The sequence below is a fragment of the Cydia pomonella genome, chromosome 25 (assembly GCF_033807575.1).
Source record: "Cydia pomonella isolate Wapato2018A chromosome 25, ilCydPomo1, whole genome shotgun sequence".
Lineage (NCBI taxonomy): Eukaryota > Metazoa > Arthropoda > Insecta > Lepidoptera > Tortricidae > Cydia > Cydia pomonella.
In genome coordinates this window covers 5,703,926-5,812,304 of record NC_084727.1, presented here as the reverse complement: position 1 = coordinate 5,812,304, position 108,379 = coordinate 5,703,926, and the positions used below count along the sequence as shown (strand labels likewise).

General features: G+C 38.5%; 7 protein-coding genes and 1 long non-coding RNA gene across 12 annotated transcripts; 5 read left to right on the top strand and 3 right to left on the bottom strand.

Moving 5' to 3' along the window:
* Positions 1-7,893: 7,893 nt before the first annotated feature.
* LOC133531764 (uncharacterized) lies at positions 7,894-11,718 on the bottom strand. Its single transcript, XR_009801591.1, has 5 exons — positions 11,598-11,718; positions 11,092-11,222; positions 10,773-10,856; positions 10,083-10,286; positions 7,894-8,789 (listed from the first exon to the last, which is right to left on the bottom strand). It is a non-coding gene; the product is annotated as an uncharacterized LOC133531764 (long non-coding RNA).
* A 10,226-nt stretch (positions 11,719-21,944) lies between these two features.
* On the top strand, positions 21,945-25,412 carry LOC133531301 (uncharacterized). Its single transcript, XM_061869433.1, has 4 exons — positions 21,945-22,019; positions 22,106-24,445; positions 24,839-25,088; positions 25,402-25,412. The coding sequence occupies exons 1-4, from the start codon at positions 21,945-21,947 to the stop codon at positions 25,410-25,412; spliced, it is 2,676 nt and encodes an 891-aa protein (XP_061725417.1).
* Positions 25,413-25,589: 177 nt separating this feature from the next.
* Positions 25,590-27,944, top strand: LOC133531527 (uncharacterized). The gene has a single exon (XM_061869796.1). It carries the CDS (start codon positions 25,628-25,630, stop codon positions 27,644-27,646), a length of 2,019 nt encoding a protein of 672 aa, XP_061725780.1. The 5' UTR covers positions 25,590-25,627; the 3' UTR covers positions 27,647-27,944.
* A 3,107-nt stretch (positions 27,945-31,051) lies between these two features.
* Positions 31,052-32,645, top strand: LOC133531431 (uncharacterized). The gene is made up of 2 exons (XM_061869645.1): positions 31,052-31,140; positions 31,362-32,645. Exons 1-2 carry the CDS (start codon positions 31,113-31,115, stop codon positions 32,138-32,140), a joined length of 807 nt encoding a protein of 268 aa, XP_061725629.1. The 5' UTR covers positions 31,052-31,112; the 3' UTR covers positions 32,141-32,645.
* A 1,871-nt stretch (positions 32,646-34,516) lies between these two features.
* Positions 34,517-45,568, bottom strand: LOC133531430 (cysteine-rich with EGF-like domain protein 2). Of its 2 annotated transcripts, XM_061869644.1 has the most exons (9): positions 45,405-45,568; positions 45,112-45,282; positions 43,677-43,876; positions 42,272-42,446; positions 41,901-42,006; positions 41,006-41,144; positions 37,679-37,797; positions 35,885-35,928; positions 34,647-34,717 (listed from the first exon to the last, which is right to left on the bottom strand). In XM_061869644.1, exons 2-8 carry the CDS (start codon positions 45,257-45,259, stop codon positions 35,904-35,906), a joined length of 912 nt encoding a protein of 303 aa, XP_061725628.1. In that variant the 5' UTR covers positions 45,260-45,282; positions 45,405-45,568; the 3' UTR covers positions 34,647-34,717; positions 35,885-35,903. The 2 variants fall into 2 exon arrangements, with proteins under 2 accessions (XP_061725627.1, XP_061725628.1); XM_061869643.1 differs by lacking the exon at positions 35,885-35,928 and having other exon boundaries at positions 34,517-34,717.
* Positions 45,569-48,033: 2,465 nt separating this feature from the next.
* LOC133531425 (transient receptor potential channel pyrexia-like) lies at positions 48,034-76,819 on the top strand. 4 transcript variants are annotated; one of them, XM_061869633.1, is made up of 7 exons: positions 48,041-48,394; positions 48,748-49,191; positions 59,152-59,276; positions 59,628-59,766; positions 61,841-62,932; positions 63,203-63,460; positions 75,285-76,819. In XM_061869633.1, the coding sequence occupies exons 3-7, from the start codon at positions 59,188-59,190 to the stop codon at positions 76,131-76,133; spliced, it is 2,427 nt and encodes an 808-aa protein (XP_061725617.1). In that variant the 5' UTR covers positions 48,041-48,394; positions 48,748-49,191; positions 59,152-59,187; the 3' UTR covers positions 76,134-76,819. The 4 variants fall into 4 exon arrangements, with proteins under 4 accessions (XP_061725615.1, XP_061725616.1, XP_061725617.1 ...); XM_061869631.1 differs by lacking the exon at positions 48,748-49,191 and having other exon boundaries at positions 48,034-48,245; XM_061869632.1 differs by lacking the exon at positions 48,748-49,191 and having other exon boundaries at positions 48,040-48,394.
* LOC133531270 (uncharacterized) lies at positions 65,753-68,345 on the top strand. The gene is made up of 2 exons (XM_061869401.1): positions 65,753-66,050; positions 66,155-68,345. Exon 2 carries the CDS (start codon positions 66,786-66,788, stop codon positions 68,343-68,345), a length of 1,560 nt encoding a protein of 519 aa, XP_061725385.1. The 5' UTR covers positions 65,753-66,050; positions 66,155-66,785.
* A 3,822-nt stretch (positions 76,820-80,641) lies between the features above and the next one.
* LOC133531300 (transmembrane protease serine 9-like) lies at positions 80,642-105,886 on the bottom strand. The gene is made up of 18 exons (XM_061869432.1): positions 105,771-105,886; positions 102,439-102,575; positions 101,936-101,963; positions 101,783-101,895; positions 100,512-100,629; positions 99,672-99,860; positions 98,289-98,406; positions 96,618-96,723; positions 95,838-96,019; positions 95,174-95,338; positions 94,256-94,434; positions 86,727-86,754; positions 85,082-85,186; positions 84,722-84,828; positions 84,135-84,361; positions 82,569-82,747; positions 81,339-81,503; positions 80,642-80,927 (listed from the first exon to the last, which is right to left on the bottom strand). The coding sequence occupies exons 1-18, from the start codon at positions 105,773-105,775 to the stop codon at positions 80,763-80,765; spliced, it is 2,316 nt and encodes a 771-aa protein (XP_061725416.1). The 5' UTR covers positions 105,776-105,886; the 3' UTR covers positions 80,642-80,762.
* Between the last annotated feature and the right edge of the window lie 2,493 nt (positions 105,887-108,379).

Below are 108,379 nucleotides of genomic sequence, written 5' to 3'. Positions count from 1 at the left end.
ACAATTTTCAAAGGGCGTTTTGGGCGCGAAAGCAAAATATATTTTGTTAATTTAGCATATTTAAAGCCGTTTTTAGTATAAAATTTGAATTTTAGGGCAACTTTTAGTGAATATAGAACGTAATACAAGCGTTCCAAAAAATTGGAAACAACCCTTTACCCTAGCATTGAGTTAACCCCACGGATTACATCCCGCATAGTACCTACCCCAAATAACACAAGCACTAGACCGCGAGCCAGGAACAGATTTCCATGACCAATCACCTCTGGGCGAAAACTCGTATAGTGGTTAACGGCTATATATGATGAACCCTCGTGGACGTCAGCTGCCGCTCCGTTGGTGGGTTTGAGGAATAGCAGCCGAAACACGTAAAAAAACCAATTTTAGTCATCGCCTCCCGTTTGATACTTTGTCAGACGATAGTTCAGAAGCTATTGTTAATTTAAAAAAATCGTCAGCCGGTTGTATCGCACTGGTAAGAATGTCAGCTGGTCGCATGAACAAGTAAAAAATAAGCCCTTTTACCTTATTATGATAGTAAAACTAAAATCATGAAACTTTGCATGTAGCATTCCATCAGGCGTTTGAAATAAACGGATTACGTAATTTACACATTACGCATACTTTGCGGACATAAAGTGGTTAGGCGCGTATTTTTTACATGTTCATGTGAATAGCTGACGGTGTTTCCACCGCGATACAACCGGTTGACTGATTTTTTATTTAAAACAGTATCTGAAAAAGTACCAGCTGGGAGGCGATGACTGAAATGCTCCTGGCCCGCCGTCTGCAAGATAAGTCATTTGACTCATTAGAGTCATTATACAGCTAAGAGTCATGTAACGTTGGTGTAAACCACTATTTTTTTATCGACAGGCAAGGCGGATGATATATAGTAGGGGAGCCCAATAGGGTCTTTTTTTGTAGTTACTCGAACGTGTCAGATCAAGCTAAGATTGATATCTCACTAACCAAATTTTATATTAAAAGAGAAAATGGAAAAAAGTACGCTTAATTTTTTCCTTTCATATAAACTTTATTGCACAATAAAAATAAGTACAAATGGCGGACTTAATGCCTTAAGGCATTCTCTACCAGTCAACCATAGGGCAAAACAGAAATTCTCGAATGTGGGTGCAGTGATAAAAATAATAAACTTTGTAGTATTGCTCGAAGATATATCTGCAAACTAAAAAAAATTGGTTTACCTTAACCACTTTTAGCTATTATTATATTGCGATATAATCGCCGAAATTCGGGAGAGCACATGGGAATGCCTACCTGACAAATCCAGACTGGTTTTGTAGAAGTACCCTCCTATTTCAATACACTACATGCCTTCCCCTCGAGATAGTTCACTAAAACTACGTTTCACAAATCACTGATAGCTCACTAACACTAAGTTTCACTGTTTATTGGTAGTTCACTAACACTATTTAATTGTCCACTACAAGGTCCTTACACTCTATCATATATCTATACTAAACCTAACTATCATCGTCTACCAATCTTGGTTTGAATCTTCAGTCTGTTCATAATCAGACTCTGACAGACTCTCATAGGAATCTATGGCTAATCTCTTGGCTTCCATGTTTTGTGGGGATGAAGGTGATCTTGTTCGTTTGTTGGTTGGCGGTATGCGTTCTTGGCTCTGTTTAAACGTATAATCCTGAGGCCCAGAAACCCCTATGATATCAGCCCACTGTGAGGCCGGGGGGGTAGCATTTACTTGTACATTAATTTCCTCATCTTCATCACTATCTTCACATGATTTACTTTTCTCCGTGTCATGTATAACTTCACGACCAGTATCTTCTGATGTATTCTGGCGGATATCTCTCGCCTCTCCCCCATGACCTTGTATCTGATTAATATGTCTTTTCATCAGCTTCCCGTTCCATCTTATTATATACCTACAAATGCCTTGTCTCTTCTCTACGACTCCTTTCAACCAGCGTGGCCCTGAACTGTAATTCCGGAAATACACTGTCTGTCCCGTTTGAAATGAACGTACTTTATTGTTTTCGTTCTCATCACATACTTGCGTTTCCTCTTGGTTCTTAAATGTGAGAGGATTAAGGTGGTCAAACTTTGTCCTGAAACGCCTATTATTTAAAAGTTCCGCCGGTGACTTGTCGTTAGTACTATTTGGTGTAGTACGCAACCCATATAATATTGTAGGTAATTTTATGCTCCATGGAAGTGTGGACTGTTTCTTTAATTTATTCTTAACTGTCTGAACAGTCCTCTCGGCCTGCCCATTAGACGCCGGATGGTAAGGTGGTGTCAAGACTTGTCTTATTCCATTTGTTGATAGGAATTCTTTAAATTGATCTGAAATAAAACTTCTGCCATTATCACTGACCAAGGTGTCCGGTAAACCTTGTTCTGCAAATATGTCCCTTAAAACATTTATTAGTGTCCCTGAGCTCATATCAGGAACAATCTTTACTTCAGGCCATTTTGAATAAGCATCAATCAGTATGAGAAATGTTTTGCCTTGAAATGGCCCCGCATAATCAATATGCAACCGTGACCATGCCTTCTCCGGCCTTATCCACTTATGGCTCACTTGTGACGGCATATTTCTGTTTTCAGCACAAGTTTCGCATTTTTTTACCAAATTTTCAATTTCTTTGTCTATAGCCGGCCACCAAAAATAACTCCGTGCTATGGCTTTTGTTATCACTATCCCGTCATGATTTGAGTGTAATTCCTGTAGGACATAGGACCTCATTTTGTCCGGTATAATCACCCGATTACCCCACAGAATGCAATTTTTATATTCTGAAATTTCGTTGCGTTTCTGCCAGTACACCTTATATTCCGCATCCACTTTGCTAGGCCACCCATTTCGACTCCAGTATAATACCTTGCTTAATGTATTATCTTTAGCCGTTAGTTTCGCCACTTCTCTGGCTGACAGTTCCAGGTCTGATGGAGTTTCTTCTATGAGCAGGACTCCTAAGTATTCCTCTTCAGACGATTGGTCATGGGACGGCCACCTGCTTAAAGCATCCGCGTTTCCTAGCTTTTTTCCCTCCACGTATTGTATGCAGTAATCATAGGAGTTCAATAGTAAAGCCCAGCGGAGCATTCTTGGAGATATAACATTAGGAATGGGTTTTTTAGGTTCAAACAACCCCAATAACGGTTTATGATCGGTTCTGATCGTAATCTTGCGGCCGCTAATAAACTGGTGGAATTTCTTAAGGCCAAATACTATAGCTGCTGCCTCTTTGTCTATCTGACCATAATTCCTTTCATGAACGTTCATAGTTCTTGAAGCAAACATTACCGGTCTGACAGATCCATCTTCCATCACATGTTCCAAAACAGCTCCCAAGCCAAATTGTGACGCATCACATGACATAATTATCTCTTTATTCACATCGTAATGGACTAGAGTGTCAGTACTCGACAACATCTTGCGCAACTTTTCAAATGCCTTTTGATGCTGCATAGTCCAGTGCCATCTCACATCCTTATTTAACAACTTATACAGCGGTTCAGCAATATTAGCTTTGTGTGGTAAAAACCGATCATAAAAGTTAAGCAATCCTAAGAATGCTTGGAGCTCTTTAACATTACTTGGGGCCGGTGTACTTTCAATTGCATTTATTTTCTCTTTACATGGATGTATACCACATTCATCAATGAGAAATCCTAAAAATTTCACACTTCTTACTGCAAAATTACACTTTTTTGGTGGGTGGTTGGTTGGTGGTGGGATGGTTGGTGGGCACTTGGGCAGTTAAAAAAATCGTCAAATAGATTGTGGATTTGATCATGTTGGTCTAAGTTAATGCTATAATTGTGCTATTATTTAATCTGTATTTATTTGTACGCATTTTCTTAAACTGACAATTACAATGTGAAAATCGGGTTTCACACTCCTAGGCTCCCCTGCTAATATTGTAGTTGTGTTGTGTTATAAATATAAAAAAGTGATTATTTCGACAGGTAAATACCAAAGAGTAGTTGACGTGTTCTATTAGTGTTTGTAAGAACTGTACCGTCTAGGTTTGCATTTTAGTATCCGACATAAATACTTACACGGGTGTTTATTTAGACACCTGCAACTGCAATACTGCAATATTCTACGGGCTGAATATGTAGGTCATACTGAACAACTTTTACTATGGGACAACCGAAATCGCGAAAAAATGTCAAGGTCGGACAGCCAAAATGTCAAGGTCGAACAGCCAAAATGTCAAGGTCGGGCAGCCAAAATGTCAAGGTCGGACAGCCAAAATGTCAAGGTCGAACAGCCAAAATGTCAAGGTCGGGCAGCCAAAATGTCAAGGTCGGACAGTCAAAATGTACGAAACAGCAATTTTTTTTTCTTGGATTGTCCCATAGTAAAAGTTGCTCAGTATGACCTATATATTTACTCCGTAAATTGCAGGTGACTAAATAAACACCCTGTAGTTCCTATACAGGATGGACAAAATTAATGGCCCCTTAAAGGACGTTAAAACCCCAAGTTAGCTCATTTTACTAGAAAACAATCTTTTGTTTTTTTAAAGAAACAAAGCTGCATTCAAAGATTTTATACAATTCGCTTGTCAATTTTTTTTGTGTAAGTAACTACTAACTACAAAATTTTCGCATTTACAGATATTTTGTACGACAGACGAGTGTAAGACCTAATTGTTTCTTGGAGAATGTTTAACATTAACTGTATCTAGTGGCATAAAATAGCATTTTTTTTCGTCAGTTCGATTCCTGCGTAACTACTACAAGTCATTTTTTTTATTGCAGTTTTGCTTCTTTTTAAAAATAAAAGTATGTTTCCTTTAAGTAAAATAAGCTAACTTAAGGTTTTTAAGGCACTTTCCCTCCAGGGCCCATTCATTTTTCACACTGTATACAATTACTGTTAGCGACGTGCTGTGACTAGCCATATGCCTATTGCGTAATATTAGCCTCAGTTTTGTATCAAAACACATAGAAAATAACGAAATACCTTACAAATACTACAGTCCTCTTCGTTTGCATTTTTCGTTCATGATTTAACCCTTTATTCTAACAATTACACCTTGATGGACACGTTTCCATATTTCACCACTCGTGATTTCGTTTAAATACGTAACACACAGTAAACATTCATTATTTTGTTTTAAAATAATGCGCGAAATAGTAATGATTAATCGAAGTTAACCTAAAATGTGGAATAATATCACTGACATTGACATTGACAGTTCATTCTGTTGTGCTGAACAACTGGTAAGATTTGCGAAGCCAAAATCTATTCCTAAATCTATTAGTTTCTTTTAAAAGAATATTTGTAGTCGTACATGCAATTATTGGTGTAATAAAAACATTGACTTACCTATTTGATAATAAACGTGAAGTATTACAATACAAATGTTACTTTCAGGAAACAAAACTATAATGTCTGAAAGTAAATAATAATGCTTGCATATTCATGCTTGACAGGTTTTGGAACGTACCCTTTTATCATTGTTTTGGTCTACTTAAACTGACTACTAAGCGACTGCTGTCACTGTGTGCGCAAATGACATTGTGTGAGTAAACGTCATTGAAAATATCTCCGTCTTTTTTTGAGCCTTGTGTGCGATAGGGACACAGTTGACAATCGGTGTTAATGTGAACGTTATTGTATAGGGCGTATGGTTTGGTAAACAAGATGAAACTTATGACCTTTCGTCATGAATCGTATGTCCCTACGTGCCATGAGGAGAACAACCTCCTTCTGAATTCTGGTACCCTGGTACTTTTAGATTGACAATTGTCTTATTTAAGTCTAAGTCCCTACTATGTATCTAATATGTCCCCAGTAGCTACTATGTATCCATTGTGTATCCAGTAGCTACTAAGTATCCAGTGTGTCCCCGTTATGTCCCCATTGTGTCGCTAGTAAAGGCATATAAAAGGGCCGGTGAGAGCAGTCGGGGGGGCATTCATTCTTTGACCATCGGACTAGCAGTATCTCTGGCTTTGGGTAAGTGAAGTTTCTCTACTATTCTTTCTATTTGTTTGTTTGCTGGGAATTATCCTGGTAAATCTAAACTTGTAGGATTGTGTCTGTGTTTGGTTTTGCGATTTCATCGTAATGCTAAACTTGGGCTATGGTGGAGATACTTTACTTCCTTATTTGTGTTACTATATTGTGATTTTTTTGTTAGCAAAATCTAACTTCGTTATTTACTATCTTTCTATAGTGTTAGTATGATATTTTATAAAGCCAGATCACTGTTTGGACTAACAGTTTGTCCATCTAAGCGGTTTCTCCCTAACGGTGCCAAACTGAAGCCGTTTAGAAGTCTTTAGCTCCAAGTTGAGAGGACTTGGCGTCTCTTCTTTACCAACATAAGAGGCGAGCATACTCTCCCTAGTCTCAAAGTCCAGCTGTTAGATGAATGTGAGGGCATCACGTGCGTGCCATTGGGAGTAATCCCTACTCACTGAAGTCTGCAGTAATTGAGGCTAGGTCTCTTATTAAATATATTTATATATTTCGGTGCTCTGGTTCGTGCTTGTGCTGGTTGCAGGGAAAACTTCTGTCGTGATTGATACCAAACACAAACAAAGTCTTAGTCATGGCAGCGTTTCCCATGTGGCTAGTACGGGTGTGGGCTAGGTTGCCGATGTTTTTATATACATGCTAGGGCGGTCTATTCTCATCCACCGTGCCCACGTGGCGATGAGGAGGGGGCCAATCACACAGACACTAGGGTTTGCTATACCTCGGTTTTGTCGGCCGAATGCTTACAGCTTAGATTTAGGGATACACTTGTGTATGTTCCAAACCACTAGATCAATGGTAAGTACGATCTGTGTTCTGGACATACTAGATTAGGGACTAAGGGTAGGAATAGAGTAGAGTCACACACACACTGTTATAGGGTCTCTCTTAGGTTTGGTCTATAAAATTGATTGGTTGGTGTATATTTCTCTTTTAAAGGTTCTAATGACGTGAAGCTATGGTTTTATATCTTGTACTAATGCTAATATTGAGTGGAATGCTGGTAATGGAGTTCAATTACCTAAATCTTCCAGACTGTTACTACCCTGAGTGGAAAATCGAAGGTTACCTGTAACATCTTATATCAATTTATTTTCATTTCTGGGTTTTTGGTGTAAAGACGAAGTACAGAGTATTGCGATCAGGTTCTAAGGTATTTACAAAATCAATTCTCAAATATCAAGCTGGGCTTAGAAACACAGACTATTCTGGAATTGAGGAATGGTTTGTTTTAGAGACCCTTTGGCAGGCGAGCGCAGTCCATTGGAATATTTGAGTGGAATAATGCTCATCTTGATATTTCGATATCATAAAGTACAATAATACTTGTACTTCGTTTATACTTTTAAAAGGCCTGGGAATTCAGCCTACTTTTACCTATGGGGACTGGGTAATGGCTTAGTAGCCTTAGTTTTTGGATATGAAAAAGATAAGTAAATGGTGTCTGACGAATACTTATCGCTTCTTTTCGTCAGCCCCTAGGCTTGCATAGGTTTCGAAGCGTTGGTTATAGCCCGTCTGGCTAATAGGGTAGGAGTAGGTGGCCCGATTGATATTGCTAATCGGAGTAGGAGTCTTCAGACCTGCATCTAGCATTAGAGGCAGCACGTGTGATATATTCATACCTCGTTTAGAAGATGATAGGATTGATAGGTAATAATATTCAATCTGATTATAATAGTGTGTAAATGGGCTTATCCCAGGAGTGCTGCTTCAATGTTACCCCGAAGACTTAATAGGAGTAGCAGGATTATACCAAAAATATTTTTATATTTATATCATCATATACGCTGCAATACTATTTTTATATTTATTTTATCTTACATGCTGCAATGCTTTTCTAATGAATTATAAAATTATATTTTATATTACATTAAAATCACATTGACGTTTCTGTAACTTAAGGCTACACCCGACGCCAACGACTCGCGCATTTGGGCGGAGCCTATACCCTTAACCGGGACATTGCTATAAACTTTTAGTTTATTATACCTATATTTCCTTTTTACTCATAAGGTGTCATGTTTAATATAGAAATGGTTCTGAGTATCTTGGTTTTACGGTGTTTCGCAGGAGGTGGAATCTTAACATAATTTCCTTTAAATAATTTCTCATCAACATAATAGGTATATTATTATAGTACAGTAAATATCAGATCTTTAACATCTAGGTAATAAACAATTAGGTAAAATCAAAGTCCAAGATTTAGTTGTTACTCATTAAAGAATCTAGGGTTCCGCGGTTCACTTCGAGGGGTCCTAACCTTTAACTAGACGATCACTTGGCCAAATTATTGTTGGGGTAAAATTATGAGGGTAGAATTTAAGGGTGGTATCAATTTTAAAGGTGGGGTAGATTGGGGAGTAGGTGGGGGAAGTTACATTTTGGTGAGCCGTGACGCAGGATCTATTTTACCTGGGTTACTACGGGTTTTCAAGATATATCTAAGTAAAAGTAGCCTTCAGGCTACATTTTGTTGCCGTGAGAGCGGAGTGGGTACACTGAATTTTGGACTCTGTTTTTATTGTGTTTTAAATAAAAGTCATAAAATCGTTTATTTGTTTAGTTAGTTTGAAAAATAAAAACGTTTATTTTTCAAACTGTTATTATGTACAAAAAAAATCCTTAGAGTTATTGTCTACTTAATAAAAATATAAGGATTAGTTATTTTCTATTTAAAGTTTATCAGTCTTCTTTACTCGTTTTCTTCTCGTCGTTGTTAGGGGGTTCATTTCATATTTGAGACGTGTCATCTCAAAATAATCAATTATAATTCCATCTTCTTGCGCCTTGATACCTAAAAAATAATAATAGCAAAATTAAAGCCTATGTAGCCAAAATAATCATACTTGTTTCTTTCGCGTCATAGATTTGAAGAAATTATATTTATAGTAGGGACCAATAACAATAATGAAATAAATATTTTCAAGTCAGTCTTTCACATATCGACCGTGTCTCAAATTAGGCAAAGTTTGTGCTATAGGTACTAAGTAGGCGGCGTAGTGTATATTTCTATGGATAAGTACATACTTAGAACTTAGATAAATAGATATCATCCATGATTTAGGAACGCATATGCATAGTAGACGCGCAAGTGGATGCTTTTGTTAGGCAGCTTTCATAGGAAGGGTCGCTACCTAGTAAGCTAGGAGGCTAATAGTGCCAATAGTCTAGACATAAGATAACATTACCTAAGTCTACCTAGGATGCGGTTAGGTATAGCCTAGATAAAACACGGGTCTGTTAGAAGTTCTGCTTTACTCGAAAAATTATGGGGGCGTGAAATAGTTCATTTCACGTAATTTTCTTAAAATATTAAGGAACAGGGGGCGTATTCCGCATCTTTCTTACTTTTCTATATAAGCCGGCAACGCAGTTACAACTCTTCTGGTTTTGCGATCGCTCAACTCACCATTGGGCGATTTCTTTGACTTTTGCTTTCTATATCATATAAATAGCTACGCGCATGTGATAATATAGGAGTTCGACTGTTATTAGAGAGTTTATAAACTCATAAAATATCATCCTATAAGCTACACATCGGATAATAAAGTTCATGCATTATCTGACGGATAAGCTCAGCCCAGTCACTCATAGAATAGTAGCAACAAACAGTTAATTCTGCTAGGTACAATTAATCTGTATAAGCGTGGGTCTAAGTGACAACCACACATACGTTAGGACTATGTTTGGTTTGATTATTATATGTGAATGTCATACATTGGTTACTGTAGGATAATCATGTATGTACTCGTATGTATGCACTAGGATCTGCTTGAGTTCATCTGACAAACAGAGATATTTAACACACATGTTAGGACATTTAGTCTAGGAAAGCAAACAGTCATTGCTATTATTTACTAGGGTCTCTATGAGTGCTTTATCTTTCAAAAATCGACTGAGATATGTAACGTGTTGTTGCCCTGACTAACGGTGCACATACAAAAACATACTTATTTGTAGTATAAAAGTATATTAGACATAGGTTGACTTAGGATTACAGTACTGATCTGTTGACGGTACTTTTCCATCGTATTCTGACTACGGTCGAATAATAGTACATGATTGGTTAAGCTAGCATACTAAGTACCTAACATAAAAGAAGATCTTGAGTGTCAATTTTCCCTATAACTAGTATTCAATGTAGACCACTGCTGATGTGGGTGCAGGTTTCTAGAAATAGAGCCGTGGAACAGGAACTTTGAAGTGGCAGTAGACAGCAGCCATTGTTACAGCAAAAGTGATGAAATAAAATTATTGAACAGGAGTCTGGAGTAGTGTGGTCCTTCGTAATCTGAAATAAATAGGCAAGCATTAGAAAAAATTCTGTTAAAATTAAAGAGGAATAGGTAGCTTTTGATTTTCTTAGTCAGTTTTAGTTGGGCAATATATCAACATCTTTCTTAAGTCATCCATTCGCGGGGGCGCGTTATGATTTTCAATGCATAATAAAAGGATATATAAACACATCCTACGGAAATATTAGGTTTCATAAAATGAAGTAGGCAGTACATAAATTCCTTTTCAAAATCTAAAAAGTTTGAAAATCTTTGCCTTGCAGGACATACTTCCTTAATCTAGGTCACAAATAAGCTAGGTTAAGTCGAATTAGTCAATAGAATTAGAATAGGTTATGTAAGGCTAAGCACATTCTTCATTTCTTCGCTCATTCATTGAGAACGCGCCGTTTAGGTATTTAAAATATAAGTGTCAGTCAAAAGGCATGAGTTTCATACATAACAATACATTTTGTACAATATATTATAATAAGATAAATTACCTTTCAGAAATAGAAGCATTCCATAGTGTGTATTTTGAGGGTAGATGTAATGACTCTGCGGGGCAGTGTCAGTTCTCCGGAACACTAAAATTGAAAAAGTTTAGCTTAAGTAGGGTATATTTAAGAAAACTTATTTTTAAATCTCTTTAATAGGTTTTATTTTCTATTATAAGATACTTCAGATACACAGTTCAGAAAAAGGTAGATCAAACAGTTCAGATTTCTTTATGACAAATGAAGGAAATTAAGTTGCTTATTTTACTAAGTAGGGTTAAGTCTAAAGATAGCTTTTCAAGGTGGCATTGGTTACTATACTTACTTGAAAATTGTGGCTTAGACATGGAGAAACAGGAATCATGAAAATAACCATAGAGATTTCCTTCGCTTGGCTTAAGTCTAACTGACTGCTAGGGGACCTCACGGCTAGGTGTCAGGAAACCATTCTGTTTGCTGAAAATTTAAACATATGTATATTGTAGATTTCATTGCATTAAGTAGAATATTTGAGACCAATAAAAATAAATGAGTAGATAGCAAACATAAAAATGACCAACTCGATGTACTGCATGTGATCTATGTTCAAAAAACACTGTGATAGGATTTATACAAAAGTTAGTCTGAAATTATATAAACTTGAGGATAGATAATATAAGTATTATTAGAAGTGTTTATTTTAAACTAAAAAGGTCTCAATATTTAAAATAATAAAAAATAAAAAATTAGTACTAAAAATTTTGAAAGTGAGAAAGTTTTCTTAAAATTTATGTTTCTAAACAGGATTAAGTATAAAACATTTGCTTTGAGTGACAGAGTTGTTGTACTTACTTGGAGATTATCGAGACTCAGAAAAGTCCATGAAAACAGCAAACGGAAATTTGCTCCGCTCAGCTTAAACATCACCAAACACTAGGTATGGGTATATGTAGGCAGCCATCAGTCTTGTCTCTGTTTGCTGAAAAATTAAACATATACTGTAAGGTTGATTGCAAGAAGAGGAATATTTATGACAGGTTCGAGTTTAGGTTCACTTTTTGAGTTACCGGACAACTGCCGGGATCCTTTTAGAAAGAAAACTACAAATTCACTAACAAATTTTCAGTAACGCAAGAAATCCTATTCATATTTTAGCTGAAGTCATCACATTATTTTTAATTTTCATAACATATTGCACTTCCAAATAAATAAATAAAAACTCAAGATTTCAAAAAAAAAAAGACACCCATATCATCTTATAGAACAATAACATTTTTCGAATTCCAAATACAGTCAAGTAAGGCCTAAGGGAATTTGTTTAGTAGTCTAGTAGTAGTATTAAAAATGTCATACTTACTCTTTAAGGTTTCATCAAATCCAGCAAGCGGGGTTCTCCAGCATAAATTCAATACATTTTCATTGTTAACAGTTCATGTATGTCAGGCAACAGGGACTATTCCAATAGAGTTGTCAGGTTGCTGAAAAGACACATAGTTTGTAAGCATTATTGCAATATAAAACGCGTAGTAGAGGATCAAAATAACAGATAGGCAGCATAAAACAAAATTAGGAATGTCATCCCGTCAGTACTTTGATTGCTTTCAGTTTTATTCAAAAAGAAATATGGTTGTATTAGTGAACAAGACAATAAAAATAAGGCAATACAATACTCTAGGCCACTATAAGTAGAATAATACCAAATTGGGAACAAAGTATGAAACAGACAGAACTCGTATTGTCTCGTATTTATTGGAAAAGCAGTTTTATTGATAGATAGGTCAATTTGTGGGTGGTAATTATTTTCTATCAGGCTTTAAGTATGTGAGTATGTTTGACTATAGGGCTTCAATAGCAGTGATTTTTCTAAATGACAGAAAAAAAATAGAAACTTACCTTGCTAGAAGTGACAGATTTCATATTTGAGCTCATTTCGATCGGTATATCGATTCGAACAGGAAATGGGCACATTAATTGGACATCCTTGTTTCTATACAGTTCAAACTTTAGGTCATAGGTCATCGTAGGGCACTAGATTCATTGAAGATTTATAAAATTTGACGAAAGTGAAGAACATGATCGTGTTTTAATCCGAAATTCTATTTCGTTTGTCTTGTGCAGTTCTTGCGATAGGCAATGGGTAGGGATATTTAGAGAATCATAAAAGCACACTCGAGGACGATCTCTTCCAGCTCAGTTTAAAGTTCTGTCATGGTAATTATTTGTCAAAATTTTTTATACAACTTGATGAATTACAATATGGCGGATGGATGGTTGTCACTTGTTTGCTTATTAAGGTGTTAATTCACTATGACACTGATAGTTGAGGTAACTTTAGTATTTATGACCTTAATTAATAATTTTGAGATTTAATAACAAGTTTTAGGCAATGAAAATGAATGATGTTAATAGAAAATACTAATAAAAAAAACTTAAATGAACGGAAGTTAGAAAAGTGTCAGAGCTTAGGGCTGCCATGATTAAAATATCGTTGTAAGTCTAGAATAGTTTATGGTATGGCGTGATTGAATCAATTACTTTAATTTACTTATTGGATAAAAGCATCCTTACTATCATATTAATATAAAATGCATATTAAAATCTTAAAACGGCCAAATTTCATTGTATTCTTTTATTTCTTGTTACACACGCCATCTATGGGGAACTTTAACTAAGTCGGCTACAATCCGATTAAATCATGTAGGCAGTGTTTCGTATGTTGTCAGGGATGCTAGGACGTATTTTTAATTTTGTCCCACATGGCCGACATCTAGAAAATATTGGTTATGATCAAAAGCGGGTTTACACGATCGATTTAATGTAGTATTAAAAATAGTTAATAAAAATATTACATTTTGTTTTTAACAGGTCCGATACGAAATAATCTTTTGGCAAACAATTGAATAATCTCAAAATGCATAGATTCCGAGTACTACTTCCATCTAGTGTCGAGTAGAAGTACTTAGACGTTCCATGATTGATCGATGACGCTAAAAGTCAAAAACAGTAGAGTAATTTAATTAGTCAGGAAGTTTTATTTGTCAATCTTTATATATTTCTCTTTTAAGTTTGACTATCACTATTTATCGATTTTTATAATTTGGCATTCGTTTCGATATGTATTTTTTTCAATATGTTGTGTTTCGGATCGTGAAATGGAAAATATCAGCTTATCTTTACAGCGTCATCTGACGGCGAACTGTGACATTACTAGAGTGCGGAAGTGAATACGTAGATAACCACCGTAATAGTGTCGCTACTTGACACTAGGTGACAACAACATCGATTATTGATAATGTTAATTTATGGTCAAGATTATATGTATATTTTGCTAGGAATAAGAAAATGAAAATAATAAATTCTTAAAAATCAATAATATAAAATACAAACCAGCAGGATGCACCGGGTACAAGTTTTCCGCTTTTCGCGCATACAATTTTGAGTTTGCCGCCTATAATATACGCTTCCGATACGTTTGACAGTTTGTAGCGGTGAAGATGGAGTAAAGACTGTCTAATTGTTTTTGTTTTCAAGTTATCGTAAAAATAAGTCTAGGTCGTTTTAATAATGGAAATCCGTATGTGAGAGAAATAAAAATCGCTGTGAAGTTTAGGATAATATGTGTATTAGCAAACTGAGTTCATGACGTGTGGTCAATCTTAGTTATAATAGAAAAATGGTGTTTGTAACCGGGACAATTTGTTTTAGACAGAAAAATGCCATTAGGAAGAGTTCAAATAAATTAGATAGTGTTTAGAACAAAAACAAGTGTATATGTTATCCCAGAGATTGATTATAAGTGCTGTGACAGTGGTTAAAAGTGGATATATTAGCAAGGAAATGCATTGGAAACGTGAGTACAGAATATTTTGATAAGAACATCTGTAGTTTGTTGGTATATGAAACAAATTTTAAATCTTGTGTTCGCGTTATATAAAATGTAATAATAATTTACTCAAATTCTTTAGATATTCCGGATTGTTAATTAACATGTGTTCTTGAATTTTATATTTACGTCAATTTCGAATTGTATGTAATTTGGATATATGCGTATGTAATTACATTGTAAATATATATTTTCCTCTTCAATTAAAGATAAAACTTGCCAGTACGTGTACGAAACACTTCATAATAAAAGGAAATCAGAGAAAAGTTACGCTACAAAGCTATTGCTAAATTCACCTCTTACAGTAACTCTCCCGTGGCGTAATGGTGCTGTAGGTTGTCTAATGTATGTAGGCTAAATGCTTTTTGCCCGAATTCAAATCCCACTGAGTGAATAAGTTTTTTTTGTGTTTTGTTTTTGTGAATCAGTATTAAATAATTAGCCAACTTTGTGATTACATTGCTATATTTTAGATCATATTAGGGCTTCGTTTTTTTTAAGTTTGTTGTAGTTGCGTGGCTTATTATTTTTCTTCGTTTCATATTCTTAAGAAAAACTTTATCTTTATAAGTTGATTTTAAATATCAAATGCAGGCATTTTCTATAAAAAGGGTTTAGTGAGAAATTATGTGTATCTGAGTGAAAAGTGGAGTCTTATAGTGTGAAAAGTGTTAATGTGGTTATAATTGAAGTGAATTAATGAAAACCTGAACTATAATTCAAGAGAATATTGTGATACCGGGACTAGATTATTTGTTAATGCCGGGCAACTTGGAGAAGAACAGACACCATAGCCAGACTTCAAGTGCTGGTGCCGCTGGTGAGACCAAGTAACGACAGTCACTGACTTTCCTGTTGCAACTGTCCTAAGGCCTACTGAGCATCGTGGTAAATGAAGAACATTAATGTGTGAAATCACAAGCGGCTTGTTTTAGTCAAAAACAGATACTGTAAGTATGAAAGAAAAATTGTTATAAAATTCTTTTTCTTTGCTATTAAACATTTTATACATGGAACTTTTGTGCTCTTAACATTCTTAATTTATATTGCATTTTACTATGAAGTAACGAATTAAGCGGATAGTTTGAGTAAAGTACATTGTTGTTTCAAATCTTGTTAAACATATTTGCTGTAATTTGGTTATATATTGGGGTGTAATAGTTACATAGATATATTTGGTGTAATGAAAATGTGACATGTCAATGACCTATGTCAAATGCATTGTGCGGGAAAACATTTTTAATTCAATTCATTATTTAAATATTCATATATGATTAAATAATATTTATTATTTATCATCGTCATCATCATATCAAATGCTATCTGAGTAAAGTTCGGAATTTTACTGGGAAGAAATATCTATATTTCATTTTATCGCCCAGATTGTAGCCCTAAGTCCTGATTTGGTTTTATTTTATAATGAATGCTTGAGCATATTTTGAAATGTTTTGCCTTGGGAGATGGCTTAACCATATAGAGGCAGGGTACATCTAGATTCTAGAGTCAATTTTAGGTTTTATTGCCATAGCATTCCAATTTAGCCCAAGTTTTGTAGATAGTGGCTTTTGCCCAGTGTGACAATTTTCCCAGTATCAAGGTAATGAGAACAAAGTTGTATGACATTTAGCTGATATATAATTGTTGCATAGTAGTGCGTGGTTATAGGCTTTTGTTAGAGCAATAGTTAGACATTACGTGTGGACATATCGATTCTCGGGGGTAAAGAGTGGAATGGTTGGGCGTGTTTCGGGATTCATTCTTCGTTATTTGTATATACAGTCAGCGGTACTATTCGTTTGTGTTCTTCCTCGGCTCCTCGTGACTCAGGGTCGCGGCCGTCTGAGGTCATTTTTTTTGTACACCCAGCCCTTCATTCTGCACCATGCCTTTTTAGTGATAGGCGCCTGTGTAGATCCTCATTCTGAATCCTTCCATATTCGCATAGCATTCTGGCATACAAACTTTACTCTGGCATACAGGGTAGGGTACTTTTTGGCAGTTGACTGTACATGTCCACGATGCGATGGTCTACTGTATAATGGGTGGACGACACTGCATATTTGAACGGCACTAGTGAGCAAAAGGCAGGCGAATTAGTCGCGGAGCGTTGTCATAAAATATAACAATAAAAAAAAAAACTTCGTGTGTCAATTGAATTAAATACTTAATAAAAAATATATTCAGGTAGTAATTATTAAATAAATTAAACCGGTATTGGGCTAGTATGGGGCTAGGACAGAATGTTTTTTTTCTTACATTTTTTTTTATTACAAGTGACAGTACAATAATAAATTTTGTGTTTCTATTTTTTTTACTTTTTGATTGCATCTCAAGAGTCTTGGCTGTCTGTAAAAATCGTGTGAATGCGTAACTGAGGAGGAATGTATATGAACGATGAGTGCTTATAGTTATGAATATGTGAGGTTTTATGAATGAGTTGTATGAATATCAGATGATGGACGTATAGTAGACGGATGTACCTATATTGGAAAAAATGGATTGATACAGATAGACAGAGGCTAGAGTGTAATCAAACTAGATTCGTCGGTGTTTGCAGGGGAACAAAAAGGGGGGGGAAGGGGAAACACAACTAACTGGAAAAGTCTTATCAGTAGGTTAAAATCCATTGGATTAGACCCATTTAAAAGGGTAGATTTTTCTAGTTAGTACTCTACAAGGTATGAATACACTTACGAAACCCACACACTCATCTTGGATGGGATATATCCGACATTCGACATGTTTTATGGGCCGTGAGCGTCTAGAAGGGACGAGGCTCTTTTCAAGAATTAATTAAACATATTTATTGTTTTTATTGGTATAAGGTGTAATAATCAGCAAATATTTTTACCTTATTTAACTTGGTTCAGTAATTCTTTGGTTTAGACAAAAATATCTTTGCTGTACCATATTGAGGTACTCACTAGTGTCAAATTTAAGTTTGTTTTAAAAAAAAAAAAAACCACCCAAACAAACTTAAAGGTCGGTGTATCTTATTTAAGTATGAGACATTCGCCAAGAAAACGTGGCTGAGAGTGATAAGGCAGTGAAATTTGGTTCGAATTTTGGCAATGGAACTTGAAAGCTTCGTACTTATAAAAATTAAAGGATTCTTCGTTTTGCATGGGAAGTTTTTGCTGTCTCATTAGATGCTCTTCTACGGAAGTGTACGGTCCGCAGAGGGAAGGAATACTCGCCGAGATCGGGGTGAGCTGGCAAGGACGGGTTAATAGGACCTATCGGACTCACAATCTGGTATCTCTGGCAGAGCGAGGTTTCTGGGGAAAAAGTTGTCTTGGTTCATTGACGGAGTTCTGATGAACTGATTTCAAAGCTGAGTCGTTAACAGTCACTTAGTATTGGAATACACACTACACGTTTAAAAAAAAAAAAGGGGAAAATTTTCCGACTAAATCTAGAGGAAATTGAAGTTTTTTATAAATTCCTGTGGTAATTCATAAAAACCTTAAATTTGGGGGCGGCTGTGACTAGCCATATGCCTATTGCGTAATATTAGCCTCAGTTTTGTATCAAAACACATAGAAAATAACGAAATACCTTACAAATACTACAGTCCTCTTCGTTTGCATTTTTCGTTCATGATTTAACCCTTTATTCTAACAATTACACCTTGATGGACACGTTTCCATATTTCACCACTCGTGATTTCGTTTAAATACGTAACACACAGTAAACATTCATTATTTTGTTTTAAAATAATGCGCGAAATAGTAATGATTAATCGAAGTTAACCTAAAATGTGGAATAATATCACTGACATTGACATTGACAGTTCATTCTGTTGTGCTGAACAACTGGTAAGATTTGCGAAGCCAAAATCTATTCCTAAATCTATTAGTTTCTTTTAAAAGAATATTTGTAGTCGTACATGCAATTATTGGTGTAATAAAAACATTGACTTACCTATTTGATAATAAACGTGAAGTATTACAATACAAATGTTACTTTCAGGAAACAAAACTATAATGTCTGAAAGTAAATAATAATGCTTGCATATTCATGCTTGACAGGTTTTGGAACGTACCCTTTTATCATTGTTTTGGTCTACTTAAACTGACTACTAAGCGACTGCTGTCACTGTGTGCGCAAATGACATTGTGTGAGTAAACGTCATTGAAAATATCTCCGTCTTTTTTTGAGCCTTGTGTGCGATAGGGACACAGTTGACAATCGGTGTTAATGTGAACGTTATTGTATAGGGCGTATGGTTTGGTAAACAAGATGAAACTTATGACCTTTCGTCATGAATCGTATGTCCCTACGTGCCATGAGGAGAACAACCTCCTTCTGAATTCTGGTACCCTGGTACTTTTAGATTGACAATTGTCTTATTTAAGTCTAAGTCCCTACTATGTATCTAATATGTCCCCAGTAGCTACTATGTATCCATTGTGTATCCAGTAGCTACTAAGTATCCAGTGTGTCCCCGTTATGTCCCCATTGTGTCGCTAGTAAAGGCATATAAAAGGGCCGGTGAGAGCAGTCGGGGGGGCATTCATTCTTTGACCATCGGACTAGCAGTATCTCTGGCTTTGGGTAAGTGAAGTTTCTCTACTATTCTTTCTATTTGTTTGTTTGCTGGGAATTATCCTGGTAAATCTAAACTTGTAGGATTGTGTCTGTGTTTGGTTTTGCGATTTCATCGTAATGCTAAACTTGGGCTATGGTGGAGATACTTTACTTCCTTATTTGTGTTACTATATTGTGATTTTTTTGTTAGCAAAATCTAACTTCGTTATTTACTATCTTTCTATAGTGTTAGTATGATATTTTATAAAGCCAGATCACTGTTTGGACTAACAGTTTGTCCATCTAAGCGGTTTCTCCCTAACGGTGCCAAACTGAAGCCGTTTAGAAGTCTTTAGCTCCAAGTTGAGAGGACTTGGCGTCTCTTCTTTACCAACATAAGAGGCGAGCATACTCTCCCTAGTCTCAAAGTCCAGCTGTTAGATGAATGTGAGGGCATCACGTGCGTGCCATTGGGAGTAATCCCTACTCACTGAAGTCTGCAGTAATTGAGGCTAGGTCTCTTATTAAATATATTTATATATTTCGGTGCTCTGGTTCGTGCTTGTGCTGGTTGCAGGGAAAACTTCTGTCGTGATTGATACCAAACACAAACAAAGTCTTAGTCATGGCAGCGTTTCCCATGTGGCTAGTACGGGTGTGGGCTAGGTTGCCGATGTTTTTATATACATGCTAGGGCGGTCTATTCTCATCCACCGTGCCCACGTGGCGATGAGGAGGGGGCCAATCACACAGACACTAGGGTTTGCTATACCTCGGTTTTGTCGGCCGAATGCTTACAGCTTAGATTTAGGGATACACTTGTGTATGTTCCAAACCACTAGATCAATGGTAAGTACGATCTGTGTTCTGGACATACTAGATTAGGGACTAAGGGTAGGAATAGAGTAGAGTCACACACACACTGTTATAGGGTCTCTCTTAGGTTTGGTCTATAAAATTGATTGGTTGGTGTATATTTCTCTTTTAAAGGTTCTAATGACGTGAAGCTATGGTTTTATATCTTGTACTAATGCTAATATTGAGTGGAATGCTGGTAATGGAGTTCAATTACCTAAATCTTCCAGACTGTTACTACCCTGAGTGGAAAATCGAAGGTTACCTGTAACATCTTATATCAATTTATTTTCATTTCTGGGTTTTTGGTGTAAAGACGAAGTACAGAGTATTGCGATCAGGTTCTAAGGTATTTACAAAATCAATTCTCAAATATCAAGCTGGGCTTAGAAACACAGACTATTCTGGAATTGAGGAATGGTTTGTTTTAGAGACCCTTTGGCAGGCGAGCGCAGTCCATTGGAATATTTGAGTGGAATAATGCTCATCTTGATATTTCGATATCATAAAGTACAATAATACTTGTACTTCGTTTATACTTTTAAAAGGCCTGGGAATTCAGCCTACTTTTACCTATGGGGACTGGGTAATGGCTTAGTAGCCTTAGTTTTTGGATATGAAAAAGATAAGTAAATGGTGTCTGACGAATACTTATCGCTTCTTTTCGTCAGCCCCTAGGCTTGCATAGGTTTCGAAGCGTTGGTTATAGCCCGTCTGGCTAATAGGGTAGGAGTAGGTGGCCCGATTGATATTGCTAATCGGAGTAGGAGTCTTCAGACCTGCATCTAGCATTAGAGGCAGCACGTGTGATATATTCATACCTCGTTTAGAAGATGATAGGATTGATAGGTAATAATATTCAATCTGATTATAATAGTGTGTAAATGGGCTTATCCCAGGAGTGCTGCTTCAATGTTACCCCGAAGACTTAATAGGAGTAGCAGGATTATACCAAAAATATTTTTATATTTATATCATCATATACGCTGCAATACTATTTTTATATTTATTTTATCTTACATGCTGCAATGCTTTTCTAATGAATTATAAAATTATATTTTATATTACATTAAAATCACATTGACGTTTCTGTAACTTAAGGCTACACCCGACGCCAACGACTCGCGCATTTGGGCGGAGCCTATACCCTTAACCGGGACATTGCTATAAACTTTTAGTTTATTATACCTATATTTCCTTTTTACTCATAAGGTGTCATGTTTAATATAGAAATGGTTCTGAGTATCTTGGTTTTACGGTGTTTCGCAGGAGGTGGAATCTTAACATAATTTCCTTTAAATAATTTCTCATCAACATAATAGGTATATTATTATAGTACAGTAAATATCAGATCTTTAACATCTAGGTAATAAACAATTAGGTAAAATCAAAGTCCAAGATTTAGTTGTTACTCATTAAAGAATCTAGGGTTCCGCGGTTCACTTCGAGGGGTCCTAACCTTTAACTAGACGATCACTTGGCCAAATTATTGTTGGGGTAAAATTATGAGGGTAGAATTTAAGGGTGGTATCAATTTTAAAGGTGGGGTAGATTGGGGAGTAGGTGGGGGAAGTTACAGTGCTCAAAATGGGTTTTTTCTCTTTATTTTAATTTGTTTTAATATGGTGGTACTCTCATAATCTGTACAATGTTAGTTTTAAGCTGAAATTTGAAGGTACATATATATATATACGTGTGACGCAGCGACAAGGTTCCAACGGTTTTGTTTTTTGACCACGCGTCAGTCGGCTTGTCTATCCGCGCGCGACACACGTACATATCGCTCTCATATAAAATTCACGTGGTGTCTGTAACTTTTAGAAATTAAACTGTTTTTCGTAATCCGTATTTCGAGTTTGTATTGTGGAACACCTACAGCGTCAACAGTGGTCACTTCGACCGGATTTATGTTCCGTACTCCGCCTGCGAAGATGGTGAATACTCGCAGTACAACGCGCAAAGAACGCGAGAGAAAAGCAGAAGAGGATAGACAACTTCAGCTACAAGTACCTTCTCAGCCAACTAAGGAAAATAATACTCAGAACAATGACGAAACGAAGATTATTGTCCCCGCGGTTCAATTATCGGGTAGCAGCGTAAAATCGGAGCATCGCCCGGTGCAACATACGCCCGCTTCGCTAACGGGGGCAAAGCCCAAGTCGTCATCATCGTCTGTGCTGGCTCGACGAAAACAGCTGGAACTAGAAGCGGCTCAAGAAAAAGCGCGTATCCAAATGGCCTCATCGACAAGAAACTTGAAGCTGATTTAGCTAACCTGACGGATGAGGAACAAGATAACTACAGTCCACATGATGATCTGCACGCTGACAAACAGGGTGAAGTGGAAAAGTGGTTGGAACAAAGCCAACGTGAGCTGGAATCCGCCGCGCAGCAAGTCCCCGATCAAGGTAACCAGCCGGACCTGCCGTGCCCGCCGCCGGTCGTTGACCCCGGCACCTCTAATGGAACGATTCAAATGCTCGCAAGTGCACTTCAAAATCTAACTGCAAGTACCGCTAAACAAAAGAGTGACAAAAACCTGCTAAGCCGATTATGTACTCCCAGAGACCTACCTAGTTACTCTGGCGACCCTTTGGACTGGCTACAATTTAAGCAGGCCTATGAAGAGTCCACCGAAGTATGCGGATTCAGCCCGAAGGAGAACCTATGGAGACTGAGAAAATGCCTACATGGAACTGCCAGGGAAGCAGTTTCAGCTTTAATGGTTACTGCCACGTCGCCCGATATAGTGATGAAAACCTTGGAATTGGTATGTGGAAATCCAGAAAGCATCTTAACTCGTATTATGCAAGGATTACGCAAGCTACCATCTATGTCGAACGAGTACAGTAAGGACATCGTATCTTTCTCAGTCAAAGTACAAAACTTCATCGCAGCCGTACATGCAGTCGGCCGCAAAGAGTACCTACACGACGTAAACATGGCTAACATAATTCTATCTAAATTACCGACTGTTATTATATCGAAATGGTCTGACTACAGTTTCCCCATAATAGCCGAAGGTAAGAAGCCACGCTTGGAGATACTTGGAAACTTTTTAAACATCGAAGCAGTCAAAATAACCACTACAGCGAACATTCACGTCACGGATCAGCGCAGCAGTTATCAACATCACTCGAGAAACAAAAGTGATAATAATAACGCCAACCGCCAGCAAACAGTTTTATTGCAATCGGCGCGCAGTGATAATAAGTGTTTATTTTGCCGCGGTGCAAAACATGAGTTAACTGAATGCAAGATGTTCAAAAAGGCGTTAAGAAAGGACCGGTGGCGTCATGTGAAGCGCCATGGAGTATGCTTCAAGTGCCTAGTGTCACGCCACGATCGCGAGAACTGCCCCGCGCCCGCTTGTGACAAGGATGGATGTGGCGAGGCGCATCATCGACTATTACACTATGTACAAAATCGCGATACAGATAAGGATGCTACGTCGGGATCTCCGGATACGCGGGAAACAGCTGAGTCCAGCCCTACTAAGGAAACCGTATCCTTTATAAACTTAAATAACCATAAAGTGTTGTTAAAAGTTGTGCCGATAAAAATACGCGGACCTAATGGTGTGTTTACGTCAACTGCATTTTTAGATGACGGAAGTAGTATCAGTCTTATCAGTAAATCGCTCGCCGAGCGCGCCGGCCTGCGCGGGCGCACTGAGACTATGCGAGTGAGCGGAGCGTGGAGAGATAGCGATTTAGAGTGTACTACTACAGTTATGTCTATCGATGTATCTAGCCTTAATGGTAGCGATGTTTTTAATATCAGTTTACGAGCTGTAGATAATTTGCAAATACCTGAGCAGGACTTTAGGTCCATTGATTGTAATAAATTTGCCCACTTACAGAAGGTAAAAGACAAATGGTCACCTAATCTAATTTCTTGTAAACCTGAAGTTTTAATTGGGCAGGATAATTATGATTTAATTATGCCGTTAGAAATATGTAAAGGTAAACCCTTTGAGCCGTTCGCTACACGCACTGTCTTAGGTTGGTCCGTCCATGGGAAGATGCGCGCCCCGCACGGCCGATGCACCCGCGCCGCCCACAACCTGCTGATAGCGGCGGAGGGCGCCGGCGCGCCCTGCCCGAGCGCCCACGATGACGCGCTCCGCGACCTTCATGAGGAAGTAAGGCGTTATTTTTCTATTGACTCTCTAGGTGTGTGTAACGAGCCTCGTCAAAACAGCGATGACGTCCGTGCCTTAGCCCAATTAGACCACACGACGACCTTCGCTGACGGCAGGTGGCAAGTAGGTCTGCCGTGGCGCGACGAGAACAGCGTGATGCCTGACAGTTACCCTAACGCTCTAAATAGGTTAAAGGGAGTTGAGAAGAAAATGGCTGCAAACAGTGAGTATGCTCAGAGGTACACGGATCGAGTAAATCATTTGTTCCACAATGATTTTGCAAGGGAGGTCAGTGACCCGCGATCCACTTCCCCTCACACATGGTACCTACCTCATCATGGGGTGGACAATTTAAATAAGAAAAAACTTCGTCTTGTTTTTGATTGTGCCGCAAAAAGTAAAGGTACATCGTTGAACGATTACCTACTTCAAGGTCCCGACCTACTCGCGTCCCTATTCGGCATTATGGTACGATTTAGAGAGAATAGGTACGCTGTGGCCGGGGATTTGCGTGACATGTTCCTAAGGGTCAAAATACGACCCGAGGACCAGGACGCACTTAGGTTTTTATGGAGGACTGACCCTAAACAGCCAGTCAAAACGTATGCTATGACGTCACTAGTGTTTGGCGCTAATTCGTCCCCTTTTATCGCCCAGTACGTAAAAAACAGGAATGCACAGCGTTACGCGTCCGCAATGCCTGCTGCAGTTGCTGCCATCTGCGAGCAACACTACATGGACGATTACTTGGACAGTTTGCCAGACGAGGCCGCAGCTATAAAAATGGTAAAAGACGTTACTTTTATTCACAAACAGGGCGGGTTCGACATGTGCAACTGGACAAGTAACAGCGAGGCAGTATTGGACAGCGTGCCAAAAGAAGCCTTAGGCAATGCAGCCTTAAGGTTCAAATTAGATCAACAGCAAGAAGGTGAGAGAACGCTTGGTCTTATCTGGTACCCCGCTACAGATGAGTTTGGGTTTGACTTGTCACTCAAACGCATACCTAGCGATATAGTTAGCGGTAAACAAGTACCTACTAAAAGGATCATGCTTCGTGTAATAATGTCGATATTCGACGTGTTTGGTTTCTTATCTCCATTCACTATTCAAGGTAAGATAATGCTACAGTCTTTATGGCAGTTATCCGTCGATTGGGACGAAAATATTCCAAATAATATTTTCGTTAAGTGGATTGAATGGATTAATCTTTTAAAAGAAATGCGTTATGTACGTATACCTAGATGTTACTTAAGTCCCCTAGGATCAAACGGCCTGGGTAGCCGAGCGACGGCAGGGTCGCCGGGCAGTGCTACGACGCGCGTAGCCGATGACTCCTCCCCCGCGCGGCCCGCGACCGCCGCACCGCCTGCGCATACTACGCCGCCACCTACCTATGAGCCGCGTAGCAACGCTACGCCAAGAACGCCGGCATCAACTACGAATATTTATTATGGTAATAATTTAGAGATGCATATTTTTTGCGATGCGTCTACCAAAGCAATGTGTGCAGTTGCTTATTGGCGCTGGATTTACAATAATAAAATATGCATCGCCTTTATAGCAAGTAAGTGCAGAGTCTTACCCGTGAAACCTTTGTTGACTGTACCTCGTGCAGAGTTACAGTCCGCTCTTTTGGCAGCGAGACTTGCGGACAGTCTACAAAAGGACCACAGGTTAGTGGTACAGCGCCGCTATTTTTGGAGCGATTCCACCACATTCCTTCACTGGGTTAAGAATGACGCGCGCAATTATAAGACATTCGTAGCAAACCGGTTGGGCGCTATTGATGAGCTCACGCGTAGTAATGAATGGCGGTACGTACCTACTAAATTGAACGTTGCGGATATTGCAACGCGCGAGACTTATGACGACAGTCTCTTCCAAAACGAGTGGTTAAAGGGCCCTTCGTTCTTGAGAAGCGACGAGTCCTCCTGGCCGCTTAATATTGTCGGCCCTGCAGCTGGTGAACCTGAAAGGTCAGAAATTATAAATATAATTAATGACTTATCTGCTACATACTTACCTGTATTTAATCCGGAGCGCTTTTCTTCGTGGTTGCGGCTATTGAGGAGCACATATCATGTGTTAGTATTCGTGCATAAATGTCGAAAGCAGACTTACGATGACTCTGAGTTGATGCGGCGAGCCGAGCTGCTCCTGGTGCGACAGGTACAAGAAGAGTGCTTTGGCGCGGAGTTAGCTGCGATTAGAAAAGGTATGAGTCTTGAAAGAAATAGCCGAATACTTACCTGGTCACCTTACCTGGATGATTGTGGAGTCCTACGCTGCGGCGGCCGTATTAGTGCCGCACAGGGTGTCAATGCTGATACAAAATACCCGATCATTTTGGATGGGCGGCACCATGTGACGCGATTGCTCGTTAAGCATTATCACGTAAGGGCTGCGCACGATTACCAGGAAACCGTGGTTAACAATCTTAAGGAAAAATATGCAATCACGAGGATAAGACCAACGGTTAAACATGTAGCTACTAGATGTATGTATTGTAAAATACGTAAGGCGCAACCACATGTACCTGTAATGGGTGAGTTACCTCCAGGTCGAATGGCACATCACCAGAGGCCATTCACACACTGCGGCCTCGACTTGTTCGGCCCAATGGAGGTGGTGGTCGGCAGAGGACGCCAAAAGAGGTATGGGGTCATTTTTACCTGCCTCACTGTAAGGGCGATCCATTTGGAGATCGTACATTCTCTCACCACCGACTCTCTCATTATGGCGTTACGGCGTATGGCGGCGCGTCGAGGATGGCCAGACTGTTTCTACTCGGATAACGGTACCAACCTACGGGGCGCTGATACCGAGTTGAAACGCTCTGTGCAGGAACTCGACAACAAAGCTGTCAATGACTTTGCATTGACCAACGGTTCGAGTTGGAAGTTTATACCTCCCGCAAGTCCCCATTGGGGTGGGGCATGGGAGCGACTCATACGCAGCGTTAAGAAAAGCCTTAGCGTTGTCCTTAAAGAGCGGGCACCGAAGGATGAAGTTCTTAGCACTCTTATGGCGGAGGTTGAGAATATTGTGAACAGCCGCCCGCTAACCCACGTCTCCGTGGAACCAGGTAGCGACGGCGCTCTGACGCCGAACCACTTCCTTCTCTACTCTTCTCCTAATACCCCCGCTTTGGGTGCCTTTGACGATTCCGACTTATTCCTTCGGAAGCACTGGCGGAAGAGTCAAAGGCTAGCCGATATGTATTGGCAGAGGTGGGTAAAGGAATACTTACCGGAGCTACTCCCTAGAAGGAAATGGAACAATGAGCAAACTCCACTCAAAGTAGGAGACTTAGTTTTAGTTGTAGATCCGGGAGCACCACGCAATGTGTGGCCGAAGGCAGTCGTCCAGCAGGTATTTCCAGGTAGAGACGGTCGGATCAGACTGGTCGAAGTAAAAACTAAATCTGGCGTCTTTAAACGGCCTGCGGCGCGCGTCGCTAGAATCCCTTTGGTTAATGAGTGCTGAGCCAGCACTGGGGTGGGGCGTGTTAGCGACGTGCTCAAAATGGGTTTTTTCTCTTTATTTTAATTTGTTTTAATATGGTGGTACTCTCATAATCTGTACAATGTTAGTTTTAAGCTGAAATTTGAAGGTACATATATATATACGTGTGACGCAGCGACAAGGTTCCAACGGTTTTGTTTTTTGACCACGCGTCAGTCGGCTTGTCTATCCGCGCGCGACACACGTACATATCGCTCTCATATAAAATTCACGTGGTGTCTGTAACTTTTAGAAATTAAACTGTTTTTCGTAATCCGTATTTCGAGTTTGTATTGTGGAACACCTACAGCGTCAACAATTACTCATTAAGGAAGTAGATACCAAAACATTGCTATCGGGTTGCACTGAGGTATGTTATCGGTCCGGATTACAAGAAGCATTAACGAGGTATGTTTTCAAGGCACGCTTTATATGTAAGTACCTATACTGTAAATGTACAATATGTACTATAATAATGTACAATCGGAGACATTCGCGGTGGACCAGTTCAGAATTTTTTTGCCTCGATTCTTACGAGCGAGCTAAACTCCACCTCCTATAGAGATTACCAATTACGATGCAGTTAGAATTATTTATCTTAATAATGAAAAGGGTAAAAGCAGGTAATGACACAAATAATACGTAGTAAGGACAGTTTATTAGTTTTTGTTGTACCACGTGATAAATTTACATACTGCTTTTCACATCACCTATGAGGAAATTATTATGGTACAAATAAATAAATAAATTTAATTAATGGCAATTAAATTAAATAATTTAACCTAAGAAGTATTCAAAAAGAGGTAAAAAGTGATCCCTCCTAGAAGGGAAAAATGTGCTACTTTGATCCTTCCTAGTGGTAAAAAAACAACAAGGTGTTCTAAAAAAATCGAGTCCACATTAAGCTCGACCACGTATTAGTCCACTCATAGAACTATCCACTATATAACATACAACTTATATGTGGACTCTATCCTAACTTGATTTCGAGTACAAAATTTGTAGACAAGTCTATATTTCAACCCTCCCCATTTTATCGATATCGATAAGAAACGCAAGCGTGTAGCGTACTACACTATTTAAATTGCTTATGTTGTAACGCAAATTACAGTATGCCTCGGTTACTGAAATCCTGTACGCTGACGACGTCTGTCTTATGGCTGATAGCATTATGGAGGTCCTGCAGAGTTATTTGGACAATTTGGATGATTCATGTCGCAAGTTTGGCCTAGTAATCAGTGCATCGAAAACCCAGATTGTCAAACAACCTGCTAGAGGGAAATCTGCGAGCGATGCATCTGCTTATTTAAGGGGCAATGCACTGGACGAAGTGGGTACATTCCGATACCTAGGGACTCTGTTGCGGAGTGACAATCGTCTCGAGTCCGAAGTCTCCTCTAGGATTGCTAAAGCTGCTGCGGCCTTTGGTGGACTGAACCAGCGAGTTTGGAAATCGCACGATCTTATCCTTCACACAAAGCTCGCCGTCTATAGAACAATTATCATGCCTGTGCTGCTCTATGCCTCGGAGACATGGTGTTTGTACAAAGGGGACATTAAACGTCTAGACACATTTCATCTACGATGTCTCCGGGCAATATTACGGTTGAAGTGGCAGGATCGTGTTCCAAACTCGGAGGTTCTACGTCGAGCAGGCATGCCGGGTATGGAGTGTCTGCTCATAAAAGGTCAAATGCGTTGGTGTGGGCACCTTGTGCGTATGGCGCCATCAAGACTGCCAAAAAAAGTATTTTACTCTGAGCTAGCCTCAGGTAAACGTAAGGCTGGCGGGCAATACCTACGCTACAAGGATGTCGTAAAACGCCATCTGTTGGCCACCGGCATATCTTGCGAGTCGTGGGAGGAGTTTGCGACTCGGAGATCGGACTGGCGAGCTGCTGTCAGTACGGGTCTTGACAACTTTGAACGCACCCGGCTTGAAGATCTTGACGCCAAACGTCAGCTCCGAAAAACTCGGCCCAAGCCCTCCTACAACTATACATACAACTCATCTGGACAGCTCTACTGTGCTCCGTGCAGCCGAACTTTCAAAACTAAATTTGGATTTGCAAGTCACGCTCGCGCCCATGCGCGTAATAGTTAATAAATAATATTTAAAAACAATATTAATAAAAATAAAAATAACTTGTCAGGATGTCGCCGTCGACGGATACGTCTGGGAGGACATCATCATCATCATCATCATCTTTGACAGTTCTTTGTCGTACATTTTGGTAATGATTTGCGAAACAAAGGGATTCCACTCGCCATGGAAGTATCCCGTCTCTTAAAACGTAGTGATTATATGCTCTTTGCCGATTACATCCAGAATCATAGACATACAATAGAATGAAGCCGAGAATACCCGGAAGGAGGAGTGTCGCCCCACTGCTATAGGATACGAACATTTTTACAAGACCGTCGTGTATGATCGTTTGATAGTGCGAATACTGCTTAATAAAATCGAACACTATATAAAGCGCCAATTAAATCCACACTTCCCGATATCGGGTCCAAAATCAGTCCCGATTTCATTCCGCTTCACGTCGTCCGACAAAATCGAATCTCATCCACGAATTGTCATTTCCCGTTCTCTGCAATAATGTACTAGTACACAACTCCTTTTAGGCTTAGCTTAGAGCATACACGACCTTATTTGATCAGATTGGCGAAAAATTGTCCCGTCTGGACTGGCCTTAAAAGTGTTTAGCTGTGGTGTGCGATGCGCTGTACACGCGCTGGCAACATTTATACAATATTTCCGGTAGTTTCCTGACGAATGGAATCAGTGTTGCCAGGCGTACGATAATTATCGTACACGTACAAAAATTTGGGCTCCGGTACATGTACGTTCCAAAGAGCATTATCGTACGCAAAAGTACGATAATTTCAGCCTTTGGACGATGCCACCCAAAGTCTAGTTTTTCAAGCAAAATATGACACTTTCCTTGAGAAATAGGCTACAATGTGCAACTTTTGGGTGTTCGGCTCGTTGGTTTACGTCAAAAATGACGAAATTTTCTGTAAACCGTTTGGATACTTATCAAAAAAATACACAAATATTAAGGCGATTTTTACGCAAATTAGACGAAAATTGCGTTTTCTTTGTTTATACATTCGACATTAAAGTGCCAATTACACACTTTATCAGGCCTGATATGAGACCCGATTTCGGGCCCTAGAAATAATATTTTTTCCGTTTCACCAAACATTAGCACATCGTTTACAATATTTGAAATGTAAAAAAATGGTTCATATACAAAAATATCAAACATTGAACATTTTCGGCAAATAGAGACAAAATATTTTTGGGAGTAGTGCCTTTTTAATAGGCGTATGATAATTTTTTCATCGGTTTCAATTTTGCTCCGCTCACGCCGGCAGCACTGAATCGAATGGAATGGAATTTTTACAAGCTACGCAGAACTGAAGTATACATATACAGTAAATGAAATATACAGTTTTTATACATATAGGTAAGTCAATGCCATTATGCCAACACAGTAAACACAGTAACGCTGACGAACGCCGGACGCGGACGCCAATAAATTGCTCCGATTGTGTTTCGTTATTAGTTACTTAAGTACTTTAGTCCCAAAATATTTTAATTGGTTCTAAAATAATTATTTAATCGATATAACCATGCAAACGAGAACGAGAATTGCAACGGGTGAGGTAACTACTTTCCCATTTCCAGGATTTGAGAAGCCGGGATGTGATTACGAGAATATTAGAGCAAAGTTTTACACGAAAGCATCCGCACAGCCTGCAGCTAACGAAGACAAGCCCATAACAGTCTTCGGAACTGTGCAGTTGTATGAAAAGTGCCTCCCGGAACAAGATTTGGTCTTCTTCATCCAAGTATTCCATAAATATCGTAATATAAGAAAGGCTTTGATGGAAGTTGATGCCACTGCCTCTCCAATTATTAGAAATAAATGCGCTTTGTATGGCATCACTGATACAATCGGTACCGCAGAAGATATGACGCTATCCAGGATTATCCGAGCATTCCCTGTGCATACTGCTAAAGTGATTTTGAAAGAACAGTTCCAGGGAATTTTGCCATATTCGTCTTTCTTCCAACAAGACCTTCCATTGTTAATGCAGCACAACATTTTCTCCGGCTTACTTCCCCGTTTTGATTTCCCTGAGTTGAGACAAGTATCAGAAGTTTTAAACATGGAAATATCTGTAAAACTCGCACGTCCCGCAGAAAAGCAGGACTTCATGAAGAAAAGTGTTAATGATTTTATTAAATATTCGAGGAAACATGTAGAAGCCTATTTATTTAGCAGATTAGACGATGAAAATTCGAAGATGAAAATATTGATTGAGGCGGGGATTGTAGAGTTCAAGGCGAATGAGTTGGAACTCACAGCTGCAACTGTTGCCCTTGTAAATAAACTTAAATATATAGAAGCTGTCTATTCTTTAAAATATTCAGAAGCTCTGGACAAACTGAAAGGTAAATAAAGATCTTTTGCAGGGGTTGCCGGGGTGAATCCACTTTTTATATTACTTGTTGCCACGGTTATAAATAAATTAAAAATAAAATAATATAAAATAAATAAATTGATTTTATTTCAGGCAAGCACCCATATAAAATAACGTGATACACATAGAATTTACAATGTAAAATGACACAAAAGTGTAAAAAAATAAAATAACTGTAAAACAATAATATTTTTTTAAATTACAATTAAAAATAAAATAACTACTTTCGGTTCGCATCTTGATGCAGAGACAGCCAAAACCTACAGATTGGACTGTGCAAATCCTCAGTAATCGTGGCTAGGATACAGTTCTCAGAGCTGCGCAGCCTATTCCAAAATTAGAATTACGGCAAAAAATATCGCACCCGTGGCGGATATATGTAGTATGCCAAAAAATCACAAATAATTCGTAGCATAACTATCTGCGAGGATATTACCGTATTTGTTGTGGTTCTTGAGATATTTTGTTCCGGCTCCATACATTTTTTTTGAAAAAATATCATAACTACCATTTTCAACTCAAATCGTGTGAAACTTATAACTTAGCATAAACACACTGAGCAAAACCCATTTCAATCAAAAAAATCTTAAAATGTTGAATTTGGGTTTTGTGCTTTTTCCATAGAAACAATTAATGATTTAAAAAAAAACCGCACCCGTGGCGGATATATGTAGTATGCCAAAAAATCACAAATAATTCGTAGTATAACCACCTGCGAGGATATTACGGTTTGTTTTGCGGTTCTTGAGTAATGATGATTTCTTGTTCCTGCTCCATACATTTATTTTGAAAAAAAATCGTAACTCCACAATTTTCATTCCAAATCGTCTAAAATTCATAGGTTACCATAACAATGCTGGGCAAAACCTATTTTAATCAAAAAAACGTAAAAATAACAACTTCGGTTTCTATGTCAATGAAAGCCGAATTTCAGCCCACAGTGCGACGGCAGCTTTCTCGCGCAGAGGATTGCTGTCGCAATACAGCGCGGGAACGCTGCCTGCGTGATGGGCACCTTGCCGAGGGGCCTAGGCTTAGAAGGTAGTTTTTAGGGATTTTTTAGTTAGGTTTAGTTTTAATTGTCTTATCATATTTTCTACTCACTATTTTCTTTATTTGTATAACAATTTTTATCAACGAAACGAAACCTAGTACAGTCGCCGTCAGATATATCGGAGCGACCAATGTGCTTATAAATATCTGAACATGCCATTGTCAAGAGAGTGCGTGTTCAGATATTTTTGAGGATCTCGGCCGCTCCGATATATCTGATGGCGGCTGTACCAGACATAGCTATGTGTTACCTATGTAAATGTTAAACCTAATGTAGGTATGGGGGAGGCTTTTTGGCGCGGGTTCTTGACATACAGCCTCTACCACAAACAGCCATTAAGATGCAGGCCGCACCAATCTACAAGGTTTTCCCAAAAAATCCAAATATATTCCAATTAATCCAGCTTTGATGATTCATTTGAAGACAAGTAACATTTCCTGAAAGTTTAATCTAATTTGAACCTTAAAACGGAATGCTAAAGTTGAAATTCTAATGGCGCGATAAATCGTACTATGCCTGGAAAAGGGTTAAGTACCTTGTATGACTCTAGAAAATTATATTCATTTTTAGTTTTTCATTCTTTTATTTCAAATTATGTTTTGTCTTTTATAAAATTACAGTTTAAATTCATATTTTTATTTTGTGTAATATTCGTTATAGATTTCCGACTGATCCGCTTCTCCGATCCGCGCTTCGACGGAAAGTTTCAGCTAGTTTCAGGGCTATTGATATGTTGCTAACAGAATTTTAACGTCACATTTTGTAAATAGACTCAGAAAATTATTCGTATTATTTTGTGCACATTTGTAAAATAAAAAATTAACATTTATTTATTTAAACTTTATTTCACAAAGAACAGAAATGCAAATTCCCTTAAAAAAACGCATTTAATTTTTTTTATCGTAATATACCTTATAGAAATCGTCGTTAACTTAGTGGATACGTACTTTATTACGTCAAATTAAGTTTCGTATAATGTTTAAATCAGAATTTATTCATGACTCACATGTGAGTCACTGGCCCTGCGGAACTGTTATATGACCCATATGCTGAGTCGCTGGCCCTGAATGGGTTAATACGTTAGTTGTATTAAGCATTTCATACAGATTACAATGGTTCGTTACACCATACAATTTAAATGAATATCTCAATAAATTCTAAATTAAAAATCCATTTCGAGCCATATAACTTGTACGAAATGTTAAGACGCTATCCGCAGTTAGTTATAATTTTTACCTTATGCGTTGCGATCGCTTTACTTACCATGCACTTCGCACGGTTCCAATAAATAAAAGATGTAATTATCAAGTTGGATTTATTGTTTAGATTATTATATAGTAAAGAGCGGGTAGTCCAGCAACGAGGCGTGTCCGCTGACGCGGCAGTAGTACTCCGCCAGCGCGATGTAGGAGAGCGTGAGCGCGACCACCGCCGCCGCCGGCGCCGGCGCGCGCGTCCACAGCACGCCGCCCGCCACCAGCAGCCCAAAGTACGTCATGTATCTGGAAAAGTTGTACAATGTTGGCTAATTAGGAACACAATACAATACAATATAAATCCTCTTTATTGCACAACCTCAGAATAAATGTACATGGAAACACATGTAATACATGAAGATAGAGTTAAACAACAGGCGGCCTTATCGCTACAGAGCGATCTCTTCCTGACAACCTTTAGGTACTTTAGGTATTGGAGAAATGAAACTTTTAATTACACGTACAGATAAAAACATTATTTCTTGCTCCATTGTATACATTGACATCATTTTGCAAAATTTATATTATTTTCTACTTTTGTACAAATGTTCCCTGTTTTTTCAATGTTTGTAAGATCTTCATATTACTGTGTTCTATACAAATAAATTATTTCAATTATTTGAATCTTCTTCAATATGGCGCAGCCTGTAACTCTGACGGAGAGGACAGACTTGATGTCAAAACAACTTTCGTTCAATAGATGGCGCTGGATATTGAAGGAACGCGACGTTGAAAGCGTGCATAAACTGTAGGGGGAGCCGTCAGATTTTTGGCGCGAGGTGTAAATGTGAAGTTTATGCTTCCTACATGGAAGCATAAACTTCACATTTGCACATCACCCATAAGATGTCAGAACCTTGTTTATGTTTCCGATTCCGGCCACAAGATGGCAGACCCTCCAACGCGCACGGTCCCGATAGACAATGTTAGTCGTTTTATTCGTCCATGGTTCAAATGGAAGATTTTGAAGTTATTTATTAATGTTATTATGGAAGATGGCGTGATTAAGATGGGAAGATATACTCGTATATTTTGATAGTGAAATGGCAAATACAGAATAATAATAAACAAAGACCTAATAAGATTTGTTAATACACATAATTTAATTGACTACTTGTAGGTAGTATACATGACTGCTTCCAAATAAATTGATATACATATACAAATATTGCAAAGTGATTTAGTACCCATTGATGTTTGTGTGGTACAGTCAACCAATTTGAATCCTAGGCCACTATAGAACCTTGTCGCTTTAACTACTCTATACATGACATGCATCACTCAATAAGCACTGTCGTAGAAGTCATTGTGACATGGTTCTATAGTGGCCTAGGAATCAAATTGGTTGACCATACCTATCGATATACTGCGATGGAAAAAAACCCACCACCAAAAAATAAACAGTTGATTTACCAACACAGTTCATCCGTTATCAACGTTTCACATCTTCACTTTTTCTGAAAATAAAAACGAAATATGCAAACAAATCAAAATAAAACACTAACTTTTTACAACAGTCTGGAAGAAGAAAATTAAAATAACAGACAATAAGTCTTATCATACGGTTGTATCTAAAACAAAGTTAATTTGAGATAGAGGTGGATTGTCAAAGAAAATTTTGTAGCCACAGTAAATTTACTGCCATCCTTCGATATACACCGTGTTTTTATTGAATTCCGTTAACTTCGGGGTGTTGGTAAGTACGTTGAAGGAAACTACATGACATAGTTAATTTTCCAAAAAAAAAATTTTTTAAATATTTTTTTAACATTTTTTTGATATAAAAAGTAATTAAATGTTGTATATAGCGTTGTTGTTGCACGGGCCATTACATTTATTCCAATCAAACAATTGAAAACTGTGACATGTCAATGTCATTTCGAACATCGATCGTCCGAGATAGTACTTACGTTTAGTAGCAAATGTATTAACCAGTACTAAACACTAATCAATATGTGAACGGGCCCTAAGGTAAGTGTACACACTCGTAAGAGCTTTATAAGATAAAAATTAAATATTGATTATCTCCGAAATGGAGTTCATTAGAATACCGGTGTCTTTGAGAAAGTTACTTAATTTAAGCTCAGGAATGCACCCTTGAAATTAACGCAAATCAAAAAAAACACGGTGAATAATTATAACTTTTAGAACGCCATTTGACTTTGATCGTTATTCTTTCACTGATATGTGTTAAATTTGTTAAATATCAAAAAGTGGCGCCATCTAATAGATCAAAGGCCAAAGGTATGGCTGCATCGTTTTGAGCGATAGCGCCACAACCTTTATCGGATGCCCGGTAAGATGGCGCCACTTTTTAATATTTAACAAATTTAACACATATCAGTGAAAGAAAAGGATCAAAGTCAAATGGCGTTCTAAAAGTTTTAATCATGTGTCGAAGGATGGCAGTAAATTTACTGTGGCTACAAAATTTTCTTTGACAATTTACCTCTATTTCAAACTCTCTTTGGTATACATAAAACAAGGAAATTCCTCCTGTATTCCCCATATCCTGCGTCCCGATGGGACGACCTGGAATATATTCGATATACCTTATTACTGTGCTGAATAAAAATCTTAACAGCGCGATGTAGCCTATCAAACAGCGTCATCTACCGTTATATGTGACGTTATCTATGAAAAGGGATCTTATTGTCGATGGCGGTTACGCCGCACTGCGTAGCGCGGCGTTGTTTATAATATGGGAGCATCGTTGATAATGGCGTAAGCGCCACCGACAATGTCCCTTTTCATAGATAACGTCACATATTAGGCAACTACAAAACTAAACTAGCGAGGATGAATGTGGATGTATTTGGCCCTTATTGTCTAGGTGAAGTATCGGGTGTAACATTTAATTGTAATTTTATTTATAGGTAGTTGTTGGATTTTATTTCTCTCTTTGATGCAAAATACACATTCTTGGTTTATGTAAACAAGCTTGTAATTTTTATATAAAAAAATGGTGATGCATTTTTAACTGACTATCTAATAACTACTAAAACCTGGGTGGTCATTTTAAACCATATTCAAGATAACCTAGTAGGTCAATTTGCCCATAATTAAACAAACCTAGTGGGACCATTTTGGCCATACTCTAGCTGACCTGGTGGATCAATATAACCCCTAGTTAAGCTAACCAAGTGGGTCAATTTCACCCGCAGTTATGCTTAGATGTTGGGTCTATATCCCCCATAGTTATCTCACCTGGTGGTGGTCATCTGATCCATCTCCTCGTCCTCGCGGTCCCGGACGCACATGTCGCCCTTCTTCGAGTACCCTTTTGCGCACTTCCGACACATGTCCGGACTGTCGCCGTAGCAGCCCTGCGAAACAACGGGAAAATATGGTCACAGCATAAATAATAGTACTCCCGTACAGAAAGGAAACTTCCTACAAAACCGAAGTTTGACAGCGATTCAGGGACGAATCATGTTGTCCCTTTCTAATGTATGGAACTATCCCTTTCGGCTATTTAGGGTTTTTTTTTTTTTTTTTAAAGGTTAGCAAGTGTCATGTGAAGACACAGGGCCCTCGCTAGAGATACGGGCGACCCTGTGCCCGCGGTGACGTGTACGAGAGGTGGTTATGGTTTTTCGATTTCAGATTTGTCATCACCATCTAGGAGAACAGTGATGCTCGATTTAAAAAATCTGATTTAATTTTTGTGATTGTGCTTAAGGACATATGGTCCCCGCAGAGATACGGGCGGCCATATGTCCAGCAGAATTATTTGTAATTTTATTATAGTTATTGGTGTAAATGTTTTGGTTTTTCGGAATCTACTGTATAATGAATCTGATGAACTTATAATTTAAGCCATGAATTATAATTTAAGTCATGAATTTACTATTATGAGACAATTTGGTATTTATTATTACTATCGGTTTATTTTTATTTATCAAAACGCCTTTTATTGCTGTTATTTTAATCGTATGATATTCTACTTTCTATGTTAGATTTGGCTGACGCGAGACGGGGACAGATGTGATTTATTGCCGTGTGGTTGGTGTCATATTGGGTTTTGTATTTTAGGTTGTTATTGTGGCAGTTATAGCATTTTGGTATTATATTACGATTGGGGCAAGTTTTATAGGTGTGTGTCTGGTCGGCGCAATGGGAACATGGCTTTATGGTTGATCTGCAGTGGACGCGCGTATGTCCAAACTGCAGACAGCCGAGACACTGCTTAAACGGGGAGTGCTCCTCAGCGTGTATACGCTGATGTTCTAAATTGACCCTGCCCAGTGCCATAATGGCTCCCCATGTTGCAGGTGGGCACTTGAAGACCGCGTTGTAAAGGTTTCCGTTGCGGTTACTGGTGACGAAACACAGCTCGAGCTTTGAGTCATCGCTGAGGGTTTCTTTCACCGATGGGTTCTGAGAGGATATAATATCAACCAGTTCGTCCCTTAGGGTATCCTTGTATATCCCCTTCAGAATAACCATCGGCGAAAGTGTCCTAGCTGGCTCGGCCTTGATATTAGAGGTGGTCAGCCTATGGAGCGTCTCGTCACGCTGTTGTTCGTTTTCGAATTCGAGGCGAATTTTTGAGTTTGTGAGGGGTTTTACCTTTGTAGGAGCGAAATTTTTGTTTTTAAACGAGATTTTAGTGCGTAGAGTGCCTAGGGCCTCGGCTGATGTGGTTGCGGGTTCTACCGTCGCTACTAAGGCAGGATGGTTTTTGGATTTTTTAGACGCAGGCTTTCTCAGCTGTTCGCTGTAGGAAGGGCGACTATTTTCACCAGAACAGCCCGACTCTGTTCTGACGATATTATTCTTGACCAGTTCGCTAAGAGTCTTTTGCTCCTCGCGAATCTGGTCAAGTTGTTGTTGGACTGACTCGACGACGTCCCGAGCTCTGTCCTGCAGGCCGTCGTCGGGATCTGTTTGAGTCCCTTTTGACGACTGGTCTGTAGGGGTGGGTGTTGCATTCAGTATGGTTCTAATTTGCGCACGCATTTGTTTTGCGTAGCTCGCAAATATTGATGTAATATTTTTTGCCGCGGTCTTTATTTGTCGCTTATTTTCAACTGTGACGCTGCGATGATTATGTGTGGTTTCTAAGTTTTCCATGATTATTTGCGATTCTTGTTCCAGATCACCGGCGAGCTCTTCGATCAGCTCTAGCACCGGATGGATGTTACTGTCGCGCTGAGGCGACGGAGGACGTGCTGGCTGAGCATGAGCGCCCAGCGGTGAAGTGTAGAGCTGATCAAAGTCCTCCATGTTAAGATTGAGACTTTCTGTGCTCATCTTTGATATTTTATATTTTTAAATTTAAAATAACACTTTAAAACTAAAATTTACAATAATGACACTAAAAAATGAATTAAGATCTAGATTAAAGTTAATTAGAGACGTAAAAGCAAAATTTTGAAATTTGCAAATGAAAAGAAAATTTAATTACTTGGCAAGAAGACGTCGGCAAGTTTGCCCAAATACTGAAAAAGATAGCGCTAGCGAAGATCTATAAACGATCGAAGAAAAAACAAAATTTATGTGGACCAGAATTAGAATATGAAATTTTAAAGTTAAAAATTTTTGGGCCAAAAACGATATTTTGAAAATTTTGTGAGGGGGGGGGTAGCTAAAATTACAAAAACTAAGTAGAATAAGAAAGGGAAAATTGATTAGAGACGATAGACACTAAAAAGAGGAAGATCGGACAATTAGGGGAAAAGATATGAATTTTTAAAGATTGAAAGTTTTTGAAGATAGTCTGAAAAAGAGGAAAATGGAGATATCTCCGGAACCAGAAGAGTCCCGGAGGTCGGGATAGTATCAAATGAAAGAGCAAAATTAGGAGAGCATATATTCCGAAAATGGGGTAAATAGGGGTATGTTAGGGGTATTTGCGAAAGCTTGGCTATTTAGGGTTGTCAAAATTCATGTAATTATCTTATCTGTGGTAGTGCACGCAAAGGAACGTCAAGTTTTGCCAACCCTAATAATTGCTCGGAGAAATGCTGCCCGAGCGCTGTGTCCTCCCACTGATATGGCGTTATTTATAAACGTCTGTGACCCTACCACACACATATTATTGAAGTGAAACTTCTTTAGGCACGTTGAGAGTCAAATATCAAGGTCGCGTCACGGCAATACTGTCACGGCATAACTCGCATGCGAGTTTCGTTACATTGCGGTATTTGATCGGTCGGCTGAATTGGATGTAACCTCAATAGTCCGCAATGTAACTAAAATCGCGCGCCGTCTAAATGAGCCCTAATGATGAGGTTTGGATGATTTTGGATTCCGTACATGCGTTAGTAAAATTCTACGTTATTTCTAGTACTTAAAGTTCATAGTCTTTTGTTATTACTTTTAGTTTATCTAGAATTTATTTGATTTTGACAGATAGAAAGACTTTGATGTAGTAAACTTACCGTATTTAAGGTTAGTAAGGTCTACTGTCCCTAAAATGTTTATTTTATTTTATTTATTTTTTTATTTTACGTTACTCTTTAAATAACTATGCTGGCGACATCTATACAAATCATTAACAGCTGCCCCATTGACCCCAATCTCCCTTACCTTGCACGCGCGGTCGCACGCCATACATTTGTAGGAGCCCATGGAGTTGAGGCAGAATTCGTTCTTGGCGCAGATGTTAATGTCATTACATTCGTTGATGTCGTGGCAGCCGACGTCCGGTTCGAATGTAAATCCGGGTCTGAAATTCGTTGACATCATAATCAATTTTGTATTTTGTTGGTGCCAGTTGATTCCATTTGTGTCCCGGCCCCGCGGGAGTGCACTGCGACACACAATTTTTTAATAGGGAGAGCTAGCCACAGTAGTACAAAATAACAGCAGTGGGCTTATTTCCAAATTGGCGGGCTGTAGTGAGCTTATCGACACAGCAACACCTCCCAGTTGCCATTTTTACAGTTCTGCGAGATGCTCAGCATCATTGGCTCAGTCGCATCGAAATAATGCGTTTTTTATGTCCACATAAGTTTATTTTATACTTGAGTTTCTTCAGCTTTTATGAGAATTGATTTGTCTTGATTTTCCTACCGTGGGCAGTTATTTTAATTGAATATAATTTTTGACGCGTCTTTTTCACAAAAAAAGCTTTTAATTCTTAAAACTTCTCAAAACTTTTATTTGTTTAAGACATAGTATGTATAAGTTACTCTATGGTTTAGAATATGTGATAGTGCAGCTCTCTGGCGGCAGATCATTGCAGTAATATACTGCCTAGTAAGTCGGCTTACCGGCAATCAACGCAGTCCAATGGCGCTCCACCGCGGCAGCCACCGAGCACGTGTAGTTGCAGCGCTTACACTCTCGTTCTAACTTTTCTATAGCCTTGTACTACGAGACCCAGCCTTGTACTACGACACCCAGCTTTGTACTACGAGACTAACCCTAGTACTACGAGACCAAGGCTTGTACTATAAAACTGCCTAAACAGATAGCTTACCGGCAAGCTACGCAGTCCAGTGGCGCCCCGCCGCGGCAGCCGCCCGAACACGAGTAGTGGCAGCGCTTACACTCTGGTCCCGACTCTCCTGAAGCTTTGTAATGACCTGCAAAAAATCATTACAATTATTAATCGCTTGTCATAACAAAGAAAATAGGCCACGTTAAGGCCTGTACAGTCACAGTGACAGGTCCCGTTGACGAGCCCCCGGACACTCAACCGTGACGTGTCTGCCGTCCCCGCGCCCCCAACACTCACCCGTGACGCAGTCTTGGCACAGCTCGCCATTGTACCCCGCGTCACAGTGTCAGGTCCCGTTGTCTAGCCCCCGGTCACTCAACCGTGACGTGTCTGCCGTCCCCAACACTCACCCGTGACGCAGTCCTGGCACAACTCGCCCTTGTACCCCGCGTCACAGTGACACGTCCCGTTGCCGAGCCGCGTGCCGTCCCCGCGGCAGCGCCCGTGCCCCCCGCACACCGCGCCGCCCGCGTCGCGTGGGCACGGCTGGCAGGAGCGCCCGTAGTTGTGCTTCAGACAGCATACCTGGTAGGAAAAGTTATAAATAATCAAGCTAACATATATAAATCAATTATAAACATTAGTGGGAGACGTCACATAGATATGTGGAAAAAGAAGAGGTGAGTCACTATGGGTCAATAAGGTGAATTTGTTAACCTATAATTTTAATCATAAACATCAAATTTATGTGAAATTATGACATTTAAAATAAGAATAAGAATAAGAAACCATTTATTGCCACACAAAATACAATGTTTCACTTAAAAATAATAATAATAGGCATGCGCGGCAAAAGGAACGGACTCAGCGTACGCTGCGTCAGCCATTTTATTACAAATTGATTGCGCAGCGCTGATTTTCAGTCCGTCCCCTTCACTGAACCACATTGATATGACATGCGGGTTAATGGATTTTTTGTTTTATTACCAGAGATAGCTAGTGTATACAATTATAGTACGAAAAAAATAAAGAAATTTTTATTACAAGTGAAAATTTAATATTTGAAAATAACACTTGCACACTCTAGACTATCAAACACGATGCAGAGTTAACTTAGACAGACTCTAACTTGACTTCACAATACTGTTAGGACCTCCTTATTAGTGTTCAGTGCACATTCATACATTTGCCACTGAGTTAAGAAGTAAGTCATTATTCGAGCATGAATACTGGAATCCCGCAATATAGGACCGATATTTACGATAATTCAATACCGGAACTGAAGAAGGCCAATATAAATAAATAATGATAAATAAATATTATAGGGACATACTTTACACAAATTGACGGTAAGCCAAGATGGCTTGTGTTGTGAGCACTTAGACAATGATATAGAAAACATTCATGACTCAGGAACAAATATCTGTGCTCATCACACAAATAACTGCCCTTACCGGGATTCGAACCCATGACCATCAGCTTCATAGGCAGGGTCACTAACCACTAGGCCAGACCGGTCATCAAAAAATATCAAAATATAAGGATTCTGGTATAGTATTTTTTGTTTCACTGTACTACATTATTTATTTTGCTTCATCAGTGTTCTGATCGATTGTGCCTGATTTTACCTAATAATAATAAAACCTTGTTTATTTCCATAACTCAATTACAGTTGAATTCCTTTAAAGTAGTCAAGTATTGATGTTTGTTTGGGTAAAGTTGATTTTACCTTAAAAAAGATTTTTAAATGGTCATGTTCAATACCTGGTATTAATTCTGGAGTTCTTGTATTGAGGGGAATTGCGTCTTTCCTACCTCAAGTTTATCAATACATATGTACTGGAAGAACTCCGGAGGCTCCTCCTGCAGCAACCATTGTTCAATGTGGGATTGAGCCACACCAGCAGTCTCAAGGCACTTGCTCTTGTAGCGGGGCTCCTCGCATATCCCCTGCAAGATGTTTGTCAGGCGTTCTTGGCTCTGGGTCTCAAAGATTGGTGCTGTGCGATGTAGACCTAAAATGGAGCAGTTCACTTTGTACAATTTTGCCAGAGTCAAGGTTGTGGAATGCAGAAGTTCGGTTGCAGGTCTTGATCAACTCCTTGTAGAATTGTAGATGCTTGATTGGTTGAGAAAATCTAAACTTCTCAGTGTTAATCAGAGATGTCACAAATATTGCATTCTTCACATTTGCGAAAACTAATCCGAATGTCCAGGGTGCGAATGTCGAAATACGAATACGAATGTTATGGAATATGTAGTTGTTATTTTCATTCCCAATTAATAAAATCAGTTAGTACATAAATACCTTAGGACGGGATGTTATAAAGTGTTGAAAAATGCTGTCTACTGGTCAAAATGTCTTACTTGAAAACAGTTTGCGTGCACTGCCCATGCGCGAGTGGATGAGAGCAATCAGCACGGGCGTGACAGGACACAACGTGTGCACATTAACATTCGCAAATCATCCGCTTCATTTGATGGGAATGCGAATGTCGATGTGAATGTTTAAAATGATGACAATATTCATATATATGAATGCAAATGTGAGTCCCTACATCCCTAGTATAATACGGGAAAGACTGGCATATACCCCATTTCATTCATTATGGCAGGATTGCACTTGAGACGGTCACCAGACGTAAACAATACAATACAAGTAGTGACCTCCTGATGTCACTACTTCTTCTTAATGTGCTGTATTCTTTGTATTGTTTCTGTATTGAGGTGTGGAATAAATAGTATTTGTATTGTATTGTAGTGACAATAAAAGATACCAGGCAAACTTTTTTTTGGGTGTCATGTAACTATCCAGCCTTGATCCCTTTGTTATTATTTGACCACACGCCGGCTTTGAAGAGCAGAGCTCGTAAAGCAATTGTTAACATTATGGTTCTCTGTGTGCAGTTTCAAGTGGAATCCCACCATGGTAAATAAAATGGGGTATACAATAAGGCAAGAAGTTTGCCATTTATATATGTATGTCGCTCAGACATCATTGGAAAGGAATAGCTTGACGTCTTCTGTACTACTGTTTTTAAGTATGTGGAGTATGCATACAAACACAAGAGTTAAAAGGACGAGAGCTTGTAGACATCCTTCCCCACTTTGACTTTAAGATATAGAGTCTGTTTCTGAGAAAGATACTTGTAAATAATATATAAATATAGGTTATTATTCATTATTAAAACTCTGGACTTCAATGCGGGTTAACATACATAGAGTAAGAAAACAAATTAGAGCATGTTACCCTTTTCAAAGGATTCCGCGAAGACTTTACAAGAATTGCATGGGCCTGGTTCATCGTTTCTGGCCCGGAGCTCGTCGGTCGCTCTCACAACTTTGCTCGCAATAAACAGCGAAAACACGACCCGAAACAACTTAAAACACAGCGCCATGTCACCACGTGCACTCCTCGGACCTTTAATAGAAAAACACAAAACGAACACACTATATATGCTAACTTCTCTATGTTTAATTACTCACAGAAATATGGCATACAAAAAAGCTACTAATTATGATATTTAATGAGTGTTAACTCACTATTTCATATAATTGGCGCTGCGTTCGGCGTCTACTAATAGTAAAAGGCTTAAATAGTCATGGAATTGAGCACTTAGTTTCCTGTACATATAGTTAATATGATCAAAATAGCATAAAATCAATAATGTTAATTCAAAGTATTCAAACTACATTTTGACACAATTTTGACATCTCGTTTCATGACAGTTATGACAGCTTCGTTTAAGACATTAAAATACACGCCGAAATGGAGGCCATATTGTAAAAGAAGCAGTATTTGCTTTCAAAAACTGTATATTAAAATGGAATAGTTATAGTCTGCCAAGCCATTTCCGTCAGTAGAAAAAAGCGGCAAATTTCAAAAACGTAGGCGCGAAGAGTTATCGTCCCATAGAATATTTGAATGTAGTACCTTTTTCCACTGACAAACTTGTTTTACCGGCACATCTGGCAACCTGAGCCCTTCAAAAAACGTGCTGAGCGACCAAGACATGACCAAGATAAGTCTGCAACGACTTTGATAGCACACACAGTGCAAGTGTCATTTATACATCAAATTTCAGAGAAGTTTGACGTTTAAAATAACACTTGCTCTGCGTGTGCTATCAAAATCGTTGCAGACTTGTCTTGGTTTGACTCTAGCTCGAAAGAGCTCGCTCCTGCCTTAATAAATACCGCGTTACGTTATACCATTTTTGGTCACATCGCACAGTGGATCGAAATGAATAAAAAATGGACATTCGCATTTTTTTTCCAAAAATCCTATTTTAAAATATGCTCTTCGGTTGAAAATGATATGAGAAATAAAAAATGTTATATAATTTTTTTCAAAATGAGGCTTATTTTAAGCAGAAAAAAATAAAATGTGTTTTTTTTGTATGAAACTGAAAAATAGGTATCTTATTGTAAGAAAACCGTAACCGATCCCGCTTTTAAACCTTTAGAATGTCATTGTCCTACTTTAGAACAGTAGAAAATAGTAAAAACTTTATCTGAGTAGGTGCCCGTTTTTTTTTTGTAGTCCAATCAAAAGTCAGTAAAAACAACATTTTTCTTAGTGCTTTATTTTTTTATTTTCATTAAAAAAACGGTATATTCATGACAATTTAGTATAAAAATAAAATATATATGACATTTTGATACAGATAAATACAAGTTTTTACAAGAAAATTGCATTGAAATAGAAACATTTATTGCGGTGTTTTTATTGATAGTAAACAAATAGCTAAAATATACTTGAAATCAACAATAACGATATAATTAAATAAAAAAATGCATTTTAAAAATCTTTATTATTCACCACCTCCTTGAAAATCGAATTCTTGAGCCAAACTTTCGTTTGGCCACACTATGGCCATGTTAAGCCAGTTACTGTGAGTCTTCAAAAAATTATCAAGTGTTCGATTAGAATCTTTCCATTTTTTATGTACCTTCGAGCAAAACCTTTGGCAAAACTTCGAAAAGTTGGATGTATCTTCTTCTCGAAAATTTATAAGTATTTTGTTTTAAATATTCACATAACTTTGCACTATCACTTAGAGATCCTAAATTTTTTAATGCGTAAAACAGATCAATATTATTCACAAACTTTTCCATGACAGTATATTAGGAATATTATCAATGCTTTGTTTTCTAGAAACTAATTATTTGTTAAGTAAATCTTCATTTTATAAAAACTTGTATTTATCTGTATCAAAATGTCATATATATTTTATTTTTATACTAAATTGTCATGAATATACCGTTTTTTTAATGAAAATAAAAAAATAAAGCACTAAGAAAAATGTTGTTTTTACTGACTTTTGATTGGACTACAAAAAAAAACGGGCACCTACTCAGATAAGGTTTTTACTATTTTTTACTGTTCTAAAGTAGGACAATGACATACTAAAGGTTTAAAAGCGGGATCGGTTACGGTTTTCTTACAATAAGATACCTATTTTTCAGTTTCATACAAAAAAAAAACACATTTTATTTTATTTCTGCTTAAAATAAGCCTCATTTTGAAAAATTTTATATAACATTTTTTATTTCTCATATCATTTTCAACCGAAGAGCATTTTTTAAAATAGGATTTTTGGAAAAAAATGCGAATGTCCATTTTTGATTCATTTCGATCCACTGTGCATCGCGCTGAGATCGTTTTCGTTTGCCCGCCAAGCCCTCGTAGTCGAGCATGCGCGTATAAACTTAAACATGAAAATGGTTACTTAAGGTCACTGGTACAGTGAAAGGTCACAAAGCAATTGATCAAGTTGAGTTTGTATAAATACAAAGTGGGAAGAATTAGAAGCCGCAAATAATTTCGGTTTCATATGGCTATGGTGAGCATAAAATGTGAATACATTTAATTTTTTCCGTATAAATATCTACCTACCTAGTACTTCTTAAGTAAGAAGTAAGGAAGCCACGAGTGAGATTTAGCTAGTATAAATAAATGTAATGTTTAGTTAATTATTCATTTTTGCATAGCTCAAAAGTGTGAGCTGCTGATAAATTAGTATAATTGTGATTGTGTGTGTATAGTTTACATGTAGCATATCTGTGAATGTAAGTATTTAAGCAGAAGTTGAGTCATCTTTATCACATACATCTTACTACAAGTAAAATTTGATCTTGATAAGAAATTTGTTTAATAGAGACCTTGATTTTGTAGAGGTTTAATGCTTTGCTCGACGTGTAAAGCAGACAGATCAATAAGGCATTAGAGTTAAAGAGAAAATTTAACTTGGAAATTCAACTTTTACCACTCCATCCTCGAGGTTCTCTCATATTCATTTCGACCTCATGGGGCTCCTTACCCTGTCTTCTGATTACAGATCTTGCATCAACGTCATCGACAAATTCACGCGATGGCCTGAGGTATTTCCACCCAAGAGACATCACTGCTAAATCCTGTGCATCTGCCCTGGTATTTAGCTGGTATTGCCAGATTCGGATGTCCACTGCGCTTAACCAAAGACCGTGGTCGTTAGTTCGACAGCCAGTTCTTCAAGCCTCTGACCACGATGGTTTGTGCTCACCACTTCCGCACCTCTGCTTATCACCCCGCCACCAACGGGCTCATCGAAAGCCTCCATCTTCAGTCTAAATCCGCTATCATGTGTCACTCATCTTCATCGACTTGGACTAAACCTCTTCCTCTCATCCTGCTTGGTATTCGAAGCGCCTTGAAGCAAGATTAAATACTACCTCGGCAGAGCTCGTCTATAACGAGACGCTTCGTTTACCAGGCCAGTTCCTGTCACCTCTACCCGACTACAAAGTGACAGATATTATTACCGAGTACTCCATAGGCGCTTACCATATTCACCCTTCTACATCCCACGTGCTTTAGAATTATGTTTCCACGTTTTTCTTCCAGTCGACCCTGTCCGTAGCTCGCTTGAACCACGAAGGCCGGTATAGAGTGGTAAGGGACTGTCGTTACTCCATCGACAGTAAGGAGTAAGGGGAACAACGTGTCGGTCGACAGACTCAAGCCGGCATAATGTCATGTGTGAAATAACGCCGCAATCGCCCGAGAGAGATAACAGCGATGCAGACAAAGAGAAGCGGACGAGAAGTGAAGGACTAGTGAGGTTCCCCGCTAAGTATCGACCGTAGTCACGGTTTGGCCAGGAGGAACATGTAGCGGCGAATACAATCTGTATCTTACGCGTCTAAGTCCGCGAGCCTGCGCGATACGCCACCACCGCTGCTTAGCAACGAATATGTAACATACACTTTACATATCAAAAATCTCACACTATATTTGATTAGTTGACTAGAAATTGTTGAATAGGTATAAATTGAAGTATAATTCAATGTAAATATTCTTGTACATAATTATATTGTAAATACTAGTCTAGGTTCTGTATATAGTTCTCCTGTCAGTCTACCACAAAATACCTAGTTAAAACAGCATACATAGAAGTGCAATGTATGATATCGAACCAGCGCACATCTACTTCTACTACTATCACAGTCTGCATAGGTCTATAATTTGACACGTCGTTTTTGCTCCCACCCTCATTCGCTATGTGCACGACTGTCACGCAATTCATCATCCGCAAGTCTAGGGGAAAACGTCAATTCACTACATCTTATAAAACTACTCCAAAACTAAAAACTACTGAACGGATCATTTATCGTCACTGTAGTCAGTTTGAATAAAAATACTTTGAAATTTGAAAAAAATATAAAGAAAAAATAATATAAAAACACATTGGTGCCACGTAGGTTTTTTTGTTCCGGACCATTGTGATGTTTTTTTGTAATGATGTCATTGTCACTTATGAAATGTAAGGGTTACACCGAGCGGATGCTGTCCTTGCCTGTGTCATAGAACGCACGCAAAGGCAGCACCCGCCAGGGTGTAAGGACGGATTGAAAGTTCATGGAATTTAAAATGAAAACGATGGAGTAAATTCTGAACTATGGAATATTAAACATAAATTACTAAGTATTACTTTTTATATATTTTAGAATTTTGATTGAATTTTGGGGCGACACCCACAGTTTCCTAACCGGGTGCGGCGGGTGCCACCCATGCTAGCTACGCCACTGTTTATTGATCATTGATTTTCCTGTGGACATATGTAATACCATGGACCATGGTCTTTTTCTTGGTCCATGGTAATACCTAATTTACCTGGAGTATTGTTCCCAGTTTATCGGTTTCGGGTCCAGTTTAGCTGTCTTTGAAAGAAGTAGGTAGATGTAAGTGGTGGCTCATTGTTTTTACACATAGCCCGAATGTTAGGGGGAAAAAACGTACTAGTGCTGAAGTCAAACTAAGATAAGTTGGCAGCGATTTTGGCACCCCAGACAGTGGAAGTGTTATTTTAAACGTCGAACATTTATGAAATTATGACGTTTACTTAACACTTGCACCGTCTGTGCTATCAAAATCGTTGCCAACTTATCTTGATATGACTCTAGTTATTATGTAAATATTGACTCAAGTGTTATCGATATCAAATTTATAAATAATCATTTAATTATCTGTTTGTAAACCGACTTGATATTTGTTTTATTCTTATTAAAACTTCTGACATAAGCGTGTGTGTGCCACATATTTTGACTAGGTATTATAAGGTGTTGAGTTTGTGAAGTAAGGGCTTGTTGAGTTAGAAGCTTGGCTCTACAAGCGATCTGATAACTTTTTGACAGTGCGAGCCTTATGATTTCTTCTTGGCAACATTTTACGTGCAAATGTTTTTGATGGGATTTCATTTCTTTTCGTAACTTGCTTATGACAATCTTCTTTCCCCTAATTTAAAGGATAGGGGTAATTTACTAGTAAAAATCCTGAAATACGTTTCTGGGGGCATTTTTTATTCAATCTGTTTTTTTACAGATTCCCCATACAAACTTCAAACCTCTTTTCCCCCCTAACGCAGCTTTTCACCCTTACGGGGTGATTTTGGGATTGAGAACGATTCTATTTCCTTCCCCATAACAAAAACTATCTACATACCAAATTTCAATTTAATTGCTTCAGCAGTTATTGATTCCACATACAAAATTTTATCCCCTTAGGGGCTAAAAATTTCAAAGTTTGAATTTTTAGGGTTCCGTAACCAAAGGGTGAAACGGGACCCTATTACTGAGACTTCGCTGTCCGTCCGTCCGTCCGTCTGTCACCAGGCTGTATCTCATGAACCGTGATAGCTAGACAGTTCAAATTTTCACAGATGATGTATTTCTGTTGCCGCTATAACAACAAATACTAAAAACAGAATAAAATAAAATATTTAAGGGGGGCTCCCATACAACAAACATATTTTTTTGCCGTTTTTATAATTAATTGTACGGAACCCTTCGTGCGCGAGTCCGACTCGCACTTGCCCGATTTTTTTGTTGTTTGTGTACTAATACTATCCTACATACCAAGAAAATACTAAGGAAGTATCCTAAGGGTTTTGATGATCATCAGTGAGTGAGTGAGTCAGTGACGAAATCGAGGTTTTCTAGATATGATTAAAATCTAAAGGATGAGAGTTATGCAATTGCAATTTTTTAAGATTTTGTTTATCTGGTATACTCCAAACCCAAGTTATGAAGGTTCAAAAAAAAGAATGAAGCACTTTTGATATTTCACCGACACCTGTAAATTATTTACCACTTTACGCTTTAAAAGTTGAATGCCCAATTCGTCCTTTACGTTTTCTGTGTATTTAATGAAAGCTACTGCAATTGGTTTCATTATTATTAACCAATTAAAACTGTGTTTTTTTGCTCCAGTCATGGGATGTATGGCGCCATTCATTTTCAAACTAACAAATATCAATGAAAAATTAAACTTAAGCATATGGAGTGTGGAATAAAAGGAGTGCAATCTCTTATGGTAGAACTGTTGCAAAAGTGTCCAGCTATCAGCTATAAATAATAGTTCCAAATACCTCCAGAGTAGCGCTAGAGTAGCTAAGAACCTAGGCGTTATTGACGGAGTGAAGTGCGCTATGATTTGATTTTCTGTTCAAGTTTTCTAGGTATTGTAGCGCCACCTATTTAAGGTTTTTTGATGACACTTTTTGGTATATGGAGATTTCTTTCCTTACCTCCACCTTCCGTACTTAAGCAGCTCGTTGGCTTTTGTTTATGGTAAAATGTTGCCAGCGATTAAAAACTGATGGTAAATTCTTGTTTTACAGGATTTGTCTATACCATCCCATTACTGGTGCCTGTTCCATTATAGGGGTATTTACTATAGTGCCATTGCGCTTCGCTTTGCTCGCCTTGGCGGGGACACTACCGTGCCAGATACCATATATGTATTTGACATGTAAAAAAATACTTTATCTCGAATTGCCAAAAATGTTTAAATTTTTTGCAGTTGAACAATTTATTTACATCAAGAAATATTGTAAACGATGCTGCTGATATTTCGTGAAACGGAAAACGACCCTTACAAGAGTTATCGGGCCCGACGTCAGCAACACGTCGCTGCCGATTGTACGATAACCGTACTACGGGAACCACAGGAATCGTAAATAATCACCACACTTTATATTTAAAGTACTTGATAATTTATTCAGCAACACTTAGAAGCTATTTTTATCAGCGACCAGTAAGTAATCAATTCATTTCAATTGAACAAAGACAACCAATGTTGCCAACAAGATAATACATTTCTATATTGATCTTTATTTTACATTAACGACATTAACCTTTGCTTGTAAATACTTCTAAGCTATTTATATACATTAAGTTTAATATTTAATTAGATTAAAATACATATCCAACTAAACTTGTATAATTATAATCTATGAACATTAGAAGCAGTTAATCACTAAACTCAAATGATTTCAATTATACCCTCAACTTTCAATCATGAAATACAATGTTTACATTGTTTACCCACCATTCGCTAACATTCGGCCTTTTCTGACACCGTTAGCGTCCTCGCGTGTAGGTATTGTGTTAAAAAAAAATATTTATGAATACACAAAAACAATTCATACCATTCGTTATCACATTAATAAATATTAATCTCTCAACATAAATAATCTTAAAGCAATCTTATAAGTGTAAAAATCACAAATATTACACATCATCACATACATTTACTTAATAATTAACATTATGCACTTTAAATCAACCAGTTTATACTGCACTTGCTTTCATTACAACACACCAACACACTTACCTTTCGATGCCACTCAGGGCCAACAACGCCACCAGGGCTAGTAACGCCACCAGGGCTAGTAACGCCACCAAGGGCTAGTAACGCCACCAGGGCTAGTAACGCCACCAAGGGCTAGTAACGCCTCCAGGGCTAGTATCGCCACCAAGGGCTAGTAACGCCACCAGGGCTAGTATCGCCACCAAGGGCTAGTAACGCCACCAGGGCTAGTAACGCCACTGAGGGCTAGTAACGCCACTGAGGGCTAGTAACGCCACCAGGGCTAGTATCGCCACCAAGGGCTAAATTTAATTAAATACACATTTACATTACAGTATAACCATCCATTAACACAATAATATTTAATTAGTATATATACGTATGTGTTATACAATCATTACTCTAAATGATAATCAATTCAAATAATGTACTTTACACTTTAATACTTTCTGTGTCAGAATCACTCTCCATGGGATCATTTTCAAAAACCAACCAAGGATGTATCTTATCTACTGCAAATACTGATTTGTATATCGGTTTTCCTGCCTTTTTAGTAATAGGCGTATCTTCAACCTCATACCTATCGTTACATAAAACTTTGGTAATTTTATAAGGCCCGCTACATTTAGGTTGCAATTTCTTACTTTGACCAGTTGGGTTACCTATTTCCCTTTCAATTCGCACAAGGTCACCTACATTATATTTATGTGGACATTTTCTTTTGCTATCAAATCGCTCCTTTTGTTTCTCTTGTTCTATACGCATCCTTTCATTAGCCTCTGCTCTCATTACATCAGGATTCTCATACTCTTGAGCTTCGGAAACTATCGTATTCATTACCCCATCAGAACTGCCTATGGGGCTTAAGCTAAATAATAGTTGAGATGGCGTTTTATTAGTGGCCTTATTGATAGTATTGTTAAGACCCCATTGGACTTTTGGTACACAAACGTCCCACTCATTATCAGGTTTTCCATGATTCATTGATGTAAGTGCGTCTACAATAGAACGATTGTAGCGTTCAATCTGCCCATTTGAGCGAGGACTAGCAACCGCGTTAAGTATGTGAATAGATCCTTTATCCTTTATATATTTTTTAAAAGAGTTGCTAGTGAAACTAGTCCCCCTATCTGTGATTAAACGCCTCGGTACGGCAAATATGCTGAAATATTCTTCAAAGACATTTATGGTGGTGCTAGTCTTACAATTTTTAACAGGTTTTATATATATGAATTTGGTAAATGCATCAATTATTGCTAGGATGTAAGCATTTCGCCGTTTACTTAGTGGGAATGGACCGCAATGATCTGCGTGTAAGGTGTGAAACGGTCTATCAGGTTTTTGGATAGGGTGTAGCATGCCTTCTTTAGGGCCGCCGGGCACTTTGTTATACGCGCAATGTAAACATGCATTACAGTATTTTTTGACAAATCGGCGCATCTTTTTGAACCAATACACATTGCGAATTCTTTCATAAGTCTTTTCATACCCAAAGTGCCCAACGTCATCATGATGACTTTTAAGTATCTGCCACCTAACTGATTTTGGAACAACCCACAGCAAAGTCACGTCCTCACCCTTTTTAACCATACGATATAGCCTATCATTTTTATACACAAAATTATTTTTAATATCTACCGTTGTGTTAGTTTCGGGGTCTTGTAAAATTTGGACTATTCTTTGTAATTCGGGGTCGGCCTGTTGAATAGTTTGTAGCCACTTATCATCAGCTGTGACATTTGACTCTGTACCAACTATGTGAAAGACGTGACAATCATCATCGCGACATGGTGGATTATCTGCTGCAATAGCATTTCGACTCAGGGCGTCTACATGAGTCATCTTTGTGCCAGCTCGATATTCTATGGCAAAGTCAAACTCTTGCATCGCCATCCACCATCTCGCCACTCTAGGGACTAAGTCTTTCTTAGTCATGGTACTACGAATAGCATGGCAGTCCGTTACTAATTTAAACGAACAACCCAACAAATAAACTCTAAATCGGTTCAGAGCAGTTATGACTGCCAGGGTCTCCAACTCATAGGCGTGAAATTTTTGTTCCTCAGGCGACGTCTGCCTACTATAAAATGCTATGGGTTGGAGTCCCCGACCAGCATCCTGCAACAAAATGGCTCCAAGACCCATCTTGCTCGCATCTGTGTGAACCTCCAAACGTGCATGAGGCTCATACAATGCCAAAACAGGTCTGCTGACCAGTATATCCTTCAATTGATTAAACGCTTCTAATTGTTTGGATTCGAAACGCCAAGGTTCGTTCTTTTTCGTAAGAATGGTAAGAGGTCTAGCTATCACAGAGAAATTGCGAACGAATTTACGGAAGTAACTCGCTAATCCTACAAACTGTCGGACCTCGTGTACGTTTTTAGGAGTGGGAAACTTCTTAACGGCATCGATTTTGAATGAACCCGGCCTAATACCCTCGTTAGAAATTTCATAGCCGAGATATTCTATTTTTTCTTGAAAGAATACGCATTTCTTTAAGTTCAACGTTAGCTTAGCGTTACGCAGCATAATAAATACCCTTTCAAGCTTTTCCAGGCCCTCTTTAACAGATTTTGACGGTACTAAAAGATCATCCATGTACGCAAGAACCAGTTTTTGCCCAACACCATTTACCATCGAGTTTATTGCGCGCTGGAAGACACTTGGAGCGTTTGCCAAACCGAACGGCATTCTATTGAACTCGTAGAGGCCGTCCGGGGTGACAAACGCTGTCAAGTGCTTACTGTCCTCAGCCATCGGTACTTGGTAATATCCGCTAGCTAAATCGAGGCTGGTGAAGAAATTGTTGCCACCAAGACAATCTAATTTATCCTCAATGCGTGGCAGTGGATATTTATCTTTCAGTGTTTTACGGTTCAACGCCCGATAATCAACGCATAAACGTTTTTGTCCGTTTTTCTTGCTAACTAATAACACTGGACTTGCATACGATGATGAACTTTCTCTGATAATACCGTTTTTAAGAAGATCTTCTATAATTATTGATAAATGCTCTTTTTCTTTGAGGGACATACGGTAAGGATTATAAACTACAGGATTATCATCCTTTAGTTTAATATTCATCTCCACCAGATCAGTTTTTCCTAATTCGGATAAGTCTAATGCGAAGCAATCGCGGTATTTCGACAAAAGCGTATGAAATGCATCGCGTTCATTTTCATTTAATTGCGTCCCTATTACGACATCTTCTGTTATCAATGCTTGCTCGTTTTCATCTGTGGTTGACAATAACCTAACTGTTGGCTCGTTAATTTCATCATAACTACTTCCTCTAGCTAATACTTGATTTTTATCAAACTTTAGTTCCGCATCGGCCAGATTTGAAACCATAACGAACCCGTGGCTGTCATGAAAACTATACAATCCCGGTAAAATGATATAGTCCTTTTGCTGTGAATTGCAAAATGTAGCAGCTACATAAAGGGACCCAGTAAAATTTGTTGTTGTACTCACTTCTATAGGTGAGGTACAACTCGCCGCGATCGTCACGTCAACAGCTGTATTTAAAGTGTATTTTGTGTTAGGTAAAACACATCCTTCCCCAGGAGCTCTATAGAAAGTTAAATGTTTTGGAGTTTTTATAACCACGATGTCCGGTAATTCCGTAAAAGTGCGGCCTATCATAATTTCGCTTGGCATGTGATGGTCGGGTACGACAATAAAATCGACTGGACTTTCTACCTCATCTACACTTAGAGTGCCATTCACAGAACCCAAGGGTCGCACGATCCCATTACCAAAACCTCTTAAATTTCCCATATTGTCAGGGCGTTCCCATGATCCAAATATTTGTTTCGCATAACTTTCCCTAATCAAAGTGCGTGCACTTCCAAAATCAATGAAAGCAGGCGTAACTATGCCTTCAAGCTTAACTTGCTTATAGTACTTCTCGCTTCCGGATTCTACTATTTGAACATCGGGTGTTTCAGTGTCATTTGTTTCAATACGTCTTACGTCGTTATTGTCAGATGCTGCAGGCAGTTGCAACAAGCTGCTGTTGTTAGTATTGGTCGATGACCCTAAAGTAGTCTTATTACGACAATCATTAGCCACGTGCCCCACCCTACGGCAAATACTACACTTCTTCATAGGTTTTGTACATTTGGAGCGAATGTGACCGATCTCTCCACAGTTATAGCAAACTATTTCTGGTTTAACTGGCTCGTTACTTGTTGCTGTATTCGTGGCGTTTTGAGTAGACCGTGGATCTTTGTTCCAAGGTTTACTGCGTTTTTGTGACATTAAATAACTATCATTCTGAGACAACGTTCGTAAGTATGAGAATAATTGTTCCGGTTCCTCAAAACGGCATGAATTTGCACTCATCCTGACAAACTTGTCATCTATTCCGTGCACTAAACATCCTACGGCTTTACGGCCTGTTATGTCACATTTATTAATCAATATCATTTTTTCGTAATAGTATACGTCTAGTGGTTGCCCGACTTTACAACGCACATTGAGCATTCGTTGCAAAAGATCGCCATAATTTTCGTTTGAGGGAAAAGCTAATTTTAATTTTTCCATCCATTGCGGCCAAGTGTATAAAAGGGATGGCAGTCCTTGATACCAACGCTTTGCCAAACCAGACAGCTTAGGTAGAGCATAATGACACGTCTGAGTATCCGTCCACGAATATATTTGAGCGCACTCGTTGACCTTGTGAATCCAGCACTCGATATTTTGAGCTCCATCGTTAGGGTCAAACTCAGGCACTACGTTAATATGTGCAGTATACGCATGACCCGGCAAAATATTTCCCACTGACATACTGCCTGTACTGGTTTGATTCGCCACAGCAATACTCGCAGACAGATTCCCAGACGGATGATCATTACTGGAATTACCTTTTGAAGGTAACGGCGGTGTAGAACTTTTAGGCCCTAGACTACGATAACCTTCGGGTTTGTTCGTCAGAGAATCCCTTTGTTTACTTTTGCGATGGCGATGTTTTCTTTGCTTCTTATGTCGCCGACGCGGCGGCGAATATGTCGAACTACGTGATGATGACTTAGACATGCTTCGACCAGAAGAATTTGAATAACGCCGCTGATGTTTAGAGCGACGCTTACGTGATCTAGAAGCCCTATCTGATCCCATGGTTAATAATTCTGTCTGTACTTCACAATATGATACCTACGATAAGTCAACTATCAACTAGTAATTACTAAACTTATTAGGAAGTACACAATACATAACATAAATCATCTAATTGCATAAACGGCTATACTAAAACCAATTATTTTGTACAATAATAATTAACCAAACTTGTTTTATTACTAATTAACTACTATAGTTCTCACGTATCTTTACTTGAACTAAGGTGTCTTTGTATAAACTCACGTAACTAATATAATAAACACATATAAATTCCTCTTTGCAACGATTTCATTACGTAACGGCTTCATTATGAACGTTAAAAATTAAACGGTTAATCGACGTCTAAAGTTTAAGTATTTTATGTTTATCACTTCACTATTCTAGGCACCAACAATGATCAAATCATAAAACAAGCACAAATCACCAATTATATAAAATTGTAATCACTGACCTTCACTCGGGGTCAAATACCTCGGTTCCAGGCGACGTAGGTTCTTTTCCAGGATCGTCACTTCTGATTTGTACGATAACCGTACTACGGGAACCACAGGAATCGTAAATAATCACCACACTTTATATTTAAAGTACTTGATAATTTATTCAGCAACACTTAGAAGCTATTTTTATCAGCGACCAGTAAGTAATCAATTCATTTCAATTGAACAAAGACAACCAATGTTGCCAACAAGATAATACATTTCTATATTGATCTTTATTTTACATTAACGACATTAACCTTTGCTTGTAAATACTTCTAAGCTATTTATATACATTAAGTTTAATATTTAATTAGATTAAAATACATATCCAACTAAACTTGTATAATTATAATCTATGAACATTAGAAGCAGTTAATCACTAAACTCAAATGATTTCAATTATACCCTCAACTTTCAATCATGAAATACAATGTTTACATTGTTTACCCACCATTCGCTAACACGATTGTTAGCCGTCCGATGGCAGGATGGATGTAATAAGCCCTTAATGATAATTGAACTAACAGGGGGCCTTTACATAAACGGACGTGGTTAGTTTCAGAATTGGGTGTGCAGTTACTACGCCGCTAGAATGGGACGGAAGACCCGCAGCACCATGTGCGAACAGAACGAAGGATTGGCGCAGGAGTCTGCAGTTGAATGCGCGGTCGAACTTGCTGTGTGAGTGAGATTCAAAGAATATAATTGTGTCTAATAGATTATTTGTATAAATAAAATTACCTCTCATCCTGTGCGGTCATTTGCGGATGATTATATTTCCAAAGGTTTTCTTTTTACAGAAGAGGCCTTTTTCAGACAGTGGTTCAAACGGGACTGATGACATGGAAGTCCATGACATGTTTCTTTTATATAGTGTACGACTTAAACCGTTTATTTTTGCCGAAACCGAAGTTTCGATATTTGCTATACTTTCGGCCGAAATATGATCGCTCGCTTACGCTCGGTTCGATAATTTGTCTCGGATGAAAAGGGGTACTTTATGCCCTTGTTGTATAATCTACTTTTTCGCAGAAACAAGGACTTATTCGAAGCTATCGGGCAGGGCGACGTGTCGGCTGTCAAGCTTTTGCTGAGCCAGGGCGCCTCGCTCACACACCGGGAGCCGATTGGCGAGGCCAACGAAGCAAATGCCTTGACGTACGCCATTGCGGTGAGAATCATAGAACAATACAAGGACCCATAGGCGTGTATGTTCATGTCATGTACAGTCAGGGCCGGATTTAGGGGAGGGCAACCGGGGCTACTGCCCCGGGGCCTCCACAAAAGAGGGGCCCCCACAATAGATAATTCGGAAAATTTACCATTTTATTTGGAAAAAATTTGGGGCCAGGGGGCCTCCACTCCTTTATTGCCCGAGGCCTCCAGACCTCTAAATACGGCATTGTGTACAGTCAGGCACCGTGTTTATTGAGCCATTAGCTGGCTAAATTTACCCTACATTTAGCCAGCTAAATTTGTCAATTCATAGAGTAAGTGTTGAACAACCAATTTAACCAGACGTAATTTTGCAAATAAATATTTCTATTTCTAAATGTTAAATTAAAAAAATTAAGTAGAAACCCCCACGTATTATGGCAAAAAAACATTATATGCCAAAAATTTAAGTCGTCATTTTGGAGAAGAGCTTGATACTCATCGAACTGCTGGATCGATTTTTATAAAACATACTTAGCTAAGAACCATCACAAGGAAACTCGCTTTCACGTTAAAAAAACGTATCGACATCGGTCCATCCGTTTGAGGTAGCTACCGTACCTACTTACTCAAAACAAAAACTCTTCACAAAAGTTTGTAAATATACTTAATTATGATATATTGTTTAATTTTCGAACCCTACTTATATCCATTACTTCGATATTTTGTTTTCGTTTTTAGGGTTCCGTAGCCAAATGGCAAAAAACGGAACCCTTATAGATTCGTCATGTCCGTCTGTCTGTCCGATTCTGTCACAGCCACTTTTTTCCGAAACTATAAGAGCTGTACTGTTCAAACTTAGTAAGTGGATGTATTCTATGAACCGCATTAAGATTTTCATACAAAAATAGAAAAAAAAAAACAATAAATTTTGGGGGTTCCCCATACTTAGAACTGAAACTCAAAAAAACTTTTTTCATCAAACCCATACGTGTGGGGTATCTATGGATAGGTCTTCAAAAATGATATTGGGGTTTCTAATATCATTTTTTTCTAAAATGAATAGTTTGCGCGAGAGACACTTCCAAAGTGGTAAAATGTGTGTCCCCCCCCCCCTTAACTTCTAAAATAACAGAATGAAAAATCTAAAACAAATATATTCTTGTGCCCCTCTCCTAGACTCCGTACAGGGCTACAGATGGCGCTTGCATTCCGCAGCAACTTCCGACGAGTGATTAGTACGGACTCATGACCATTTGAATCATTTGACCATCCGTAATCATGACCAGGATCCGACATATTAATAATAATTTAGATTAAATGTCTTAAAGGGCATCTGCGCTGTCGGCCCACGCAGGCCTCTCAAAGGTCCGGGGCCCCATGATCCCGATATATGGAAAGGACAGACTTAATAATAGTAGAAAAGAAGTAGAATTAGACTAAGATAACTCTGCAGCGATATTGATAGCACATATAACAGTCTGTGCAAATGTTATTAAACGTCGTAATTTCATAAAAGTTTGACTCTACGACAGGGTGTAATCGTAACTGGGAAAGTAAAATGCTCTAGTGAAAAAACGTATCATTTTCTACACATTTTTTAGAACAACAACTACCCACTTTCAGAGCATGAGAAATGAAAAAGCCCTTTTTCGTATGGGTGATGTGAAAAACGATACAGCGTCTCCTAGAACAAGTTCCAGACGAAAAACGACTGTAAACAAAAAATGTAATTACGTCCTTACAAAAAAAAGGATTTTTTATTTATATAAATAAAATGTTTTATTACGTTATTACAGACTATATAATCATGTAAAGAAAAAAACATATTTTTATCTTTTACTGTAGACAATTAAACCACTTATCGAATGTCGTACTAAATGTATTTTGGATGTTTCAAGATTTATTTAAAAAATATATTGATGTAATTTTACTCATTGGATAACGTACTTTCGATGTCAGTTTAACTTGAGCTTTTCGATGTAAATGTTTTGAGATGTTATATTTATGGAATACGCGCATGTAAACACTTAACGATAACACCCTGTATATAGGTATAATAAAGTTTTATTTTTAAAATTTGACTTCAGATGCTTGTCAACGTGTCGCCACCGCAAGTAAAAGCGCTCGAAGTTACCAAAGAAGTGATAGCAGCGGCTGCCAGAGCCGAGAACAAGAGAGATATCTTAGATGACCGAGACAGTGATGCCGACACCGCGCTGTGCTGGGCCCTCAAAGGCCCTGTGCTGGAAATCATCCAGGCTCTCGTGAAAGCTGGCGCAAGTCTCGAGAATATCAACGGGCAAGCGCATTCAGCCCTGCATGTGGCTTCAGCTTCATCATTCCCTGACAATCTAAAGTTTTTCCTAGACAACATGACACAACTTAATATTCAAAATACAGCCGCTGGTAATAAAGCTTCTTTCCCAATACATATGGCTGCAGCAGAGGGCCAGTTGGAATGTATAAAGCTGCTTTTAGAAAAACTCGGCGCTGAGCAGCTGGCATGGCGTGATAGCATGTATAATACAGCGTTACATAGTATTGCATATTGTAATTCCATTAAAAAAGCACAGTATTTGCTGCAAAATTATAAATATTATATACCGATTAATTCAGTAAATAAAGTTGGAGAGACTCCGTTATTCATAGCCGCCCGCCACAAGTACGCAGAATTGGCCACATTATTTCTGCAGAATGGTGCCAGCATGTCAGTGGAGGGAGAGGCAAAAACGGCTGTGAAACAGTTGGCTAGCAACTTCTCTGATCCTTTACTATTTTTTGAGAACATATTTAATAGATGTATCCAAGAGAATTGGGACAAGTTATTTATTGACTACGCTGTGTTGGTTGAGCGCAAAGGACGGAGCCAAATTAAAGTTATCGAGCAATTACAGAGATGGGGTGGACCTTTATTACTGAAACATCCCTTAATCGAAAGTCTCATCTACATGAAGTGGAAATGTTTGCTACCACTGTTCTATGTAACTACAGCTACATATGCGATGTTTCTAATGGCGTTCAACGTGTTTGTGATCGTAACATTTAATAAAATAGATTCAAGCAACAAAACGGCGTGTTCGGACTTGCTACCTGAGGTACCATGTGTTGAGGGCTGCGGTTGGCTACACTGGATGTTGGTGGCATTCGTGTACATCGGTATTGGTGTATTGTTTATCCAGGTATGACGGTATGTGTAAGTAAGAGGCATCCTTGAACCATCTTAAGGTTCTAACTAGTGTGGTTTCTATTCTAAGTAGCCGACAGTACCTGGATCTTTGTGAGGCATGATCGGTGTACACGGGTTATTGCGCGAGGCCCCGGGCTCGCAATCCCCTACAGCTTCCTCTGCTTGTGGTCTTCGTTTTGTATTACAGACATAAAAACTTAAAGATTTTTTTTTTCATTTTATATTTTATTCACCATCATTTTATATTTTATTAATATTTCAGGAATGTGTGTGGATTTCTTTACGTTCGTGGCGCTACTTTGACCTGGTGGAGGCGTGGATGCGGCTGACTGTGCTGATCTTGGCGGCATCGATACCACCGGCGGTGGGGTGCATTGCGGAGCCTGACTCCCTGACCTTGCCGCGTCATGTGACCTGCCTCGTGCTGCTGCTCGCGTGGCTGGAGGCCCCGCGTCTGATGTCGCGATTCTCCGGCTGGGGATACTATGCTTTTGAAAGAGCTGCTATCAACTTATCGAAGGTCTGTAAAACAATTGCTTACTGAACAATTTAACTTTGACTTGACTTACTTAAAGTCCTATTTCCCCTAGGTGGGGCCTCTGCGAGACGCCCTCTGGCGTCCACAGTGCGCCGCCATCTCGTTCTGTCTTGGGCTGCGTGCTTCGCCTCAGACCATGATAGCCCGATTGTTGTCAACTCGGATGCCGCTGAGGGCCGCCAGGATTGTTTGGGACGGCCTGATCCTCTCTTGCCTTGCAGGGTCTATTCTAGGGCTTGCCTAGGGATGTGGTCGAGATCCCTTCTAAAAGTATGACCGATCCAGGTCCACTTACGGCGCGCGATCTGGTGACCGATCGGGGTTTCGCGGCAGGTATTTAATAAAGACTATCGTTTATTATAAATTCAATTTTACTTAGCCGTTTTTTTTTGTATTACATTTTTATTTAAAAATTACACACGTGTTTAATTAATGCTTTAATAAGGTACACATTTCTCTCTGGGAGCTCGACGTAAAGCATATAAATAAATTACCCAATTCTCCCGAGTAATAATAACGATTTCGGACAAATACCTACTACAATAAAAATTACGGTTTGAGAACAAGACGAAAAAACGTACAATGCGAAACGCATGATTCGTAAAGCGAAACATCTGGGCATAGTCTAATCATTAAGTAGTTTAAAAAAAGTTTTGGATGTGTGCAATGTGGCCAGTGGCGTAGCGTGCCTTGGCGGGGCCCCGTATAAAAATTTGTTTGGGGGCCCTTAGGAAGGGTAAAGATTTCTCACAAAACCGCACGTTGGGGGCCCCCTTGGCCCGGGGGCCCCGTATAATCGATACGGCAGATACGGCGGTAGCTACGCCCCTGAATGTGGCCTTTTAGAGAAAATGGCATGTAATTTACGACAACTCCGACTTTGACATCCAATATAATGGAGCGTTTCTATTATATCGACCCGCTCTAGCGATGGTTCAACGCCATGAATGTTCGATAGGGTTTGTTTTTTAGCTGTCTCGTAACTTGTTTTTATGTAATAATAAAAATTCACCACACTTATTCTTTTAAAAAAACCTTAAGAGGCTGTCAATACCTAAAGCGCGCACACTGTCTATTCGTATCGGAGTAAATGAGATAGCACTGTCGCATTTTACTGGGTCTGGGCAAGGGAATAATAAGAAAATTATTGAAATAAAAAAGTGGATTATTAGTGTAATATCTTACTCGTTAGCGGTTTAGATATAAATGTTTTTAAATTGTGATTTAATTGCAGACCCATAAGTCAAAACAATAAAGACATAGAACCGTTTAATTATCACCAATCTTTGCAATTATTTTCTATCGAGCCGATTTGGTTCAATCATGTATCGGGTACGACCACGGCGGTCTTTGAAATATAATTAATATTAACATATATTTTTCTTACTTTACTAAATTAAATAGTCTTTCTTAAAAAACTGTTTAAGTAACATCAATTTCAAGGACATTGTGGGTGTTGACAGCCCCTTAAGTGAGCACTTTGCTGGTAGTACTGGAAAATCTTAGTGTTTCTGCTTTGTAAGTTCATCTGATTTCATATATATGTATGTATATGTAAGTATATGTATTTGTATCAATATTATCTATTTCTTATGATTCACAATACAATCATAAGAAATACATGTACCTAATTGTATCATCTATACCTCATGTTTTTGCACCGCCTATACAACTTATCTGCTTTGCCTAAAGTTTGACTGGCAGAGAATGCCTTACGGCATTAAGTTTGCCTATTGTACAGTGTTTTCTTATGTGCAATAAAGATTAGATAAAAATAATAATAATAATAAATATTATAGGACATTATTACACAAATGGACTAAGTCCCACAGTAAGCTTAATAAGACTTGTGTTGAGGGTACCTAGACAACGATATATATAATAAATAAATATTTATAAATACTTAAATACATAGAAAACACCCATGACTCAGGAACCCATGACCATCAACAAGTGGTCACTGTCAATGTCACCTCTCCTGTTACGGACATCAAGTAGCGAAGTTCACCATTTAGAGCTATTAGCAAGGTGGTCGATTTGGTTTCGGGTAACGCCATTAGGTGATGTCCACGAATATTTGTGGATGTCTTTGTGTAAGAAGATGGTTCCTCCGATGACTAGGGCATTGTTCATGCAGAACTCCGCAAACTGTTCCCCGTTATCATTGTGCGTTCCGAAGTCATGTCTGCGTACTTCTTGCAGTTAGTGTTATCGATACCTATTTTAGCATTCAGGTCTCCCATCAGGATGACAATATCCTGCCTACGTTGTAATGTTCTTACTCCGTTCAGAACATACACAACTACATTCTAACGCCATCTATGACTAATTATGAAAAGCAATCGTCACTAGTATACATCTCCAAGATGAGTTTACGATTGTGAAATTTAGGGTAGCGGTAGAAAACGGGCCGACCCTACGAAGAGATAAACGCGGTGAGAGTCGCTGCAGGCGTTTGTCACTGCAATGGCAGACGCAATAAATTAATATTTTAAGACATTATACGGTCATTGTGTGCGTATAGTTCCGAAACATGAATATGTGAAGTTCGTTGGTGTGTACAAGTCACGGGGTAAGTGTTTTTTAGTGATTTTTCTAGTCGGGACTAAGTGCGTTTGCTTTGATAGTGATCTTCAAAAATACCGGGTAAATTACATTCGACCCTTTTGTCCGCAGCATATGGGAACGCCCTTTTTTTGATGTACGGAATTGGGCCATACGAAATAAATGTTAGATAATAACATTAATAACAAATTGATACTCAACCGTTGAAGGATACGAGTGTATAATTCGCCGCTAAAATCATCGCTAGCTTGGCCCAGCGGCAACGTTGGTGGAGAACGGTGCAAGAGGTTGCAAGTTCGATCCCCGGCAGGACCAATATACTGTTTCTCTTTTATTTATTTTTTTGTTTTTAATGTTAATACTTTTTATTTTATTTTCTTTCATTTAATATTGTTTTGTTTCCTCTGCTAGTATATTTATTTAGATAATTTTTTCCGATTAGAATAAATTTATTTTTACGCTTTATTTTTAAGTTTTTCCTTACTTCGGTCCAACCTTTGTTTACTTAGTTTTAATTTTACTCATACTTATTTGTTTTGTGAACTTCAATTATATGTTACTAGCAACGCTGTCAATAGTTTCCTTGGTATACATTGCACGAACCCTGATCATTACATTGGCGCCTGACAGCTGATACTAAGTTGAATACACTATTGGCAATAGTTGGCAGTAAATGGAAATTTAGTTGATAAGTTTGTAGCTATTTTATTGTTCTAGTTATTTTTGCAATTTTTTTAAGATCATGGATGTTAACCATTTACATAAGGATGAGCTGGAATTTGAGTTGGCTTGCCGGGGGGTATCTGATTGTCAAACGGTGGCGGCTATGCGGAAGTTTTTGCGGACGATGTTAAAGCGGGAAGCGTCTGGAGAATCTTCAATTTCGTTCAAGGTCCCTATTGCGTGCGTTGAAAATCAGGGTAGTGAAATATTAGGTTGTAGAAGCAAATTGGCCACGTTGGTCACTTTGATTAGGGAGGCGTCACTCAGTCCAGACTGGTCTTTAATCAAACGGATACACTCCCGGTTGACACACCTAGCAAATCGGACTAAGCTGATTGTACCTAAGGAGCGGGACGACATTGAGAGTCATTCTGCGCTAATCAGAGAGATAGAAGAAGCGAGGTCGGCTTTAGACAAGTTGAGTCAAGAGGCCAGCGATGATGAGGATAGCATCCCCGAACATGACAGAGCCGCGTTGCATAGGTCCTTAGGTGATGAGGCGGTTAAGATATTAGGTCATTTGAATATAGATAAGGATACAGTTAGGGACACACCGAAACAGGAGCAGAGCCAGCCGAGAGTGGAAGGCACGTCGACATCTGCCGGTGTGGAGCTTCAGGACAAGCCTCAACCGAGTAGATCAGAGTATCCAGAGATGAATGATAGCCACGTAGACCTCCAGGGAAACGAACAAGGCCCGGTCCTAAAGCCAGCCTTGCAACCCCCCTTGTTGCAGCGGTCATCCACGATGGATCATGATTTCCAGAGACGAAAATTGGTTCCCATCAAGGATTGGGGGGTTAAGTTTAGTGGAAGAGGGTCGGTTAGCATAAACGCATTTCTTGAGAGGGTCGACGAGCTCAAGGATGCACGTAATGCCGGTAACGACGATTTGTTCCGCTACGCTATAGACTTCTTCGAGGAGGAAGCTCTTATATGGTTTAGAGCTAATAAGAATTCTGTAACGAATTGGACGGAGTTGGTGAAACTTCTAATGGATACTTTCCAAGAACCGAACTATCAAGATGAACTTCTGGAGGAAATCAAGCGGAGGACCCAGAGTAGGCAGGAGAGCGTCATTATTTACATATCCACCATGCAGAACATGTTTAATCGCTTGCCTGAGCCACTCACAGAGCTACAAAAGTTGGTCATATTGAGGAAAAATGTACAGCCTTATTTTCAGAAGGAAATATGCCGGGATTCTTTCAGTACGGTGGCAGAGTTGACAGCAGTTCTAAAGGTTGTCGAGCGTACTAAACTAACTTGTGAGAAATTCAAAGAACCAACACAAGATACTTATTCGTTAGAGCGGGATCTCGCATATCAGGGTATAGGAGAGGCTGGGCAACGTAAGCAGAATGAAGTTGCAGCCATTGGGGACAAGACGCAGTCTAAATGCTGGAATTGTAGGAGTCCAGGGCACCGGTTTAGAGAATGCAGTCTACCAAGGCAAAGACTTTTTTGCTATAAATGTGGGCGCTTTGGGAATACAATTCAGAAGTGTTCCTGTAATGCTACAAGGGAGGGAAACGGGCAGTTGGAGTCGATGCCTGCCGATCAGACCCCAAGAAATTAGGCAGTTCTGCTTGTGATGATTGGCAGGAATGGTTAGGTACTGTGACTAGCCATATGCCTATTTCGTAATATTGGCCTTGGTTTTATATTAAAACACATAGAAAATAATGAAAAACTACAGTACTCTTCGTTTGCATCTTTCAGTCATGATTTCACTCCGTATTCTAACAATTACAACTTGAAGGACACGTTTCCGTATTTTACCACTTGTGATTTCGATTAAATACATAACATTCAGTGAATTTTCATTTTTTCTATTTTTTTTTAAAATGCTGCGAAGAATGATAATAATCAATTGAAGTTAACCTAGAATAAATGCATAATTATTGGTGCAATAAAGAACATTGAGTTACTAACTTAATAATAAACATAAAATATTACAATACAGACGTTATTTTCAGAAAACAAAACTATAATACCTGAAGTTAAATAATAATGTTAGCATATTCATGCTTGATAGGTTTTGAAACGTTTCATTTTATCATTTTTCTGGTCTACTTAAACTGACTACCAAGCGAATCCTGTCGTTGTGTGCGTAAAAAACATTGTGTCGCCAATATGTCGCCGTTGTGTCGCTACTATGTCGCCGTTATGTCGCTACTATGTCGCCGTTGTGTCGCTACTATGTCGCTGTTATGTCGCTATTATGTCGCCATTATGTCGCCGTTGTGTCGCTACTATGTCGCCGTTGTGTCGCTACTATGTCGCCGATATGTCGCCATTATGTCGCCGATATGTCGCCATTATGTCGCCATTATGTCGCCGATATGTCGCTATTATGTCGTCGTTATGTCGCTATTATGTCGCCGTTATGTCGCTATTATGTCGCTATTATGTCGCCGTTATGTCGCTATTATGTCGCCGTTATGTCGCTATTATGTCGCCATTATGTCGCCGTTATGTCGCTATTATGTCGCCGTTATGTCGCCGTTATGTCGCTATTATGTCGCCAATATGTCGCTATTATGTCGCTAGTCGCCAATATGTCGCTGTTATGTCGCTAGTCGCCGTTATGTCGCTGTTATGTCGCTACTAAAGTATATAAAAGGGCCGGAAAGTACGGAGGGAGGATTATTCATTCTTTAACCATCGGACTGGCGGTATCTCTGGCTTTGAGTAAGTAAAGTTTCTCTACTATTCCTTCTATTTGTTTGTGTTTGCTGGGAATTATCCTGGTAAATTTAAACTTGTAAATTGTGTCTATGTTTGGCATTGCGGGGACAATGTTGTCGTAAAGCTAAGCTTAGGCTATGGTGGAGATTCTTTGCTTCCTTATCTGTGTTACTATATTGTGAGTTTTTTGTTAGTAAAAACTAATTTTGTTATTTTATTGCCTTTCTATGAGGTTAGTTTGTTATTTTATAAAGCCAGATCACTGTTTGGACTAACAGTTTGTCCATCTAATCAGCTGCTCCCTAACGGTGTCAAATTGCAGCTGTTTAGAAGTCTTTTGCTCCAAGTTGAGAGGACTTGGCGTCTCTTCTTTACCAACATAAGAGGCGAGCATACTCTCCTTAGTCTCAAGGTCCAGCTGTTAGATGAATGTGAGGGCATCACGTGCGTGCCATTGAGAGTAATCTCAGTTCACTGAAGTCTGCAGTAATTGAGGCTAGGTCTCGTATTAATTATATTTATATATTTCGGTGCTCTGGCTCATGCTAGTGCTGGTCACGGGAGAGCTTCTGTCATGATTGGTAACAAACACAGATAAAGTTTTAGTCATGGCAGGGTATCCCATGTGACTGGTACGGGTGTGTGTGCTAGTGCGCTGATTACCTATAGACATGCTAGGGCGGTCTATTCTCATCCACCGTGCCCACGTGGCGATGAGGAGGGGGCCAATCACACAGACACTAGGGTTTGCTATACCTCGGTTTTGTCGGCCGAATGCTTACAGCTTAGACTTAGGGATACACTTGTGTATGTTCCAAATCACTAGATCAATGGTAAGTACGATCTGTGTTCTGGACATACTAGATTAGGGTCTAAGGGTAGGAATAGGGTAGAGTCACACACACTGTTATAGGGTCTCTCTTAGGTTTGATCTAGAAATTCGATTGGTTGGTGTATATATATATATATCTTTCAAAAGGTTCTAATGACGTGAAGCTATGGTTTTATAACGTGTACTAATGATAATATTAGTGAAATACTGGTAATGGGTTTTAATTACCTAAATCTTCCAGACTGTTACTCTGAGTGGAAAGTTGAGGGTTATCTGTAACATCTTATATCTATTTATTTTCATTTCTGGGTTTTTGGTGTAGAGACGAAGTACTGAGTATTACGATCAGGTCTTAAGGTATTTATATATTCAATCCTTAAATATCAAGTTGGGTTTAGGAACACAGACTATTCTGGGATTAAAGAATGGTTTGTTTTAGAGACCCTTTGGCAGGCGAGCGCAGTCCATTGGAATCTTTGAGTGGAATAATACTCACCTTGATAGTTCGATCTCATAAAGTACAGTAATGAGTTAAACTTGTACTTCGTTTATACATTTAAAAGGCCTAGGAATTCAGCCTACTTTTAGCTATGGGGACTGGGATAATGGCTTAGTAGCTTTTGGATATAAAAAGATAAGTAAATGGTGTCTGACGAATACTTATCGCTTCTCTTCGTCAGCCCCTAGGTTTGCATAGGGTTGCGAAGCGTTGGTCATAGCCCGTCTGGCTAATAAGATAGGAGTAGGTGGCCCGATTGATATTGCTAATCGGAGTAAGAGTCTTCAGACCTGCATCTAGCATTAGAGGCAGCACGTGTGATCTATTCACACCTCGTTTAGAAGATAATAGGTAATAATATTCAGTCTTAGAATAATAGTGTGTAAATGGGCTTATCCCAGGAGTGCTGCTTCAATGTTACCCCGAAGACTTAATAGGAGTAGCAGGATTTTACCAAAAATATTTTTATATTTATATAATCATATATGCTGCAATAACTAAATATCTTTCTAAAGAATTAATAAAAATATATTTAACATTACATCAAAAATCATTGATAGTTTCTGTAACTGTAACTTAAGGCTACACCCGCCGCCTACGACCTTGATAGTGTGGGCGGAGCCTATATTCTTTACCGCGACACTGCTCATACCTTGTTGATTGTTATATATTTTCATTCTACTTATAAGGTGTCATATTTAATATAGAAAAGGGTTTGAATAACTTAGTCTTATGGTATTTTGCTGGAGGTTGAATCTTAACATAACATCCTATCGATTATTTCCTCTCAACATAATAAATTATTTAGTATGGTAAATTTCCAAGTCTTAACATCTAGGTAATACTTAATTAGGTAGAAACAGAGTCCAAGATTTAGTTGTTACTCATTAAAGAATCTGGAGTACCGCGGTTCACTTCGAGGGGTCCTAACCTTTAACTAGACGATCACTTGGCCAAATAATTGTTAAGGTAAAATTATTGTTGGGGTAAATTTTAAAGGTGGGATTGATATCGATTAGGTTCCTTATTTTATTAGGTCCGGGGTTTAATAGATGGGGTAGATAAGGGGGGTAGGTAGGGGAAGTTACAGTACCGTCTCAAAATTTTTTGCTACGGGGGAAATTTGTAATATTCAGCGAAAATCAGATACGCGGTTGTATGCAAACCTTAAGATATTGAACCAGTCCTTTGTGGGTATGCTGGATTGCGGAGCGACGATGTCATTAGTTTCCCTGGAGTTTAGTAAAAAATTGTGGAACTTAGGATTGACCGGACGCGAAAACAATGATAACATTTCAACTGCGGATGGTACTAATCACTGCATTGACACGGTATTCGATTTACCTATACAATTTAGAGCCAAGTACAAGGTAGTCCCCTTTCTCGTCAAGAAACAGTTGAAGCATGACATGGTGTTAGGAATGACCTTTTTTGATGCTTTTAATTTGTCAGTTACGGAAGAAGTACCTCGTGGCGATTGTATTTCTGAAGTTTGTGTTGCGACACTCGTAACTCCGGTAATTTCGCGCGATGAACTGACAGAAAAACAGAAACAAAGCTTAGACATCCTTTTAGAGGCAATGGATGAGGAAATTGGTAAAGGATTAGGGAGGACTTCCTTAATCGAGCACAGGATTGACACGGGTGACCACTTACCTACTAGCCAGAGGCAATATCCTTTTGCACCGCCGATAATGAGAGAGCTGGAACGGGAAATTGAGGATATGCTCAAGGACGATGTTATCGAACCATCCTGCAGCTCGTGGCGCTCGCCAGTACTCCTTGTAAAGAAAGCTTCCGGTAAGAACCGCTTATGTCTGGATAGTCGGCAGCTGAACAAGCTGACCACAAAGGATTCTTATCCACTTCCTAGAGTAACGACCATCTTGGATAGTCTTAGAAATGCTCGTTTCCTGTCGACGATTGATCTGCGTTCGGCGTTCTGGCAAATACCCCTCGAGGAAGAAAGTAAGGAGAAAACGGCGTTTGGACTAGCTGGAAAAGGACTATATCAGTTTAAGGTCATGCCATTCGGCTTAAGCAATGCCTCCCAGACACAACAACGTTTAATGGACCGCTTGTTCCCGCCAGAGTACGAGGGTAAAGTATTTTCATATTTAGACGATATAGTCATATGCAATGACAACTTTGAAGACCACTTGTCATCATTGACATTTGTCAAGAATCAATTAAGAGAAGCGGGCCTAACCATAAACTTAGAGAAATGCGTCTTCGCGAGGCCGTCATTGAAATACTTAGGCTATATAGTGGACAAAGATGGTCTACGCACAGACCCAGACAAAGTGAGAGCGATTCTAGATTATCCTCGGCCTAACACGTTTTCGGAACTGAAACGATTTATTGGCTTAGCAAGCTGGTATCGCCGTTTTGTCAAGAACTTTGCCATTGTGGCAGCTCCCTTGCATGACCTGACCAAAGGTGGTAAAAAAGGCAAACGTATAGTATGGAACGAAGATGCGCAGCAAGCTTTCGTAAATCTTAAGACAGCACTCACTTCTACACCAGTTCTGAAGGTTCCTGATTTCACTAAATCTTTTTCGGTACAATGTGATGCGTCCAATAGAGGAACGGGTGGAGTTTTGATTCAGGAAATTGATGGCTTGGAGGTGCCAATAGCCTACACCAGCAGAAAACTCACTGAAAGGGAGTGTAGGTATTCTGCGTCTGAAAGGGAACTGCTTAGCGTGATTCACGCCGTTGAACAATTCCGGCCATATATTGAAGGGAGCCATTTTAAGGTGATTTCTGACCACAGTGCTCTTCAGTGGCTACACCGCAATAAAGACCCACATGGCCGCTTAGCGAGGTGGGCGATGCGCTTGCAGCAATTCGATTACGATATAGTACATCGAAGGGGGAAATACAACACGGTGCCTGATGCCTTGTCTCGAGCCACCGTTACAGAAGAAGTTGCTTTACTGGAAGTAACACCAGAAGATAAAGACGACTGGTACCAGGCAGAGGAGGAAAAAGTAGCTAAAGGGATTAATCAACCAGGTTGGGAGCTAAATCAGGGTCGATTATGGAGGTATCTTAGACTCAAGCAATTCCCAAACTAACAATAATAACAATTAACTTTATATTCTTCAGGGTATTATGAAGTGCACTGTAAAAGTCATCCTTGTCATCCTCCTTTCCAGCGTTAGTAGGAGCGTAGCACTGTACGATGGTGATTTTGCAAACACTTAGTCGGGCTGTGATGATTCGATCTGAGATCGGTTTCCAATCTAGGGGGTTTTCTTTGCATCCTGTGAAAGAAGAAACTCCACCCCGCGTGCACGGGTTTCGTGTACATTTTCCTTACCAGAGTAGAGAAAGGTTAAGCCTTTGGATCTCAGCTCTCCGAATCTATTCCTTCTTACTTCGCTCATGCCGAGTATCTGAAGCTTATATTTGAGCATTTCGGTTTCTGCTTGTGCTAGTCTGTTGTCGTCGTATAGCATTCGTACGTTCCAATATCCTAACAGTGTTCTTATTTTTATGCCAAAAGTCTTTTGTGTGTCCGGTTTTGCACTGTTTCGGTTTCTTGAATCGATTGGGTTTTAGGCAAGTAGGTGATTAGCCCGCTATGCCCTAGTCTACTGGTGGGGCTGCCACCTCGGAGTTTGTAGACTGACTCGATTTTGTTCGGGTATCCTCCTTAGTGATAGGTTCTGTTTTAGGGCGCAGAACACTTGCCCGTTGCATCGTTTGCAGCACAGGTGGCGATCACGCGGTTGCGCGGTTGCGGGGACGTGGATGGCTCGGACTGGCTGAGGCTCTGTATTTTGTTGTGTCTCACCACTGAGACCACAGATCGTCACAGATGTGTCAAAACAGTGCGCATCCTCATCAAGGCACGACCTCAGCTTCCCTCAACAATAAACTTTATAAAGGGGTAATTGCATTAACATGCTTCAAGACTCTTTCTGCTTAGAGGGACAGAGAAATTTATTATGTTATTTCCATATAGCTCCTAGCAGCAAGATATCACAAATGGCCCGGCGAATAACCACTTTACATTAGTCTAATTTAAAAACCAATTTACAGCGTGTATTTTTGATACGACCGTATAAGCAAAGGCAATACCGTATAGGTCAAGCTTTAATGAGTTTTATAAAAAACAGCCTACTTTTATTTTTCCATATTCAGCAAGTATCACTATTTTATTTCTATCGTCACAGCTATCACAAGTGATGTAAGAAAAACAATACTACTCGAAAAAAAATCAAAAATTAATTATGCTTGGCAGTTAGACTAAATAAATAAAAAAATCAGAAATAAAATATTAAAATATTTAAGTTTGCGGTTATATCAAAAATACACACTGTATATTCATAGTATGCATGTGTTTTGTATATATATATATATATATATATATATTTTTTTAATAAAAGTTAATGACCTAGATGCTCCTAATAAAAAAAATAACCAAAGAGTAAGAAGGAGGTTAGATCATTACATAAACCATAACGGAAGAATATTTTCCTTTCCAGATCCTCTTGATGGCCATATGTTTCGTGTCTGCTTTCGCCACGTGCTTTATGATTTATTACCAGTCGAAACCTCCCTTCAACAGTCCTTACGCGGCGTTCTTGAAGACATTGGTCATGATGACTTCAGAATTCGATTACCAAGACTTGTTTAATGAGAACCGCACAGAGCTAGCAGGCGCAAGGGTAGCCGTGCACCTGTTGTTTGTGTTGTTTGTGATCTTCATCGCCATCGCATTGATGACTTTTATGACGGGTGTCGCCGTCAGCGACGTCAAAGAACTGTACGACACGGCTGACATCAGGAGACTGAAGAAGCAGGTACAAATACTCAGCACTGTCGAATGCTTGGGCGACACATTGCTTGGCAAACGATGGAAAAGACTGTCTCGACTAAGAGTTCACGATCCCATGTACAGCCAATTCAAGGTCCCAGGACGTCAATGGAAGACCCATCGTGTATTTTCGACAAATGAAGAAGACGACATTGTTGTTAATTTCACATCAGAACTACACAATGCTATATACGATGTTGCAATGAAAAACAAGATTCAGTTTAATGACGGTGTAAGAATAAAAAATAATGTGAAACAGTATCACGTTAATGATATGAAAGACTTTAAGTTATCAGACTATTGTGATACAGAGATGATAGATAAACATAAAGAAACAAAGATTGTCGATGAATTAAATATGGTGATCGACAGAATTATGCTAATAGAGAATACAAATAAAGAAATCAAACAATCTATCGACGATTTCAAAAATGACATCGGTACGATGACGGAAATACTAGTAACTTTGGTCAGTGCTATTTCTGAGAATAAGACCAGAGTGTCAATGTCATGGTAAATATATAGTATATTTTTTCCTAGTTAGTATTTTTTAAATAATTAACATATAATCTGTACTAAGTAGATATTTTTACGGTACGATATTGTACATAATTGGTACACACTATTAATACATTTTCGTACGCACAAGCAAGGCACATAATATAAAAGCGGCCAAGTGCGAGTCGGACTCGCGCATGAAGGGTTCCGTACCATTTAAGACGTATTAAAAAAAAAAATCTACTTGCTAGATCTTGTTCAACATTTTACCACTTTGGACACACATTTTACCACTTTGGGACTGTCTCTCGCGCAAACTATTCAGTTTAGAAAAAAATGATGTTAGAAACCTAAATATCATTTTTGAAGACCTATCCATAGATACCCCACACGTATGGGTTTGATGAAAAAATGTTTTTTTTAATTTATTGACGTATTAAAAAAAAACTATTCACTAGATCTCGTTCAAACCAATTTTCGGTGGAAGTTTGCATGGTAATGTATATCATATATTTTTTTTAGATTTTTCATTCTGTTATTTTAGAAGTTACAGGGGGGGGACACACACATTTTTTCACTTTGGAAGTGTCTCTCGCGCAAACTATTCAGTTTAGAAAAAAATGATATTAGAAACCTAAATATCATTTTTGAAGACCTATCCATAGATACCCCACACGTATGGGTTTGATGAAAAATTTTTTTTTTTTTAATTTTTATGACGTATTAAAAAAAAACTACTTACTAGATCTCGTTCGAACCAATTTTCGGTGGAAGTTTGCATGGCAATGTATATCATATATTTTTTTTAGATTTTTCATTCTGTTATTTTAGAAGTTACAGGGGGGGGGACACACATTTTTTCACTTTGGAAGTGTCTCTCGCGCAAACTATTCAGTTTAGAAAAAAATGATATTAGAAACCTAAATATCATTTTTGAAGACCTATCCATAGATACCCCACACGTATGGGTTTGATGAAAAAAATTTTTTTTTTTAATTTTTATGACGTATTAAAAAAAAACTACTTACTAGATCTCGTTCGAACCAATTTTCGGTGGAAGTTTGCATGGCAATGTATATCATATATTTTTTTTAGATTTTTCATTCTGTTATTTTAGAAGTTACGGGGGGGGGGACACACTTTTTACCACTTTGGAAGTGTCTCTCGCGCAAACTTTTCAGTTTAGAAAAAAATGATATTAGAAACCTCAATATCATTTTTAAAGACCTATCCATAGATACCCCACACGTATGAGTTTGATGAAAAAAGATTTTTTGAGTTTCAGTTCTAAGTATGGGGAACCCCCAAAATTTATTGTTTTTTTTCTATTTTTGTGTGAACATCATAATGCGGTTCATAGAATACATCTACTTACCAAGTTTGAACAGTATAGCTTTTATAGTTTCGGAAAAAAGTGGCTGTGACAGAATCGGACAGACAGACGGACATGACGAATCTATAAGGGTTCCGTTTTTTGCCATTTGGCTACGGAACCCTAAAAAGGACTACATAAATAAAGTGACGAAGCCCTCCAGTGGTGGAGGCCGGATACAAGCCGGATGTTTAGTATATGATATCTATTTGAGTTTGTAATTTAAGTATATATAATAGTGTGACTACTTTAAAAAACACAAATCTAAATATTATTCCCAAAGTTAGACATGAACAAAGTTAGAATTTCGAATTTTTTCGCACTATAATTCATAAATAGCATTTCTCCTTTATTTAAATGCTTAATTTATTCAGTTCCGATTTTAACATCATGACAGAACAGATATGACAATATAAATACATGATACCTTATCTAGAATTCTACATACACAGTTTTGTCCCCTATTTTATTATAAATGTAATATTAATAATATGCGTAAACTAGGTAAATTAGCTCTTTAGTACGTATAATATATTTACGTGATCTCATATCATTTTATGTAAAATTTTGTAGCACTTAGTTCATAAGTTAATTATAAGATTGCTGCACCCTTGCAGGCGCCATATTAGGTAATATGTTCGCAATAAATTCTTTTGGCATCGACTTACTGAACTTATAAGCGAAGCTACAGCGATCACAATTGTATGGTTTTCGCCAATGTGCAACCTTTTGTGAACTATTAAATGATTTTTATAGGTGGTAGCGAAAATATCAGCGTATCTAAATGGGAGATATTACTTACATTTTGAACTATGGGTCCGTACAAGATTGCAATCGCAAAAATACCTATCATCCACATAAAAACTTAGCTGAGATTCATTTGCAAGTTGCGTATTGCGTACCTACAGTTGTGTCCGTTATATAGATCTGTCCGAAGACCGTCCATGTGCCTTATTACTCTATTTATTGACAGATTTGTCTGCCTGAGGCATCTGCCAGATAAAATCCGACTCAAATATTTATTTAGCAAATAGGTGAAATAGGTCACAAGGGCACTTTAACACGTCAAGTAGTTTTACAACCAATAAAAATAAATCACCAAAAATTATATATATATATTCATTGAAATATCATTAGGTATTTATGTACTTAGAGATGTATACATATAGTGGACAAATTACTTATGAACCTAAAGACCAAAAGTGCTCCCGGACTAGACAATATCCCCACAGAATTTCTAAAACTCTCCAGGCATCTCGTGGTCCCAGTAATCAGTCACCTGGCTAACCAATGTTTTATAAATGGAGTTTTTCCATCAGCTCTTAAGAAAGCTGTAATCACGCCTGTGTACAAGTGTGGGAAAAGAGATGACGTCAACAACTACAGACCTATTTCCGTTCTCCCTGCAATCTCCAAAATTTTAGAAAAACTAATTAATACTAGATTGATTTCATATTTAGATAAATATAAAATTTTATCTAGTTCCCAATTTGGCTTCAGAAAGGGTAAGTCTACTGAGGATGCAGTGCTAGCGCTCACTTCACTAATAACTAAGCATGTAGATAGAGGCGACCGTTGTATGGCAGTCTTTTTAGACCTTAAAAAAGCCTTTGACACCGTCTCGATTCCCACTCTTGTGCACAAATTAGAGCTGATTGGAATTAGAGGTAAACCTTTGGATCTGATGAGTGATTACCTGCAAAATCGGCAACAGCCTGTTAAAATTGAGGAGTATGTAAGCCACGACTCAGACATATCCTATGGTGTTCCTCAAGGCAGTGTACTGGGGCCGACGTTGTTCTTGATTTACATAAATGATCTGACCAACCTGCTTGTAAAAGATGGACAGGTGTTTTCATCATCATTCATCTGATAATCACACTCTAAAAATACATACGTGTGATCTTATTAACACCAACGATTGTAATTGCTCGCAAATAGAAAAAGTTAGCTCTACTAAATACCTTGGCATTCTAATTGACCAACGGCTTTCATGGTACTCACATATTGAATACGTAAATAATAGGATTAGGAAACTTAACTGGATTTTTAAAACTCTTCGACATGTAGCTTCAAAGCCATTACTTAATCAACTTTATACTGCTCTATATTTATCTGTAATGTGCTACTGTATTACAGTTTGGGGAGGGGCAGCCAAAACGAAATTTCTCGAAGTAGAGAGAGGACAGAGAAGCTTAATTAAGTTAATGTATTTTAAACCTTATAGATATCCAACTGAAGAGCTTTACAAATTTTCCGAACTACTTTCAATTAGAAAGCTATTTGTCTTGCAATCAATTTTAAAATTACATAAGTCCTTACCATATCCAATCCAAACCAATCTCATAACTATAGGGAGACGTAAGCAAAATGTTGCACCGATACCCCCGACTAAGTCACGATTTGCCAAGATTCAGTATAGTAGAGTCTCAGCTCATCTGTATAATAAAATTAATAATAAAATTGATATCTATCCTTTGCAGTTATTTAAATGTAAAAAAGTTGTGACAAAATGGTTAAAATTACAAAGCTATGATGAAGTGGAGACTCTCATATTATAATATACACAACAAATAGAGAATAGACCAACTAGCATATACATACAAAACATATACAATCCCAAACACACACACACATACACGCGCGCGCGCGCACACACACACACACAAACACACACACACACACACAGTTTAGGAAATTTGTATCACATTAGATTAAAATTTACTTAAAGTTAAATGTATTAGTAAAATTAAATGTATTGATATTATAAATATAATCAAGATTGTTATATTTGTTCTTTTTACTCAGCAAAACTGCTTGTTGTTTATATTATTTGTTAATTCAGTTCTACACGTGTTGTTATGGAAGAGCGGGGTCTTCTGTCACAGGTATTTTATACTTTCTAGAAGACTCCAACCTTTACAAATTGAACCCTGTATTATTAACAAATAAAACATAGTCATAGAATTACCAAAAAAAACTAGAATTAAAAATAATTAATAAACAGACAAATACGAGTATTATTAATTTATTACCTTTAGACCTGCCAAACAATTAGATCCGTCTGCTCGTTTGCCTCCTCTACAAAAAAACAATATCTGTACGTGTATCATAGCAATTGTTTACCTGAAAGGATAAGTAATAAGTACAATTGATTAACGGTGACAAATTGATTTAATTTGCTTCCTTTTAATAAACTTTACATAGACTCACCGTTTCTCCTAAAAAAACAGAAAGGGGATTTTAAAAAATCACCCCCATTACAAATATCTGATTCTAATCGAGGTACGTATAAACACTCTGGTCGTATCCGTGGCCGCGGACCTTGTCGTCTATCCACGCCCGGAGATGCCCGACGTCGACGTACGCCGCCGGCGTTTGTTCGTCGCAGCCGATGCCCCACGCCACAATACCGTGCTGGATGTAGCGATTCTGCTCGTACTGGAATAAAATAATTAAATATTAACTATAGTATAATTGTGTAAGTATAATAATGTCCTATACATTATTATACTTAGACAATTGTACTAAGGCTCCTCTGACAAACGTACCTTATTGTAAAAGGTCCACCGATGAGTTAAGAGCAGGGAAGACGAAGGGGCGCGCCGCTGTCGACCCTGCACGTGTCGGCGCTGGCCTCACCCACGCACATGAAGGAGCTGTGCAGCTCTAAGATGTTGAAGAGGCGGGACTCTACCGATCAGTTAAGTGTGTTAGTACCTGAGCAGGACAGACAAGGGGCGAGCTGCCGACTGCACGTGTCGGCGCCGGCTTCACCACCAGCACACATGAACGAGCTGTGCAGCTCGGTGATTTTGACGAGGCGGGTCTGCACCGATGATCAGTTAGTACCTGAGCAGGGCAGACGAGGGGCGCGCCGGAGTCGATCTTGCACGTGTCGGCGCCGGCCTCGCCGCCCGCGCACATGAAGGAGCTGTGCAGCTCGAAGATGTCGCCAAGACGGGTCTTACGTAACTCCTGTTGGCAGCGAGCTCGGTCTACGACTGGAACCTCCGCCTGGTAACCAAAAGAAGAATTATTTATTTACCAAACATTACGTATATGTAATAATTTATCGAGCAGATACGTCTGTAAGCGATACTACATTTTTTTATGACATGACATGAAGGAAAAATTGTAAAAAAGTAAAAATTAAAATAATATATCGAATCGGGGTTCCGAAAGGTCACAACCAAAGCGGTGATTTTTAATTTTATCTTTGAATATTAAAATTACGTTAGTTCACGTGGTTCTTACTTTACTAGATATTAAAAGTTCTAATAATGTTTGATAGTCTTGATACCTTGCGTACCAAAACCGGCTCTGCCTCATGTCAGCGGATGTTACGAACGGAGTTAAATAGATGGAAACACAGAGAGAATGGGAAGAAGATGATGATTCCTTAATCATTAATGAACCAGGGATTTTCTGAAAGTAGGTAAGAGTAGTTTGAGACTACTGACGGGTAATATTACCTAGTTATAACACTCTCAATAGACATTTGTAATGTAGTGGGAATAAGTAGACGCCTCTTACACTTACTAGCAGAATATAATACATACTTACATTCGGTAGAGACTTACTAAAAGAAAACGAACTAAAGGACGTCGAATATAAACTTGTCTTTCTGTTTAGGAAAATAAGAAGATTTGAGGAGAATAAGTATTGGAATGCCGCCGGGACAGTAACCTGCAGCTCCAACTTTAGGGAATGGGGCTAAATGAACGCAGCACTCGATCGACAGCCCGCCAGTTTCCGGCTGGACGTCCCTACACTACATATATCTACATCTACCTTACGTACCTAACGTTTATAGTAAAAGTAGCATCTGCCCGCGGCTTCGTTCTAGCAGAAGTAGCTGAAATCTTTCAACCCCCTTCTCATCCTCTTACGGATTTAATTTACACAAATCAATCACTACTTAATTGAAGAAGAAGATCGACCTTTAATGTTTAGGCTGTGTGTTGACTGTCAGTATTTATAAAACGCCACTATTCTATATACCGGATGGTATAGGAAAAAGCAGACAATAAAACATTCGTAAAAGTCATGTATCGTCCTGTCACGTTAAAGAAGACCCACCCGTTTCATTACAGGCCGGTAATTTCCCTTTCCGAAATCCTTGCCCCACCCACTCGCCAGGCAGCGATTGCCGGCGGCGGCGCGCGCGCCCACGCTGGGCAGACACGCAACGCCTACGTTTGGAGCCAGGTCCACAGGCGATGATAGGAAGAGGAGCCCAATGTCGTAGAACAGATTGCCTGGAACAGAAATTAAAATAAGTACACATCTGCGGTGGCAGCATGGTTCCATTTTTATCACTTGTTACTATGTCCGACACTTTCGCGCTTACATACTTGTTAGAACGTGATAGGCATGGTGACAAATGATAAAGAAGTCGACCATCTTAGCCCTACTGAAACTATGTTTCTTTTACGCGATAGGATTATTATTACCAAGTAGTGTAGGTACGTACCTACAGACTTCGTACAGGTACTGCTCTTCAATTTCAATTTTATGCTGTACAAGACTGGACTGGACTGGACGTCGATCTCGATACCTCCCTCGCGGGAGGTATGAGTGGCGGAAGCGGCCTTTCGGCTGCGGCGGCTGTCGCGGGTCGCTCCCTACCGACCGGTGGGGAGGTCTATTGGCCTTCATTTGGGGGACGGTGTGTGCTGCTGGTGTGTGGGCCAGCTCTTCGCTACCGATCGTTACCCAACCCCACGACCCCTAGCCTGGTGATACCGTTTGAGCGGGGCCAGGTTTCTGGGCAGCGGTAAAGGCGACCGGTAGCTTAGCTGGCGTATGTGGCGTGCTGGTGAGGCTGTGTCCGAGTGTGTGTTGTGCTTGCTGATGCTCTGCTACTGATATAGGGATCGGGGCAAGTCCCGAGCCCTATGCTGCACAAGTGCATGAGTTTTCTGAAGTCCATTTTTCTACCATACATGATACATATCCACACCTCCTTGAGATCGCGATCCCGTTGTAGATATAACTCGTTTTGAGTTTGCGTTGCCCACTCGCCAGCGCGCACGCGAAGCTGGATCTCACTAAACATGTGGAGTGCCGGGAGTTTGCATTTATAATCAAGAGGTTCTACTACTTCTACTGCGGGATTTCGATTATCGATTTTCGCGGTCGGTCTAAGGCAACCACTTACTTTTGATACAGTCCTTGTGCACGACAACCTTCTTGACTTCGCGGTCCTGGTGTGGATACAGCTCTGTGTATCCCACTCGCCAGCACGCACGCATAGCTGGCTGCTACTGGACGCGTGGTGTGCCGTGTGGTGAACTCTTCAAGGCAGCTACACATCTTTGTGAAAGTCCTTGTGCACGACCACCTCCTTAACATCGCGGTCCTGGTGTGGATACAGCTCGTTGTCTGTCTGTGTGTCCCACTCGCCAGCTCGCACCCGTAGCTGGTTGCTACTGGACGCGTGGTGTGCCGTGTCGTGAACACTTCAAGGCAGCTACATACCTTTGTTAAAGTCCTTGTGCACGACCACCTCCTTAACATCGCGGTCCTGGTGTGGATACAGCTCGTTGTCGGTCAGTGTGTTCCACTCGCCAGCTCGCACCCGTAGCTGGCTGCTACTGGACGCGTGGTGTGCCGTGTCGTGAACACTTCAAGGCAGCTACATACCTTTGTTAAAGTCCTTGTGCACGACCACCTCCTTAACATCGCGGTCCTGGTGTGGATACAGCTCGTTGTCGGTCTGTGTATCCCACTCGCCGGCGCGCACGCGTAACTTGCTGCTACTGGACGCGTGGTGTGCCGCGGTGAGCACCACACTCGGATGGATGAGAGAGCCGCCGCCGACGTACACGTTGTGTTTTTCACTGTTCGACTTGTTGTTTAGTGGTTCGATCCTGAGAATATATATGGAGTGAATCATCCTAACATAATAATTAATAGGACCTTGTTTATGTGACTGCTACTAATGAGAAGTATTAAAATACAAGTATGAGTCTATGAAACGAACTGAAAACATCATACGAGTGCGTGACGTGTGCGTGCACGGCTACAACATTTTAGTGCACGTGCACGACTATAGGCACACGCAGCCGGTGTGTTCTGGCCTTTAAGCTATTGGTGAGGCTAATAGACTTGGTAATAGACGTCTTGAGTGTTCGTCACTGTTCCAGTGCACATGTCATCTTTGAACTTAATTAACTGTCAATGGAAGGGACCGCGGGATTATCATCTGTTGGACTTTATAATATACGCACTTGAAGATGGTAACCGTCCAGGGGAATTCGCCGAACTTGGCTTCATCGGCGGCGGTTACATGGGAGCCAAGCCCGTCGGGGTTGCGCCAGCCGCAACCCTTGCGATTCTGTAAGCCCACACAGATCTACAATGTACAAGATTGCCTGCCAAATTTCAAAAGTGCGAACAAAATCAGATTGATATCAAGTGTCATGTACTTGACGCGGTCAATGATGATCCGTTTGACAGTATCTCGATTTCACTATTGGATTTCATTATAAATCGAAGTTTTATTTGAGTCGTCGAGAACCTCACCTGCACGGCGGCTACATAGACTACACGGCTTCTATTTACTAAAAGAAAATGTTCCTGTTCTCTACCTGTCCAGTGTTGATCTGTTTGGTGATGGAGTCCAGATCACCTCCTTGCGCGAATGATAATGCCAGGAGACCCAGAAACACAAGGGTTGAGAGGAATTTGTACATCTGGAAAAAGATTTTATTTGCTTTGGTGTCACTTGGGCCCATGGTTCAAAAGCGAGAAGGGAGGGACAAATATTTATTTTCTTTCCAAGCGTTATTTTTCGAAAATATTCACATAATCATAAATATTTATCGAAAACCACTATTTGTTTTGAAAGATCTATATCTAACAACAACCCACACCATAGGGTTAAAGCGAAAAAAAAACACTTTATGTGTAGGGCCCAACCCTAAGAAAAAAAAATTCTTGTTTTTCACAAAAAAAATTTTTGTTGTATCACTTTGTCGGCATGATTGATTTTTATATCAGAGCCAAATTGCAACTTTGCATGGTTTACTAATGTGTTGGCATAAGCGGTGGGGGGAAATGACCGAACGGGATAGTCTTATGTGGCTAACGCCCGTAATTTAATTTCCGACCGCGAAGTCGTCATCTAAAACACGCACTATGTCCTATGGCAAATCACCACTTGTCCGCGCTCTACAATATAGGTATTAACGCGCTCCTCGCATCAGCATCGGAATGCGATGTATTTGCAAGTAGTTGGATGGATCTGTGTAAAGAATGTATGAAGTTCTGTGAGACGTTGGATAAGCGGGAATCTCTTGTATTAGTCTTTCTTTCTTACATTTCTTCTGTTTGTCCTTTCTAGACTGTATTATGTAACTATTGTATAAATACGTTTGTATAAATACTGTCTATTATAAATTTCACAGTGTATTAGTTCGCTGTCATGCTGTGTACATTTTTTGAATCAATAAAAAAAAGTATCTTTCTGACTTTCGGGACATGCCATTTTTCACCACACCAACGCGAGGAGACTAGAATAATAAAAATGATTTTATTTCGAATATAAACCCATCTAGCGGTCATTCGCGCGGTCATTCGCGGATGGTCTAGAACGCAAACTGACTACTGTAATATTTTGTTTATATCGCTATTAGTCTACATCGCAAACGGTCTAGAACGCAAAATGACCACAACATTTTATATAGGTAGGTTAGGTTCGTTAGGTATCTTCAAATGGCCGAAGGCCAAACAGTACAGAATAGGAGCCCCGCGGAAGTGGGGCTCCGTCGACATCGCTATAAAGTTAAGATAAAACGGAAAAAAATGTGTGGGCATTTTGCGTCCTAGTCCGTTAGACCGGTAGACTATAACCGATGTAGGTAAAATATTACACTAGTCATTTTGCGTTCTAGACCGTCCGCGAATAACCCGTTGATAGTTACATTCAACTTATAATTTAACGTTACAAATCAAATTCAATTAACGCTACTTAATATTTATTAATTATTTAACATCACTTAGAATAACATTTATCATTTAACATAACAACAAAGTCAATTACACCAGCCGACATGAGGAGAGGAGTCAACTCAAAATTTTCGTTTCAAATTACTTTGTCACACTTGTGGATAAAATACAACTTTCCCATGAGTTTTAGAAGTAAAAAGAAGGCTTATAAGCTGGTGTAATGAAACATAGTTTTTCCTAAGTTACACAATAAATATATATTATATTATAAGCACTAGTACGAACCTTTGTGTTCTCAACCTCACACAACAAACTGGTTTACGGAAGATATAATTTGTTTATTTTCCTCATTGAGTGGGCACCACAATAAGGAGCCTCTTACCGTTTTAGCTCACCAGTTGACGCCACTTGTTCGTTAAAAACTGGTTTTGCCCTCGTGGGATATGTCATTCACTGTGATCATTCCATTCCCTTTCCCCTCCTTCAGGCGAATAATTTCCAAAAAAGGTGTACAGTCAAGTCACCTGCAATAATATGTTACTCTTCCAAGGTTGCAAAAATATGTGTCAAGCTCTTATTGCTCTACAAATAAGATCGTGTCAGATATATTTGCGCCATTCGTCGTGTAACATATTATTGCATCAGGCTGTACATGTCCATCTCCAGAGAAGAAGCCACACGTTAGTATTGATGTCACATGTCTAGAATTGAATGCGTCAAATATCAAAAGTGCGACCAAAATTGGAATCAGGGGGCCTACCGGGAAAATCGAAATTCGCAATTTGCGGGGATCTTTCTCTTTTACTCTCACTAAGACGTAATTAGAGTGACAGAGAAAAATGCCCGCAATTGACGAACTTCGATTTTCGCGGTAGGCCCTCTACTCACTTGTAAACTTCGTACGTAAGTATGACAGGGAGGCAACACGTCGAACGTGGTTCGCGGTAGGCCCTCAGAACTACATCAGGAGATTCTATTATTAAGTTCAGTTTCAGTTTCAATACTTCCGAAATAACCTATACTTACCTAAATTATTTGCTTTTGTAACTAATATAGTAACTTTATTACATAAGCGTTTGCGTCTGTTCCGATTGTTTGCAGACTTGTTTATGATGTGTTGGCCCAATGAATAATCCAAGTTTGTGACCTAGAGCGATGAACGCAGCTTCCTCAAAAATCACCGGTGTGAAGTTAGCGGCCAAATATTGGCGACAGTCGGCAGCCAACATATTTTTGAAATCGAAGAATCCGCGACAGTTTCGTTTTTAGGGTTCCGTACCTCAAAAGGAAAATACGGAACCCTTATACTCCTTATAGGATCGCTCGTGCGTCTGTCTGTCTGTTCGTCTGTCACAGCCTATTTTTTTCAATTTGGACGATTATAACTCTAAATAAAATAACTAGTCTTAAGTCAGTTAAGTTGATAACACCTTTTCGGACGTTTTTAAACTAGACTAAATTTGCTGAAATAATTTCCGAGAGAAAACCTTTGAAAGTTTATAATTTAAAGTTATTATTTGCCAAGTCTCTTCTAATTTTCTTCTAGTTGTGATACGCGCCCAACGATAATTGTCCATTCTTTTCTAATTTCCATCCTTTTTAAAGGGATACTATAAAATAGATGACTACTTGGGAGACACGGAATCATGGCCAAGTATCCAGTCTCAAAAGCTGTAATAGTTTTGCGTGCAGTGTCCCGGAGAGGCATATGGCGCTGTTGTTTCTAGCTGTTCAACCTTATGTATTAATGTTTGTTATGTTTTAGTTATTTTGATGATGACATTGACATATTAAATACATAGTAGTTATGTATTCTGTAGAACTAGTTTTAAGATTGTTAGCTTAACAGTCTCTTGACGTGAAATATGTATTTCATACAATTTTTTTTTTTTTATTCTTTGACATTTGGAGAACCTTTACACCTCCAAATCTTATTATTGTGTATTATTATTTTTCTCAGACCGTGGGGACCTTATACATCTCCAAACTTAATGTATTAACCGTGGAGACTATACGTCTCTGTCATATTGTATAATATACTTGACTTGGTACATACTAGTTATGTACAGAATGTAGCATTAGTTTATGAGACTGCTAGTTTAACAGTCCAGACGCGGTTTATTTATTTAGTATAAATTTTATTTTGACACTTGGAGAGACTTTACACCTCCAAATTTTATTAATATTAGTACTCTGACATTGGGGACCTTTTACATCTCCAGATTTAATGTGTTTTTAACCATAGAGACTATACATCTCTATTGTATTGTAGTAATTATTTATTTTAAGATTATTATAATGTAATGTTTACCCAGGTATTGGCTGTTGTATTTATAAAATGTTGTTGTGTATTTTTCATGTCACTATATGATGTTACTATAAATGTTGTATTGACTTGTAAAAGAGCCCTTGAGGCCTACTTGCAGAATAAAATTTTGAATTTTGAATTTTGAATTTTTGAATTTTTTGTGGTATAAAGTATATGTTTCATGAATTACTTGAATTTTGCATGTAGGATATATAAAAATGCGCTCAGTAGGCGCTTCTGTGAATATACACGGTGCCCGCGAGGAAACGGAAAGATTTAAACAGTAGGTATATTCTGGTCTCCGGATCGTATTTAGAGAACAAAAATATCATATAAACTTTTTTAATTCGCCTAGTTTCAGAGTTAATACCAATTTAAAAAAAATGAGTTTTAGTGAATAACGCCTTTTTGATGGCTATGTAGCCACTATGGGACCTAGGCTGGACAGCCTTATTGACAGATATCAAAGTAACAAGGAACCCTTTGAATAGACTAGTTTTTAGGAAAAAGAAAATACCAATTCATATTAATCTATACATTTTCCAAGAACATGTACTTATTATGTTTAAAAACATACAAAAATTTAAAAAAAAAAGCGGCCAAGTGCGAGTCAGACTCGCCCATGAAGGGTTCCGTACCATTTATGACGTATTAAAAAAACTACTTGCTAGATCTCGTTCAAACCAATTTTCGGTGGAAGTTTGCATGGTAATGTATGTCATATATTTTTTTTAGATTTTTCATTCAGTTATTTTAGAAGTTACGGGGGGGGGGGCACACATTTTACCACTTTGGAAGTGTCTCTCGCGCAAACTATTCAGTTTAGAACAAAATGATATTAAAAACCTCAATATTATTTTTAAAGACCTATCCTTTAAATTTCATCAGATTTTTTGAGTTTCAGTTCTAAGTATGGGGAACCCCCAAAATTTTTTGTTTTTTTTCTATGTTTGTGTAAAAATCCTAATACGGTTCATAGAATACATCTACTTACCAAGTTTGAACAGTATAGCTCTTATAGTTTCGGAAAAACGTGGCGGTGATATAATCGGACAGACAGACGGACATGACGAATCTATAAGGGTTCCGTTTTTTGGCATTTGGCTACGGAACCCTAAAAAGAAAATTTTGTTTTTTGGCGGTATTGACTTAAATTTGTATAAGATTTTTTCCTTCTTATGACCCCAGCGGTAGCATCATGGTTCCATTTTTATCACTTGTCACTATGACCGTCACTTTAGCGCCTACATACTTAGTTTGTTAGAACGTGACAGGCATGGTGACAAATGATAAAAAGCCAACTAGAAAAAGAGACTTACTTTTTAGAAAGTAAGAATGTGTTAGACGACCAGCAACATGGTTTTCGGAAATCTAGATGTACCTCTTTGGCAACGTTTAAGCTAATGAAAAGCGTATTAACAGCTATAGATGAGCATATACCAGTTACAGTCCTATTTATGGATATGAGTAAGGCCTTTGATTTTGTGAGTCATGAGCGGTTATTAACCAAAGTATATAGGTATGGTATTCGTGGCCCAGCTCTTGACTGGATTAGAGACTACCTCACTGATCGATGCCAATGTGTGGAGACGCTCAAATATTGTCCTAAATCTAAAAATTTAGCATCATATAAATCTACGTATGTTAAAAATAACTATGGCGTACCACAGGGAAGCATATTAGGACCGTTACTTTTCTTGCTATATATTAATGATTTGCCAAAATATCTGTCTTAGGAATGCATCTTATTCGCAGACGACACTTCCATTATAATCAAATGTAAAGATATATCTAGATATAATGATGACATAAATAGGACATTGTCAGAAACAATTAAATGGTTACATATGAATAATTTAAAAGTAAATTTAAATAAGACAAATTATATGCAATTCCATACTGACCGGGGTAACTCACAAAATCTTAGCATATTTTCCGAAAACGATCCTATTGAAGAAGTCCATCATACAAGGTTTCTTGGTATAATAATTGATTGTAACTGTAACTGGCAGAAGCAGGTGGATAATGTCTGTTCCAGAATAAGTAGTTTTATATATGCACTAAGGAGAATAGCTAGAACTGTCTCTATACAAGCAGCATTAGTTGCATATCATGGGTATGTAGACTCAATTCTCCGCTACGGTGTAGTTTTATGGGGAAATAGTACAGAGAGAGACCAGGTATTCCTTGTGCAAAAACGCTGCATTAGAGCAATTTTTGGGATGGAGCAATTGGACTCATGTCGTCCAATTTTTATTGATAATGGTATTCTCACCTTCCCTTGTCTGTACATTTTGGAAGCTTCACTATTCGTGCACAAGTATAAAACCCAGTTTATGGAAATACAACAGCTACGACCCCGTCAAGTCCGGGAGCAATACAAGCACAAACTATATAAGCCCGCGGTCAAGCTAGCACTTTCCTCTAAAAATGCGTACTGTATGTGTATTGCCATTTATAATAAGTTACCGGACATGTTTAAGGAATGTGGTTTTAATAAATTTAAGAATTTAATTAAACAATGGCTATTACAAAAATGTTATTATAGTATAAAAGACTTTCTAAATGATACTTAATGTTTAATAATTTCAAAATGTATGACATGTTAATTTAATTTTAATATAATTTAATTTATTTATGTTAGTTATAGAATTAAATTATTTCAAATCGATGTTATATAATGTGATTGTGTGTGTGTGTGTGTGTGTGTGTGTGTGTATCGTCTAAAATGTATGTACGCCTGAAAAGGTAGAGTTTGGTGAGACTACTAGAGTAGCAATTTTAGCTAATATTTGTAACCCATTCTCCACATGCTATAATAAATTATTTCATTTATTATTTCATTTCAACTATCTTAGCCCTGAATACGTGGTTAATTTTTTTCCGCTTCCTCGCGGACACCTTGTATTATAGAGCATGTATGTCTGTATTAAGCGGTAATAGTTTATCGAATAGCCGGAACCGATTTCACATCAATGTTCTAATTGCCGCAACCGTGAAATATATTTATAATAAAACCTAAACTTGTGCTTGTGCCAAAGTGATAAAATTGATCAATTATTTTTAATAATTAACTTTCTCATCAAGTTGTTTAAAAACGACCAAAAAATAAAAATTTGGAAATGACCGCTACCGTGAAATATTGTTACTCCAAATAACTATAGTTCCGCTTTTGCTATTACGATGACAAAATGATTAAATTGATTACAAGTAAATAATTATTAATAATTAAAATGATAAAATTCATTCGTATTTAATTTTTTAACAAGGCGAAACGTCTGCGAACGGTTGGTCAAATTGTTCAAAGCTGTTTAAACATAACTAAGGAATCAAAAGGGTTGTGGATATGAAAAAACTGAGAATGGCACATGTATTTTTTTGTATTAGGTAGTAGGGAGGCTCTTTCGGGAGTTACACTGGGAGATTTGTTTAGGTAAAATCTATCCTAAGACCAGTGCCGTAGCCTGACAGCCAGAATTAAATTTAAGATAGGGCAGCCGTAAGCACAGATAGGGCGCAATACCTATTACCTATCAAATTCGATGGTATTTCTTAAGGTCCGGCAATGGGAACATTTTAATTGCATGTAAAAATACGCAAGTATAACTGGTTAGTACCGATTGACTTGCACGTAATCTATTCGGGGATAAGCAAAGTAATATTTTTTGGTTTTAATTAGGGCAATGGAGTTTTATGGTAGTGTATTGCCTCATAATAATTCTGGTAAGTTTCGGTAGGTGTTAAGACCGGATTAAGTCTTGCCCGAAGCGATACATTTGGGTAAAACTGAAAACTATGTTCACGTCTTTCCTGTAGACATACCCAAAAGTTAAGGACTATAATAAAGGTTAATCTTCTTCCTTATCCACGTGAAAGGGTACTTTCTTATCAATTTCAATTTTTTATTCATAAAATATTCATATTACACGTCAAATTTATAAAAAACAACATACGTAGTTAAATAGGTACATATTTATATTATCAAGTCAATAAGTAGTAAGTCTTAGGGGTCACAAAACCGGTTTCACCGAATTCTAAAAAACCGGATTTGCAGTCAATTGTCGAAAAAACAAGGATTATCAGTTAAACAAATATTTGTAACTATTCATTTATTTTCTATCGTATAAAAGTCATATCTAATAATTATATTCTTAATAACATTTATGTTTGCTTTGTCAACTAAATTTAACCATTCACATTGGTTATCCAATATTTTCTAACCTATGAGATAGAGTATTAAGAGAATAGGGGACGGCTTATCCATAAAAACACAGTCCCCATTTTCCTCTCTGGATTGGACATTATGGAAAAGATTTTTACATAATTTGATGTATATTAACTATAGCTATGCCTCTACGTTTCGCATTTTTAGATTTTTTTAATATTGTAAAAAATAAGAGCGAAATACAAATTTTAGGGGCATAGCTGCTGTTGAAATGTAACAAATTGTGTCAAAAAAATTTTATATCCAGAGACGAATATGGTGACTACGTACGTTTGTACGAAAAGGGGATTTCAAAGGTCCTCCAATTTCGTCTTACCTATTCAATTCGTTATTATATACATACATATACACATCTAACTGTGTATAAATAAACACAATACTTAAATAGAGTATACGATGACTTACGCTCTGGAACCGTCCATGTTTGGATCGAGGCTTCCGACACTATTTTCTATAATGGGTAATCGAGGATCACATAATGCTTTCTAGTGAAAAGGTCTCGGACGCCTCGGTCCCGCGGGCCTGCCGCGAACCTCGAACGAAGTTTTGCCTCTGTCACACTTGATAATTCATACTTAAGTGCGACAGAGAGGCAAAACATCGTTCGTGGAATGCGGTGGCCCTAAGACACGGCCCGTTCTAACGTGAGTAATGCTTAATGGGTCCCCATTTTTGTAGGAAAGTCATCCACCCCTAAAATAAAGTTTAAGGGATAAACATTGGAGGGAGCCGACGTTAGTTGAGTCAGACCAAGAATAGTTGGCAGTGATTTTGATAGCTCAGAAGGTGCACGTGTTATTCTAAACTTCAATCTTCTATGAAATGATGACGTTTACTTAACCCTTGCACCATCTGGGCTATCAAAAGCGCTGCCAACTTATCTTGGTCCGACTCTGCACCCTACGTCTCGAGTCGTATAAATAACTCTGTCTGTCAGTTCTTCACTCTTAACCAGCTGAACCGATTTAGATGAAATTTAGTTTGGAGATAGTTTCAGTCCCTGGGAAAACAGGGTTTTTATCACGGAAACAATAATTCTACGATTTTATTTCGGGTATCAGAATTTCTTTCACAGTGTTATTTAAGTTATTTGATAGGTACTTTTGCACGTAGCCTGATCCGGTACCTTTGATGCTGATTGACCTGATTGTACACGCCGAGCACGTCCCCGAACCGATGTCACTACCTATAATTTGAAGAGTTGGTAGAGAAGCTGGATCCGATCTTGGAATTAGGGCACGTGACGTACACCCCGGGCACGTCCCCACAGTCGAAGTAGTCTATAACTTAAAGGTGTACGAGTCGGTGGTAAAGCCCTCAGCAGCCATTTTCTCTCCAATCCAATCGTAGAACTGGGGCACGTTGACGTAGACGCCGGGCACGGCGTCGCCGCAGCCGATGCCCCACGCCACCATGCCGTAGATCGCGAGACGGAGGGAGTCCTGCTTCGGATCCACGTTCTGAAAAATACGTAATAGTAAATGTATGGTCGTGTTCGAATAGACAATATATGTTTAAAAGACAAACAAACAAAACAAATGTCTATTCGAACACGTCACTACTACATACAACAGGTGACTTACTTAAGTTTTTTACCTATATCGCCTTAGAACCTGGGCAAAAGGATAAAATTTGATAAGTTTGAAGAGCTCCTTGTTCTGGAGAAAAAATAACGAAATCCCAATTTGGGAAAAATATGTGCAGTGTTACGATAATTCCATATACTTAGGTACGTTTTCGCAGCTAAAGCTTCTGGGCTTCTGACTGAGCTAAAGCTTCTGAGCTTGAGACATATCTACGGTGAAATTGCGCTTGAATCTACAGAACAAGGAACTCTATCTATTCACCAAATTACATAGAAACTTGACGAAAATAAACACCTTCAAACCTTCAAGAAAAGAGCGTACTCCCATCTCAAAGGCCGGCAACGCACTTACAACCCCTCTGGTGTTGCAGGTGTCCATGGGCGGCGGTAATCGCTTACCATCAGGTGATCCGTCTGCTCGTTTGCCTCCTCTACCATAAAAAATAAAAAAAAAATAAAAAATTCACCACCACTTGGCAGCTCGTAATTGAAGTACTAAGACTCCTCTCGACTCCAGGCGAGTCTTTTTCAGCTCCTTCTGGCATTTGTCGCGAGGGACCCAAGGGAGTTCTACCTGCATAAGCCTGCCGAGTGAAGCGAGTGTCTCAACTTACTCCTATGGGGCACACGAGGGACGACCCTCCGTCGCCCCCGCAGGTGTCCTTGCCCGCCTCACCCCCCGCGCACGTTAGCGAGGGGTGCAGCACGAAGTGCGAGCCAAGGCGAGTCTTTCTCAGCTCCTTCTGGCATTTGTCGCGAGGGACCCAAGGGAGTTCCACCTGGAAACATTGGTTAGATTAAGAATTAGAGTTGAAGGTACCCTATTTGCCTACACCCAAAAGCAAATTTAAACTTTTTACTCCTCATTCATAAACGCGCTTGTAGCAGTTGTAACCTCAATTAGCTAATAAATTATCGGTTCGCTTTTAATCTGTCATTTTGACTTATGTGTTTGAAACGAACAAAAGATGGAATTACCTGATTGAGGCTTGTAGTGCGTTAATAATTAACTTTACTTCGGTGTCTTTTTGCGTCCTGAACAGTGGACTTTCTTCATAGTAGGGAGTGGAGGCTTCAGGGTAGAATGGAGCCTACGGTTCCATCAGTCGATTAAGTGTCGTTACTGCAACTGATCGTTATTTTAGCCGCCCCCTACCTTCTTGAGCACTACAGCATATTTGTCCTTATCGCTTAATTCCTTCCGGCCCATACTCTGACATCAAGTGCCAACGGTGGACAAAGCAAGGCAGCAGCAAAACCACTATCCCCGTCCCTCACCTTCTTGAGCACCACAGCATATTTGTCCTTGTCGTTGAACTCCTTGCCCCAGCCCATGCTCTGACAGCGGGCGCCAGCGGGCGGGGTGTGCGGGGCGAGACAGGCTACGCCGATGTGAGGCGCGTTGCCCAGCGTGTACGGCGATTCCAGGATTAGGAGAGCAACGCTGTTGTATACTGACGCTGAGGAGATATAGTTCAAATGAATACAGAAGTTTGGGAAGAAATTGAGGGGATAGAAAGATAACCTTTACAACACTCCTATCAACACGCAGCTCAAAGTAAGGCCGGAGGACAAGGGCATACTAAATAGGGGAAAGGGGTAAGGTCAACACCAGTAGAATCAGATCAAGCTAAGTTGGCAGCGATTTTGATAGCCCAGAAAATACACGTGTTATTTTAAACGTCAATCTTCTATAGGCGTTTACTTAACACTTGCACCGTCTGGGATATCAAAATCGCTGCCAACTCAGCTGGGTCTGACTCTAGTCATTTGTTTGAATGGTGCAAGAAATCAATACGCGACAGCACTCATGCCCGTGCCCGCTGTTATGGGCAAACTTGTCGTGTCTTATTATCTATGCCGTAAGCATGAACAACGTTTTGGTGGAGGTAGCGGTAAAGCGCTTCACACATCTTACTTAATAGTAACTGATGACAGTCCGACAGGGATGCAGCTATACGTCGTAATACGTCTACTGAATTAAGTATCAAGATGTGTGACGCTGTAATCGTAAGAGCACTAAAATGAGAAGGAGACCATTAAGTGTTGAAAACTTACGTCTGTAATAATCGGGATGCTTGACGATCTTCTTAACGTTGCGCTCCTGGTGAGGGTAGATCTCCTTCTGCGTCTGCGTGTCCCATTCGCCAGCACGACATTTTACCTAAAAGCACGAACGGTCATTACTTACTTTTACCATAGAGTAATACAGGGTGGGCAAATAAGAAGTATACATTTTGTTTTTAAATTTTAACTGTATTAAGTTCAAAAATTATTAAGTATTGTTTTAAAAATATATTCTTCAGGGTTGGCAAATTCATGCGAAACATAATGTCTGACATATGTCTACCTCTAACAGCAGGCAAATGTAAGCCCTTATCATCCCAATGTTCAGCATCTATTTGCACATTTTTGGCATTATCTTAGTACATTTGTGTCGAATAGTCGGTTTTAACTGTTTAAATTTCAGCAGCTCGTTAGCATAGACACGTAATTTTAGATAGCCCCACAGAAATAAGTCAAGAGCTGCAAAATTTGGGGAATTTGGGTGCCAATCACTGTCACTTTTTTTCAAAATTAATCGAGCAAACAACGTGTTTTAAACAACAGAAACATTTGAGATAAAATTGCTTGCTGCTAGTGGTAGACATTTGGCAGAAATTATCTTCCGTATACGATTGCCAACCCTGAATAATATATTTATGAAAAAAATATTTAATAAAATTTCCACTTAATGTAATTAAAATTTAAAAACAAAGTGTGTCATTCTTATTTGTCCACCCTGTATATGGGTATGAAATATATACTGTTCTCGTTATTTTGTCTGCGTGTTTATTCACAAACCTTATCGGCACTTGCGCGTTACAGGGTTATATTATAGTCAGTGTATAAACGGTTCATTCCGAGTTAGTTGGCTAACCCTGGAACGTTACAGTTAGTTTCAATTTCTATGTCATATGAAATAGACGTTAATGTTAATGAAACAGTCGTCAACACTTCAACAGTTAACATTGAGTAGTAACCCCTAATATGAATGGGAACTATCTAAGTGTATTGTGAATCTTCTCATGAAAGTTTCCATAAATAGCGGAGAATGTTCTCTAACTTGCTAACCTGTTTCTCTATGGTTTTACTGGGCATTTTCCGCAAATCGACAACTATTGTGTCTATTTTGCCGATTTTGCGTGAAACATGAGGTAGCATTACTCTAACCATCCCAGATTCTCCACAAAATCTAGCAAGGTTTTCAGGGTGCTAACTGTCTCCTTAAGAGTGCACGGAGATCCAGTACCTGTTCTTATGTACTTCTATCTGCTTACAGTCCTGAAGAATTGCTTTTTTGTTTTTTCTGAACCCTCGCTGGATGTACAGCAGTGAGATATTGAAAGAAGGTTGTTACAGATGCTCAGAGACGTATGTACCTAGGGTACAAGAGGGCCATGGCCCGCGACGGCAGGCTGCAAAGGGCGGCAAAACAGAGTTTTTTTCCTTAAATGAAATGCATAATCATGGCTTAATGGAGGGGCGAATCTAATGGCCCGGGGCGCCAATTATTTGGATGAAACCTGCGCTGGGCTGCCTGAAATCAACTAATAGCATTGGTTGGCATGACAACTTTCCTCCTCCGCACGTCATAGTCGTCTCCGCTCATCTCCGCCTTATGGATAATGCTCTGTTCATTGAATAATTTGTTTTAGGATGGAAATGGATCTATTGAAATAGACATACCTCATTGGCCTCTTTCCCGTCAACTTTATGAGCCCCCGTTAGCACGACCTGCGGATGGATGATTGAGCCGCCACCCATGTAGTCGCTCTGAGACCACGCCATGTTGCCATCAGACCGCCTGAAAACAGAGCCTTCATACAAGAAAAGTAAGAGAATAGGCGGAGTCCGAAATGCTGGCTGGGCACGCTGCGCGTGATACAATGCCGGGCGCCTTTGGCGCCTTCAAGCTAGAAGTCTCAGGCGTAAACCAACGAATGGGACGCTACCAGTGCGCTCCAATACTGGAGGCGCTCTCACACAAAAACAATGTAAATTGACTTTACTGTGTGACTTTCATCCCTCCGCATCACATACCCATACCACGCTAGGCGATTCGCTCTTACTTTTTCTAATTAATTTGGTATTAATTAGCAATCTTCAAGCAACACAGGGAAGGGAGACGGCTTTCATACTATTTCCCTTCTGCCAAAGCAGTGGCACAACTGTGCCTATGGCGGTGCATGTTGTGACTCGTCCGTACACAAAAAGAGATCGAGGTGTGCAAGATTTGTCTTTGACGTGTGTCATAACTGGTGAAACGATTGGCTTTTTGTAACACATTTTATAAAACCTATAGACAAATTACCTGCTATTGGATCTCCGAAATAAATAAATAATCCAATTTGTTAATTACAATACCATAATCTCAAAATAAATTAAATAAAAAACAAGTTCAAAAACTAAATGCCACTTTATTTTAAAGCTTATGATCCCTTAATATGGCATACTACCACGGCTGTCCTCTGGATGATTATATATAAAACCGATTTTCGAAAATTCCGTACCCTACGATCCCATGCAATGCGAACTCCTGGATCTTTTTACACCACTGCCTTTCGTCTATCTTTATAACTTTCGGAAATATAGCCCAATTACACTCCCCCACGAAAACCATTTTCAATGTTAAATAGAAATCTGGGTGGACAACATAAGCATCTTGTTCCAATAGTAATGGAAGGGGCGATCAATTTTCGCGTCCTGTCACTATTTGCAGTTGCGAATATGGAGCGAAGTGAAGGAGCAAAGAAGGGACAGAGCGCTACTAGAGACGCGACACGTTTTCGCATTATCGCGTGAACGCTAATATCCGTGTGCGTCTCATCGAACATGCCTGACACACACAGTTCATTATAATTATTATACTGGATGCGCAGGAAAAATTAAATATCGTCCGTAACTCACTTGTTATGTTGCTGTCATATCGTACTATAGAGACAGACAGTTTGACGTACTTGAGTATGATGACCATCCATCGGTACTCGAAGAACCATCAATGACGATGATACACTCCTGATTCTCTAGGGCTGTGTTACTGATGTGTCATCCTACTATCTATATAGTTACTTGAGTATGGCGACCATCCACGGGTACTCCCCGAACTCGGCCGAGGTCCCGTCGTTGACGATACGGAAGGCCTGCGCGCCAGGGTTACTCCATCCGCACTCCATCTGCTCCACCACGGGGGGAGGGGGCTTGTCCTGCTTCTGGTCCAAGAGACAGCACACCTCCAGGTAGTGGGGGCATTCGCGTTGTCTGTCAAGAAATATAGGTTGAAATGTTAGTCATTATGTCATTAAACTAATGTGACATGTCACAATATATCCGGCTCAAAGGACCACCTTCGGTAAAGACTGCCGGTGCCGTTACTTCGTTAAAGAGTCTATGCGGAAAAAGAAGAGTCTTGGGATGTATGACTCTTCTCTTTTTGCACAGGCTGTACCCTAAAAAAATCAAGTTTAGCTACTATCTAAGACCCGAATGAAGGAATGTAGGGTAAAAGGGAGCATTTATAATAAATTATCATCCAAAAGAGCAAGCATCGGGAAACCAGGCAATTTCTAAGATGAGTTTTGCAAGAAACATTTTTTAATGTCATCGTATTAATAATTGGTATTAATTAGCAATAATAAATGGCATTAAATCATGAAATGGTAAGTTAAACCTTTGAGTAATGTATTGGCAGCTGAAAGGAAAAAAATCTCTTTATGTTATCTTATGTCAAGTAAGTATAGAGTTTGGTATAGATATAGAGTTTCCATCCATGTTGACGGGACCAGTCTCCGGGTTGCATTGGTAGTGGAGCACGCAGATACCCGACTTACCATCCTTCGTCTCACAATCCGTTGTGTTATCTAGGAGAGTATTTATTGTATGGACATAATATGTCTGAGGAACAACCTTTACCTTATGTCAATTATAGAGTTTCCATCCGTGTTGACGGTACCTATCTCCGGGTTGCATTGGTAGTGGAGCACGCAGACGCCCGCCTTACCATCCTTCGTCTCACAATCCGTGGAGTTGTCTGGAAACGAATCATTATATATTGGTTTAAATTAGGTCACTTGAGAGCTAAAATTAAGAACCTGAATCTGTGATGCCATGGTCAGTCTGATAATCTTCTTGTTTAGGGTTCCGTAAAAAAGGACCCTATTACTAAGACTCCGCTGTCCGTCTGTCTGTCCATCTGTCACCAGGCTGTATCTCATGAACCGTGATAGTTATAGATAATTTCACGTTAGTTAAATTTTTTATAGATGATTTATTTCTGTTGCTGTTATAACAACAAATACTAAAAGTACGGAACCCTCGGCGGGCGGGTCCGACTCGCACTTATCCGGTTTTTTTGCATACCAGATGACAAAGCATAAAACTAAATGCCATATACAATATCCGAATCTAATCGTGATCATCCGGTTCTTAGATAACAACCATAAAATGCACATCGTCGATCAACGAAATGGGACTTAGGTATACTTAATTCGAATCCAAGTAGCAAGTAAAATTTAACTAGCAATTAGCAATATTTATTATGAAGTGATAAACACAACCTTCGTTTTAAATCTGCAGGATAATTAATTAGCATTAGCACGCTAAAGCCCAACCTTTAGGAAAAACCTTCACCCTAAAACCTATCAGATGTTAATACCTAATGTCAGCCATAATACTTACCTATGTAATTCATGCTCTGTGAATGACTAGGCTTGGTCTACACAATTATTTTTCAGGTAATTTATATGTAAAGAGCATATAATCACTACGTTTTATTTATATGTTTCATAGTTTAGTGCAAGAGGGTTATATGACAGCTTGAAAAAAATTAACACTAGTTAGGTACTTAGATCTCATGCATTGATTTCTGATCTGATTAGACAGTCACCTAAACTGACACATCCTGCACAACGAATCAAAAATATGTGACACCAATAACACAATATTACAGAAGCATAGCATAAGAACGTAATGCTAGCACATAATTCTTTTAGAAGTTCGTTATCGCGTTTTAAGGGTGCGTCGCTTTCATTTGACACATCAAGAAAAATGCGACACGGATATTTAGGTACATACCACCATAAGTATGTGTTGATTGCGTGTCGGCATAAGATATATTTTTGCGTTGTTTCATTGTACATTCTTATGTAAGGTGACTGTGCACAGGAAGCTGCCATGATTCTCACCATTGGTAGTGTCCGGCTTGCCATATAAGGCTTCCAGACGCTCCCTCTCAGCTGGACTGATTTCCGGCCCTCTGGACGGTGTGGAAGGCACTGGAGAAATATACCTTATTGTTAAGACGATTGCTGGGATTAGGTATGCAACCATGGTTTGTTTTAGGAGCGGTTCCGGAAAATTGCAAGCCTTTAAGGTAAATGGAGAAAAGTGTATTTTTGATAAATATTATTTAGGGATAGGCAAGTATTTCGTTCTGTTTACCCTATCGATGCCTATCTTAGAGCGTTGATTATTTCATGACCTCTTCGGCTACCCATTTGGGGCATTAGAACATTTTATGAATTGAAAAAGAGCGGTGTTTTTGATAAATATTTACATATCCTTAAGTACCTAAATAGAGACAACATTTGGAACTCCTAAAAGGACAGAAAGCCGTAGAAGCGAGGGGAAGAATATAGTATATTCAGATAATACCTACACATATTTCAAGACAATACTCCCGTGGATAAAAGTTAACGGTCAATGTGTGTAATGATTCTATCACACAGATTAAAAGAAGAGGAGTAGCTACAGTGAATTAACTTTACGTTTACAGGAGAGGCGTAAACCTTTTTACATATGTGCTCTGGATAATCACGCTTGCTTCTGTTCTGAAGCTTACCTTTGCCTGGCGTGAGGTCAAAGTCGCCATCTTTGTCATCAGTCCCGAAGAGAGCCTCTAGACGCTTCCTCTCCTCATCGGTAATGTTCTGACCTCTCGTCCAAGACAGGCACAGCAGCGCCAAGATTAATGAGTACCTGTACGTTGAAAGCAAGCATTGTTTATATATTATGGAGACTCTTGCTGTTAAAGGATGTATTAATTCAACGCAGGCGTTCCTACAAGGCAGCATATACGCTTTAGCTCTGAATGAAGTACTTATTTATTTTTAAGATGAAAGTTAGAACTCGACCGCCGACAGTAGCAGCAGACGACGTGTCGCTGCGGCACCACTGGTGGTAACATGGTTAATTAGAATTAAAAATCTATGAAATAACTTGCGCTAACTACGCACGCGCAAAATTCGAAATTATTGTTGAAGATTATCACGAATAAATTAATTGATTTCTAAGAGTCAGACAGTGAACAGCAAAGCTTTCAACTGATCAGGGTCACCTTTGGTCGGAGCACTCGGAGCGCAACGATATTTGGTGGCAAACAAACCATCTAGGTACACGATATGTCAGCGACGGTTAGCTACCCCTAGCCATTAGAATACTTACCTAGTCAAATAAAATACCTACAGTCAAAGCAAATCAAATTACCAAAAATAAATTAACATGAATTATTTAACTAAAATTAAAATAGTTATAAGGAAATAAATATAAAAATGTCAAAAACTAGAAAGTAAAATTTAAAAGTTATTTTATTTAAAAAAAACATTTAGTTTATTTAAAAACACGTCTTCCATGTTTAATACATTCATATCAAACAATGACTTAAAAAATAGTGATGGTTTACAGGTGCCTGAACTAGTATACCCTGTGTTTCAGGCGAGAAATATGACAAACATTGTTCATGAAAATTAATTTTCACTTACAAAAGGCACAATATAATTTAGCAACTATAATACATTAATCGAATAATTATCCTATTATTATATTAGTTTTTAATCGCTGGCAACATTTTACCATAAACAAGAGCCAAAGAGCTGCATAAATTTAATTTTTCATTGATTATTTTGTTAGTTTGAAAATTAATGGCGCGATACATCCCATGACTGGAGCAAAAAAAACAATTTTAATCGGTTAATAATATTGAAACCAACTGCAGTAGCTTTCATTAAATACAATAGAAAACATAAAGGACGAATTGGACATTCAACGCAAACGTAAAGCGGTTTAATTTGACAGGTGTGGGTGAAACATCAAAAATACTCCAAATTATCTCTTAAATGCCCCATGATTGGTGCCGTTGACATAATTTACAACTATTAATAGATTATTTTACTTACTATAATTTGCAATTTATTAAGTACTTTGCCACTCTTGTTGGTAAAATGAAACTTTCTCATCAGTTGTTTATTTAATTTTACGGATATTATAATTCTATAAATATTTGTGCCGGGTTCTACACTTTATAATCAAGTATAGGTTATCAACGAATTAAGGTCATTTGAGACGATAATGGATTTCATACTCGTAACTTCTCTTACATTCATATTTTATTAGGAAAGTTAAATATAATAAATATTATATAGGACATTATGACACAAATCGACTAAGTACCACAGTAAGCACAATAAGGCTTGTGTTGAGGGTACTTAGACATCGATATATATAATATATGTATAAATATTTATAAATACTTAAATACATAGAAAACACCCATGACTCAGGAACAAATATCCATGCTCATCACACGAATAAATACCCTTACCAGGATTTGAACCCGGGACCATCAGCTTCGCAAAAAAGCAGCAAAGTTATATGTCACCAAAGAATAATAATTTTAAATTCAGGAAAAATTAGAATTTAGTTATGTTAACTTTTTCAAACATTTCGCACCGTTATACTGCATAGTGTCCCCTAAATAAAATATTATGTTCATAGAGCATTTTACTTTCCCAGTACATTTTTTTCTTTTATATAGGTACGATAACCAATTAAAATTTGATATTAAATGGATTTATTGCACAATTTCTATTCTGATATTTAACTGAATTGTTAATTGAAAGTAAACTCAAGAAATACTAGGTATAAGTTTATACTTAGTCATATTTTTTATATGTATTTTAATTTCCTCATATTCGACAAGTAGAGTGTAACTCGGGTGAAAGGCACCATTTCAGTCTGGGATTATTGGCGCTCTCACTCCGTTCTAGCGCCAAACTACATCCAAAGAAAAATATTCCTTAGAATTGTTTGTCAAAGTATTGCTCGGTCATCCTGTAAAAAAACCGGGCAAGAGTATTTATTTGTCTAATTATAATTGCTTACATGTATGTACAGTCAGATGCAGAGATGTGACCCCCCCCCCCCTTCCCTCACTTAGGCTGATTGCATGCAGGGGGGGTCACTTCTCTCTGCAGCTGACTGTACATAAAAATCATGCTCAGTTTAGCGCATCATCATATACGAGAGTATAAGATTCGGGTCGGTGGAGCAATTTCGAGGTACATAAGTCCTTTTACTGAGAAGGGACTATGTAATAACTTAAAAACGCCTTTACCAGTCATGTTCAAACTTCCCGATATCGGACCCGAAATCAGTCCCGATTTTGAGCCTGATAATCGTTATCCGTTTCACGCAATATCGGCACATCGTTAACAATATTTGGAAAAATACTCTTGCTCGGGCCCGAAATCGGGCCTGATAAAGTGTGGATGTAATTGCCTCTTGAAACCTATATGAAGATCATATCTGTTTTTAAATTTGTTTTCTTCGTGGTGCAGTAAAGAATATTTACTTACTTACTAAGTAAAACCAAAGTAGTGCCCATTTTCCTCTCTGGATAAGTGTCTGGATATAAACATTTAAGAAACTATTTTTACGTAATTTACCTAACTACAGCCAGCCCATGCCCCTTCGTATAATGTTTCGATTTTTCACTTAGCGGAGAAAGACTACACTTTATACTTATTGCGTCTCTTTATACACGTTTGGATGTTTGGTAACGATAATTTATTTACATACGGATTTATCTGTAGGTATATATATAGATTTGCAATTGAGAAGTAGGCATATGAGTTTGACAACGAAGAAAATTACCTACTTTACACACAATTCCTCGAACTTGACATGATAATAAAATAAATGAAAGCAAGCAAGTTCAAGTATAGTAAGTATATGGGACTTTCATGAAGTCGTCACAAACTCGCTCAACAGGTTGTAATAAATTGCGATAATAAATAAATTAAGAGTAACAATTCAACTCCGCATAGCTACTATACCTAAAAATTTTAGCAACACGTTTAATGACAAGTTAAAGTTATTTTATGAAAGTTCACTCACCTCATGTCAGTTAAAAGTAAATGTTTTGACTAGATTTTAATGTCGTTCAAGATGGCGGGTGGCGCGTCGACGGACCGCGCTCGACTGCCTGCTTTAAGGAAAATCGAACTTGTTTACTTGAGGTCGTTAACGAAAGACGTCGTTGATATACTTTAATTATTTTGATACCTATGTAACTTACATTTATGGCATATAAGGTCGTTCTGACAATATTGCAAGTTTTAGCATATTACTTTACTATTCAAAAATTTTTGCAAGTTTCTTTCCTGTTAGCAATAGCTGTTAGCTAATTTATTTCTTGGAAGGTAAAATTTGGTTATCTGTAAACAACATTTTACCAACATTGAACATAGTAGTAAAATATTTTCTTAACAGACTGAATACCTACTTGTGCATCTCGCAAATCCTTTTATGTATAATAAGTATATGTATCTATGTGAAATCTTGAATGAAAATAGGTACGTAAATATTTAAGGAATTAACTAAAAAAAAAAGGAATTAACTTTTATTTTTTGGTTACGTTCTGGGCTATTACCGCGAAAATCGAAGTTCGTCAATTGCGGGCATTTTTCTCTGTCACTCTAATTACGTCTTAGTGAGAGTAAAAGAGAAAGATCCCCGCAATTTTCGAATTTAGGTAATTTGCGGTAGGCCTCCTGATACTGATTTGGTTACCTTGTTACAGTGACAAACAATATGCAAGTCGCTAGAGACCTCATCTATTGTCATTCTGTTAAGGTACGAAATGGGTCACAAATTAAAGCTTTTGACTATATATGACGTGTGCCTCAACCTGAAAGTTCTTATAGCTGTAAAGTTTTAAATAGACTATTAAATTGAGATATTTTAACGAACTAGTAAAATCATATCAAACTAGTTAAATACGTGTTTCACGTTTTTAGCGCCTGTGTATCCAAGAACAGTTATAATATGTGGCCGTCCATGCCTAAAGGGTCCTTATGGCAGGTATTGAGTTAAGTATAGATCCTAAATCTACGTTAAATGAGCTATCTAATACAAAAAGAATCATGACCCTAAGTCCCATATTTAAAAAAAAAAACATCAAACCTACACATGTTAAAATTGCACTTTTGAGAAATCATTAAAAGAAGTTTGAAACTAATTTTAAGTATGTTCCCATCGGAAGTTACATAGATGATGATTGATTATGTATCTCAAGGTGCTATTTATTTAACTTAAGTTATGGTTTATTTAATTTGACGTCCAGGTCGTGAAAAATCTGCCTTTGATTCGAGCAAGTCGCTTATAAGAACGAAATTAAGAAAAAATAAAATTTCGGACTGTTCTTTAATATGTTGTAGTTTGAACAATAGTATATATTTGGATATATTGGAATTCACGTCTTAGGATAGAAACAAAACCTATATATTACAAAATATATATATTTTTAAATAAAATGTCATAATGATTATATTTTTCATCTTCCTCCATAACATAACAATTTTTGTACAGTGACTTCTAAATTATATTTAATCAGTGTATAGAAGTATCACAAAAGTGTTATTATTATTGTACAAGTTTTATTTTTCTAGTTATAAACGATTTGAGTTACATAAAATCACAAATTCACTCCCATACATTTGGGAAAAGAGTCCTTATGACCAATCACAAGCAAAAATTAATGATAATTACAGTATAACACTATTTATTTACTAATCGTGTATTAAAACATAATACCGAAGAAAAAGTGTTATCATAAGTTTACTCAAAATCTTGATTAATACAAATTATATTCAAATGATCATTATTTCGGTTTCGGCCAAATATCGTCAAACCTTTCGGCTGAGCCGAAACTTACGAAATGGTACTTCGTTGTGGTCACATAGTGTGAAACTAAACCATGTGACAAAAAAAAAATGTTGGGGAACAATTAGTACGACAAAATTAATTAATTAAGAATACACAATTCCCCTAATGAACACGCCACTAGATGATCGAACTGTCTTAAAATATGTATAAAAGCGGTCTTATGAGAGTTTTTCCAACGATTTTAACAAATCTACAAAAGTTTCCGCCGAAACTAGATCCAAAGCAGAATCTTCGGTTTCGGTTTCCGCAAACAAACAACGGTCAATGACAAAGGAAGAACGACTATGTTTTGCCACACGGCCGCCGAGTCTGATTTGACGTCGGCGAAAAAATGTTGTACCTACCCGTAAAATAAAGTATAAACATGTATATAAATTAAACATGCTTGTAAAAAACAGTTACAACTACATTTTATTAAACAATTTTTATCAACAGATTTATCATTGTTGTATATGGTCTGCCATAAGGACACTTTTCTACTAAACTTCGAACCCAATTTTAATATAGAAATACTCAACATACACTAGTGAAACCGAGCTATAAATACATGTCTATCTTTATATTTTACTATTTTGCATGAAACCGAGCTATAAATACATGTCTATCTTTATATTTTACTATTTTGCATACAACAAAAAAACGATAATTTTGAAGCATTTTACTAAAACGTCAATATCTCCGTAACTAGAAACTGCCATAAGAACCCTTTTCTTACGGACGGTCACATATAAAACATAATTTACAGTTAACGCTAATTAATATTTAACGGTTTTCATCAA

What these genes read in the sequence shown, in the direction of transcription:
- LOC133531431 (XM_061869645.1), top strand. Translation starts at nt 31,113, where the DNA reads ATGAAATATACAGTTTTTATACATATAG. An exon ending in TACAGTTTTTATACATATAG is followed by an intron (nt 31,141 to 31,361) that starts GTAAGTCAATGC and finishes TCCCATTTCCAG; the next exon opens with GATTTGAGAAGCCGGGATGT.
- LOC133531301 (XM_061869433.1), top strand. Translation starts at nt 21,945, where the DNA reads ATGGTGAATACTCGCAGTACAACGCGCAAAGAACGCGAGAGAAAAGCA. An exon ending in ATAGACAACTTCAGCTACAA is followed by an intron (nt 22,020 to 22,105) that starts GTACCTTCTCAG and finishes ATTATCGGGTAG; the next exon opens with CAGCGTAAAATCGGAGCATC. An exon ending in ACAATGATTTTGCAAGGGAG is followed by an intron (nt 24,446 to 24,838) that starts GTCAGTGACCCG and finishes AGGAATGCACAG; the next exon opens with CGTTACGCGTCCGCAATGCC.
- LOC133531527 (XM_061869796.1), top strand. Translation starts at nt 25,628, where the DNA reads ATGCATATTTTTTGCGATGCGTCTACCAAAGCAATGTGTGCAGTTGCT.
- LOC133531425 (XM_061869631.1), top strand. Translation starts at nt 48,171, where the DNA reads ATGGGGCTCCTTACCCTGTCTTCTGATTACAGATCTTGCATCAACGTC. An exon ending in AATTCACGCGATGGCCTGAG is followed by an intron (nt 48,246 to 59,151) that starts GTATTTCCACCC and finishes GGACGTGGTTAG; the next exon opens with TTTCAGAATTGGGTGTGCAG. An exon ending in CTGCTATCAACTTATCGAAG is followed by an intron (nt 63,461 to 75,284) that starts GTCTGTAAAACA and finishes TTTCCTTTCCAG; the next exon opens with ATCCTCTTGATGGCCATATG.
- LOC133531300 (XM_061869432.1), bottom strand. An exon ending in TTTTCCGGAACCGCTCCTAA is followed by an intron (nt 101,896 to 101,935) that starts AACAAACCATGG and finishes AGCAATCGTCTT; the next exon opens with AACAATAAGGTATATTTCTC. An exon ending in ACGGGAAAGAGGCCAATGAG is followed by an intron (nt 96,724 to 98,288) that starts GTATGTCTATTT and finishes TCGTGCTTTTAG; the next exon opens with GTAAAATGTCGTGCTGGCGA.
- LOC133531270 (XM_061869401.1), top strand. Translation starts at nt 66,786, where the DNA reads ATGGATGTTAACCATTTACATAAGGATGAGCTGGAATTTGAGTTGGCT.
- LOC133531430 (XM_061869643.1), bottom strand. Translation starts at nt 45,259, where the DNA reads ATGGCGCTGTGTTTTAAGTTGTTTCGGGTCGTGTTTTCGCTGTTTATT. An exon ending in CTGGACTGCGTAGCTTGCCG is followed by an intron (nt 41,145 to 41,900) that starts GTAAGCTATCTG and finishes AACGAATTTCAG; the next exon opens with ACCCGGATTTACATTCGAAC. An exon ending in CGTGCGACCGCGCGTGCAAG is followed by an intron (nt 37,798 to 41,005) that starts GTAAGGGAGATT and finishes GTTGTTTCGCAG; the next exon opens with GGCTGCTACGGCGACAGTCC.